Source organism: Hakea prostrata, chromosome 7 (assembly GCF_041222555.1).
Source record: "Hakea prostrata isolate BN-2017 chromosome 7, UWA_Hpros_2, whole genome shotgun sequence".
Lineage (NCBI taxonomy): Eukaryota > Viridiplantae > Streptophyta > Magnoliopsida > Proteales > Proteaceae > Hakea > Hakea prostrata.
The window spans coordinates 25,030,466-25,173,563 of NC_142606.1; the positions used below are offsets into that span (position 1 = coordinate 25,030,466).

General features: G+C 37.2%; 13 protein-coding genes and 2 pseudogenes across 15 annotated transcripts; 3 read left to right on the forward strand and 12 right to left on the reverse strand.

Annotated features, from left to right (window-relative positions):
- Nucleotides 1-5,436: 5,436 nt before the first annotated feature.
- On the reverse strand, nt 5,437-7,993 carry LOC149010768 (xyloglucan 6-xylosyltransferase 2-like). The gene has a single exon (XM_089163608.1). The coding sequence runs from the start codon at nt 7,623-7,625 to the stop codon at nt 6,261-6,263; it is 1,365 nt and encodes a 454-aa protein (XP_089019734.1). The 5' UTR covers nt 7,626-7,993; the 3' UTR covers nt 5,437-6,260.
- A 10,712-nt stretch (nt 7,994-18,705) lies between these two features.
- LOC149010769 (translocator protein homolog) lies at nt 18,706-19,591 on the reverse strand. The gene has a single exon (XM_089161212.1). The coding sequence runs from the start codon at nt 19,589-19,591 to the stop codon at nt 18,899-18,901; it is 693 nt and encodes a 230-aa protein (XP_089017338.1). The 3' UTR covers nt 18,706-18,898.
- Nucleotides 19,592-19,645: 54 nt separating this feature from the next.
- Nucleotides 19,646-30,086, forward strand: ALG3 (asparagine-linked glycosylation 3). The gene is made up of 13 exons (XM_089161211.1): nt 19,646-20,127; nt 20,218-20,252; nt 20,361-20,498; nt 20,965-21,033; nt 25,843-26,000; nt 26,073-26,139; nt 26,250-26,303; nt 26,826-26,914; nt 27,287-27,403; nt 27,980-28,113; nt 28,286-28,364; nt 29,424-29,480; nt 29,580-30,086. Exons 1-13 carry the CDS (start codon nt 19,971-19,973, stop codon nt 29,746-29,748), a joined length of 1,323 nt encoding a protein of 440 aa, XP_089017337.1. The 5' UTR covers nt 19,646-19,970; the 3' UTR covers nt 29,749-30,086.
- A 1,564-nt stretch (nt 30,087-31,650) lies between these two features.
- LOC149010771 (heat shock factor-binding protein-like) lies at nt 31,651-37,001 on the forward strand. Its single transcript, XM_089163258.1, has 5 exons — nt 31,651-31,740; nt 35,218-35,271; nt 35,707-35,730; nt 35,821-35,863; nt 36,521-37,001. The coding sequence occupies exons 1-5, from the start codon at nt 31,738-31,740 to the stop codon at nt 36,664-36,666; spliced, it is 270 nt and encodes an 89-aa protein (XP_089019384.1). The 5' UTR covers nt 31,651-31,737; the 3' UTR covers nt 36,667-37,001.
- A 3,816-nt stretch (nt 37,002-40,817) lies between these two features.
- On the reverse strand, nt 40,818-41,993 carry LOC149010772 (protein RALF-like 33 pseudogene; annotated as a pseudogene).
- A 3,479-nt stretch (nt 41,994-45,472) lies between these two features.
- LOC149010773 (uncharacterized) lies at nt 45,473-50,522 on the reverse strand. The gene is given in 11 exon segments (XM_089164124.1): nt 45,473-46,104; nt 46,218-46,258; nt 46,803-46,950; nt 47,029-47,279; nt 47,651-47,715; nt 48,101-48,216; nt 48,330-48,372; nt 48,374-48,582; nt 49,077-49,185; nt 49,264-49,383; nt 50,170-50,522. Coding segments are annotated over 11 exon segments (1,332 nt in total). The 5' UTR covers nt 50,275-50,522; the 3' UTR covers nt 45,473-45,979.
- A 2,091-nt stretch (nt 50,523-52,613) lies between these two features.
- On the reverse strand, nt 52,614-60,012 carry LPA1 (tetratricopeptide repeat (TPR)-containing protein). The gene is made up of 9 exons (XM_089163347.1): nt 59,729-60,012; nt 58,336-58,440; nt 57,880-58,014; nt 55,801-56,032; nt 55,256-55,413; nt 54,410-54,598; nt 53,880-53,980; nt 53,291-53,387; nt 52,614-53,177 (listed from the first exon to the last, which is right to left on the reverse strand). Exons 1-9 carry the CDS (start codon nt 59,948-59,950, stop codon nt 53,103-53,105), a joined length of 1,314 nt encoding a protein of 437 aa, XP_089019473.1. The 5' UTR covers nt 59,951-60,012; the 3' UTR covers nt 52,614-53,102.
- Nucleotides 60,013-64,720: 4,708 nt separating this feature from the next.
- LOC149010775 (ferritin-like catalase Nec2) lies at nt 64,721-66,321 on the reverse strand. The gene is made up of 3 exons (XM_089163653.1): nt 65,966-66,321; nt 65,653-65,878; nt 64,721-65,550 (listed from the first exon to the last, which is right to left on the reverse strand). Exons 1-3 carry the CDS (start codon nt 66,319-66,321, stop codon nt 65,170-65,172), a joined length of 963 nt encoding a protein of 320 aa, XP_089019779.1. The 3' UTR covers nt 64,721-65,169.
- A 2,166-nt stretch (nt 66,322-68,487) lies between these two features.
- LOC149010776 (ferritin-like catalase Nec2) lies at nt 68,488-69,641 on the reverse strand. Its single transcript, XM_089164151.1, has 3 exons — nt 69,268-69,641; nt 68,949-69,174; nt 68,488-68,868 (listed from the first exon to the last, which is right to left on the reverse strand). The coding sequence occupies exons 1-3, from the start codon at nt 69,639-69,641 to the stop codon at nt 68,488-68,490; spliced, it is 981 nt and encodes a 326-aa protein (XP_089020277.1).
- Nucleotides 69,642-76,197: 6,556 nt separating this feature from the next.
- On the reverse strand, nt 76,198-77,741 carry LOC149010777 (ferritin-like catalase Nec2). Its single transcript, XM_089162339.1, is given in 5 exon segments — nt 76,198-76,944; nt 77,024-77,249; nt 77,347-77,624; nt 77,627-77,696; nt 77,698-77,741. Coding segments are annotated over 5 exon segments (984 nt in total). The 5' UTR covers nt 77,727-77,741; the 3' UTR covers nt 76,198-76,563.
- Nucleotides 77,742-90,524: 12,783 nt separating this feature from the next.
- LOC149010778 (ferritin-like catalase Nec2 pseudogene) lies at nt 90,525-91,669 on the reverse strand (annotated as a pseudogene).
- Nucleotides 91,670-96,867: 5,198 nt separating this feature from the next.
- LOC149010779 (Amino acid dehydrogenase family protein) lies at nt 96,868-100,083 on the reverse strand. The gene is made up of 5 exons (XM_089164081.1): nt 99,862-100,083; nt 99,077-99,260; nt 98,450-98,607; nt 98,058-98,270; nt 96,868-97,304 (listed from the first exon to the last, which is right to left on the reverse strand). Exons 1-5 carry the CDS (start codon nt 99,973-99,975, stop codon nt 97,074-97,076), a joined length of 900 nt encoding a protein of 299 aa, XP_089020207.1. The 5' UTR covers nt 99,976-100,083; the 3' UTR covers nt 96,868-97,073.
- A 6,761-nt stretch (nt 100,084-106,844) lies between these two features.
- Nucleotides 106,845-116,018, forward strand: LOC149010780 (Protein phosphatase 2C family protein). Of its 2 annotated transcripts, none has more exons than XM_089161419.1 (4): nt 106,845-107,244; nt 110,482-111,688; nt 111,779-112,043; nt 114,106-116,018. In XM_089161419.1, exons 2-4 carry the CDS (start codon nt 110,501-110,503, stop codon nt 114,231-114,233), a joined length of 1,581 nt encoding a protein of 526 aa, XP_089017545.1. In that variant the 5' UTR covers nt 106,845-107,244; nt 110,482-110,500; the 3' UTR covers nt 114,234-116,018. The 2 variants fall into 2 exon arrangements, with proteins under 2 accessions (XP_089017545.1, XP_089017544.1); XM_089161418.1 differs by having other exon boundaries at nt 110,493-111,688.
- Nucleotides 116,019-116,030: 12 nt separating this feature from the next.
- LOC149010781 (uncharacterized) lies at nt 116,031-117,704 on the reverse strand. The gene is made up of 3 exons (XM_089161420.1): nt 117,516-117,704; nt 117,352-117,427; nt 116,031-117,239 (listed from the first exon to the last, which is right to left on the reverse strand). The coding sequence occupies exons 1-3, from the start codon at nt 117,561-117,563 to the stop codon at nt 116,311-116,313; spliced, it is 1,053 nt and encodes a 350-aa protein (XP_089017546.1). The 5' UTR covers nt 117,564-117,704; the 3' UTR covers nt 116,031-116,310.
- Nucleotides 117,705-123,761: 6,057 nt separating this feature from the next.
- Nucleotides 123,762-130,435, reverse strand: LOC149010782 (uncharacterized). 2 transcript variants are annotated; one of them, XM_089164134.1, is made up of 7 exons: nt 130,115-130,435; nt 129,985-130,023; nt 129,837-129,890; nt 129,682-129,735; nt 125,957-126,010; nt 125,395-125,466; nt 123,762-125,243 (listed from the first exon to the last, which is right to left on the reverse strand). In XM_089164134.1, the coding sequence occupies exons 1-7, from the start codon at nt 130,172-130,174 to the stop codon at nt 125,127-125,129; spliced, it is 450 nt and encodes a 149-aa protein (XP_089020260.1). In that variant the 5' UTR covers nt 130,175-130,435; the 3' UTR covers nt 123,762-125,126. The 2 variants fall into 2 exon arrangements, with proteins under 2 accessions (XP_089020260.1, XP_089020261.1); XM_089164135.1 differs by lacking the exon at nt 125,395-125,466.
- Nucleotides 130,436-143,098: the final 12,663 nt, after the last annotated feature.

The following is a 143,098-nucleotide window of genomic DNA, read 5'->3' on the forward strand; positions in this document are numbered from 1 at the left end:
AACATGGTTACACAATAAGCTAGTTAGTAGTACATGCATTTATAAAAGGCTTAACTGATGCAACTAGTAATAATGTTTTTGATAAATATCTTTCAATGTTAATTATTACAAACTGTATTGCGATCAATTATTTAAGTTTGGCCTAACCCAAGTGCCATGTTTATTCCAGGTCACAATTAGACCATTGCCAACCATATAAAATAGTTCACAGAGATGCTAAAGTTCAGACCAATAAATGGATAAAGAAGCATGATCAACTTTTCTTGTGAACAATTTCAAACCACATTTTCTTCGAAATTTTCATTATTGTTTTTTTGGGGAAAGCATCATCAACAATAAAAAGCTGTTTGCCTTTCCTTTTTAAAACTTTGCGAAAAAATTACAGAAAAATATATCAAGACTCAACTTTTCATGTTATTCTAGCCATGAAAACAATTTCAACCAAAATGAACACAACCCGAAAAAAGGTCACAGGTATATACTTTGTTTGATGAGTTGGGGTCCTCAATGGCATCTCCCTTCTCTACAGATAGCCGATGCACTTCAGGCCTGTATTACATATAATCATGGACGATTAACAAGACAACCAAATGATGAGTTTACAAGAGTTGCCCAATTATCTGTCACCATTGACTGGTCTAGATAGTGTCAACTAAAATCTAACAAATTACCTTTGGTTTCCAAAATGTGTCCATGAAGTATGGATGTGCTTACATCTGGAGCTTTTGCTCCTACGGATTTGGATTTACTGCCATCCTGCAACAAATTACACCAAGCATATGATCCAGCATTCTCAAAATTAAAATTACTGAAAAGAGAAAGTAGAACTGAATTTGCAGAAGCAAAGTACTTACTCCAGAATTTTCACCCATCCACCCTGGAACGCTAACTGAACGAACAGAGGTATATTGCTCCATAGCAGTCTCTGGATTCATGCTCCCCAACTGTTGCCAAGCATTCCTTGCACAATGCAACCAATGCCATCCATCATTCTTATTGGTTTTAAGACAGTGAAATCAATTCAAACAGCCAAGCCACAACAGGGATTTTTTTTCTTCCTCTTAAATAACTGGAAAGTTAACAGATTATAGATGCAATCAAAACCCACCAACAATAGCTTCCATCCCCACCTTCAGATATCATACAGGAGTGAGGACTTGATAGATGGGATTCGGATGTTCAAAACTCGAAACATTAGCAGTTTTTCCAAACACAACGAAAGTAAGCATTTTTCAAGATGCAGGGGATATCATTTATATGCACTAGTTTCACACAAGCAAACATTAGAATTGCATCTTCACATCACTGCCAACTTTCGACGGGCAATCATCTCTGTTCTCCGGGATCCAACAAAAGTTGCAGCTGGAGCAAAAAGAATCGCTACTTCACTTTTTTCGATTCCCTCCCAATCATCTTCATTGATGAACATTCCTAAAATCTTCTCCTCGAGACCTAAATCACCATTACTTTCCTTCATCTCCTCATCAAGCTTCTCCTCAACATTTAAATAGCCATTGCCTTCCTTCACCTCCTCTTCAAGCTCTCCTTGATGCCCATTGCCTTCCTTCACTTCCTCTTCAAGTTTCTCTTTGAAGACCTTTCTACTATGCCATGGCCTTATGACCATATTTTCCAAAATTTGTTATTTGTAAACAGAGGTAGATGATTCATTTATTTGAACCAAAAAAAAAAAAAAAAATGATCCCTTTATTAGCATGTAGAAGCTATTAGAATATATTAACATCATTTAACTTTGTACTTCCTTGTATTATTGGCTAATCCAAAAACAAAAAATGGATTGTGCTAATCTTAAAAGCTACAAAAGTTATAAACGACATTACAAAACAGATGTTCCAAATAAAACTTGATTCAAGGTTTTAAACAAATAAGAGAAAAACAGTAAACATATTTTGGTTCTCCATTATCTTTTATCTCTACCTATACCTTTGAAGAGTGTCTTAGAACAATTCTACTAGACACTACTTTAATGGTTCATGAATATTTATCCTCGTGTAATAGTTGCATGCATTATTTTAGACTATTTCCTTCTTGAAATAAAGCAACACCAAATAACTGTATTGACTTGCCAAACTTTATTGCTAAACCGTTTGAGCCAACACAAAGCCACACAAAAAAAAAATCAATTAGAACTGGAGTGAAAAAATTAAGAATAGAAAACTAATTGATGTTTTAGGAAAACATTAAGATATGGTTTTTTTTTTCTTCTTTTCTTTCTATAATAATTATGTATTACTTTATTTTATATTACTAAATTGTATCACCTTGATTCGATTAATGCTAATTTCATTGGTTTCCTATATTCCCATCAGTTGAAAATCAATCCTATTTTATTAAAAAGAAACTCAATTCTATCGTGAAAGAACTTATTCAGGAAAATTTAATAACTATAATATGGACTGAATTAAATTTAGTGAGTTAACTTTTTGAGATAATGATAACAATCTTTTTTCTTTTTTTTTTTTTAGATGTTGATTGATCTGTTTCATTTCCTTTAAATTTCTCATTACTTGAGGCTCTCATTTAGAGGTATTATTTGCCACATTTATTATGTGTATATAAATAGTAATTAATTCGAAAAACTATTGGCTTCATACATGAACAACACAGACAAATGAGTTTTTGGTTTTCAAAACTTATGGTAAGTGCATGATATTTATATATCAAATGTGTCTCTAAAGCGTTGCTATGGTCCTATTGCATAGCATCTAATCAAATAATTGATACGAAAACTTCGTGCAACGTTAGTAAACTTTAATATGTATGTTTGGCTAAAAAACAAAAAATAAATAAAAAAAAAACTTCAATATATTATGCCAATTCAACAATTAGAGTTGGAAGAGAAAAAAAAATTCAAACAAAATTCAAAAGAAATGTTAGATCTCTAAAACCATCACTTATCAATATAAAAAAAAAATAATTAATAATACTCAATGTGCACAATTCAATCTTAATCATATAAAAGAAAAACAAAAACAAAAAAAAAACTTACTAAATAAGTTCATATAGTTGGTTTCCTCTAATGTTTTAGTGTTTGACATTTGCATTGTCATAATAATTTTTTCTTATAATAACAACATGATTTGCATATACTTTGAGGAATAAATCAACAAATATTGCGAATTGCAATAGATAATGAATTCTTACAAACAAATATAATGAGACTATATACAATGGATTATATATTATTCACATTAAATGCATGAACTTCCTAACCGTTTTTTGTCACACATCTTGTAAAGGTGTAAACCTTTTATATAATTTTTTAATAATCATTTCATATCACAATCATGTAATTAAAGCTTCCTAGTAGCAAATGATTTCAGTTACATGTATAAAGAAAAGGAAGAAGATTACAAAATAGGTAAATTTTGATTTCTAAAAAAAAGTTTGGTCTATGAGACACACAGGTAATTGCTCTTGACTCTGCTGATTGCAACTTTTAAGTTTTTACAGTGAAGCATGGTCATCCCACTATTCTGTTTATTGCTCCATTGGTCTTATTTTTATGTAGTTTTCTAGCTCTTCCACCTCTGGGTTTGCAGTTTTTAGTCTTAGGTATATGGTTGCTGATAATTTCAATGAAGGGTGAGGAGAGAATAAGGATAAGGTACGTAAGGAAGAGAGGAAAACTCTTCCTAATAGAACCCTATTTAAGATATTTGTAGTCCTAGTTTTCAACTTTTAAAGCCTTTTTGATATGAAATCTTCCATTAAATGTTTTGTTGCCCTGTACCACTCTTCTATATCCAAGTCAATTCCTTAACACTAAGTTGCTGCCGATGAGATTCTGGCCTACATTCTTCCTCTTCTCATTTTCATGTGCCTTTAGAGCTTCTAGTGTGAAAATTAGGTCCTCTAATGCATCCTGTGAAGGGAGCATTCCATTTATAGTTGGCTCATTTCCCTTTATTTTCTTTATACCCTATTTCTCTCATCAGTTTTTCCTTTCTTCTGACCCCTTGAAAATTGATTGTGTGATGCTGCCCCTGCTAATAAAGATAAACCTTCAACATTTGTTTTGGAACTATCACATTCTTAGCCTCATCTAAGGTGGTTGATTCCAAATGATAAATATCATTTTGCTATCTTATTTTCTGATACAATCCAATGAAATGGTTCTTCCTCTGTTTGGAGGCCCAATACTCTCCTATTTGGCATTGATGTAGTTAATTTTATCGTGCTCTATGTCCTATGCTCGTATTCTCAGAGGAGCCATTGTGCAGCGGAGCCGCAGCCAGCAGATCTTTGTCATTTTTTTCCCCAGGGGGGGGGGGGGGTGAACGGGATCAATCTTTCCGTGGTGCTCTTGAAACTATAATAGGGAGGTCTTCCTATGCTATGGCTCAAAACCAATTACCCATGCCCTCAAGTGCTAAACTAATTGTTTCAACATCCTGGCATGCTATGGTTTGTTTGCCTTGTGTCAAAGATAGGTGTGGAGGTGTCAATGTCATTCTTACCTCTCGATTCTGAAACAGAGCTGCTGATGTTTTGTCTTCTGCAACTAAAAGCCTTTACATCGTAGCTGATGAATTTTGAAGGGGTTAATGTATGTGTGAAGCCTGGGTGGATCATCCTGATGCACTTGTCTCTCTTACCGATTTGCTCTATGGAAATGCTCTTCAGATCATATAGCCGTAACAAGTAAGCTTTATTCTTGAATATTCTGCATCAAGAGTCTAGCTTTTCTGGAAGAACATGTACAAGAGATCTTTTCCAGATTAAGAAAATTAGGTGTATGATCAATCTGGAATCTCTAGATTTATGGGTGCTAACAAGTTAAGCATTGTGCTTGAATTTTCTTCGACTAGAGCATAACTTTCTAGAAGATCATACACACGACTTATTTCTAGACTAAGAAACTAGCCATATGATCAATCTGAACTCTCATCCAACCAATTCATAAACGCTGGATGGATCATCCATTGTCACTTTGTCACTTTTCAAATTCTGTTGCTGATTTGCTGGTTTGGGACACTATTCAGATCGTAGCCAAAACAAGAAAAGCTTTGTTCTTGAATTTCCTGCAACTAGAGCCTAGCCTTCTTGAAGATCATAGACGAGTTTTTTTCTGGACTAAGCAACAGTAGGCATATGATTAATCTGAATCTCTACCATGCATCCATTAACCCTAGAATATAACTCAAATCCAAGATTATAGGGTTTGGTAGGGATGAATGTATGCAGCTTTATCCCTCTTCACAGAAGAAGTTTTCGAAGTTTATAACCTGAAACAAATAAGTTCTGCCACGGCTGACGTTGCCCACTTTATACCTGAAAAGTGTTCTTAGTTGACCTTGCATTGAATATAAGAATAAGACGTGAGTAATTAAAAGAAGACTACAGGAAGTTGTAAACCCAAAATTTGCGGTGAAGAATCTCCAGGACAATCAATGAGCTGCAGATGATTAGCGAACGTTCGTGAGAGAGAAAGGTCAACAATTGCGGAGATTCTCTAATGCTTCACAAATTTTCAGATGATCGAGAAGATCCATAATTGGTGGGGAAACAAGAGGAAAATGCATGTGCTGCCTTGCATTAAGGAACTGTAATTGGCCATTACAGATATCTGTAGCTAGTGATCAGATCGTTCCTTAAAAAAATTGAAGAAAATAGCAGAGAAAAATGAGTGCTTGAAAGAGACTTCTACAACTGTGCTCCACTGCTACTGTCTGGAGCATGGTAGAACTTTACACCCCCAAATTAACAGCTCCGGAATTTCTTCACATTGCTTGCAGATTATGTGAGATACTGCCCCCAAGACATAACCACAAAGATGATGGCTGCTTAAGGATTTGACCGATTAGAAAGCAAATGCTAATGAACAAAACCGCACTTGTGTGTGTAAGATATCATCACAGTTGCATCAAACCACCCAAAGAAAGCAGGAGAATTGAAGGGTTAGTGAAACATTTTGTACTCTTGATCCTTCTGCTTCAATATCATTTGTAGTTTTGGACATTCAATAAAAGAAGACAAATGTGTTAAAAATAAAATTAATCTCCAGACCTACGCCTACCAGCAAACAAAATAGCATCAACATACAAGATATGAATGTGTAACGAAGTTTATTACTCCTTTTTCTTCCCTAAACAAACGAACATACTGGGATGAAAAGAGGATTTCTCTCCCTTAGTCTTCAATCTTTTCTTCAAGAGCAGGAGATCGCCTTAGTATTCCTAATCTGAACATGGAGATAGCACTCGCCGAACACAGTCACCGTTAAGAACCCAAAAGACTCAAGTAGAAGTGGATACCTTGACAGCTTTGAACGAAGGATGAAGCAAACCCAGATCATCTTTGACCTCTAGAGGATTGTTCGTCTCGTTCCGGATCCTCTTCACTCTCCTGCTAGCCAGCGATTTGTGGGTGAACCCATACATTTGCAGGATCTGATTGTCCCCAAAATTGAACGCTCGATCCATCTGTTTCAAGCACCTCTCCACAGAGTAATCCCCAAATTTCCCACATGGCTTGCAACCCACAAAGTGAGTAACCAAGGGCCATCGGTGGTCGCCCAAGCCTGGGTGGTACTTCTCTATATACTCCTCATAGTTATCGACCAAAATCCCCCAGTAACCATGCAAGTAATAATGATTTTCGAGATATACTTTGTCTGCCCACTTATCTTTCTGCGTGATGAGAAGGTAAACCATGGCGGATTGATCGTCAGCCTCGAAAACAGGCCGGCCCTTGAGCGCCCTCGTAAGGATCTTTCCAGCTTCGTCTCTGATCTTCCCTTTGGGTCCCATGGGCGACCAGGCATCAAGCATATCAAGCGACCACTGACAGTTTCTGAGAAGGAAACTTCCCGTGTTCAACCCAATCCAATTCTTTTCATCGTAAATCATCTCGTTCCAGCCGTGCATCACAAAGTTGTGATTTTTGTATCGTTCCCAAGGAATTTCAAAAGCCATGTCGGTGAACATGGCATCACTATCCATCCACCACAGGAACTCAATCTCTGGATGAGACAACAAGAGTTTGCGAATCAAAGGTAGCTTCGCCCAAAAACCCGCCATCTCGGCATCAAGAAGCGCCATATTGTAAAAGACTTCGATCGCGTGTACACGGCAGTAATCAATTTTGTTCTTGATCGATTTCAAGAGGTAATGATCACCGACCGGATTCTCACATGGTTTCGGCGAGGACCCTGTAACGAGAAGAACCCTAGGCTTGTTGGGAGCAATAAAATTGGGCAAATCAGGGTTGTCCGCAAGCCATTTCGCTCGTTGCTCATCCCAATCAGAGATTTTAGGGCCAAGACTATAGGGTTTGTTAGGATCAGGCTTGTCGTCATCTCCTTCCTCATCAACCGCTATCTTGGATGGATCAAAGGTGCCGTAATTGTTGTTATTTTCCGTCGTTTCTGCGGTTGTAGTCTGGGCTTCTTCAAGAACACGGTGAGGCTCAGCCCTCTTGCGCAAGTAAAGATGATCCCTTATCTCCTCGAAATCCTGTTCAGGAGTACCGAATTTGCCGGCTCCAATGTAGCTACGAAGCACAAGAATGGTCAGAAAAAGACAAAGGACCGTGACCTTACCATGCTGAACAGCCCTCTGGATTTGTCGGACACGACGAGCTCCAAGGCAGCGCTCCAGCATTTTCCTTCTCCTTTCTTCCGATCTCCTTCCGATTACTGCCTCTCCAAATCAGATTGCAAAACCCCAAACTCAAACGCGAATCAGTTACGAGTTTGACCTCATGATCTGAACAAAATGTGCGGTAGGGTTTGCACCATTGGAAATCCAGACTCTAACCAAACTTTTTGCCCAGAAGATTAGAATCTTTATCTCCAAACTTCGACTTAAACAGGAGCTTGAAGCTCTGGAATATGCTTTCAGCCGCTCAAGATCTCCAATCTACCTCTGCTATGTAGGAATTTCTCTCCCTTGCAGTAATGTCGGTGGAGGTAGAAATTTTTTAATTTTTAGGAAGGGAGAGAGAAAGAGAGAGGTTAGCTCTGTGTACACTTCTGTGCTTAAAGCTTTAATTGACAATTGAAAATGGATTAATAAATTATTCCTCTTCGGGACCCACATGGCCATATTTGGACCAATATTTCGTCCATTTACGACAAGAAAATTAATCATTATTTTTTTTTTAAATATGTGATATCTGTTTTAAAAACTCTTTAATGTGATTTATAAATAGATTTTAACCATTTGATGTGATGTTGAATACATGTCACACATCTACAAGGAAATGAACTGGATAAATTTCTGGACGCCATACTTTGCTAGCAAGGGTGGCGACAGTGAATTTCGTTAGATGGGTGCGTTGGGTCAAACGACTCAGACTTAGACAATGGGCCGGATTTTATTTATTTAAGAAATTGAAATTATCTTTTTCTTTTTCTACGACTCAACCAAAGGTGAATCTCTTCGACCATATGATTTGAGTTTGACTATTGAGTAAACTATAGAGCAAAGGTGGACCAATATCAGGTCCACTTCCGAGCAAAGGTAGGGTTTGGATCTCTCTCCTTGAAGGGTTTCCTGCTGAGTAATATGCTAATCCAAATGTTATAATAAATTTAATAAGTATTTTTAAATCCAAATATTACACATGATAGAATTCTATAACTCATTGGACATTCATTAGAAAATTCTTGCCAAAGAAAATAGCCAAATACCTAAAATCTAAACTACAACAACAATAATTATGAGCCTTTTATAACTAGTAAGTTAGTTACTTAGATGTAGGGGTGTCAATAGTGCGGTTTCAGGCTGAAAAACACCTAGCCCAAACACGGTCCATTAGCAAAATAACTGTTTCGGACTGGTTTCAGTTTGGTGCAATTTGGGTTCGGGCTAACTAACGGTTTAAATTCAGGTTGACTAATGTTTTATGGTGTGTAAGAAAAATAACAAGAAAAAACAATCGAGCATCCTACAATAAAAGCAAAAATTATATGGAAAACAAAATTGCTATTGGTCAATTTCCATTAAAAAAAAACCCACACATTCTATAGAAATCAAGAACCTAGATATTTAGTAAAATGACTATTTGATATTTGAATTCATGCTTAACTTTTTTTAATTGTCTATACAACTACCTAATGGTAATATAATGATTCAAATACTATTTATTGTAAAATTACAAAACGGGTTGTGGTTCGGTTTCGAGTTGGTGCGGGCTCCACAACCCTCAACCCAATTACGGCCCATTAAGATTTGATTTGGGTCGGTTCGGGTTATAAAGGGCCGGTACGTTTCGATTTTAACGGTTCGGACTATAAATTGACATCCCTACTTAGATGTTTGCTTTTCAAGTTCCAACCTAAGTTCTTTTTTAGTTTTTTTTTTGGTAAACATCAGTTCTATTTGACGTCATACTAAACATAAAGCTTAATTATTATTTTCCCCACTTTTCTTAAGGTTAGTTTAAGTCTACCAACAGTCTTATGATTCATTCGATCTGGATTTCATTGGCATTTGAAGGCATCCCATTAAACATGATTGTGCTACTCAATTGATTTTCTTGTAACTTATCTTTTATTGAAATTATTATGAGACCAGTTCTAATATGATCATTTTTTTCTTCATTCATTTTAGTTTTGTATTTTATCCATGTTAGATTTCTTATTTCTGTTACATTGCTTCTTTATATAATATGATGTTTCAGATGATCATAAATATCAAATAATGATAAATAAATTGGAAATTTTCTCTCTTTTTTTTTAACTTTGAGCTGTGCATAGGAAATGAGTTGTCATTGGAATGAATTTATCTTTTAAGTTTGAGCTGGGTCTAATGAATCCAAAATGTTTGACAAATTTGGCCATAAGCTGTGTTTATATGTTTTTAAATTTCTTAGCTTACCTGTCTGGTTGTCTACCACAAAATTAAAGACGATTTCTTTTTCTACCACCAAGAGAAAAGACAGGGATGTTGTCTTGGACTCTCGGCTACCGACAATGTGGAGCACTACAGATGTGATCTTTACTTGCGTTCGTTGTAATCAGGTTGTCTTTTTTATTTTCGTCCAACAGTAAACTTGTGTAAAGCTCTCCAGTTGAAAATTTCGGGAGGCAATGCCACCAAATTCTAGAGATACTAAAATTTTTAGCCCCACGAGCAATGAAATCTGCGTAAATGTTGTTGGATCTACTAATAAAAGTAAAAAACACAAATTCAAAAGACATCCTAAGCTTCAAAACCTCATCCACAAGACAACAGCATGTCCAATCTAAGGAATGACTCCCACCATTTAGGGCTTCAATTGTACTTTTGTAGTCTGAGAAGATAACCAGCTTGGTAATTTGAAGTGATTGCGCCAACAAAATCCCATCCCTTAACGCCTCTAATTCCACGGCAGTTAACGACGTACTAAGACCAATTAGATCAATCAGGGAAGACTTGTTAGTTCGACTTTTATTGATGATATATGTAATGTATTTACAATTAATGCACAAAATTGAGCAGTATACTGATTAGGATGGAACATATGGTTAAAGGTAAAATTTTGGAAAAATTACATGATTAGCTCAATTTGGATTTATCTTTACAAAAATAACCATTCAATGGTTCACTTAACAAAATTGGTTAAAAGTAAGTTTACATTTACAAAACTAGCCAAAATAGTGATTTTTCATGCCTTTTGGACATTGTTATCCTAAAATTGATGATACCAAAATGGGATAAAAATGTCCAAAATGTATGAAAAATTAGAGACTTTTTCCTTTTGGACAAAATAGTAATTTTTACTCTTTAATTTGCTTAGTTTTAGGGGTTAAAAATGTCTGAATGGATGAAAAATCACTATTTTGGCTAGTTTTGTAAATATAAACTTAATTTTAACCAATTTTGTTAAGTGAAACATTGAGTGATTATTCTTGTAAAATGAAACTCAAAAAAAGCTATTCATGTAATTTTCCCTAAAATTTTGACCACTCGATTTGTATTTTTTTTTCAACTATATCTATTTGTAAAAAAAAGAAGAAAAATGAGTGATCGAAATTTCGACCTCGATCACTGGCGGAGGAGATCATGGCCTACGCAGCACTGAAGTTGAATTTATTTCTTATATATAAAAAGTGTGTTTTCTAAAAAAGAAAATATTCTATTATCAGATCCCAATGCAGTCAAGAAAGACCTATATATGTTTGGAGGACTTGATTTATGTTATTTGCCCCCTTTTTTATCACTAACATGGATGCTATTCTTCGAGTTGTTTGGGGTGTGTGTGCGCGCTCAAAGAAGCTTCTTTGTTCAGATGGCCATGTCTTTTCTAAGGAAGGGATATTGATGGATTACAGGCTGGCTTGGCAAGAATTTGATTTGGCTTGTGGCCTTGTGGGTTGTAATCGATGTTGAAATCATATGCTTTTACTAAGAAGAGAAGAAGAAAAAAAATTTGTTTTTTATATGATTAATCAAATGAAGGTAGTTTGCATTTGACCTAAAAAAATAAATAAAAATGAAATGAGGGTAGATAATGGATCCCAAAAGTGAAGGACTCTTTTAGGATCCGATCTGGAGAAAGCATTAATTAAATCTAGATTAACTTTTCTTGTAATTTGTTGTCAAGACGCCTAGTCTTAGAACAGTTATTGAACAGCTGCCAAGAGACAGCTGACAGCTACAAGGAGGCAAGGAACAAATCAAAGCTTTCATTGTGGGGACAGTGAAGAAGGGTAATTGGGTCAAGTTCCTCCGTATTTTCATTTTAGCTTTTTGAATAAATAACTTTGCATGGGTTCACATTCTTTACAATTCTCACTTCGCACAATTTCCTGTAATTCTTGTATAGAACTTTGATGGGACTAGACAATATGCTAGTGTAAATTAAAGTAACAAACACAGTTGTAATGGATCAAGCATTCTAACACACAAGAATTTTTAACGTGAAAAAACTTTCAAGGGAAAAAACTACGGGACCGTTATCGGAGTCCACCCAAAACTTCTATTATTACCAAATGATAATAACAATGGTGTATAAATCAATATCTCATCTCTATATAACACTAGAGGAACTCAAAATCACAAGCACATTATCAAATAAATGGAAATTAGATAGAATGAAGAAAAAGTCATTAGGAAGCTTCTTGAGAACTATGGTAAAATGATATTCTGATCGTTGGATATGAAGAGCTAGGTGCCAAGATCATTCCTTTCAAATCTCACTTCATTTCGGCAACGTATCACCGTCGGATTCGCCGAAGAAACCAGAAAATCTCACTTTTTTTAATTGTATCCTTACCAACCAGGACTTTGCAACTAGGTATTCATCCTATTGTGTTTTTGGCAGGGATAGATGTAACTTCAGCTTCGGGGAATGGTGCTCGAATTTGTTTCCAATTCCTGCTCAGTAATGTTTCCTCTCTCCACTCTGGTGATTTTACTCTTTGTAAGTTACAACCATCACTTTATTAACTTGACTAATAGCCGGGCTATGCTTTGTGCAGTGAATCTATAATGTACGGAGACGAGCAACTCTCAGAACATGGACTGAAACCCAACAGAGAAAATGGGGAGAACCTTCAATGCATCAAAAGGCCAGAAGAGCAGGATAGATATCAAAGGGAAGAAGTTGCCTCTGGTCTGATAAAAGGGCTGATGATTTTGATGTTTTTCTTAACCTTTTTGATAAAGGAATGAATTCTTACATGGAATCAAGAGGAATATTAGCAAAGGGAGAGCTGGGAAAGGGGAAGAGTAGGTGGATATGGAAGGGGAAGGGGAAGGGGAAGTGGAAGGGGAGGGGGAAGGGGAAGGGGAGGGAGAAGTCGTAGTGGAACTAGGAATGGCAATGGAAGGGGAAGGGGGAGAGGAACATTCGTGTGGAGAGTGAAAGAGAGCAAAACATAAAGAGAGGAACGTCCATTCCGGGAAACCTTTTTGCTCCCGTTTCCAGTTAAAGCAAGTGTATAGTGGAGATGGGCGTTTAAGACTTATCAAGAATGGATGACTACTGTTAGTGTTTTTTTTTTTTTTTTTGTTGAAAATAAGTTGGCGTTTGATAAACTTGTTCTAAGGCTTCAATGTGAACCTTTTTTACCTTGGTTGATTTCTTTGGTCAGAACCTCAAGTCTCTATGTAGCAACATTCTTCTAGAACCTTTTCTCCCGTTACTTAAAGGGTTGGTAGCTAATAGTTGGTCAAACGCCTCTAACCCTTTTCAGATCAAGTGAATGTTCAAAATCAGTATTTCCACCCTACCACCCACCCAAAAAATTGACCCCAGTAAAGCAATGATGTGGGATGGGCTAAGACTTATCAAGAAAGGAAGACATTAGTTTTAGTATTTCATTTTTAAGCTTCAATTTTGTTGGTTCTCCAGTTCTCATGTTTGGTTGGGTGAATCTTTAGATTCATGAGTTTGTCTTCATTTTTACACTAAAAAGGTCTCATCTTGTCGCCTATCAAAGCATTAAGATTTGAACCAATCAAAATTTTTTTTGAATCATTCCAAAATCAAGCTGGATTATTGGTCCGTTTGCCAATTGAAATCTCGCCGCCAAACCCCGGGCGGCGCTCTTATTGGTTGTTTTCACCCTCCTGCAAGTCTCTACCTATTCTTTTCCTTCTCCCCTTACTTGGGTTGGTAGTAATAGTTGGTAACTCTTAACTTTTCAGATCAGTGAATGTTCAAAATCAGTATTTCCACCCTCCCCCCCCCCCCATGAAGGAGGAAGACATTAGTAGGAAGAATGACATCTGTATCCGGCCTCCATTTTTGTTCCCATCCTACCTTGAATTACAAATGCTTAAAGGATTTCATTTATGATCCTCCGGCTCTCTCTCTTCTATTTCCACGATTTTTTTTTTTCACTCTTGTTTTTTTTCTCTTTTTCTCTGTTATCTTTCTTATGCGGCAACATATATAGGAGAGTGAGGCGGCAATAGGGTTTCAAAAAACCCTATTGCTTCACTTAAAGCTTTTTTTTTTCTTTTTTTGCCCAAAAAAAGCTGGGCCCCACATGACTTTAATGGGCCATTGACTGGACCTAACAAGTATGACACGTGACCCTTTAATTATTCAAGATCACCTAATTAAAAATTGAATCTAATAAATTTATAAATTGTCAATACAGGGTTGGTTGAGTGATAAGATTCACATTTCTCAGTAGAGAGGTTGTGGGCTCGACCTTTGCAATCCTAGTTAGAAATTATAGAAAATTCAAAAGGTGAGAATTGTAAAAAGTGTGAATCCATTTTATATGCATTTTCAAAAGCTATCTCAGGTTGCATTTGTTTGTAAAGGTGAGGTGGGAAAAAAAAAACATGTGGGTCCCATGTGTGATGGAGTGAGAGAGAAGAAAAGAAAAGAAAATGGTTTTGTGAAAAAGTGATAGCGGTGGGTCCCACTTTTTACTTTTCTCAACTTCCCACAAAGTCCCACCAAATATGTAGAGATTTAAAATGGCATGGGTGGGAAAGTTGGGCTGCCACATCAGCAGACAAGTCTCCCACTTTCCCACCCCAAGCAACCAAACAATTTACCATTTTGGGATTTAAGGGAAAAATAAAAATCTACACGCTTTTCAAGAATTTTCCTACCCCACCTTTATTCCAACAAACAAACGCAGCCTTAGGGTTTTATTTATTTTACCTCTAGTAGAATATTCACAATCCCTTTCTTGATACTTTGTTGAACATTCTGGGTTTTCCACTTATTGTTGATGAAATTGATTGGTGTCCACCTCTTAAACTTTGCATGCGAGATTTTTAGCATCAAAGGATCCAATGATCGTTGCATCTCTATCACGTGGGGCTCACTTTTTAAGTATGATCTTTTTCTTTTCTTCTCTTTTCTTTTTCCGGTTCAAATCCTGTGTATGGTCTAAATTATAAAGGTAGACAACCCACATGACAGCAAATCCAAATTCCATACAATAATATGGACTCCATGACTCCATACCACGTGAACGTGAATAGTTTGAATCATATATGAGTAGACTATCCTAAATGGTAGTGGATATTGATTTTGGATTTGAGATTCATTTGTGCGAATTTATGTGTACTTCGATTACATCCTAATGTAGGTTTTTGTATATAATTTAAAACCTAGTAATATAATATGAAAAATCAACTCTAATGCTCCATCACAATGTGTAGAAAAATTGTTTTAGAATATTGAGAAATTGACTTAGCATTATCTTGAACGTAAGCTGATTTTTTATAATATCTCATTCACCGATCTTCTCGAGATGTGTAACTAAAAATTGTTAGAAAAACAAGTTTGGGTGGAGTCGTGTCAGATGACATTGTTCATAAGACCACAGATGTCCTCTATGGTGCAATCAAAAAAAAGGCAAATCGGCCTCCAAGATAAAACAGCCCTTGGCTCCCCTAATAATCATGCACTCACTATTGGATTCCTTCGAGTACTACAGAGTTGTGCTCAACCTATTATAAAATACTAATTATAATAGTGTTATTTTCCAAACAATTTTTTTAAAGAAAGAACAAAACACACGAGAATAACTTGTTTGGGTTTATGACATGAAGAGAGTTTTTTGAAGAGATTTGATAGAAAGAAACTCTACTTTTGGATCTCTTCATTCACAATGTAAAAGAAGCTTTAAGGTAACCTATGTTTATACATGAAGAATCATAGGGTAAAATAAATACAAATGAACAATTAATATTAAGAATTGAAATAATCAAATCACACAAGAGTATATGAAATACTTCTTCCAAAACCTTAAGAGAAATAAATGAAGTTAAAGTATTTAAATTGATTAAAATAAATAAATAAATTAAAATAGTTAAATAAATATTTTGAATCTTATAATTTTTCAAATTGAAACTAACACAATGCTTCTCCTAGATTCCTAGTACATATCTCTTGCCTCTTGTTGTGCTTAAATTGGCCATCCATTAAGATAGCAGCACGTGGTGATTGCTTGAGCTCCGATTGGTTAAAAAATGCAAGTTTGACATATATGCTAAGAGCTAGTCAAAGGTCAACATGGACATCAAGACTCCAATACTTAGAGAAATTGGTTGTGATATCAAGATCACCCTAGGATTGGTTCAGATCAGGTTTCATCCTCGTCTTGGTGATCGGTTTTGGACACACCTCTCAATCCCAAGGTTCAACATTGGACCGCTGTTGTTGGCTCGCCGCTTAGAGTTTGTACACGTTCGGACCGCTGTTGTTGTTGGCTCGCCGCTTAGAGTTTGTACACGTTCTTTTGGGCTGCGTTTGTTTGCTGGAATAAAGGTGGAGTGGGAAAATTTTTGAAAAAAATGTAGATTTCTTACTTTTCCTTAAATCCCAAATGGTAGATTGTTTGGTTGCTTGGGGTGAGAAAGTGTCCGGTGATGTGGCAATCTAACTTTCCCATCCCAAGTCATTTTAAAACCCCACACATTTAGTGGGACTTTGTGAAAAAGTTGGAAAAAAACAAAAAGTGGGTCCACCATTATCACTTTTCCACAAAATCATTTCTTTTCATTTGCTTCTCCTTCACCATACTACACATGGGATCCACATGTTTTTTTTCTTCCCACCCCACCTTTACAAACAAACGCAGCCTTTGTGTTCAAGCTTGTTCTCATGCTCAAGGTCGAATTGGCCTTAGTGCTCATCCCCACATCTCACCCTTAAATAATTAGAATATCATTCAATAAGACCCTTCAATTGAGGCTACGAGAAAAGATAATTTTTTTTGTTTTTCCCTTTGGGATGCCTTTTCTCATTATTCGAGGAACTCAGGTCTCTCCTTTAATCAAGGAAAGTCTTAGATCCTCTTTGCGGGAGTGGAGGATGGTGTTAGGAGGGTTTTTCACTAATATCCAGTCTTCAATATTGGTTTCTTCCCCATCACCTATTTAGGGGTTTTGCTTACCTCAAAGAGGCTGACGACGTCAGATTATGCTGGTTTGGTTTCTAAGGTGGAAGGCAGATTGAGCTCATAGAAGAATCATGCCCTTTCTTATGCAAGAAGAGCTACCTTCATTCATTCGGTTGTTTCGGACATTATTGGGTACTAAATAACCATTTTTAGGCTTCCCCATAGTGTTATCAAGCATCTAAATAGTTTGATGGCTAGATTTCTTTGGTGGGGTTTGGCAAACCGTGGTTCCTTTAGGGTTTCCTAGAGGAAGGTTGGCAGACCCTGGAACGAGGATGGACTTGGTATTATGGATATTGAAGATTTAAATAAGTCCTACCTGTTGCGGCAACTATGGAGGGTGGTGACTGATAAATCTTCATGTTGGTCCCGTTTTGTGTACCATCGATGGTTGAGAAAACACTCCTTGTGGTCCCTGCCCAAGCCTTTTAATTGCTTTGGCTCTTTCAAGACCTTTGGTATGTTCTGTGGCTCCCTGGTGGCCCCTTGAAGGGGGGGGGGAGGTGAGCATGTTTTCGTGACAACCTTGGGTAGGTCTCCTTTTGCTATTGTGAGTGAGTTGTGTAATGAATAAAGTTCTTGCCCCTTGCAATTCCTTGATCTTGTGTTAAATGGTCAATGGAGAGATTTGTGACATCTGTCGGTTGAAAAATCTGACTTGTCAATTGTACTTTTGTGCGTAGAGTCTTCTAGTAGGTTCTCTTTGAAGTCAACCCTTGGCTTGATCAGGACCCCTATGGCGATGGGAGCTGGGTTAATTTGATTTGGTAAAAAACTGTCCTTCTCGCTTCTCTTTCATCGCTTGGTTGGCTGCCTTAGACCGGCTCCTAACCAAACAAAGGATGGCGTGTTGGGGTGGTGTCGGTGGCACTACCTGTGTCTTGTGTCATGATGGTAAACAAGGGGTGGATCATTTGTGTTTTCAATGACACTTCTCTCACATGGTTTGGGAGGCAATTCTACACCGTAATAGATTTACTCCTCATGACCCCTTGAATTGGTGTGAAGAGGTTCAACAAGCAGTGCAACACCTAGTGGGTTATTCTCTTATAAACAATGTGCAGTGTATGAGGTTCAATGTAACTATTTATTCACTATGGAATGAGTGAAATGTTAAAGTTTTTGGAGGGTTGCAAGCTTATCCGTCTTACATTATTAAGAAGGTTATGAGGCTTGTACAAAAACGCTTCTTTGATATGGATCGGCTAATGGACGACACTCCCGCTCATATGGAATTCTTCTCCAGATGGAAGATCCTAGTTTCTCTCAAGCTTCCGTTGGTCTCTTGGCATCATTGGACTCCTTTGCTAGTGGGGTGGGTGGCGATAAATATGATGGCTCAATTTGTAATGGTGGTGGTGGTGGTTTTGGTGTTTTGTGTCGTGATCATAATGGTGTAGTTCTATTTGCTATTGCAAGTGGTTTTGTAGTGAATGATGTGCTCTCTTATGAATTGAAGGCCATACACCATAGTCTTGAGGAGGCTGTCACTAAGGGTTTTCAGCGGGTAGTGCTTCGATCGGACTCCAAGAGTGTTATTGAGATGGTGAAGGGCTTCTCAGGTAAGCCTTGGTATGTGTTACCCCTTTTAGAAGATATTTGGGTGACTTCAAATTGATGTATTATGACTTAGTGCATCAGGATAGGGAGACAAATAACGGGGTTGATTTCCTTGCGGGGTTCTTGTTAGCGCTAGGGAAGGTAGTCTTCAACTCGGGTGTGTTCCCGGAGCACTTGCAATCTATTGTGGATGAGGAGGCTAGCGGGAGGTGGTTCATGAGATTGTGATTTTTGTAGCTCTTATGTACTCTGTATCTCTTATCGATATAATATTTTATATTCTCTTAAAAGAAAAAAATTGACATAACGTGTTTTTACCAAAAAAAATAACATGTGAGAAAAATTACAAATCATATACTAATATGTTTACAACACCACATGTACGAAATTTAACATGTGAGAAAATTTCAAATCATATACTAATATGTTTACAACACCACATGAACGTACATACTAATCAACCAAAACATAGTTACATACATAACCCCAAGAGAAAAAGAAGAGCTAACTTCAAGCGTAAAGCAGCTTAAAATTTACAATAGTCATGAAGGCCACCCAGGCCAAACAAGGCTTAACAAGATCAGCAGCGATTGGATTCAATTTCCTATAGTTTTGAGAACAGCCAACAAGAGCACCAAAGAGACAAACACACACGATCAATCCAAACTTAGTGGCTCGATAAGTGAATGTGATGGGGGCCCAGCAGAGGCCTAGAATGAGTTGGGCTAGATAAAGATACAAAGCCGTGGGCTGACGATGAAACCCACCCTCGGCCCAAACAAGCCAAGCGGAAAGGCCCATGAGGAAAGAGGAAGCAAGAGAAGCCAAGTGTAGTGCCCAGAAGAAAGGCGTCCTCGCTACATGGCCATCACCTGCAGAGCAGTAGATTGTGATGAGAGTGAGAGAGACAGGGAAGGCAACCGCTATGGTTAATGAACGAAGACCTCGTTTCGCCATGACCGTTCTCTTGGCTTTCCTGTTATTGTTGTCATTCGTTGTGGTTTTGGTGGATTCATCTCTGATTCGTTGTTTCAGGCTCTGAGTTTCCATGAGAACATGCAGAAAGAGATTATTCAGATCGAAGACCGAGAAAACCAGAAGAGATATGTCCGTGTATGAGAGGCTGAAGCTGTGGCTCAGACGAAGAGAGATCGAGAAAGAATGGAGAGCCCTTGGTTGGAGGAATTTAAGGTGGATTCTCATAGATAAGCTCCTTTTTCTCTCGTTGATCCGTTGGAAATTTGAAGAGCAGGTAACGCGTGGCTGAAGGAGGATCTAAAGAGTGGATGAAGCTTTTACACGTGGAAAGATTTGGAGTGAGTTAGGGTCATGGATTTGAAATCTGATGGGATCGGATACAGAATTTGGAATCGGCTCGGTTGGCCGATCTCATCAAATCCGATTCAGGATTGAGCTGATTCGGTATGGAAACTAGGGTTAGGGTGACTTTATGCCGATTCGGAATCGGACCCTATAGGCACTGCCAGGAAGAGCCCGAGACGAGACGAAGCTGAGGAGGGTTGAGCTTCACATCTCATAATTCAACATCCATGATACTTGCTCGTCTTCTCCATGGATTGAGATGACATCTGAAAACAAAGCTATGGCTAGAAAATTTGCAGTTGGAGGGAAACAATCTGAAGCTGTTAACGGTGGTAAAATTTCAAAAGCAGCATTTGCTTCTGCTTTGCTCGTAGCAGATGCTCTTCTGGTATCTCTTATAATTGTCTATGTGCCATGTAAGTCGAGCTAACCCATCTTTGTCTGTCTTTCTTTCAAATTCCTTTGTTTTACTTGGTTTTCCTCTTTTTAACTTTTTTGAACTTCAGATACAAAAATAGACTGGGATGCCTATATGTCACAGGTACTAATTTTGAAAGCAAACAGTCCTTTTTTTGGGTTTGCCCTTTGAGATTGTACTCTTATATGGATATGATATAGGTTTGATTCTGCTGCTTTGAACTGACAATAGGTAACTGGGTTTCTCCAAGGAGAAAGAGATTATCGTAATCTGAAAGGCGATACTGGGCCTCTGGTGTATCCAGCCGGCTTTCTCTATATATATTCTGCTATTCAGTATGTTACGGGAGGGGAGGTCTACCCAGCTCAAGTAACTTACTGGACCTTCATTAAATTTTCTCTTTGTATTTAGACCATAAGAAGAACCTCAGAAAATGGCTTTTATGTTTGGCATTGGCAACTCGATAGTCAATTCATGTAATAAACTCTGTTTTTTCCTCTTGGCACATGCTTACTGGGGATGGGATTGTGTGGTCTTGAAGGTAGTTCTCCCTACGTAAGAAATAGAGACTCAATGTATCATGACAGGCAATATAACTTTTCCTTTTGAGAATTTTAACTGAATTTATGATGAAGTGTAATTTAACCAAGGCTAGAACTCAACAAAAGCTTCATTTGCTAATCCTGATATTCCCCATTAATTATGATGCCAAGATTAGACGAGTTGAATATGTCTTCTTTCAATCTGTGAATTTGCGATTTGTAGGCTGCCCAAAACTTATCTAACTTCTGCTATGTTTATCTTCATTTAAATATTGTTTGTCATGTCACTGCAGATTATTTTTGGCATTCTATACATTGTTAATTTGGGGATCATCTTGTTTATATATGTAAAGACTGATGTGGTAAGTCTACTTTGAGCTTCTAGTATAAATTTTCTTTTGATGGTTATGCTTCTGGTGAAGCTTCAGATGTCTGGATATTCTATATTTGGTTGAGAAGACTTCTAATGAAATGCCTACTTATGTTGTAATTTCTTCATAAGGTTTCGTGTGTCAGGGGACTGGTAGACAGGTGAGTTGTAGTTCTTTGATTTGAATGAAAACAATTGCAGGTTCATGTTTTTCAAGTTTGTATACTGCGCTTTTCCTTTTATCCTCTCATTTGTAGGTTGAGTCTCAGTTAAATGCTTTTAATGTATATAGGCTATTAATATGCAAATGGTTATGGGGCTTCTTATTTTGTGTTCAAATTTCCAAATATTCCCCTCCCCCCCCCCCCCCCCCCCAAAAAAAAAAATAATCTTACTAGGGACAGGCTGGAACTCATAATTTACTAAGAGTCATTATATTCGGACCAGTTTTTAGAAGGATGATTCACTTTGCTAAGCTCTTATGGATTCTGCATTCAGTAATTGCATTTATTTGGTTGTTTATTAAAAGGCATCCATAGCCCTGGATTTATGTTATTTATTTATTCCTACTTCTTTTATGCCAATGTTGGTGACTGGAGATAACTCTCTTCAATTATTCCTGGGATGGGAGGGAGTAGGTCTTGCTTCATATTTGTTAATTCATTTCTGGTTTACACGACTTTAGGCAGATAAAGCAGCTACAGTAACCGATGCACCGCTGTTTGAGTTGACATGTTGGGAGAGATCATAGGGGCTATGAAGATGTACATGAATAATACAGTTTTGGAGATAGGAATGAGGATGGAATTTCAGTTGTAGATTTTGTTAGGGGTCATGATTTATCCATTGCAATACTTACTTTAAAAAGAAGCATTTAGTTATCTTCAAAAGAATAAAAAATGGGGAACATAGTCGCTAATAGATTTTTTCCCCCCAAGTATTTTGTCTAAAACTTTGTTATGATAGGGACTTAAGGTTATACAGGGGAGATCCTAACCACACACCATGAATATATGCCTTATTACTCAGAATAATATTAAAATAACATTTTTTTCCTAGGATAAAGTGTGTCGAGCTGAAAAATGAAAAAGCCATGGAATCATTTATTGATAAGGTGGGATTTTGAGGGCAACATCTATGCAATGTAGAATGAAATGACAAAACTTGTACTACGAATGTTGCTGAAGTTCTCCTAGGTAGACTTGGTGGTGTATGATGAGGTTCAGGTAGACATAAAAAGTTCAAAACTAAGGAAGCTAGTTATAAGACATGGCAAAGGGTAAGGATGTAGAGGATCCAAAAGGTATAAATTTGCTAGGAATGATATGAAGAAAGTTAAGGGAAAAGCAAGAGTCAAGGTATATGAAGATATTATAATAATCTGACCACAAAAGAAGGGGGAAAAACCATCTATAGGACACCTACATTGATGGAAAGAAAGATTATAGATCTCAACCGTCTTAAATGTATTAAAGTTTAAAAGTGAAGATGGTAAAGTACGAGTAAGGGATGGGGACGTTAATGAGAGATGGAGAATTGAGATATTATTTCTACAGCCCACTAAATGAAGAATTTGGATAATTGCATTATATTAAGACATCACATTTCATAGATATGTAAAAGATTAGGGCATTTGAAGTAAAAGAAGCTTTAATGAGGATGAAAATAGGCAATGCACCGAACCTAGATGAGTTTCCAATAGAAGGGTTTGAATAGCTTAGGATTTTGTTGTTTATCTTGGCTAGCTAAGTTGTTTAATAAGGTTATGACTTATGAGCACAAGGGTAGATGAATGGAGGAGAAGCACTATCCATAGGTGATACCTAGAGCTGCAATGTTATGTTGTGATCCAAATTCTTGTACCCGATTTCGAAGATGGACTCGAACCGACATATGTTGGTGGACGACCTGAATGATCTGATTTGGGAGATCTGTGATTGAAGTAGAGGGCTTACAACCCGACCAGATGGATTGACCCATTTACTTGAATAGAATCTATAAGTATATACCCTATGTTTGCCTATGAGGTCATTGTGAGATTTGGGATTTTCGCTTTAGGATTTTGGGTGAGAATTTTTGTAACGTCGTTCTAGCGATTCATTGGAAGATCTCCATTCTTTTCTTCTTCTACATAGTGGAAAGTTCTTCACTTGTGGACGTAGCACATCGCATTGGTGTGTGAACCACGTTAAATCTCTGTGTTCTTTTGTTTTGTTTTTGTTTCAATTCGTGATTTCTTGGTGTTTGCTTTAACATGCATAATGACAAAGGGCTACAACTGATGAGTCACATTATGAAATATTGAGAAGGTTATTGTAACTCATATGACGTGAGAATATACTATTATTGGAGAACCATTTTTGGTTTTATGCTCAGAAGATCTTGGATAGAAGCTTGATATTTCTTTTGGAGACTCATGGAAAGATATGCAAGAACATCTCCATGTGGTCTTTTATTGTCCTATAAAAAGATTATGACAAACAAACAATCCTTATAAAGTTTGTTTGGCAACCATTAGAGAAGAGAAGTGTTTCTAGTAATAGGTGGAAATCATTAAAGCTATGCTTTTTTTTTTTTGAGAGGGGGGTGGTGTGGTTGAGGTTATGAATTTCCAATTACAATTGAGTTACATTAAATATCAGCTTTATGCCCTTGTTTTTTCTTTACCCAAAAAACCCCTTATTTGTGTGTGCTTATAATGGATGATTTTACTGGAGAAATTCAAGATGAGGTTCCTTGGTGTATAGATGTCAAAGTGCAAGTTGATTATGGTGTAAGAGGTGGGTAAGGACACCAAAGGGACACCAAAAAGGTGGCGGCCTCGGCAGCCAAGTAGTTTGGCTTGATAACTATGACTTGGTGTATGCTTGTTGCTGATAAAATTTGTTTTGGTGGATGAGACAAAACTAGGAAGTAATGCAAAGTTGAAATTGTGAAGATCAACCTTGGAATCATAGGTTTTAATATATTTTTTGGTAGAAGAATGTTTTAATATAAGTAGAATGAAAATACAGTTTATGGAGTGTGACTCAGTTGCACTAGGCAGGCAATGAGGCGGCAAAAATTGATGAAAAGGAGGTTTTGCAAAATGATAACTTTAGGTATATAGTTTCAATAATAAATAAAGAAGCTGATATAAAGGAGGATGTTTCATGTTGGATTTTAGTAAGATGGATAAAGTGGTGAGTTGCATTCGAAGTGTTGTGTGCTCAACATACTCTTTCAAAACATGAAGGAAAATTTTAAAGGATGGTCATACGACTGGCTAAAATGTATTGGGCAGAATGTTGGGCAGTTAAGAAGCAACATATGGATAAATTAAGTGCAACACAGATGAGAAAGTTGGGATGGATGTGTGGCAAAACGTAGAAGGATTATGTAAGGAATAATCATATTAGAGCTGATTGGGAGTAGCTCCAATGCATGATACTACAGTAAAGTCGTTGGTAGAATGAACACAAAGAAAACACAAACAAAAACAGAGATAAAACGAAAAGAACACTAGGATTTAACGTGGTTCACACACCAATGCGGTGTGTAGATCCACGGGTGAAGAAGAAGAACTTTGACTATGTAGAAGAAGAAAATAATGGAGATCTCTCAGCCAATCGCCAGAACAGCGTTACAAGCACTCTCACCCAAAAACCCTAAGGCAAAAACCCCTAAATCTCACAATGACCTAATAGGAGAACAAAGGTACATATTTATAGATTTCAATCAAATAGGGTCAACCCATTTGGTCGGGTTGTTTCTGTACCACGGGGCTACGCCTCCGCACCCCCACCATAAGCTAAGGTCAATATGGAAGCAGACCTCTAGTTCCATCACAGATCATACTAAATCAGGTTATTCTGGTCACCCACCAAAATATGTTGGTGCGGGTCCATCTTCGAAGTCGGGTACAAGAATTTAGGTCACAACATAACAGCCATTAAGGTGGCATTGGAGGCTTTTGGATGCTTTGCACGAAGAAGTGGTTTAATTTAGATTGAGGGAGCTAAAAGAGCCAAAGGTAGACCTAAAATGGCTGAAAGAGAAGGGTTGAGGAGAGACATGCTAGCTTAGGCCTTGTATTAGATATAACCGTTGGATATTCGAATGGATCTGATTGGAAAGATCCACCCCATTTTGTTGGGTTTGGGTTGATTTGCCTTTTTGTTTTCAATCTTTAGTTATATGCTGATACCACTAGCTGATATTTGTAGGTGACATCCAGCAATGTGCACTTTTGCAGTTTTCTGCCCAAATCAATTATCATTCAGTCATTTGCATTTTTTTTTTTTTGGGGGAGATGCATCTTATTGCCTTTAACGGACAAAACAGTTTTATTGCATTTCACTGTTGTTTTATTTTAAAATTTGCTTTATCTTATGACTTCAAAGGATGAAAGCTGAGACTCCCTACTTCTCTTTCAATATTTGAGATTGGTGAGATATTTTTATGACAATGTTTGATTGCATTCCAATGCTTAAATGAAAGTTCTATCTCGTTTTCCACTGTGCCTGCTTGGTAGAGGTCTGCATGCATGAATTTTGCAGTCTTACTCCCACCCTGCTCCTTTTCTCTTGAGGAGGCAGGATTGGTTTACATCTAAAAATGTCAATAGAGGTAGTAAAATCTTTTTATCCAGCTGTGTTGCTGCAATATATATTCTGTGTGTAGTATGCTGGATATTTCCTTTTAGTGGTTAGTTCATTTCTTTTTCCTTTTTGGTTTTGGTTTTGGTTTTATCCTTTGTCTGTTCTCGTTTTGCCTAAAGCTCACCTATAATGTGTTTGTGTTGTTTCTCAATGGCTTGCAGCTTCCGTGGTGGGCTCTCTCTTTGCTATGTTTGTCAAAAAGAGTCCATTCCATATTTGTGCTTCGTCTCTTTAATGATTGTTTTGCCATGACTTTTCTTCATGCTGCACTGGCATTACTTCTTTACCAAAGATGGCATCTTGGACTGATTATTTTCAGGTGGTTATTTGATATTTTGCCAATTCAAGCTGTTCTATCAATAGTTGATCTCACATCTTTTTCTTTTTGCAGTTTGGCTGTCTCGATAAAGATGAATGTGCTCCTTTATGCCCCGCCATTATTAGTGCTTATGTTAAAGGTACATTTTGTTCTTTATGGTTGTATTTCCCTACTCATTTATCCTTTGACTGGAGTTTCAAAATTACTCAACAAGGCATTATCCTTATTTCTAGAACTTCTTTGTAACAGGCTTTGACCATCAAGGGAGTGATCTCTGCCTTGACAGGTGCAGCATTAGTGCAGGTGTGCCGTGCCGTCCTTGGTTTTACTTTTTTTTTTTTCTGGGGGGGGGGGGGCTGTGAAAGATATTGCATCAGGAAATGCATGAAATACATCTTGGTTTTAGTAACTTTGAGTTTCTTTGGTAAATGATGAGTCATTTAGATGCAAAAATTACCATTAACTGAAAGCAAAATGTCTTTTAATGACCTTCACATAGATTCCAAAACCCGATTCTATGTGGTCATGTAAAATCCTTTGCAGGTTAGGGTTCCTGATGCTGGTAAGGTGATGTATTGACTGTAAGTCCTCCCTCTCCTTTGATGGATCCTGTCTATTCATTAGTCCTTCTACCCAGTAATTTACACTCCATAGGAAAACTAAACATTCAGATTGTGATTCTGAGTATTTTGTGCTCTTCTCAACTGTGTTGGATCATCTCTGCAGTGGCAGTGTTAATTTAAAAGCAATTTCTTTGTTTTATTTGCCAAATTGCTTCTGTCAGTGCCATATTGTTATTTAAAGCTTTTATGAATTGGTCTGCAGATTCTTTTGGGGTTGCCCTTTTTATTAACATATCCAGTTGCATACATTTCTGGAGCCTTCAATCTTGGGCGTGTCTTTATCCATTTCTGGTAAATCCCCCTAAATTGATGTTTAGGAAGTTTTTGGACTGAAAATTACTGTCCTTTATGTTCCAGTTACTGTCCTTTGTTTTCTTAGTCAATTCGCTTTGCTGCTCAAGGTATAAACCACTTGTAGGTTGTTCTTTGATACAGTAGTTGTTGGCCTCTTTACTCTCTTTACTAACTGTTGGTCGCTAATGAGAAAATCTTCAATTTGTTCCTCTAAAGAACTGTCATTTGTAATTTGTTCCACTAATAACCATGTTAATGGTATAGCTGAATACAGGTGTTATAATTCTGATTTCTTATCTGACCTGTACGCCACTGCGTCTTTTTGACTCCTAGTTTTGTAACTGATGAACTAATTTTCTTTTATGTCAGGTCTGTTAACTTCAAATTTGTTCCTGAAGTGGTTTTTGTATCAAAGGGATTTGCACTCGCTTTGCTTTTTGTTCATCTTGTGCTACTTGCAGGTTTTGCTCATTATAAATGGTGCAGGTGAGTACTTGGACTTTGTAACTTCCTTCCTTCCTTCTCCCCTAGAAACAACTCCCCCCTACCCACCCCCTCAAGAAAAGAATAAACAAATAGGGGGAAAACCTTGCTGAACAACAAGAAATTTATCTAACTTCAAGGGATGTTGTAAATATCCATCTGTTGAAAGATCAAAATGAAAGATTTAAGTGATTGTTTTCTGAAAGTTGCTCTGTTTTCTCCTACACTAGATCTGTGCTTAAGATGGGTTAGCCTCCATTTTATAGAAGTTAGACCAAGATAATGCTTATATGGCAACTACAATTGCCATAACCTGATTCTGGATTCTTCGGTTTGCTGCTCTGTTTATGAGTAGTTCTTGTTGTTCAGACTGTAGAAGTAACATGGCTTCTGGGTGGTGGGCTGAAGCTGCAGATGCCTACAATGCGTTGGGTTTACAGGGGGCATGGAAATGGGTTATGGTAGAGACATGAAATGTATATGTCATAGACAAGATCTGGGCCTTCAGCAGTTTATTTCTTGCAACATGGATCTTTGAGTTTTTATGATGTCTCCCCTCTCTGCATGGGGTGCTTACAGGCATGAAGGGGGCCTCTTCCGTTTCCTGCACTCCAAATTTGAAACAATGAAATTGAGAAGCGCCATATCAAGCTCCTTCCCTACAAGCCAATTCTATCATGACGACTCATCCTTCAAGATTCTCAGTACAGAACGTAAGTTCTTTACTTTCTAGGTGTATTATCCAATATGCTTGAGCCTTCACAGTCCTCTCCTTCCCATTGGGTCCCAGTTTATTTTTCTGTATTATTCTGCTCTGGGTTTATTTGTTTAGCCTTGGGTGGTCTTTCTGGATTGTAGTACTAAATAGAGGCTTTAACTTTGCAGATATTGTGACTACCATGTTCGTTGGTAACTTCATTGGCATTTTGTGTGCCAGATCACTTCATTATCAATTTTATTCATGGTAAGATTTGTTGAAGACAGGTTGGTGTATCACAAATTTGATTTCTGTCCAAATCACATTCAATCTTTGGTTTAGCAAGGTTGTTTTTGTGGTCACTTGCTACTACTAGATGAATTGACATTCGTTCTCAAAATATGCAACATCCTTTTGCATTTGAAAAACTGAGGCATTTATGTGTATCTTTTTAACTTTTAACTGTATGTGTGGATTGAATAATTTTTTCCTTTACTAAAATAAAGTAATTTAATTCTCCCCTTATGCATGTCAGCAGTTTTGCTTCTTTCAATTGTCTTTTCTGAAAAAATGAGGGACTGGCCTAGAGCCTTTATGCTTAGATCATAGTGCTGTCATTTTAGCATGTGGTCAACTGATTTTAGCTGTGACAGTTTATGATCTTATAGTCCATTTGCTTGAGTAATTTAGCTGTGACAGTCGGGTTTGCTTATGATCACATGGTCCATCTGCCCGTTTGATTCCTAACTTGTGGGATATCAGGGCTGCCAATACAGTTGTGGTAATCACAGGGTGAGTTGTACTGCAATAGAAATTCCTTCAAATGCACTCTCCTGCCCCAGTATGGATTCTAAAACGTTTCCACGAGCATGGGGAGGATGGGGGCACTCCTAATTTTAGTGAGATGATATGGTTTGGATGATTTTCTTTGTTTTCTATATTCATTGGTTGAATGTTCAGGCAAATCTTTAACAATGGAAATATCTCCCTATTTTCCTTACCATTTGGGTTCATTATGGTTTATTTTATTCTTCTATTTCTTATCAAGTGATTTGATAGGCATTGATTGTTTTAATCGTGCACAAATGAAATCTTTGGAAACAGTTTTATATTGAAATTGATAGCCTGGTGTAGCTTCACAGTTCCAGCTTTTAAATTTGACCATACCCATGAAATGGCCACCCCATTTACTTGGGATGAGACTTGGTTGAGTTGAGTTGAGTTACCCTACTCTGATGATATGACATAATTAATTTTGATTGGTGAATCTCCTGTCTACTGGTAAAAAGTACAACAGCCTCAGTTATGCAAGTTATTGTGGTGCAGGTATTTCTACAGCTTGCCATTTCTTTTATGGAGAACGCCTTTCCCCACTCCACTTCGGTATGCACCTAAACTTTGATTTTCAGATTTATGGTTCATGGCCTGTGGCTCATGGTTTTGTCAATATATTGAATTGATCCTTTTGTGTTTGGTATGCAGACTAATCTTGTTCTTTGGGGTGGAGTTGTGCTGGAATATCTACCCTTCCAATTTATATTCTTCTTCTGCTCTCTTCTGTATCCATTTAGCCATAATGTGGGGTCTCTGGGCTGCACGATGTGAATACCCCTGTTTGGATAACAAGTCAACTCAAAAGAAGCAGGAATGAGATCCAGCTGATTTGGTTCTGCCCGGAGGAGAATAATCGGCCAAAAGCCTTGTCTTGTTCGGGACTTCGCATTTAAGGTTTCTTCCAGTTTCATCTCACCTATTGCTAACTGCTAATCTGTGTTGAGGTGCCAAGTTATGGATTTTGTATATTATGGTTTGTGATTTTCATAATTTTAATTATGAACGTTGCCTTTGAGGGTTGTAGTTGGGTTATGGTTTCCAAAAATTTTGCTGGGAAGGATTCATGTGTGGTGTCTCTTCCCCATTTATGATAATCAAATAGAGGGGAAGGGTGCCTTTGCAGTTTGCACATCTTCAATGTTTCTGTATAAAGATATTGTACATTCAACTTTTTGCCTTTTTTCATCCAGTTTTCTATTGCATGCTAAAGTAGCTAAAAAGCGTTAGTAGGTCCCTTTTTGGGGTAACAGGTCCTCTTGGTACCACTGGGTTTTGCATCGCATGCTACCAACTGACCGACGGCATTTGTCTACTAAATTTTTGCGAGATTGCATTATTGTTGATTTAATGTGGTAATCAATGTAAACTTGTCAATTCTGGGACGAACTGTTGAACTCAAATTGAACCGGTCAGTTAAGAACCGGACCAGACTAACCCGACTTTATTAGATGGGCTGTTGGGGATTGAAAAACCTATCAGTTTTGGATTGGTTCAGTCCAAAACGTTATTGGTTCGTTAGTACAAACCACCAATCAAATTGAACATTAAAAATCCATCCTGTTATAATCTATTAATATAGGCGGAGCTTTGCGAGAGGATTCAAACTCTAACCTCCTACGTGGAAGTGTTGGTTTTTGACCAACTGAGCCATCCCTCCGAGTTACTCATTAGGAGGAAATTTTGTCATCAATTCTATTTTATTTACAGTTATGTGATGACATTTGTACTTCGGTATCCATCTAATCTCCACTGGCAGTATGTAGGGATATTCACAAATTCAAAGGACATCATGCATTTTAAATTTCTTTTGGCGCCTAGTTCCAAAAAACAGAGATTTAAACGATCAAGATGCAAATCAATACCTGTGTTTTTTTAAACGGTTGGACCGGGATGGGACACCGGGGGGGGGGGGGGGGGGGGGGGAGGGTAAACATGCAATTCAAGATTCTTCGGTGCTCAATTTTTTTTTTTGATAGAAAAAGAAAATAGTATTAAAATTAACATTCAAAACAGATAACGTTCTATTACAATCATTCTGTAAAGTGGCTGCCATGAAGGCATACCCCTCAAAAAAATTCTGGAGCATTGGGTTTTGGAAAGTTTTAAATTCCATAAGTTTTGTTGATCTTGCTAACTCCATTAGCATAGGTAATCCTTGAAAAGTCCATTTTTGTCTTGACGGCCATGGTAGAATTTCTACAATCTGTTGATTATTTATCCATATTTCGTGTATCGTTAGCCCTTCTTCCTCCGCTCGGCGCTCAATTACCTTTGACTGGGTGCGATGCTTTTAGGACCACCAAGCAAGCAATAAAATTTTGATTTTGTTTTGACCGGGATGGATTTAATCACTCTCGATGGGGACATGCGAATGGGGACAGGGACAAGGATGTAATTTAACAGGCAAGCGTTTCCTGAATTCCCGTTCCCGCTTAAGCCTTTTCTTCCTCCGCTCGGCGCTCAATTACCTGGCGGTGCGATGCTTTTCGATACGGTTGGACCGGGATGGGATCACTCGATGGGGACGTGCGAAGTAGGATGGGGATAGGGACAAGGATGTAATTTAACAGGCAAGCGTTCCCTGAATTCCCGTTCCCGCTTAAGCCTTTTCTTTGAAAAACGAGGGACAAGGTTGTAATTAAATACGAATGCTTTTTTCCTTTTTTTTTCCTCTTTATCTTTTTCTTTTTCCCGATAAAAGGGCCTTTCCATTTTTGAGGACACATGACATTGTTCATTCGTTCCCGCATAGCTGCGAAGATCTGCATCGACTGTGAACGAAAAGCAGAGCTGAAGAAGAGAAAACATGGTAAGTGCATTTGTTCCTTACGTTTTTCTACATTGCATGCTTCTATTTTGACCCTTCTGCTTTTCGTTTTCATCTATCTCATCCTAGACTCTTTGATCCACATTTGAACTACGTTGTTTCGTTGATCAGGGATTTAGAAGTTTTTGTGTATTTGATTTCTAATATCCATCATTTGGTGAACTTTTTTTTCCCTCCTTCATGAGATAAAAATCAAAATATCCTTGAATATTCCTTTGGTTATCTGTTTTTTTCTTTCCCTTTGTGTAAAACTAAACGTTTGCGTCCTGCTATTGCTTCTGGATTTCTTTGGTGGTGGTGGCGTTTGATAAGCTCTCATGACGTGCCAAATGCAGCAACGTAGATTATTGTTGCTATATATTTGTGGAGAGTTTATTTTGATGTTTCTGTTTCCTAGATGTTGTATGCCATTTCAAAGAAAATGCTAACTATTTCTAATCTAATATATATGTGCATTCTTTACTTGCCCAATACTTCTGGAGATGGCATCTCCATTGTTGAACATTCTTCTTTCCTGAACTGTCCAGTACCGTATGTCTTGAATTAATCTGACCTCAGATATTTGAAAATAGAAGATTTCAAACGAATTAGGGTCAGCATCTAGTTGAAAGTGGGAGAGGGGGTTTAGGGGGCAGAGGAGTTATGTTTTCACTTTATGGTGTATCCTTGAACTAAGTGCCAAGCAAGATTTATTAAGGTTGAGGTAATTCAAATTTTTGGGATAGGCAGAAGTTTTAGCTAAGGGATATGGATTTGCAGAAATTTTTTTTGGTGGGTGTGGGGTGGGGGGGGGGGGGATGAGAAACGGAATTTAGTTTTGGTAGGAAGGGAAACTAGGCTGTCCCATGTACACCTTATCAAGCATCAAACTAGTCTTGCAGATGCAGATTGTATGCGTGGTTCTTAAGTTATATTAATTCAATTACACAGGCCAAAGTGAAAAGTTGGAAACATTCATTAACAAGAAGCACACATTGAAGCTTCGGAAGCTGATATTAGTTTGCACCTTTATGAAAGTCAATGTTACTAGTAGCGTCAGTGAAATCTCTGTGCATTATGAAGTACAAGCTTGTCTGGGTGGTTGGTGGCATCCTTCTTTCCCAATTACTCACTAGATCAATTCATTAAGGTTTGTTGCCTCATGCTTCTTGAAAACACAATGGCAAATGCTTGCCAACAATGCAAATCTTTCTAAGCTCTAGGAACTACAACTGTTGAAGGATAAACGAAAAATGACTTGCCACTGTCATCAAATCTTGACAAAGTTTTCTTCAGAGGTATTGCATGATAAGCTTTCAAGTTGAACTGATTCCAAGTGAATGAGTTTGATGCATTCAACTCCATTAAAGATTTATTATTATTTTGTTATTATTCTACATGAAGTCTTTATGCTTGTTTTGACAGTTCTAAGATCCATCCCCCAGCATTGGATGGGTAGTGTTTTTTTTAAAGAAAACAAATCTGAAGCAATATAAGCATTTAGTACTTCCACCCCAGCATTGTTCCTTCCATGGTTTTATGAAATGGGCCTCTTTATGACCCTAGAATGCATAATGTCCAAGAATAGAAGTGAGAAGATAATTCTTTCTAAACAATATGCTTTTAGAAAAGAAATGTTGGCAAACACAGCCTTATAAGTGCCAAACTTACAGAACCAATATGACTCTCCAGGGGGGGGGGTGTAAAGTAGGAAGGATATCCCAACCTTTCCTAATAAGTAGAGTTACAGAATTAAAATACCTAACAAGAACTGAGAACGTAAGGAAAAGAGAGTGGTGGAGAAAAAGAAGGAGTTGCGCATGTGCACTCACCCCATGTCATGGTAGCTTTATTTATACATTCTGGATTAGGAAATTTCCTAGTTCTAAATTTCTAATCACATAAAGTTTCCTAAAACTGATCACATATTATGGAAAAGGACATAAAGTAAAATAGAAGGCCAATGTTGAGCCCATAATAGGATCCATGTCAACCAAATATAGAAACATAAGCTAAAATAGAAAGAAATCTCCTAATATAAAAGTTAAAGCCAAAGAAATAAAATAAATTAAATCTGGGCAGAATAAAATTAGATCTTAGCCAATATGGAGTGGAAGCCACAGTGTGGTTACCACTGAAGTGGTAAATCTCGCATGTCCTAACAAGTAGAATAATGTTAAAAATAAGAAGTATGTCCTAAACAACCCTGTGATCGTGGTTTTTAGGAAATCAGATGATACCCCATGCAAGAGCTGATTTGGGTCCAAAAGATGGTTCAACAATGAACCAAACCCAAAACCTGGCTGTGCATTACTTACTGTCAGGAGACATTGTTTGTATGTTCTCTTTAAAGTCTCAATGGAAGCCTGAAACATGTCAAGAATTTAGGATCCAATGACTCTTTCAGACCCTGATGGGTGAAAATAATGCCAGTTGTTAACAATGATAAGTTCTGGTTTTAAATTCGTTTGGTTTCTTATTATATCCCATTGAAGCAGCTAGGGATTTAACTTTTTTCTGTGTGAGGTTATGTCTGAAGTCAGCATTAGAAATATGCTTGTCAACTCTACTGTTAAGTTCTATGTTGCCATATGGCTTTGTTCTGAAGTACTTTGGTAAAAAAACTCAAAACTAGGTACTTCTTCATTACCAAAAGGAGCTTATCTTTGTATGGTTGGAAAATAATATTTTTACACAGTTTGGATGCTTTCCAGCTTCCTATAATGCACTATTAGTTGGTATATCTTAAAGATGTAAGGACCCATTGTATCTGAAAGGAGAACTAATATTTCACATACCAAATTTTGAGTTAGCAAACTCAAAAGCTTAAGTTGGTTGGTTTATGAATATAATCCTTTGTGTCCTGCTCAATTTGTTAATGATTTTAGTTTGCTCCATTTGATGATGCTGGAGGGTTTGGGATTTTATCTTTCCTGCAGTGCGCATTTTCTTTTATAGTTGTTAATTTGTATATGAGATTATGCCTGCTTTTTCTTTATTATGTTCTTTTATAGTTATGAACTATGTTCATCTTGGAAATTAAATCTTAAAGACTTCTTCAATAGCCCATAGAAGGTGATAACCTTTGTCCTACAATTTTAGTGCAAGGCGAAAAGGTCAATGTCTCCCCTAATCAAGGTTTTGATTTGTTTCCCAGTGGCAGTCAATGGTTATGGCATCCCCTATGTTAGAGACTGCTAATTTTTAAAATTTTATAGAAATTTGAGAATGTCATAGAGAGGGTATGTGTGAAATATCACTTCTTTTTCATTTGACAAGCTATTGAAGAGGCTTTACCAGGAAACCACTGAATTTTGGTATCTGGGTTTCACTTTGGGAGCATCTATGGTGTCTTCTTGTCAATGCGGCTCTAGCTTAGCTTGCAGATTATCCCATCTCTTCCTCTATACCATGGTTTTCTTTAGTTATTTTGGAGGAATTTGATTCATATTGTGATAGTTTTATTTGTTTGTGGTGCAGGATGGACAAGATTTGGACGATTCAAAGCAAAGCACTGGTGATATGACAGTCTTTGTGAGTACCATGCTAGTTTTTCTGTTTTCTTAAGATGAGAAAGAAATCTAAATCAACATTATATGATCATGAGTATTTTTCCAATTCAGATGGAGCTAGGGCACCTATTAGGAATGATTTACAGCCTAACACGCCTTACCTTTGGTTTTGAAGCTGTGCTTTGTCACATAACCTTGCACTTTGGTAGACCATCCTATTGATACTTTGGTTGGCATCTCATTTTGCCTTTTACATCTGCAACAGGACCATTAAAATTATCCTGTTCAAGAAGCCCACCAAATTAAAAAACAAAATTAATTTAGCATGTCTTTCTGTTTATGTCAACGTTCTGTAGTGGCATATATTTTATTCTCTTGATATTTTGTGATCGGTATTTATTTGGGGGAGGGTGAAAAACGATTAAAGCCTAACTGCATCTTCCTATTATTTTTCTAGGTTCAAAACCTTCTCCAACAGATGGTTAGCTTCTTATACACTTGCTTGAAATACTTTTTCATTTTGAACCTTGAATATTTATTTATTTAACCCATCTTAACTTCTGTTTTGCAGCAATCCCGGTTTCAGGCAATGTCAGAGTCTATTGTGTCAAAAAATATCCTTTGTCTGCCAGTAATTATGTCTTTATGGCAAGACATCTAGTAGGGCAGCACTTATATTAATGTGAGTGATGAATCATTTTTATCAACTGTTGCCACTGTTGTTGTGCTGTGTATGCAGCGGAATTGGAGCTGTGTCACTCAACTTCTCATGGATGACCTTCTAAGTCAAAAGTCAGTTTCATGTAGCCTAACCAACCTGTCATCCTTTGCATTTGACAGTTTACTGTAATGCACTAGTTCAGGAAGGTTGGGTTGAAACTGCAGTTTTAATATTTGTCTGATGAGTCTGTTGGTCTTAATTGTCCATGTTTTAACTACCTGGATGATCTATAGTCCTTAGTGGTGGCTTCTCTCTCTCTCTCATTCTCTCTGGTTTCTTTAAAATTTAGTGGTGGCTTTTCTTTCTCTCATTCTCCCTAGATATTAGTTTTGCATTTTGTTGGGTATGTGCATAATCTTAAATGGGGTCATCACTAAAATCCTGAGGTGATCTCACTGTAGTGGCCATCTTTGACTCAAAATATTGTGTCAACCCAAATTGAATAAACTTTGGTCCAGTCGCTTTCAGTATCCCATCTATGTTTGTCTTGGACTCATGTACTAGATGTAAATGCTCAACAAGGTTCTTGGCTTCTTTAACTGCCTTGCACTAGATGACATGGGCCAGCGGATAGATGATTTGGAGCTAAGCATCAATGAACTCAGAAACGAAATGGGAACTGAGGGCTCTCCCTCGCCACTGGCTCCAACGAAAGCAAAGTCAGAAGACACAAATTCAGTGGATGGTACACCATGATATTATGTTTGATGTGTGAACAAAAGATTGGGTCTAGTTTTGAGTTAAAAATGGAGTTCTTTCTGTTACACTGTGATAAGTTTCTCCTGCTTTCATGTTTGGTCATTCTCTGATGATTTGAAGGATGTGAAGTACTAGTTAGAAGAGTATATTCAGCTTCTCTTAAATGTTCTAGTTTCCCTTCTTTCTTTTTTCTCTCATTTCCTTTAGGTTGAAGTGCCTGGTTGTCAATGTTACTTTTTAATGTGATGTCATTTATTTTGGATATATACACACGCGCCTGCTTCAAAAGTGGCATAACTTTTCCATGTCTTTACCCGTGATCTCACGTACGTGCATGGTTCTGTTGAAATTTTACTTCGGTGAAATTTAACTTGTAAAATATTGGAAACTTTTCAAGATGTTAAAATTTTCATAATGTTGCTGTTAGTACTGTTGTCTGTGACAAATGCCTGGTTTTTATAGGTTGTTGGTTGCAACCTACTCTAAGCTGATTCCACTCTTCTGAGGAATATGCCCATTAGCTCTCTGTTGCTAGTGTCATATGAAGTTGTTTGTGAGGGCAAATCATCTAACATGGGTTTTACCCTCTGCTGAAAAAAAAAACATTTATGAAGGGGTTGAGGGAGGGATTACTTACTTGCCATTTACTTTTGAGGGAGTTGAGTCAATTACTTTTTCCCTAATTAGTTGCTTATCTCATTAAATCTGTCATGTGAAGTGTTACTCATAACTTATAAGGCATGTTGTACTATGTTGTCGTTTCTCATCATTCAAACCTTCATTGGAGAGGGTGAGAGAGATTGGGGCTTGAAGACCAGTTTGGAACATCATGTTTCCCAAAGTTTCTGGGAAGCTTGGGGTTTAGGACCAGCTTTTATCAAATTTCAGCCTCCTTATTAGACTTGGATGGGAAAACCCTAACAAGCTATGGGTTCAGATTCTTGAGGTTAAATACTTCTTAACATCCACACCCAGTGGAATTGGTTTGTTGGATGGTTTGGTAAGGTGGATTGCTTAAATGTCTAGTAAATTCCTTGAATGGTCTTTGGATTCCATGGTTACCCAAAGATAAGGTTTACACAAGCAGGCTGAAAATAATAAAGGCTGCTATGACCTGTTTCCCTTTGTGTTTCTTATGGGAGTATGATGTGAACTGAAAACCCTTGTATCACCTCATTTGTTCCTCAGCAATGTATGAGTGACGTATAGCCCTCAATGTTCAGCATCACCCTCAGTTGAATAAAACCAACAAAAAGGGTCAAGTCTTTGCGTTTAAGTTTCACTGATGGTCATATCTGGTGTTACTTTGAGGACACAAGCAATAGAGCCTATTTTCTTCAGTATTTAGTAATGTGAAGGGAAAGACAAAAGAAATTCTAGAATGTCTGCATTAGGGTCAATCTTCTCTGATAAGTGGTGACGTATGAATGGAAGAATAAGGTTTGGCTTTACTTAAAAATGACAGTTCCTTCTATTATGCTGAGAAAATAATCTCTGCGTTTCTTGTCATTTTCTTATAGATTGAAAGGTGGAAAGTACCTGTTGGTAGAGTATATTTAAGTTCTCCTAGCTTTTCTAGTCAAGCATGTAGGTGTGGTTGCCTGGAAGTTTAATGTACATTTTTCCTTGTAATCTTTCTCTCATTTCCGTTTTCATATACTTCCAAGCTACTTAAAAACCTTACAGCTGGCTGAAGCATTTAATTTTTAGACAAATATTGCCAAGATGTATTTAGTGAACTTTGCATTCACATGTGTAGCCTCATAATAAGATAATACAAATCATCTTTATCCCTACCCATTGATTTATGAATTAGTTACATTGATTTCCAACTGCCATATTGAACTGATTGTTTTTTCTGGGTACCCTTGGGAGTTGCAGTATTATCAGAAGCAATGGCCATAAAAAAGATAGCAGTTTCTAGGAAGAACAAAAAGAAAATATGGGAGATTGGTTTCATATTCATTGGGTCAAGTTCTTTCATAGATCATCTTTTTCTAGAAGCCAAAGTTTGTAGAAATTACTCTATGGATTTAGTGAAGGTAGGAGAAAATTAAACCTAACCCTTTGGGATTGGAGTTGTTGGATGGTTGGTAAGAGGTATCACATTATCTGGCAACATCTTTGAATACAATAACTGCATAGTTTGTTCATATTCTTATAATATTTAGAAGGCAATTAAATTATGTTCTGAATGTGCATGATATTGAATCAATTAGCTGTTGGTATACATTGCTAAGCCCCAAAAAACTTTGTCGCTCAACCAACCCTTCATCTGATCTAGCTTGACGACTGATGATATTATTGGTCTCCATTTGATTTGTTGTTTTTAAATCTCGAGATTATTTTGGTCTTTTTCTTGGATTTTGCTTGTGCAGAAGCCTTTAGTATTGCGTCCTCTTTTACTACTTTAATAGCTAAGTGCTTGAGCGTCCATGTGGACGGGCACAATCTGCCACATCATCTGCTCAAGTGGCTGAAATAGACAGGCTACCTCACAGAATGAACTTGAAGGGTGTTTTGTGAAATAATTGGGATCAGAAAGGTGAATAAAGAGGTGGGCTAGCTACATCACACATTGCCTTTTGAGATTAAAAACAGGTTTCTTGGTGAATTTTGTGATGGGTCCACCAGTAAAGTAATTATTCTATCCTCACACCAATCAACCAGAAAGGGATTAGTAAGAAGAAACCCAAAAATTCAACCTTAGAAGGAAATCCCAGTAAAACAAATTACTTGTTGATTTGTTTCATTCCCTTGGTAATTTGCTTTAATCACTACGATAATAATGCAAAAAGTGACAGGAGATTACAATAGTTTATGTCTTCATTATGTAAGTTGGGGGGATTGGAAGTAGTAGATTTTTCAAAAAAAATAAATAGGGCTCTTCATAACTTAGGATGTGATTTTTTTTTTTGGTAATGAAGTAGTTTATTCATTGTGTGCAAAATGAGAACTGTCCAATGACCTAGGATTGTGGGTATAAATGGATAATCGAAATCCGCTTTCAAATTTGTATCAGCATCCTAAAGCATCCGTTTAGGGGTATCTGAATCCATCTGATTACTAATATGGTGCGAATATGGTATACCCATTTCTTACCGATTATTATCCGTCCGATAAAATAATCTAATTAAGTTACTTATTTATATTTATATTTTTTTTATTTTTATAAATTTTTTACCTGTGATATGTGACTTTATTTTATATTTTCTATTAAAATAATTACCAAAGTTCTTAAATTCTTAAAATTCAAACTTAGCCCTCACAAATAAAATGGAAAAGATGTAAATAGGTAGTTAAAAACTTGTATTCAATCTCTATTCATGTCCATTTAGAATAATTTACTTAAACAAATAACTATCCGATTATCATCGGAGTCCGACTAAATCCGTCCAAAAAATATGGTATTACCAAATCCGGTCCGTTAACACCCCTACCTAGGATGTGATTGGGATGTTGGGTAGGTGCTGAATTTCATTCATAAGGTCCCCTCTATACTTTTAATGTATGCTGGTCCAAGTCGATCTTTATTGGTGGTTTCTTTTGTTGGTACTAAATCTTTATTGGTTTGAATTGGATAGTTGTGTTCTTGTTCATAAGTTATCTGTTGTCATAATATGGGATTTGAGACTCTAAAAGTATCGATCAGTATTGGGTGATTTTCCATCACAGGAAAAATATTTCGTGGGTCGTAGTAGACATCGATGTATCCTAGGGTCAAGACATCAAAGGGACCCCCTCAATAATAATTGTGTAAGAAAATGTTTCCACTGATTCTATTTATGTGGAAGCTTTCGGCATTAGGGTTAAGCAAGAATCTTTGACATAGTGTCCCAATAATGTTTTAGATTAAAAAAAAAACTGTATGTGGTCATGGTTGTCCCAGTTCCATGAATGAAACTTGATTGTAGCATATGTTAAAAGAACTTTCTTTGTCTTTAACGCATGGTACCATTGATACCCCATTGAACCAAGAATTTTGATAGGCTTCATTCACTCTTCTTGGTAAGGGAATGAAAATATGAAAGATCATTAGGGTGCAAATGTTAATGAGGAAGGAACATGCTTCTTCCAGATCATCATTTAAACCTTGTCAAACATGGAACATGTTTCTTCCAGATCATCATATAAACCTTCTTTTGCCACTAGGGCATTGCAGAAAAAGGGAAATTAAACTCAAACCCCACAAGCACACTGTCCATGCCTACAAGTTTTGAGAACAGAATGGAATGTGTAATGGTTATGCTTCCATTCCAACTTCCCTATTTCTTTGTGAATGCTGAAATGTGGAATCCATGGCCAATATCTCACTTTTGAAGGGTATTTCATCAAAAGATTTTTGGAGGTGAAGGTAATGAATTGGAGGTTTCCTTCCATCAGATGACAATACCCATTTTGCAAGTAACATTTTGCATTCAAACTGAGTAAGGTTTCCAATTCCATTGCATTTATCAGTTTCACGTGGGAGGTGGGATTCTCTCTGCTTCCATCCTAACATATTCTTTTCTTGCAGGGAGGGAGCGTTTCCAAATTGCAACTTCAAACATGAAATTTGAACTTTTAAAGCACCTGAAGATATAAAACTCAAAAGCTCAACTTTTTCCACCTTCCCACATTCCTTCCTTAATTATTTTCCTCACCTGATTTCCTTTTCCTCGATTGAGCATTCAAGAGTAAAGAAGTGTGAAAATTTTGGAAATAATTCGAAGTTAGAGGGGGAAATAGTTCCATCTACATCTCAAGAAACAGGTGCAGAAGAAATTCTTAGAAGAACCAATAAAAATTAGTTATTTAGAGAACCAGAGAATCTAATACTGGTTTATACATGATCTTCAACATATGAATAACCGAAAACCCAGAATCCCAACAAACCACATAGCAAATCTACACTCCCAACCCTTTTTTCTTTACCATGAAAGAGAAAACAAAGAAGAAGAAGAAGAAGAAGAAGAAGGAGGAGAAAACTAACCTCCTCGGCATCGAGTAATGGCACTGCAACCACGGCTGTAAGGGTTGGCTTGAGCTCCACTTTTGCAATTGTAGTAAGAAGCACCTCGTTTCGAGCAAGGAACACTGTTGCGCTTCAGTGCCGCATAGCTTATATATCCACTGGTCGCCAAAATGCGCCTCTTTATCTCTGTGTCCATTTCGAACTCGTTGCCGGAGAAGCATTCCTCCATCGTTCCATCGCAGCTGGATCTCGCCGGAATCCAACCTATTTGGTAATCTCCGCTTCCATTCACTCTGGTGGTTGAGTACTCAAAGAAGCTCACCACCACCAAGATGGCCACCATCAACACAACACCTGAGCACTTCGCCATTGTTCTTAATCTTCTTTTCCAGTTGGATCTCTCAACTTCAAGCTTTTCTCCTCTCTTTCTCTCTCTCTTTCTCTCTCTCTCTTCTCTCTGTTCTGTTCTGTTCTGCTTGTCTGGGTTTCTCACTTTCTTGTACGAGCTGTTTCTTCAGGTAGAGGGAAGAGGGGAGATTCCAGTTTATAATATAAATGTTCTCAAACAATTTGACATTGATATCACGACTATTTACGAAAATGCCACTCCAGCTTCTCTATCTAATTCCATTAAACTATTAATTTCCGTCTTTCCTTTAAAATTAAAAAAACTTAGAAATGAAATGTTTTCTAAGCAATTAGCACATTAGAAAACTCACAAATGAGTCAATGTCATAGATTGAGCCGACACTCATCACATTCTCATATGAAAATCATTTTCGTATGACCTTGGCTTTTGGGTGTAAAAAAAAAATATAGTCTATTTAGTATCTTGGGTTCAATCTATACATCTAAAATAGTGAAATTTGAATACCGTATATTTTAATACCGTTAAACGACAACATATCTAAGAAGACAGTGTAGAATAAAGATGTAAACACAGAGCTACTTTATAAATTAAAGAATCTTTTTGTTAGAGAAAAAGTTAAAAAAATTTCCTTTCTTTTCTTGGATCACAATAAAAAAAAGGCTATACCCTTAATTATTTTTGTTTTATTTTATTATATAAAGATTTTTTATTTTATTAAACAAAGGGCAAGGACTAAAGACAGCTACCTTGATTGTATTTTTTTCTCTTTGTTAATAAGAAACTAACTACCTTGAGGTTAGGGAAGTGAATGAGGATAGAAAATCTCCCATGATGCTAGTAGATTTGAATGAGATCATGTGTCCAGCCTTCCTTGTGTGGGTTGCATGGCCTTAAAGCAATTAATAAAATGGCTCCAATTGATGAGAGAAAGAGAGATCTAGCTGTGTGAGGTTACCAATATCTGTACAAGCTTGAGTCATTACGTCTACGTATTTGTTATTTGTTTAAATCATTATCTTGCTCTTTCTAATTTCTAGCCCCCCAAGAAAAAAAACCTAATTTGATTTACACACTTTTATGAATATCCATGCTTGCATGGAGAACACTAAAAGAAAAGATATTTGATGAAATGAATTATTAATATTCTAACGTGAGTAACTCAAGGTGTCTAAATTACATTTTAATGATTTAAGGAATAGGAATTGATTAATCTGTCTAATATGTATAAGGTTAGTTTTTTAGACTAGTAAGTCAATTGTAGTATTAAATCTCCAAAGGAAATGGTTGTAGGTAGAAGTGTAAATTTAACCCGAACATTTTGAGTTCAAATAGGATTTAGGTTCAAGAGTTGGCTCGATTAATGTTAGAAGTAGGTTAAAGTTAAGTGAGTTCGATCCAACTATCTTTTGGGTTGTTTTAGGGTAGAAAAAAGGCAATAATATAGAATTATACATTTTTTTCATTGTTTTGTGGTTAGGATCAGGGTCTGGATTAGAGCTAGGGTCAGGATCAACTTCAAGATTAAGTGTGGCTTGGCCAGGCCTGACCCCATAAGGTCGGGTGAAGGTTAGGAATTGACTAGGGATTTCATGAATCCAGAGATTTCAAATCTCTGGATTTATGAATCTGAGAATTATACCCGTTTGGTTGTAAAAATCTCTAGATTCATGAAATCTAGAGATTCATCTTTTTACACTAAAAACATGAATATGTAGATTTATGGGTAAAGGGTGAAATCCAGAGATTTCAAAAAAGCTATACATTTGCACATTCACAAAAATCACGTTGATCAAATAGTTTTTTAGGATGAATCCACATATTTCATTCCACAACCAAACATCTAATTTTATAAATTATAACTCTATAGATTTGAAATTTATAGATTTGAAATCTCTAGACTCATGTAACCAAACAGGCCCTAAGGTCATGGTCAAGATTTTATAAACCCTGACCTAACCCGACCCAATTACAACCTTGATTGTAGGTGTAAGAAACTCGTGTAACACGACGGTCCATTTGTAATTAAATGCGTCTTAAAAATATGTTTTTTATTTGCCATTTTGTTGAAAGAAAAAAAAAAGAATTAAAGAGATTCACTAGCTTTATAGGAGAGGGAGACATGGCTTTTCTTTTGTCAAAAAAGCAACTTAGATGGCTCTTCTTTAGATAACATGGATCAATAATGTAAAGGTTATCACTAAGATATTTGTACTTGATTCTTCCTTCATGTATAGGTTTCCATGTTAACGTTGATGATTTGATGCTGGTGAACCTTTATGTACAAGTAGGGCATTCTTTTTTTTTGGGTAAGAATACAAGTAAGGCATTCATGAGGCCATAAATTAAGGTTTTGCTTATTTATGTTTATTGTAGAAGATGTCATTATTTAATTGTAAACTCTCTTGCAACCAACCAAAAATGTAAACCATCTATTATATGTATGATTTACACTCTACATTAGAACATTTTTTTTAGGGGAAACGATCCTCACAGTTCTAAATGCTAGAGTGGAAGAATCTTTCTAGTAGTTGTGTGGTCCACATCAATATTCTCACAGTGAACTTAAATTTAGATAAAATTTTACCAATTCAGCTACTCTTGAATTGTTGTAATTGTGATTACACAAAATGTGGATTACTAAGCAAATCTACTCTTTCATTATTTCAATTTATCAAAGTTAAAAAATTAAGAATTTTTCACAGGAATGTATCATCAATACACAGCTTGCTCTTGTGAAAGGAAGAATTCTCACCTCAAGATCCCTCCATCCCCTCTCATCAATTCCATCATACGCTCCCCCATGGAGAATAACCTACTAAAATAATATTATTATATCTGATGAAAAATTTTCAAAAATTGATTTCACTTTTCTTTCCTTGAAACCAAACAAAGATTCACTTCAATCCTAGTGGGTACAACTACCACAAAGACCATTGGCTTCTGCCTTGTTATCTTTGATCCTAGTGGTAAAACTACTCAATTTCCTTTGTGAAACAAATCTTTCCATTGACCTCTTTGTCTCTCTACCCTTCATTTTCCCTCCCACTTCATTTTGTTTTTCCTTTTTTCTTCTTAAGAAACCATTTTTTATGTTTACCTGGTTTAAGGAATTTGCTTTCAAGGCAACAACAATGGCACTAAAGAAATAACCCATTCTAACAACTGACCTTGTCATTACCAACCGACAAAGCATGCATTATTTAAAGATTGGTGAATTAAAAATTAGGGTCAATGATAATAATCCTTTCTCAGCATCCCTTATGCTGCATAGTCTTCACAGCTAGAAATTTTTTCTTCTTTCAACCATGTTTGTCCAAGATGATCTGACACTTCCATTCCCAAACCTTCTCATTTAGGAAGCTCAACTTCAGTGGTTTAAGAGATTCTCCATTCACCATGGGTGAAAGCAACAACAATCCCTGTATTTTTCACAGTAACAGGTGAACTAAAAACTCATTAAGTAATGGTAGTTTCTCATAAGCTAATCACACATTCACACTAGATATGTGCCACAGTGATTCACACCCGGCCAAGAATTTGAATATTGCTATATCCTAGTCACTTGAGCTTGAAGATAACTGTCACAAGAACATCACAAGCAACTAAAAATTGGCATTTCCATGCAGTAGTTTGGTCGAACCAAATGCAACTAAAATATGCATACAAATTAATAAATCAAAATTTTTTTAATCATATTCAATATTTGAAATAACACTTGAAAGAGTATTTCCAAGGCAAGAATGATACCAATGTTGTGAAAAATGGTTTGAGCCAGCAAAAAATGCCAAACAAGGAACAATTTTCCCTTCAACCTTGGGGACAGAAAAAGAAACCACACACAGAAAATAACTCATCAACTTGAAGAAAAGAAAGGAGCAGTTACAACAGCACATGTATCACAAGATAAATGGTGCTTTACAAGGAAAGAATGAAAACATTTCTTACCATTTTCTCAAAGAACTGGAGCAGGCCAGTAATTGTCTGACCTAGTGTTGAGGTGTTGACTGAACCACTAACTCACCTTCATCCTCTTCTTCATCATCATCTCCTGTGCTTACCCAGTTACTACGGTGGTGTTGTGACCAAGTTGGATTGTTCATTTGAGTCCTCACTGCAAAGAGGGAAAAGAAAGAATGTAACTGAAAAACAGAGGGGAAAGAAAGAATGTAACTGAAAAACACATACATCTCAGTAACATTTTACCCTGCAAATATTTTAACTAACCTTGTGGTTCTTCCTCATGATCTCCTACCATGGGCTGCCCGCTGCAGTATCTTGTCAAGACAAACATTATGATTCTGGGAAATCTGACCAACATCCTCAAACAAGACAGAAAAACAAATAAATGCATGTCAATGAAATATTTCCTCCATTTCATGACTACCATCCACTTTGGAAACCCCTGCTCATTTTACTCTTTGATACTTGCACAAATATTCTTAAAGTGCAGTGAATAACTTGGTCTGTGAGATGACAAAGAATTACATAGAGAGGCCATTACAATGCCTTGACCTTATAATACTCATTTATCTATAGTGGAAGATAATGCAAAATCTTTAACAAGTATATATTTCTTTTTCTCCGAAGTGATCTTAAAGAGATGGAATTCTTCTCAGCAAGGGAAATTCCAATGACAGCATTGTGTGCACCTTACTAAGCAAATACACATCCCTTATCTAGACCTGCTTAGATTAAATATGGAAAGGACTTTGTACTCATAATGCCACCAAGTGAGTTAACCAGTACCAAATAAACTAACAAATACTATTTCTATACTAATATATATCCACAAGGAAAATGAAAGGATACATATCATGCCCATCAGGCATGCTTCTTGTTGCAGATCCAGTCCTTGAAGTATCCACTATGTTAGACTTCCCAGCCAGCACATTAGCATTTGAATTCATTTCCACTTGGACATGTCTTTCTTCAACACCATTTCCACTTCTGGCACTTCCTGGTGTAGAGCAGTCCAGTTAAGATTCTCTTGAGGATATATATTATAAAAGAGGTGGTTGAATGATGATGAAGTTACCTGTAAGTTCAGACCAGATTTTGGTGTGTTCAGATGGATGTTCAGAAGTATCAACTCTGAATCTTTCTCTTAGTCCTTGAGATCCTGTTCCTTGATCAGCCTGGCAGTGTGAGGTTGTGGCCAGGGGCGGACTCTCTGAAGGGTCTCCTTGATGAAGCTGTGATGCAAGCATTGTTGCAAGGAACAGTGTTGCGTCAAAGTCTGAATTGGACCCATCATCTAGACCAAATTTTGGAGCCATTAGAATTGGCCTGTTCCTCCAAAACCAATTTCTTCGAAATCAAAATCATAACCTAGGTATTATACAAACTTTCAGAAAAAAAATTACAGGGTAAGAAAAGATTAATTCAGAGAGTAATCTAAGCCATTTAAACATTATATTCTTTAATTAGAAGTAAAAAATGTGTGAACCCTTAAATAAGCAAGAAACCACCGACTAAATGGTTTTCACAGTGCCAAGAAATTTTAATGATGATTAAGTCCTATCTCTTACAAGAATCCAAATCAATTAACTTATGGCAACACAATAGATTTACAAGATTATACAAATCAGAAAGCTTTCCTCAGAACGATCAAGATAACCAACAACAAAAGGATGGCTCCAGGATTATAAGTATCTTACTCGCCAGCTTTTTCAAAAAATAACTGAATGTCAACTTCACATCCCTCGCAGAAGGTCAAAAATGCCTGCCATTTGACAAAAACAGAGAAGATCATGCTTCAGAAGGCCAAACCCAATGGGCACAACCATCCTTGGGGGGGGGTTCGTAGGAGAGAAATATTCCTCCAACTATAAAAATGATGGAATATTTATATCAGCAAAAAAAAGAAACTTGTCAAGGCTAACTTTAGTTAATAGTGAGGTTTGATAATGATGGTGAGATATCGTATGATATCCAACAGATGTTGCTCACAGCATGGTAACCAGAGGAGGGGCTCAACAACAAATTTTGACCTAATTCCGGATAATGAGTTGTGTTCATCACTTGTTGCTACTTTTAATCATCTTTATGGACATAAGGTTTCTAGTTGAACTCGAAACAACAGAGTGAAAGAATGTGCTCCACTATACCTTCAGTTCCTTCACCCCAAATGTCACATCCACAGGATCACTGTTGTGTGTATATTGCAAAAATTCTTCATTAGGATCTATCCACAGTTGGGTATGTAAGGCTGCATCACTGTCCTCTGCAATTGAAATACAAGAGAAGCTTGCTATCCATAAATATTAAAAATTAAAAAAAAGTTAAAAAAGAAAAATTGCAAAAATGAGAATATGACAACAATAAATCACTGAGGACCTTTTGTTGGGTCAGTGTAACTTCTAAGCTCAACTGCTTTTCCCTCCTATTTCACCTGCTGCATCAGAAGGTAAAGAAGATGGATTGGTGGCTATGATGATAATCTCCGGCAGGGATGACTGGAAGTTTGCTAGCAATCTGTTGAAGTCTCGAGGCCTCACTACAAAGTTACTCGGAAAGCGACTCCTATTGAGAGAAAGATGTTGAATGTCCGGTTCAATGTTGCATGTAATCCAGTAGGCTTTTCTCACACCTACATCAGGTTTCTCAGAAGAATGCTTAACACAGGAGCCTACTCAAATAATTATATATGATAAATAGCATCAACTACATTATGTATGGTACAGCCCACCACCCAATAATAGATACCTATTCCATAGAAATAACCGGTTTCTGGTTTAAAGTTGATAGCTATCTAGTTGAGGGTCCATAGCCAATAGGGACCAGATTCTACCAGTCAAACCTAACTATACAGCGCAAAACCAAAATTAAGATGGCTAGTTAAAGTAAGTTCAGTGTCATTCATTTGGTCATCTTTTAAGATAATGCCACAGTGAAGTGCCCCAAAAGTTCAAATTTCCACCTTAAAATTCAAATGTAAGTAACAGGTGGCATGATGCTCCAATGCAGTAACTAAGACACAAAATCATAATCTAAATTTAGAGGTGAGGAAAATTCAACACATGAACTTACTCCCAGGTGATTTCATGTGCCAAAATGAGAATAAGAAAGGAAAGAGGATTTTACCATTAAGGCAGTCTAAAGTCCACTGTATTTTTGATGCATCAGAGTTTGGTAAACGAATGCTCAGGTGATCAACATTTGCAACAGGTGTCCTTAGAACAGAACAAACAGCCTATGCATGCCCAGTCAGAAGAAGTACGCTAGAATGAACCCAAAAATTTTAAGGACAGATTCAAGTCCACTGTCATACCTTCAAGAGAATGCTACATCGCACCTGGGCTGCTAGTATTGTATAAACATCAAAGAAATGAGGCTTGAATGTTACAGCCTCATAAGCAGACCGTGATGAGTTGAGTGTGTAAAAGGCAAGCTGCACAACACAAAAGACATTTTTATGATTAAGAAAATTGTACTTAGCATCAGATAAATCAGGTCTTTCGCCTGATAAGTGGTGCAATGTATTGACCGCAGGAGGCAATGTGCACCACAAATGAATATATGAGGCCGTGCAGAAGGCAGGACTGTGCACCACACAATGAATATACTAAAGAAGTCAATGAAAATAAGAAAAATAAATCCGGCAAGTTTGGGGCAATTTGGAAGGACAATTGGCCCCACGAAACTAGGGGTGGAATGGTCTACCTGATGATCAAATTCAAAGATTGGTGGACTAGAGGACTCATTTTCCTTCATTCCTAATCTTCCTTTTGATTTCAGGTTTCAGCTCCAGAAAAGAAAGTAGCTAGAACATACAAAATTTATGTCCTTAAAAAACCCTAGCAACGCTCTAAGGATGAACTATTTCTTGTAAATGATATTTTCTGAATTCCTTATCATCTCTGACATACTATTAGTAGCCAAACAACTTTCAATGTCATGGGAATTCTCAATTTAACCGAATAACAAGTTAAATGAAAAAATAAAGAAAGAAAGAAAATTCAACGTATCATCGGAAACGAAAAGCACTAACATATTTGATTAAGCGCCTTTCAGTCGAACATTGAAATCACTCCAATCAAGTCCTGATTGAATACTTAATCCCTACGGTTACATAAAAAACTGCCAAGGGATCGAAGAGTGAAGATTATTCCGAGAAAACAGGGAGCCGACACCAGGCGGTGTGGGTGTGAGATCATGAGTAGTTGAGAAATGATACCTGAGAAGGAGAAGCTTCAATGGCGAGTTCGTGACCGATACGCGCAAGGCAAGTGATGCAACGAGAGAAAGTTTTGAGTGAGTTACCGCTCAGACTGAGCTCCATCGGTTCCGATTTGCTTATCCCCTTTCTGCACTACAGTTCTATTTGCTCACTCTTATCAGATATCGTTTTCATTTCTTCTTTACTGATTTTATTCTTACCAGAACACAATTCTCTGCTTCCTTACTCCAAGAACTACGAGAAGAACAGAGAAATAGATGGCTTTGATTTGAACGGGAGACCTTCCCCCGAGCAAGCGGTTAGCGTAGCGTCGAAGCGTCCAGATTCCAGTGGCGGGAAAGAGAAGTACAGGAGTTTTGTGAAGGTTAGACCACCATATATCCAATACAAACACGTTATATAGGATCTTGGGGCAAGATAAGCCAGCGGCCGGTTTGGCCTAATCGGTTCCAAGTTCCTACCACTTTAGGGCCCATATTGGAATGGAACTGGTTAACTAGGTCTAAGCCGTTGAGGAGGAGTGTGGATCATCTCCCCTCACAGGTGCTTTTTTTTTTTTTGTGGTAATGAATGAAATTTATTTGAAAGAAAAGCCTCGAGGGAAATAATTCCCAGAGGCATCAAAGTACATAAACCAATGGATGAAGGGGGTGGGGTGTGGAGGAGGGGGGATGAGTGACTGGGAATTGGCAGCATAATAGGCAAGGCTATCAGCTACAAAGTTCCCCTCCCTAAGAGTGTAGATGAAGGAAATAGATTCAAAATTTACAACATGGAACTTGATGTCATCTACAATGTGTTTAATCTTCCAAGGCACTTGATTAAGCAGATTAATGATAATTTCGTTGTCTCCTTCAAATATCACTTTCTTGAAACCGTTTGCTATGGCAAGATGAATGGCTTTTTTTTTAAAGCTTCAGCTTCAGCTTGAATAGTAGAAATGTTGCCACATGGGAATGCAAAGCTGAAGGTGATGACCAAGATAGTTTCGAGCAACTCCTCCAATGCTGGATTTGAATCTGCTGGAAGCAACAACGAAGAGCCATCAAAATTAAATTTAATGAAATCTTAGGGAGGAGGAGACCATTTAAGATTCAGGTGCCGCTTCGATCTTCGAGTTCTTCTTTAACAAAGTTGCAAGAGTGTGGAGTCTTAAACTCCCTAAGCCGCCGTGCTCGTCTTATGACATTTGGGGGGAGAACCATGAGCTACTTATGTTGATTTCGGCTCATATAATCAAAGGAAGTGAGGTGGAGAGATAATGCTTGTTCTTCCTTGGAATGGTGCTTGATTTTGGAAATCCAATTCTTAGTTTGATCGTGCGATGTCTGCGTTTTGTATCCACCAACATACTTTGAATTTGCTCTAGATCTATTTGACAAAGGTACATTTCAAGAAAATATGATTAATGTCAATCAAAACATCAGAGCAAAGAGGGCATTTATCCGAAATATCGCATCCTTTGTTTCTAAGCAGGGAGGGTGATGGGAGTTTCTCATGGAGCAGCTTCCAAGTGAAATGTAAAATCCGAGGGTTGAGAGGGAGGTGCCACAGCTTCTTCCAATGGGTGTGAACCCTCACAGGTGCTCTCCCAACGGCATTAGAACCACAAATTATGTGGGGGGGACAAATAAAAAAATAAAAAATATTAAAACAGTTGTATCACCCTAACCCTATGGGCCTCCCTGTAATTCGTGGTTAACAGTTGTCGGGGAAGACGATCCAGACTCTTCTAGTAGTTGGTGTTTCATGCGTGTAAGGAGTTCGTTTAAGATTTCACATCAATTTTTTTTGGGATAAGGGACGCTTGTTTAAAGTGTGAAGAAGGATGGGAAATTTGATTGGATCCCACATGTTGTGGTTTGAGTAGACAACATGAAGGAAAGGAATACAACATGAAGGAAAGGAAAGGAAATTACCAAATACGTAATTGGGGAACCAATTATGTGTTACTTTTTGCAGCAAAAAGAGGTTAAATAGTATATATATAATAAGAACTTTATTACGTTTGTTCTCTTTAGATGAAGGACACATGTTTATTAGTCGCATCTAAAGGTTGAGATAATATTTAAAAGATATAATATTTTTTATTTATTTAATTTAATCTAAACTTTTGGATGTGACTAATGAACACGTGGCCTTTCATCTAGAGGGAAATAGAGGTAAGAAATTGACTCGATAAAATTTATGTAAATAATCCAGTCTATTTCTTGTACTTTCTTTGATTTTTTTATTCAAAAAACTGATTTTGGTGTACTCTTTAAGCTCACCTTAAAAATACCTTATTTTTGTTTTAAATGGTGGAAGAACATCGTCCCCAATGGGGGCATTAACCTCCTATTTTGAAATCCTAAACACCACAAAATTTTCCCCTTTTTTTAATTTTTTAAATAATTTTTTTTTTTTTCTGTCACAGAAATGGTTGTTTCATTTGTAGCCATTACATGATTTTAACACTTAAAAACAGTGAAAAACAACAAAAATATATAGAAACAGAAAAGACAGCATTTTACCTGAAAACAAGAAAATTGAATAGAAACATTATCATACAACCCGTAAGAGCTTTTTCTGAAGATGAAGCTCTTCAATGCATAAGAGTTGGTACATATCATGTTGACCCTTAGATTCTAATGCAAAATAGAAGCACCTCAATGGGGTTTACTCAAATTTTTACAAACTTCAACTTATAAAACTGATTCAATATTGCCACCTTATGTACCTGACTGGATCCCATTTTGATCATTATGATGCAATACTCAGGATTTCTATCCTAAGATTTGTAAACAGATATTCCAGAGGAACATCTTTCTCATTAATAAAATTGGTTAATATTTGAAAGACAAGAAATTCCTCATTAAAATTGATATTACAAAGACATTTTTAGGCACCTTATGCATATAAAGTAATCCTCTCTAATTAGAATAGCTATTTCATCTTTCTAGCTTGCTAAGCAATGCATCCATTGGAGGTAGTTCCTTCACAATCTGCTGCCAGTCAGGCATGCCCTGTAAACAAAAGGACTGACTATTAACAGCTGAACAGCTCAAGTAGTTTGGTAAACTAAAAGTTAAAAAGGGCCCTAACTCTGGTAATGTACCATACACACACACACACAGACCTTTCCTGATCTTCGAACACGGCCATCTAGGCGTAGTATTATGTACACATCCTCACCAGGAGTAACTCCTTCAGAATTTTGTTGATCACTTATCCACCTTATGATAAAAAAAAAAAAAAAAAAAAAGAAACAAATGCAAAAATCAGGATCTACAGGTTATGAAAACAAAATCTGAAACATTGATCAAGTTCCGAAATCACTTCTGAACTTTTGAGTGAACCATAAATCAGAAGTGTAGAAAAAACATAAATCCATTTCAGTAAAAAGACTATTTGAGCTGATATGACTGCTATGTCAGCAGCCTCTCTCCCTCCAACCTCTTTGCCCTTTGTTGTTGAGCTGATGTGGCCCCCTTGGGGTTTATCCACTTTGCTCACTTGGATAAACCCCACCTCCCACCCTCCCCAAAAGAAAAAAATAAAAAAAGAGACCAATTGTCATTGAAAGCACAAGTTCGACGTATATTTAATATTTGCATAAATGGATTTTTCCTTATATAAATGCCAGGTCCTAATCAGATGTTTTTTATTGATAAACCACAGAATAACCATTTGATGCAAAAAATTGGCGAGGCAAATCAGTATGTCACCTTTCCCATTCCGCAGGTGACACAATCTCAGCCTTAAATCGCACCTCTGCTTTCAGTTTTGACTTTGCAGCTATAGATTGGGTTCGTTTATCAAAATCTTCCTGCAATGTTGCCATCAAATGAATTATCACAAACAAAGAAGCAGTTACTGAGTTCATATATACAACAGAATTACAAACTATGTCTACCCTTTCCTTTTTCTCTTCATTTATAAGATATTTCAGTAGTATCAAACATACTATTGGAATGGACTAAGTAAAGGGGGAGATGAACTTTAAAAGGTTCAGGAAAGGAAGAATCATTTATCCACACACAAATAGTTTATTTTTTGGCACATCAAACACATAAAACTGATGCAAATAGATAATGTTGGGAGAAATTAATAACAAAATAATGGTAGTTATATTTTATGGTTCACAGAAAGGACTTATCAATACAACATAAATGATGGCATCTGGAGGAGGGAAACCCTGCAAAGTTTCAAAGTTAGGCTCATGATAGAGTGATGGCTTAGAGATTTTAAACCTTACCCCAATAGAAGGAAGAGCCGCAGCTGCCTTGGCAGAGACACCAAAGCCTTTCTTCTCCACTGGTGGTGTTTTTTCTTCACCCCAGATTACAGGGACTAAAAGAACACCTCGTTTAAGGAGCTCAGTTCGGAATCTTTCTGCCTTCTGAATAGCTGCCAAAACAGTTGCTTTTTCCCCAGCTAAAATAACCTAAAAGCATGCTTTGCTTAGAACCAAACACATAAAAGACGGTAGTTCAAAAAGAGGGGAATTTCTTGTACACTACAAAAGTAAGCAAATAATAGTTAGAACTGCCACCTAGTTCCAAAAATGAATTTACAGAAATCTGAGAATTGTCACCAGTCAGGAACTTTAGACAGGGAATCCACAAAGAGTGTGAATTTGTGTCTTTTCTGGATTTCAAATTCTTTTTCTATCAGCAATATTTGGAAGAAAAAAATGCTGTCTGGTTGCATGGATCCTGCAGCTAGGCATGAAAGTGAGCAAAACAATTGTCCTGCCCCTGCCCCCATGAAATTAAAAATCCCATCAATGTTGATACCCTGGCATGCCCTTTCTTCAGCCCCTATGCTTGTGTAGTGGCTATAATGAGCAGGCAACATTCTCTTTCCTTTTTCTTATTTAGATTTCAGACAAGTATCCTTCGACAAAAATGAATATGATTTTCTTTGAAAAATAAAAATAAAAATCAAATGCTTATTTCTTCAAGAAACCTTGTTTTGGCGAAGATTGTCAATATTTTGAGAGAAAATAAATATTCATTTTATTCAAATATTCCAAAAAAAACAGAGATAACTGTTAGAAGAGCATCCTGTAAAGGCAAAGGAGAAAGATTTGGATACTAACTGGTCTAACAGTGTCTCGTAGCTGAGCAAGTTCGACAATTCGATTAGTTGAAAGGCGCAAAGGCAACCTTGACAGAGTTTCATTCCTGGATATTTGTGCAATCTGTTCCTCTTCTTTCTTGTTGTCCCAATAGAATAATGCCACAAGAACAATAATACCTGTAATACTGATTCAAAAAATTAGTCAATTTTAGAGCTAGTTAGCAATCAGAATCAATTTTTGGTTTTTTTGGTACCTTATGACCAAATCTCAACAGAAATACAAGATTACACGAACCAAGCCTTAAAGTTGTCTCAAATGGTCAAAAACCGATTTACAGTAAGCTAGCGAACCACATGAAAGACAAAGTACTAGGATACTTTCCAATTAGCAATTCAATAGTAACAGTTCCCCTAGCAGCAGAGCAGTAGAAGAGGTAACAGTGATGGATTTAAAAGTGGTAGCAATAGACTCATAATGGTGGTACTAGTAGTATTAGTAATCATCTAGGTAGCGGTGGTGGTAGTAATGACATTATTAGTATGACGATAATGATCAATTCTTACCTCCAATATTGATGGCAACATTTCCAGCAGTTTCCCAGATATCAGGAGCATCATCACCACCTTTAAGTGCACGAAATAGCCTTGGTACTGTAAAGAAAGTTGAAATCCCTGCTGCTGCAGAGAATGCCAAATAGAAGAATCTACGAACCCCACGAAATGGTGCTTGGACTTCACTAATGAGTTTGAGGTCTCTCCTGAAACTGTAACCGATGTCTTCACCACCCAGCCTAGCCTGTTTATATAAAATGATTGAGACTCATATTTAAACCAAAATCAAGACATGAAGTAATGAACTAAGAAAATGAGTTCAATTAGAGGAGGTTAATGATTTTATATATGAGAAAAAACAAGTAGAAGTATAGTAAGAGGTTTTGCACTATTCTGGCAAAATCTCGGATCAGGTTTTGCATGGTTCTGAAACAAACCCTACTTTCAGTCGAAAAGTATAAGCCCTTTACTAAATGCCAGGTTTCGGATGAAACGGGTGGAAAATTTTGACCCATTTTGTTAGTTTTGCCTGATTTTGAGACAAAACTACCAAAACTCCGTTTATCTTGCTATTTTCCCCAAATTATTGCTAGGCAAACTTGCAACCATTGCTTGCACGGTAGAAGAACATCTTCCAACCATAGAAAAAAATTTAAGGGAAACTCAAGTTTTGACCTTGTGAAAATGGGAAACTTAGGTCGAAACCTAGGAAATTTCGTGGAAACTTGTGACTTCTTCCTACAAGTTTCGACAAGTTTTAGGGAGTATTTTGGGGTGGGCTCTACATATAAGCTAATTAAAGTATAAGGAACGCATTGGCACATGTATTTACACTCTAATTTCTTCTGGTCATCCGTCAAAGGACTACCATGCTGCCAAGCTATGTTGGCCATAGTAATTTCCGACTCAAAAGTGGGTGCCTAATACAAATATACATGATAATCATCATCAAAATACGAACAACGACTCTAATTTTAGCCTAAATACACATTATTTATAAACTAAGGTATTCCCAAACAGTGGGGATTTTTTCCTGACTAAAAATATTTTATATATTTAAAATATTAATTATTAATAATTATTAAATACATGAAAGATAGGAAAAATAATAATAGAACACTTCAAAAATCAAATCCAACAACATTGATTTGTAAATCTAGCTACTAGAGACAACACATATTAATTTTAACTCAATCCAACATCATTTGAGCATGAAACAAACAAAAAAGTGCAAGTTTTCAGGTTTTTTTTTTTAAATCAGATAAATAAAAAAATAGTAGCACACTTCAAAAATCAATTCAACAACATACATTTGTAAATCTAGCTACTAGAGACCATGGATAAAAAATTTCAAAAGAATCCAACATCATTTGACCATGAAACAAAGAAAAAAAATACAAAAATTTGGGAAAACTTAGCTTAGCTTGCAACAAAGCGTGAAAACCCTTGAAACATCCACCAAGAAAAGCCAAAATCACCAAAGAAGTGAATGAAAGTGCTTGAAATGAGCTAAAATGATCTCAGCAGGGTCAAAATGGGGGGGGGGGGACATGAGGTTTCCCCATTTGCCTTCTACCTCTATTTCGTGCATGAAACTCTATGAAGTGCAGAGTTTCTTGCGAATAAAAGGATTTTAAGTCATTAACCCGTCTGGTCCAGCTTGCTCAAGCCAGGTTTTGACCCGGTTCTCGGAAGTTTCCCAAGTTTCGCATGGTTTCATCGAATTTTCCCAGGCCGGGAATTTTTTTGGTCCACCATAGTTTCGCTTCCAGCTTCCAAAAATAGGAAATTTTGTGAAATTTCCCAATTTCGAGTTAATTTTGTTTCATGCTTCCAACTAACAATTTATTGTCCAACGACAAGATTGTGCAAGATCCAAAGCTGGAGATATCTCATTTAACCTACAAAAAGAGTAGGAAAAATGCCTGGTGATTGGGACTGATTGTTCTTCCAATAGCCTGATCTATGACTTCATGGTGCCAGATTTCATTATTTGTATTTCAGGGAAATTTTATCTTTTTTCAACAAAAATTAAGAAAAATAGAATAAATACTCAGAATCAAGTATAATGCTTAACTGAAAACAACAGACCTCCTCTTGCAGTTCTTTATATTCAGGCAAAGCTCTGAATGAAGCCAAGTCTGGGTCATTGAGAATGGTCCCAAATTTGAGATTGTATTCTCTTAATGCAGTCCGCAGACAATCTGCAGCTTTCTTTCCTTCCCCCTGCCTCCAGGGAAGAACCATAAAAGATGATCCATCAGTCCAGTAAAGAGGATAAGTAATTACAAGAAGAAAGAAGGAATATTGATAACCCACAACAATGTTTGCATTTTAGAACCATATTTTTACAATTCTTACACTAACCACTCATCCAAAGACTTCAACAAATACCCCATTATAGCTAACATCAGTATGGAGATTGCAACCATCACAAACATTCTAGAATTTCACTTTAAGGTAGTTCAGAAATGATTTCAATTGCCATACATTGATCACAGATCATTTCAGGAGGAAACATCAGAAGGTGCAAAGCTGATGTTCTTACCGGTAGGCATGGCAGCAGGCCTTGTTATAAAGAGCAGCTTGAGCTTCCATTGGGTTTGGATCTAAAGTAAGTGCAGTTTCGAATTGCACAAGAGCATCCTTTACCTGGCATACCATTCACAATCATGCTCGGTAAATCGAACCCATTACAGTTGCCATAGAGTTATAATCAACCAGAGGGAAAAATAACATGACACAGAATGTATATCAAGTTATCAAGGACAGTATCTTGAGAATCTCATGCATGTGGAAGTAAGAATGTACATCTAATTAGCAACAAAAGTATTTTGAGAATCTCATATATGTTGTTTTTACATATATAAACACTCTACAGACAGATTATCTTTTGGTGGATACTCGTACTGAAAATATTACACCATCTATGATAAAATCAATTGTCTGAATTTTCATTCCATTATACTCATTGAATAATGGTTGCCCAACAACCCTAGAGTTGTATACTTGTAGCACGACTTCCATATTCTTTTCCCTTAATTTCAGCCATCTGCACTTACAATTCTGTGTAGATCCCAATTTGGGGAACCAAGTGAACTGGGTACACCATGTAATTAACCATTCAAAAAAAGGGAAATCCCTTCATCTGAAAGCAGGCCAGGGAGAGATACATAAATTCAAACAAGAACCTCACCAAGAAAGCTCCAACTCCACACCGTAGAAATTGATGTACTAAGAAACCAATTAGTTTCAGGTGGAGGTAGAAAGATAAACAGGGAATCCAATACCACCAGCAGCTTCAGATCCAAAAGTGGCCCATCCATATGCAGGAACTAAAATACCGACTCTGGTTATGATTCATGACATTCAACCTAGTTCAACTGTAGATACCAATATTTAGGATGTTCACACTGCACTATCCACAGCTTTTCGCTCCCGAAAGATAAGAATTTATTAGTTAAACAGAGTACAGTCGGGTTGAAATAGACTCTAGCAGGCCAAGACAAAGGAACAAAATACTCAGGATAATGGGTGGTACTTGGGAACCATAAACTGTCCAAAGAATTCAAAAACAAACCCATGATGCTCTGCCATGGCTAATTGGCTGGAATAGAAAAGGAAATGGGTCGGATTGGCAGCTAGAATGCATAAACCCATGGTGAACTCTTTACTCTTTAAGCATGGATCCTGAAAACCAGTGTTTCGACCTTATTCTAGGATATTAGAGTGGAGTGACAAAGTGGGATTGGTGTTGCTAACCCCACAGAACTGGGAGAAAATAGAAACCAAAGAATCTCAATCTATCACCTAATCTTAAGGTCTGAAACCAAATAGGTTACAAAATCTGAGCATTCCCACCTCAAGACTTAGAAATGAAGTTGAGTGAATGAAAAATTGAAGAATAACAGACGTAGGTGAAGTGAAGAAGGTCAATTACCCGTCCTTTGGAGAAGAGTGAGAGACCCAAGTTGACACAAGACTCTGCGGTTGTCACTGTATTGGCTTCCGGGGACGACGACGACGACGGCAGAGAAGAACAGGAGATGAACGAGACACGGCCACCCTTTACGGAATTCAGATGGGTTCTGTTGGGAAGCCATGTCGTAGGCTTCGAAAAGCAAAGCAAGTGCTGCTTCAATGCAATAGCAGCCACAGCCATCGACGAGGGCGACTGAGTAAGCTCGTTATCTGAGTGGAGAATGGGAATCGAAGACGAACAGATCGTTGAGGCCAGTATTCACGAAAATTTTGACACGTGTATAGATTAATAGTTTGTTTAGGCTCGTCAGCCTCGCCTATGATTTGAAGGACAAAACAGACATTCTTCATGGACAGATTACATTCAAGCCCATGGGCTACCACTAGCAACAGCCCAATAGCCCCCAATAGGGCAACTCCGGTAGCTTGCTAGCTTGGGTGGAGTCACCTTCAAATTTCCCCGCGTTTCTCAACCCTAGTCAACTTTTAAAGTATCCCACAATACTATACGATACTAGCCGACATATTTGACCCAACCGATACGATACATCTCGATACGTCTCTCCATTGATAAAATATATTAGCTAAAGCGATACAATACTCAATACAGGACGATATGTCTCTTAAAATCACCTAACCGATACGATACTCGATACCGATACTTTAAACCTTGACCCTAGTAAAGTAAAGTTTCTCAGCTCCTGGTACGTGTTCTCTCTAGATTCAGATCTCCCAGAATTTTTGCCTCAGCATTTCTTGGAAGGAACTTCCAATGGAATATACCTGGTTTCATTGTTCAAACGTCAATTGTACAATGATGAGTATTTATTTTATTCATTTATTTTGTGTTTGCTGCTGTGTGATGAATGATTATGCAATGCAGATTTCTCGATCTTCCAGTTTGAGAATTCAAAACACTCGTCAAGATGCAGTTTGGTGAATGGTTATTTTTCATTTCAAAGGATTTTGCTCTTAATCATATTTAGACCTGTAAATGGATAGCTGAAATTCGCCTCCGAATTCGCATTCGTATTCGTTTAAAAGTGTCCATATCTAAAAATTTTTTTATTGGAAATTATTTGTATCTGTCCATTAAGCAATCGGATTTGGATTCAAATAATTGCTTATCAGATCGGATAATATCCAGATAAAAAATTATTCGGATAGAGTAAAGTATTCAACATTTTTTCTTTGAAAATGGATGATAATGGGATTTGGAAACCAATATTCGAATTCGGAAACCGGTAATTGGATAATTGAAAAAAAAAAAAATTTATCCGGTTAGAGTAAATAAAAAATAAAAAAAATGACAATTACCAATCAATAATCGGATAGTTTATTGGATTGGATTATTATCGGATATCTGGATTCGAATTCATATGCCTTTTCTAAATTTTTGTTGGATTCGGTTTCAGATTCGGATAGCGGTTTTGCTAATCATATTTGAATTCGGATCCTGGTGTATCCAAGCTGAATCTGATCCTTTTACAGGTTTAATCATATTAAGACATTATTTGGCTAAAGCCTTGGTGAATGGCTAAGTTATGCAATTTCCACCTGTTGGTTATAAACTAGTAAAGAGTTTGTCCTATTAAGCAGCAGCGGATAAGGCTGTGTACATTAGGGCTGTGTACATTAGGGCTGTGTACATTTATTGCTCCCAGATCCTGCAGTAGCTGGAGGGGAGCCTAATACATTAAGTAGCTCTTTTTTCTGTATGGTGCTAAAAGATTAATTTGACATTTATAAATAGTGTAAATCTATAGATATTTTATGCTTATTGTGCATTTAAGAGGGATTGCTCATATTTAGTCGGTTATTGAATTATGAATGACCTTTTAAGCAAGGTTTAAAGTATCGGTATCGGTCAGGTGATTTTAAGAGACGTATCGTCCTGTATTGAGTATTATATCGCTCTGGCTAATGTATTTTAGTGTAATTTAATGGAGAGATGTATCGAGATGTATCGTATCAGTTGGGTCAAATAAAGATACATATCAGCTAGTATCGTATGGTATCGTGAGATACTTTAAACCTTGCTTTTAAGTGATGATCCCAGTATAAGTTATTTAGACGGCAAGTTATAGGAGTTTAGTACACACGTGAAGACCCAATAGGCTACTAAGTAGGCTAGAATAAAAGTTCTTCATGTCCACCTTAAATGAAATTCCAGATGGCAATGTCATTTATGTTCTATTTGGATGGCTGCTTGATGAATATTTCTACAACTGATTCACTGTACACCTTTCTATTTGTTGCCTCAGGGATCTTGGGACTAAATCTAGTTGAATCTTGAATATCAATTCAACTTCATTAGAAATTAAGCATTAGCAAGCACTGTATGAAGTTTACTTTCAGTTGGATATTTCAATGATGAGTTGATTATGGTGGGGATTTGGCAACCAGATCAGAGTGAATATCCCACTTAGCCTTGTGCTAGGATTCACTACTCTTGTTCGTCCCTGCTCGGTTTCTGGTGAGGTTTTGGTTGAACGTATCTTTGCCCGGTTGGATGGTGTGGAGTTTGGGTTCTTGGATCTGTCATGGTATTAAGACTTTGTGATTCAAGGGTTGTTATCTATTGCATGGTTTTGAGGGTTATGGACTGATTGTATATTCCATAAACCTCATATTTCCATCTAATGTCTCTCAAATAGCTTCTTTTTCCTGGTTTCTAGGTGTGAGATATGGCTTTTTGCTTTCAATGTTTTGATTGAGATCTTGTTTTTGGTACAAGAAAATGCATCTGTTAATAATAACTGGTGTTTATTTTGTAGGGAGATGCTGACAGTGCACTTGATCGGCTCGGCAGAAGAAGAGGGTTGAGGTTCGACAACATTGTAAAGTCCTCCTCATTAATGGAGGGATCATGTTTGTTGACAAACATGTGGAAAAGATTTCCTCTCAGCCACTATATTTGACTAAGTGAGAGAGGAAATCTCTCCTTCTCTCTCTCTCTCTCTCCTAATCTCTAAATCACTTGGAGACAACCCCATTAATATGAATGGTAAGTCCTTTGACAAAATGGCAAGGGAGATAAGGCAACGTCCATTTCTTCTTCTCCTCTCCAACTATAAATAGGGGTGGGGAGGTTGCTTGATGGCAGAGAAGTGAAGTGAGGCAAGCAAGCCAAGTGAGAGGTAAGCCTAGTGAGAGGCAAGCCAAGTGAAGTTAAGGCAAGTGTAAGGTAAGGCAAGTGTGGGAACACTCTCCTAGAGTTGAGTGTGAGTTGAGAGCGGGTGTACAGGGGTATCCGGTTTTGGATACAGGGTTGGGTTTGGTTGTGAACCCAAGCACTGTATAAGTGTTGTATTTCAACTTTTTCATAGTGAAAGGTCCCATTACGCCCGTGGATGTAGGCAAAGCCAAACCACATATATTGTCGTGTTTGTGCTTCTTATTTATTTTGCTATCCTTCATGAGGGTCCCACACAAGTACTATTCACGTGGGCCCCACATTGGCACTATTCACGAATATATTTTTGTATTGTTTTTCTCTGTCGATCTTTTACACAGGAGGGAAAAGAATGAACCTCCTATCTGTCTTTTTCCCAACAAACATTAAAAGAGAAGAAATGGTTTTTAGGTTGGCTTTGCCATACACCCTGCTTTTAGGTAAACTACAAACTATTTTAGCGATGACAATTAACCACTTTCTGTTTTGGACCTTATCTTATCTGGGAAACTAGGATTTGGGTGCCTCGGAAGGATCTTAAGTCGGCATACCACCTCCTCATGAATGAAAAAGATGAGATACAACGGCAACAACCATTGTCTTCGACAAGGGATGCATGGGCTGAGGTTCCTTCTGAGGTTTGGAAGAAGGTATGGCATTGCCACACTTTGCCAAAAATTAGATCCTTTCTATGGAGGGTGGTTGCTAATGGCATAGCTTGTGGTGAAGCTTTTTTGAAGAGAAAGATGAATATAGATCCAATTTGCAGCTGCTGTGGAGAAACAATTGAAAGTGTGGATCATATCTTGCTTCATTCACCTTTTGCTCGAGCCACATGGTTTGGTAGCCCATTGTCAGTTAACTTTGGTAATGATTCAAAGATTACACTAGCTTAATGGATTTTGCAATGGAAGGGCTTCTCAGCTAATGGAAAAGAGGAAGAGAAGAGACTAGAATGTTTAGTCACCTTTATCCTATGGCACTTGTGGTTGACACGCAATGCAAAAGTCTTCAATGGTGCTAGCCTACTACCTGAGGAGGTCATTGCCAAAGCAACCCGAATGGCGGATGAATTTTTGGAAAGTAATAAGAGGGTGGCAGTTGTCAAAAATATGGAACAGCCTGGGGCAACACTTCCCCAATGGACTCCCCCACCACTTGGCTTTTCTAAAATAAACACAGATGCAACCTTCAGCAAATCTTCAGGTAAAGCAGGTCTTGGTTTTATCATTAGAAATGATGGTGGTCAACATTTACTTGCCAAATCGATTCCCTCCTCTTTTCTTGACATTCTTAATGGAGAAGCACTAGCGATGCGTGAAGCACTTAAAGAAGCAAAAGATAGGGGCTTTCTTGATGTGGTAGTCGAAGCTGATAGCAAGGAACTGATTTCATTATTGAGGGATACTACCAAGACTGGTCCTCTATCTACACAACCACTGATTTCTGATGTTCTCTTCTTGGCATCTCATTTTGTGAGTTGTAGTTTTACTTATATTCCTAGGATGGCCAATGTTGTGGCCGATAAACTAGCAAATGTGGCTTTGTCGATTCCGAGCTCGACATCATGGCCTAATACCACTCCGTGGCTGGATGACTCTGTGAACATCCCCACGTGTTTATCTCGGTTCCTTGAATGAAAGAGTTTCATACCAAAAAAAAAAAAAAAATAGTAGTTCCCACTTCCATCCCTATTCTTTAGTTATATGAGGATTCAAAATCAATTATCATTGTCATTATCCATCCATATCATTCTTAACACACATTTTCCAAGTATACATATGAATCTATGACATTACACAATTTCTTATTATGATATACATGACCTATGAATAATTCTGCCAGTCCCAAGCCTGGTCTAGGAGAGTCAAAGTGTCAAGTTGGCAGGCTCAGCCAAACCCTTTTACATGACCCATCAATAGGGTTCTTACCCCATACAGATCTGATCATCATCAAACTCCCAATGGATCTTTAGACTCCTCATTCCCATTTTTATTAGAAGTACACACACGCATTCATTCATTTTCCCAAAATCATCCCATCTACCCATTTTTATTGGAAGTACCCACACACATTCATTCATTGTCTCAAGAGTACCCTCAACTCATCCCATCTACCCATTTTTATTAGAAGTACATGCACAAACATTCATTCATTGTCTCAATTCATCTCCATCTAATACTGATGGACATGCTTCACCCAATCTGGATGGAGAAATATAGAAACTAAGAAGGGTTTTTAAGAAGTTCCCTTGCAATTCTTCCTTTGGCACCTTTGGGGAAGAAACCTCCTGGAATGTGCTCATTGCCTGTATTGTAGAGGATCCTCAGGACCTCATTGGGAGTTCTTGGGTAAGAGAGAGAGAGATAGTTTGCAGATAATACATTACTCGAAGTACGATTGTCGGCACCTAACTCAGGTGGAACAAAGACTCCTTCATCCTTGATCCCACACTTACCCAGTTCGTTCCTCAGCTTTGAGATTCTGGTTGTGAACTCCTCCACTGTTATGTTGTAAGGTTCAACTACTTCCTGGGCCCTCTCGTATAAGTATGTTCTTATCACTGCATCTTGCCCACCTTCCACCCCTTCCAGACCTGCCAATAGCTGCATTTAATAATTTTTAACAAATCAATTGAGATCTTGATAAAAAAAAAAATATATGTAGTGCTTTTCAATCATGAATCCATGATTAACTAAACTACTTACGGCTTTTGCTTTGTACCCAATGAGGAATGGGTTAGTTCCCACGTAACCAGTAAGTCCCACATAAGGTATATAGTAGGAAGCCAACATGAAATTGATACTGTTACGATATGGATCGGAGGGAGGGTTCAGTGGGTGTTCGAATGCCTCATCCATTAGCTTGGCAAAGTTATGGGAGCCCAGATTCAACAATGGCCTTGGGAACCCTCCAACTGTTTGTTTAATTGCCCTAACGAAATAGTATTCAAACAAGTTAATAAACAAAATCATGCTGATCTAATGTATCAAATGTACATAAAAGAGAGAATTGAAAGACCTGACATGGCCGATTTCTTGGTAGCCAAACTCAGTGATGATACCCAAAGTGAGATTATCAAGGTTGGCTTTCATGACACCAATGGGTGGTGGACCGGCCATGGCCAACTTGGGAGCAATCTTATCAAGCCCATATCCCAGTGCCGCCCACAAGTAGAACTCGGCTTCGAGGTACTCAATATTCAGTGGAAATTGCATGTAGTCCACATCTTCTGGAACGAGAGGAACTGCATGGGCAGGATGATATGGTCCACATGTTGGATGATGAGAGCCACCATAGCAACAGTAGACTAAATTGCCTAAGATGATGAACAAAACTGAAAGCCGAGAGTTGCAGAACATAGAAGACACTGCCATTTTTGCTGTGGGAGACACAGATGGCTTCCAGATGTATTTATATTTGATGGTTCTCAAAATCTCACTAGGTTGTCTGTATTAAGTAGTAGTTGACATGCACCAATCGATTCATCACTGCAGTTTTAACAACCGATTTAAAGTGATCCATCTCACTCCTCTTTTTCAAAATTTCATTGAAGAAGCAATTTTCACATACACGTTTGTATCTACTTCTTTTTGGTCAAGTACACGTTTGTATCTACATTTCTGCAGTATCTTGAACTTTAACTCTTTGAAATTAAGGACCGACAGCAAAACTAAAACAAATTTGAAAAACCTTAGCTTTCTAGACACGGCCATCGCAGAAGTACTGGAACCAGGACCGGATGTGCTACATTAGTCTATAAGAATCCTGAAGCTTGTGGTTTTGAACCCAACCACGAATGCAAGACATATATGTAGGTTTTAGCTGGTTTCACGTAATCATGGTTGATTTGGATACTTGAAAGGAGTTATTTAACAACACAAGAAAAGAAAGTCTTTTTGCGGTGGAGTAAAGGAAAGTCACTGCTTTAATGTGTGATGGTGATGGAGATGCAACTGATTAAGGTTTAGTTCAAAGGAGCCCTACCCGTTACCCTTTCCCCTTTGATTTGTTCTTCTTTATTCGTCTTCAACCTTTACAGGAGTCATTTGCAGGTATCTTGCAAGATAAGTTTATCTTTCTATAGACCTTCTTTGGTAACAAACAAAGAGGAAACAAAGCTGCAACCGCTAAGTTCATCGTTGTGATGGTGATGGTGATGGAGATAGAGAATGAACTTAGCGTGCATGTTAGGGATTCACTTTTGTTCCCAGCTCGATTACTTGTGAGGGTTAGGTTGAACATGGACCTGTTTTGACATATTACCCAGTTTGGGAGTTCTATCATCTATGCAGAGGCTTGAACCAACCCTATCCAATGGATTGACCAATTCATCTTATTAAAATCTATATATATAACATATATTTTCCATTGAGGTAATATATAAGCATATTGGTGTAGAACCACATTAAAGATTTAATGTCTTTTTTTTGTTCGTTTTATTGAAATCTCCATTATTTTCTTCTATATAATATAAAGTTCGGACGTTTCCATTGGTTTGCATGTTAAGATCGTTATCATTTTTGCCAAGTTGCACGCAAGTTGTTGGGAAAAAATACCTACAGACGGTTCACTATTTTCCTTCCTGAGATCGACAGAGAAAAAAACAATACAAAAATGTATTCGTAAATAGTGCCTTGTGAATAGTGCCGGTGTGGGGCCCACATGAATAGTACTTTTGTGGGACCCTCGTGAAGGATAACAAAATAAATAAGAAGCAGACACGACAATATACGTGGTTCAGCTTTGCCTACATCCACGGGCGTAATGGGATCTTCACTATGAGAAAGTTGAAATACAACACTTGTACAGTGCTTGGATTTACAACTCAACCTAACCCTGTATCCAAAACTGGATACCCGTGTACACACGCTCTCGAACTCACACTCAACTCTAGGAGAGTGGTCCCACACTTGCCTTACCTTCACTTGTCTTACCTCTCACTTGGTTTGCTTGCCTCTCTTTGTTTCTCTGCAATCAAGCAAACCTACCCACCCCTATTTATAGTAGGAGAGGAGAAGAAGAAATGGACGTTGCCTATTTCCCTTGCCATTTTGTCAAAGGACTTACCGTCCATATTAATGGGGCTGTCTCCAAGTGATTTACAGATTAGGAGAGAGAGAAGGAGAAATTTCCACATGTTTGTCAACAAACATAATCCCTCCATTAATGAGGAGGACTTTACACAAGTATCTCAAAATTCTGCTGAAATTGCATGAAGTCCACATCATCTAGCAAAAGGGTATCGCATGGAAACGATGATGCGGTCCACACAATAGGGTATGATGATGAACAACACTAAGGAGCTAGGAGTTGCAGAACACGCAAGCCATTATATATACGCTAGGGTTCTTACAACATACAAATCTTATTATTATTATTTTACAAATCTTATTATCACCACACATCCAATGGATGTCTAGAATCCTTATTTCCATCTGAATACAAGTATACATCTCTCTCTCTCTCTCTCTCTGCACCTCCAATCTTATTCTGATTGGCATGCATGCATCAACCAATGGAGGGAGATAGAAATGTGGAAATTAAGAAGGCTGTTTAAGAAGTTTCCTAGCAATTTTTCCATTGGCACCTTTGGGGTAGAAACCTCCTGGAATGTGCTCGTTACCAGTGTTGTAGAGGATCCTCAAGACCTCATTGGGAGTTCTTGGGTAAGAAAGGGAGCTATAGTTTGCAGATAATACATTACTGCAAGTACGATTCTCAGCACCCAACTCAGGTGGAACAAAGATCCCTTCATCTTTGATCCCACACCTACCCAGTTCGTTCCTCAGCTTTGAGATTCTGATTGTGAACTCCGCCACTGTTATGTTGTAAGGTTCAACTAATTCCTGGGCTCTCTCGTATAAATACATTCTTATCACTGCATCTTGCCCAGCTTCCACTCCTTCCAGACCCGCCAATAGCTGCAGTTTAACCGTTTAAAACAAATTAATTGAAATCCTGACTAGCTTTTAGCCTTAAATAATCGCTAGCTGCTACTTACGGCTTTCGCTTTGTATCCATTGATGAAAGGGTTGGTTCCCACGTAACCACAGAGACCCACATAAGGAATAAAATAAGAAGCCAGCACGAAATTGAGACTGTTGCGGTATGGATCAAAAGGAGGGATCAGTGGGTATTCAAATGCCTCATCAATTAGCGTGGCAAAGTTATCGGAGCTCAGATTTAACAGTGGCCTGGGGAACCCACCAACTGTTTGTTCAATTGCCCTAATGAATAATGTTCAAGCAAGTCAATAAACAAAACCATGTTAATCTGTTGAATCAATTGTACATGAAAGACAGAGAGAAGCAGAGAGTCACCTGATATGGCCAACTTCTTGGAGGCCAAACTCTTCCATAATGGACCAAGTCAGATTATCAAGGTTGGCTTTCCTGGCACCAATGGGAGGTGGCCCACACATGGCCAACTTGGGAGCGACCTTATCAAGTCCGTATCCCAGTGTTCCCCACAAGAAGAACTCAGCTTCCAGGAACTCAACATTCAGTGGAAATTCCATGCGGTCTATATCTTCTGGATAAAGGGGAATCGCATGGGGAGGATAATATGGTCCACATACTGGATGCCCAGTAGTAACCCAGTCAAGAGAACTGCCATAGCGACAGCAGAGTAGGTTGCCTAAGATGATGAACAACACTGAGAGTTGGGAATTGCAGAACATAGAACGCATTCCCATTGTTGCTGTGGGAAAGATAGACTGCTTCTGGATATTTATACCTGAAAATTCTTAAAATCTCACTTGGGTTAGTAGATGTTGTTGTTGTCATGCATCAATCATGCCGTAGCAAATAATCATTCCTCTTCTTCAAATTCCGTTGAAGCAGCAGCTTTCCCATTTCATCACTTACTTAAAACTTTTTTCCTCCTAAGATAATCATGGGCCACCAGCAAAACTAATACAAATCTGAAAAACGTATGCTGTATCAGATAGGGATATCATGAAAGTGGACAAGGGATACATGGGACGATTCTCTGTAGAGGAAATATGGAAATTACCTTATTCTTCATATAAGCTGAAATCCTTTTTATCCAACTTCATCTCTCCATGCCAAAATTTTCTAATGGGGTGTACTATTATGCAAATTTGAGAGAGATTTAGGGTGGCATGCATTTTACCAATTATCGTGTGGTGCCCATGAAATTTCTCCCTTTTTTTTAGATTCTCCTTTATGCAATCAAATCGAAAAATGATTAAAAGTGAGACAATATGGTTTTTCAACTTCAGTGAAAGAGGTAGTGTGTATGTGTTTCTAGTTTGGGGTGGGTCGACTCTTCTGATCGTCTTGGATCTATTGCCCATGCTAAGAAAGCCACAAGGACTGGTTTGATGATGGATGACCAGAAAAAATTAAAAAAATAAAAGTGTCTTTTTTGAAGGTTTCTTCAAAGATATTTGTTTGGCGTAGATTGACTCTCCTGATTATCTTGGATCTATTGCCCATACAAAGAAAGCCATGGCCTCTGAATATTTTGAGATCGTTGCGTAAAATTGTTAAGAAATCTAAAGCTTGTACTTTTCGCCCTTTTGGAGTCATACCAATCCATAAGATGGGTTTTGTAGTCAGGCTCATCTAATATTGAATTGCGCTAGGAAAATCAAATGGTCTAATTTAAACATTTGCTGAATTATGTATATGTCGTAAGTAATGAATTTTCTTCTTTCATCCCAAAAAAGAAAAGAAAAAACTGAGAGCTGTGAGTTGCAGAACGTAGAAGACATTGACATTTTTGCTGTGGGAGAGCAGATGGCTTCCAGATGTATTTTTATGTTAGATGTTTCTCAAAATCTCATTAGGTTGTCTGTATTAAGTAGTAGTTGACATAATGACATGCACCAAATCGATTCATCGATGCCATTTTAACAACTTTGAAGTGATCCATCTCACTTTTGATTTTCAAATTTCATTGAAGAAGCAGTACTTTTCACATTTACGTTTGTATCTTCAGTTCCCAACTACCTTGAACGTTTCTACTCTTTAAATCTAATGACCAACGGAAAAACTAAAACAAATGTGAAAAAAAAAAGTACCGGAACCAGGATAGTAAAGATGTGTTACAGACTTACAGCTGATGGTTTTGAACCGAGCTCGAGTGCAAGACATGTGGGTTCATGAGCTGCTTTCGCGTAATCATGGTTGATTTGGAAACTTGAAAAGAGTTACCTAACAACGCAAGAAAAAGAAAGTCTTTTTGATAGAAGGAAAAGAAAGTCACTGCTTTAATGTGTGATGGAGATGGAACTGATTATTTGTATCTTTAAGGTTTAGTTCAAAGAAGCCCTAACCGTTACCTTTCCCCCTTTGATTTGTTTTCTTTATTCGTCTTCAACCTTTTCTGGGTTCATTTGCAGGTATCTTGCAGGATAAGTTTATCCTTCCATAGAACTAACCCTTCTTCGGTAAGAAACAAACAAACAAAGAGGAAACGAAGCTGCAACTGCTAGCTTTAGGTGATGGAGAGCTAGAGATGGAACTGATCATGCATGTTGTGATTCACTTTTTATATGGAATATCATCTTTAATTGATTTAGTATAGAGTATGATACAAGGTATTCATAGGAATTATAAGAATACAAGGTAAGTTCTAGAAGTATCTAAGCTCCTAACTGTCAGCTGGTGGTGTAGGCTCATCAGGCTCCCTCAAGCTAATGGTTTTTTTTTCTTTTTGGGCCAAAACCAGCTGGTCTAGTGTAGAGGCATGACGGACACTAAGACGTCGAGAAGAAACCAAATCATGAACAAAGTAAAAGTCAATTTTTACGTACTTGATACGAGCATGAAAATCAAACTAGCTGTCATATAGTTCACTCCAATGTTGTCACACACCATATCAAATGAGCATCCGATAAAAATACACCAATCTCCCCTAAGAGAGAACAGACCTAATCAACTTGGTAGCAACTGAAGCAATAGCATGATACTCTGATTTAGTAAATAAGCGAGACACAATTAAGCTTGCGAGAACTCCAAGAGATGATGTGAGAACCAAGAAAAACACAAAAGCTAGCAGTGGATCGATGATTATCAATGCAAGTCAACATCAAAGCAAGCAATTAGAGTCATAGAAGACTGGCGAGGAAAAATAGACTTATAGAAGAAGTTCCTCGAAGATATCTAAGTATTTCTCTTCACGGCACTCCAGCGAACATCAGTGGGGGTGTATAAATTGTGCAATACGATTCACAGCAAAACCAATGTCAGGACGAGTATTTGCCAAGTATTGAAAGGCTCCAATAGTGCACCGATACTTAGTCCCATTAGAGAGAAGAAAACCATTAGTAAGAGAAAGAGAAACAACCAGAAGTCATTGGTGTAGAATAGACTTTCCATCTCCCATTTTCGTATGAAATTATAAATGTGAAATGTATTTTTTGTTGAGATAATAATAATCCAGTTTGAGTATGAATCGAACTAGACGAAGGCCTTCACACTTGAGGATTTCTACTGGGCTTAACAATAGAGGCCCATGAACTAAAGCTTCCTGCAACCCATCAACCGAAGAAGGATTATGTGGTCCAGTTTGCAAAGTATCATGCAGCTCAGAAATATCCCCTGGTTCAAAAGTAGCCTAAGGTCCATCACTAAAGGGATGCTGAGGCCCATCACTTAAAAGGATTCTGAGGCCCATTACTTAAAAGTATTATGAAACCCATCTCTCAAAGTGTCTTCCAACCCATTTATCATCCTTGGGCACTCTTTGTTTGTTGGATCTGAAGTGGGGTGGAAAAAAGTTTTAAATAGTAAATTTTTCTATGAAATCCCACAGTGTGGCTTGTTTCATTTAGGGCATACGTCAAGCTAAATCTTGATACCATGTAAGGATATCGTATTCAATTGAATTAGTAGAGTACATATATAGACAATGGCAGAGCCACGTTGAGGCCGAGAGCCATGCCCCCGTATTTTAAAATTTTAAAATACCCCAATATTTTTTTTCCCTTATTTCTCTCACTTTACATGTGAAATACCACTATTTGGTAAGGGTGTCAATTGAGTACCAAAATCGTTTAACCGTATCGAACCGAGCTGTCTAAAATCGCATCCTACTGCACAGTTCAAAATTCGGTACGATACATACCGAAACCGAATCTCTTTTGTACTGTTCCAATTTTAGGTACTCATACCGTCGGTATGTATCGAAACCGTACCGAATTGGTACCGTACCAAATTAAAGGATATAAATGTAATTTACAATTAAAACACTTTACATTTACCCTATCCATAATTCCCTATTTCAATTTTTCGTTTCGTCTTTTTACTCGCTTCTTAGATTTACTTGTTTTGTCTCTATTAATTAGATTTATTTATTTTGTCTTTATTAATATCAAATTCTATCGATTGTTTGATCTTAATTTCCTTAGGATCTTAATGAACTAATAACAAAAGTGGCATGGGTTTGTTTGTACCAAAAGTGTATTGCACTAAATACCTTGTTTAAACCGTTTTTGCAAACATCAAAACCATACCGTACTATGTAATTTCGGTACGATACGGTTCGATTTTCGGTATTCAAAGTTGGTACCGTACTGAAATTGTACCAAATTACCGAAACCATACTGATTGACACCCTTACTTAATCAATATCGGATGGTTATCATTATTCTCTCATGATCTCCTCTTTTATTTCCTATTTTCTCTCTTCTTTTTTTTCTCACACGTCTCACAAAATATTGGAGTAGTTTGCAAACATTGCTGTTTTCTAAATATTCTCCACAATTATCAGGTATTCACTCTCTCTTTCTCAAATTATTCTCCTCTCTCTCTCTCACCCATGATTTTGCTAATATTCTTTTTAGAAAGTATAATTGAATTCTTTTTTTTTTTTTTTTTTTTGTAATTTTTTAATTCATTGTTCTGTCTTTCTCCTAAAATTTTGATTTTTTTTTTTTTGTAAATGAAACATCGCCTGATGGGTGCGAACCCAAGACCTCCCCATGGGTGCAAACCCAAGACCTCCCCATTGATTTTATAGGATCATAATCATTGTTTTTTTTAAAAACTTTCTCTTAAAATTTCAATTCCTATTCATAGAAATTTAAATTTATTTTTAAATTTCAGCCATCAATTTTATCAGTTCTAATTGTAATAATTTAATTTATTTTTGAATCCCAAAACTTTCGATTCTTACTAATAACAATTTAAATTTTAAGTTTTATTACTTAGATGTTTAGAATTTCGGCCATTAATATTATGAGATCTAATTATAATCATTGAATTATTTTGTTTACTTAATTTATAAAAATTAACTGTTTTTCCCATATTTAATTAATAGACTTCAAATTTATATATTTTTTCCTACAATTTTTTCCCAAAATATCTTTCCCACCTTTTTCTTTCATGATTTCTTGAATTTTTTTCTCCCACAATTTTGGCTTCTTTGTTTTATTTCAATATATTTTTTATAATTTACTTATAATTGTGTTATCAATATTTTAGTCCTCCTATTAATTTACCTAAATTTTTAATATGAATCCCACGTCGGAATCTAAATAATTTAGATGTGGGACCCACAGTGGGTCTCGCATTGTTTCACGTAATATGTATGGTGAAAAGACATTAGTGCTCGTTCAACGGAGAAGTGATCTAGATTTATTATTCGCCCTCCCCCACCCCACCCCCCAATGTTCAATCCTGACTCCGCCCTGTTTATAGGATTAACAAGTATACAAGGTAAGATCTAGAAGTATCCATACTTCAAACTATCAGCTAGCAGTGTAGCTTGAACACTTATGTTCCCAACTTGATTACTTTTGAAAATTAGTTGAACGAGCCTAGGGGTGTCAAAACCTAACCCGAACCGGCTCGTTATAGCCCAAACCAGCCCACACCGAAGCTTAATGGGCTGTGTTTGGGCTGAACAACCTCAGCCAGCAACGGTTCGGGCTGGGCCGGGCTAGCCCATGTGCAGCCCGCTAGCCCGAACCGTTTGGCCCGAAACCAGCCCTAACCCGAACCAACCTGTTAAACCCATTATAAATAAAATAAAATAAAATAAATCTAAAAGCCAAGAAAACCCCCAAGTTTCTATATGTTTTCTTAATTGTTTTGCTTTGGAATATGCAAACAAGAAGCCTGTCAAAACCTTCGCCATTTAGAAGATGGGTTTTAGTAAATATTTAGCAAATGTGTTATCATTTGAAAATCTTTTAATGCTTTATTTTGATCCAATTTTACAAGTGTTAAGAAGGGGAAGAAGAATAGGCAAATACAACCCACTAAAATTAATCAAGATGCTAGATTTCTTTTGTATATTAGTTCTATAATTTTTACTTCTTTGTAAAAAAAGAGTTACATTCAACACAAGAGATTTGAAGATAACTTAATGCTTATATGTGTTTACATGCTTTTGATAAATTCCACACATCAACAAAGTACTCAAAACATACCGCTAGTAAACCCAAACCCAAACCGTTAGTAAACCCAATTCGAAACCATTAGCCCAAACCGTTAGTCGGCCCGAACCCAAACCGCACCGGCCCAAAACTGGCCCGAAACCGTTATTTTCTTAATGGGCCGTGTTTGGGCTGAGTGCTTTTCAGCCCGAAACCGGCCCAACCCGAACCGTTGACACCCCTAAATGAGCCCGTATCACCTCCCTGTGACGTTTTTTAACCACAAAATTGGGTGGGCCCATGTGAGACCTATTGAGGTCACACCTCTAATTTTTTTTTATTACTATTCAGATACGGATCCCACACCAACTTTGTGGTGAAGAAGTTGAGGGAGATGGGTTTCACGCGAGGATCTCAAAATTCAGCAGAAATTGCATGTGGTCCTCATCTTTTGGAAAATGGGTATAATATTGGGACAATGATGAGTCCAGATCCTCTCCACCAAGCATGCTTATCAACCGTCCATCCACATTTCCCGTGAGTTTGACACTGTGACACATAATTTGAATCCTTTGTCCTAGGAAGAGGATCCCCGACCCTGTTCCCGCCTCCCACCCTTACAATAGGGTGGGGCCTGCTATGCCGGACTTGACGCTGACAGGCGAGCCCCATCGGGCCTCACCCTATTGTGAAGGTGGGATCACGGGAGGAATCCGGATCATCACCCCGTCAAGGGAGCACTCTATGCTCTCGACGGCTTTACCACCACAAATCCTGTGAGACCCACAGGTAAAAAATAAATAAATAAAAATAAAATAAGAACCCATAACCCAACCCCTGGTCCCTTTGCTTGTATTTATGGTGGTAAAGCCGTCCGAGAGAGTGCTCCCCCCAGGGTAGCTGATCCAGACTCTCCCGGGAGTAGGTTGGTGGATCCTCTTAACTCTCTGACACAAGCCTGCCAATGTGTAAAAGAGTGGAGGATAGGAGAATGGCAGTTGGGTGGAAAGGATCTGCATTAGACGATGATATGGTCCGCCCGCTGAGAGCTTGGAATCGTAAAACATGGAAGCCATGATATATCCATGAATAGAGGGCTCTTACACCATACACAAATCTTATTATCACCGCTCCTCCAATGAGATCTTTAGAATCCTTAGTTCTGTCTTAATACTAGAATACACACTCTCTCTCTCTCTCCACCCCCTCATCTTATTCTAATTGGCATGCATGCATCACCCAATGGAGGGAGATAGAAATAAGGAAACTAAGAAGGGTGTTCAAGAAGATCCCTAGCAATTTTTCCATTGCCACCTTTGGGGTAGAAGCCTCCTGGAATGTGCTCGTTGCCCGTGTTGTAGACGATCCTCAAGATCTCATTGGCAGTTCTTGGGTAAGAGAGAGAGTTATAGTTTGCAGATAATACATTACTGCTAGTACGATTCTCAGCACCCAACTCAGGTGGAACAAAGATCCCTTCATCCTTGATTCCACATTTACCCAGTTCGTTCCTCAGCTTTGAGATTCTGATTGTGAACTCCTCCACTGTTATGTTGTAAGGTTCAACTAATTCCTGGGCTCTCTCGTATAAATACATTCTTATCACTGCATCTTGCCCAGCTTCCACTCCTTCCAGACCCACCAATAGCTACAGTTAACCATTTAAAACAAATTAGTTGAAATCCTGACTAGGTTTTAGTCTTAAATCATCGCTAGCTTCTACTTACGGCTTTCGCTTTGTATCCATTGATGAAAGCGTTGGTTCCGACGTAACCGGTGAGACCCACATAAGGAATAATATAGGAAGCCAGCATGTAATTGAGACTGTTGCGATATGGATCAAAAGGAGGGATCAGTGGGTGTTCAAATGCCTCATCAATTAGCGTGGCAAAGTTCTGGGAGCTAAGGTTCATCAGTGGCCTTGGGAACCCACCAACTGTTTGTTCAATTGCCCTAGTGAATAATATTCAACCAAGTCAATAAACAAAATCATGTTGATCTGTCGAATGAATTGTACATGAGAGAGACAAAGAGAGAAGCAAAGAGTTACCTGAGATGGCCAACTTCTTGGAGTGCAAACTCTTCCATAATGGACCAAGTGAGATTATCAAGGTTGGCTTTCCTGGCACCAATGGGAGATGGGCCGCCCATGGCCAACTTGGGAGCGATCTTATCAAGTCCATATCCCAGGGTTCCCCACAAGAAAAACTCAGCTTCCAGGAACTCAAGATTCAGTGGAAATTGCATGCGATCTATGTCTTCTGGATAAAGAGGAACCGCATCTGCAGGATAATATGGTCCACATACTGGATGCCCAGGAGAACCCGAGTGAAGAGAGCACCGGTACCATAGCAACAGCAGAGTAGGTCGCCTAAGATGATGAACAACACTGAGAGCTGGGGAATTGCAGAACATCGAAGGCATTGCCATTGTTGCTGTGGGAAAGATAGGCTGTTTCCAGTTATATTTATAATTGATAATTCTTAAAATCTCACTATAGGGTTAGTGTACGTTGCAGTTGTTTTTGACATATATGTTTGTTTTTAAGTTTCTTCACTCCCTTGAACTTCCTCATAAGAGAATCAAGGACCACTAGCTAATACAATTTTGAAAAACACTTGCTATATCAGATAAGGACATCACAGAAGTGGAGCCCAGATCGGATGTGAAGCTGATGGGTTTGAACTGGAGGAATAGACAGAAGACGTGTGGGTTTCAGCTGGTTTCACGTTACCATGGCAGAGTCAGAGAAACTTTCCCAGAGCAATAATCGATTGGATACGTGAAACTGTGAAACTGTGAAACTGTGAGAAAGGAGAAAGTTCAAATTGTTTCCCCACATGCTTAACTACCCCTTAAAAAATGATTCAAAAAGGAAAGAAAGTCTGTAATCATTCAATGTGTGATGGTGATGGAGATACAACTAAGTACTGTATATAACTGTGAGGTTTAGCGTAATGACGCCATAAACAGTTGCCTTTCCCTTTTAACCAAAAAATTAAAAAAGTGTAACCATTGGTCTTCCCATTGAATATGAGATCCGAATAGGTACTTGCCTTCTCATCAGTGTGGGGATATGCTCCCGGGTGATGTGAGAGCCTAACATACCCTAACCCTTATAAAGAGTCCAGACTTGCTATCCTTATAGTATAGGGAGCTAGGGGACAATTACACACTATTGATAGGGTGGGGTTTCACTTTCGAGACGTGGTCATTTGGTTTCGAGTCTCACCAGTTGCTTGGGTGCTACGTAATTAATAGACAGCACTTGCAACGTACGTCAAGATCGAGATCTCAACTGTCCATTTTCAAAAAATGTTAGAAACATACTTTTGATGAAATCGGTCGAAATCTCAATCGAGATCTCGATCTTGACCGTATGCTGTACAGTGTTACCCATCTCACCAATCCCTTTCTCGGGCTTTAAAAAAAAAATGAATTCATAGGAATTTTCGTAAGGCTTAAGGGAAAGATTGCGTCTACGCAAACAGTAAAACCATGCAGGGAATATTTTAAGGTTTAGTTGATTTTGTTGTCATTTAACCGTTAAAGAAATCATTTGAAAGACGAAAAGATAAGATACATGCTTCACCTACCACAAAAGTTTGATTGCTGACATAAATTGCAATCCTATAAAGGTGGGTCAAGAAGATGCAACTGGGCCCAGGAATATTATCATGCAAATTACCTTACCGCTTGGGGTAAGCGGCTGACATGGATACTCAAAAACATTGACTTTTCTTTTTCTTTCTTTCTTTTTTTTTTTTTTTTTTTATTAGGAATTTCCTATATACCAGGATGGGAATGAAAATATTAATGCCGCCCAAATGGTGGGAAGTTGGGCCTTTAACCACTTTACTAATCCACCATTGGCCTCAACAACATTGACTTGGACACCGCCTCACCGCAAGTCTATAAGATCAATGTGGATGTTGCATATGACTTGCACAGTGGCTCTTCAGGGTGTGGTTTTATCATGCGAGATCATTTGGGAACCCCTAGAGAGATTTATCCAGTCCATTTCTTTGTTAGAAATGGGCCATCCATTTCCTTGTAGATGTGTGACATGTGTCCCAACATCACATTAAATGGTTGAAATCCATTTATAAGTCACATCAATCAATTAGTATTGCACTCTCTACTCCTAGTATTGTATCTTCAACTCTCATGGCTGAGGCTCAGGCTATGCATACGACAGTTCTCTATACTTTTGGTGAAGGAGTGGATTCGGCAATTTTTGAGACTGATTGTTGTGAGCACGTTTGCCTTCTTAATGGGGGCACCTCCACTCCCCCCCCCTCCATTGGATATTGTACCCATTACACGTGATATGTTGGAGGTAGTGCAACGCTTTATGCAATGCTCTTTTGTTTATTTTCTAAATGGAACAACTTGATTGCCGACCACCTAGCATGGAGGGTCAAGTCGGTGAATGGCTTAACTATTTGGCCTAATTTCGTTCCTTGACTATAGTCTTTATGTAATTCTATTCCCTTGGCTTCACCTTCTAATTAATAAATTTCTTCCACTTGCCGAGTTGGTGTGGGTAACCAAAAAAAAAAGATATTCATTATTTATCCTCTCTAACTCAATATCTTCAATGGATCCCTTATAAAATTTGTTAGGGATAATTACTATTGGCCCCCTGTACTTTGATTTTATTACTACTGTATCCCCTGTACTTATTAAAATTGTTAATCCAACCTTTATTTTGTCTATAATTACTATTGCCCCCTACCGTTAAGTTCCGTTAGTTTACTGAAGATGTGGCATGTTTATGTTTTCTCAAAAACCCCAAAATATCCTAATAATTATTTACCCTTTTGTCAAGTTACAGTAGTACCCTTAACTAACTGTGGAATAAAAAGTAACTATAATCCGTTTTATTCTAAAAAAAACCACCAAATAAAGAAAGAATGATTAAATAAAACTCAAATAGAAACCGAAGAGGAAGGAAAATCGAATTCAACTCAAATTAGAAACTGAATATCACCTAAAATAAATTCAAAATAAATGAAGTTTAGTGAACGTGGGAAGCCAAATTGGATTTGTTTTTTCTCATTTCTTTAATTCAAAATAAATGAATTTTTTTTTTTTTTTTTTGGATATGAGGTTCATCCGAGCCAGCTTGCACGCACCACGATTTACATCCTCAAGGGAGTATCACCTAAAATAAATTCAAAATAAATGAAGTTTAGTGAACGTGGGAAGCCAAATTGGATTTGTTTTTTCTCATTTCTTTAATTCAAAATAAATGATTTTTTTTTTTTTTTTTGGATATGAGGTTCATCCGAGCCAGCTTGCACGCACCACGATTTACATCCTCAATGGAGCTTTTTTATATTAATGTTGTCGAGTGGGTGCGAACCCAAGACCTCCCCAAGGAAGTTGGATCTTTAACCGCTTTAACATACCACCTTTGGCAAAATAAATGAAGTTTAGTGAATGAGGGAAACTAAATGTGATTTGGATTTTGCCGATTTCATTAATTCAAAATAAATGAAGTTTAGGGTAAAATTGACATTTAATCTGATTTTTATAAATGGAGTAGCATCCTCTTTTGATTTCTTAATTTTAATGAAGGGCAAACACTACAAAAAAATTTGGTTTTCGTGGCGGTTTTTTCCACCACTAAAAGTGGAAAAAACCGCCACCATTTGTTTCGTGGCGGTTTTATAAACCGCCACAAATCCGCCACGGAATGCGCCGCAGCCATTTAATACCGGCGGTATTAGCTACCGCGCGTGTAACATATTATTAGTGGCGGTTTTATAAAACCGCCACTAATAATATGAATATGCCGGCGGAAAATACCGCCCCTAATTGGATATACACGAATGAATTAAGTATATCTAGTGGCGGTAACTAAAAAACCGCCACTAATTATATTGTTTTTTAGTGTCGGTAAGGACACAAACCGCCACTAAATGTCCATATTTAGTGGCGGCAAGCTAGGGAAACACCACAAATTATCTTTTATTCAGTGGCAGTTTTATAAAAACCGCCACCAATAGTGTTCAAATTCAGTATTATATTAATGTGGATCCCCTTGTGATTTCCTGCCCATTAGTGGCGGTTTTTGGTTTACCGCCACCAATTACGTTGATTTTTTTTTAAAAAAAAATACCCTATATTTGCTATTATATTACATTTATTCCTGAAAGTCAGTACAAATACATGAATACAGAGAAAATTCAAAAAAGCTAATAGTATTTAAAGAACACAATTTAAGAAAAATAAATACGATACATATTAATCAAGTCAACAAAAACTACATGTAGTACTCTACTTGATGTTACATGTTAATCTAAACACCAACAAGAGAAGAAGAACGACACAAAAAGGAATAATCCAATCACATTTTGAGGCTGCAACAGCATCAACAGCTAGATCTTGTCCAACCACTCTTGTCTTCACTCTCTCTGCAAGGCTAAGCAGCCACTCTCAGCAATAAACAAACAAATTAATATTAGAAAGCAATTGACAACACAAGGCTACTAAAAACAATACAGCATCATGATAAGCCAAAATGAGCAAATTATGCAACATTAGGATCAGGTTAACACAACACTGACAGAAAATCAAACAGACTCAAATGATGAGCTAACACTTAACAATCAGACTTGCACTCTGTGGCTTCAGCAGCATTATTTCTGCAGACAAGAGCAAACAGCACTGTTAAACAATTCAAGATGCAAACACATGACACTGCCAGCTGCGCTACTTCTACAATTCATCTCTTGAACAACAGCATTGTAGTCAGTTTCCTTGAAAATAATAGCATAAGATGGCCCACAGAAAATTAGTTATTAAAGAAAGCCAAAGAACCTCACAGTTTCTTTGGCGGCAGACATCACAAGGAAGCCAGCTCCCATTTCAACTTCCTGCAACCCAACAACTACGATGCCAATGGATGTTGCTGCAGAACCTAACCAAGACATAAGTGACTCAGGAGAGGCTCTTCCTTGTCCAACATTCCAAGTACCTATCAGTAATTTGACATTTTCTAGCTTTCTGTATTGCAGTTCTCTGCTAACCAATTCTGATCGTAATATATTGTCAAGTGGACCCGGAGATTTAATGCTCCAGCCACGAATACCACCATGGTTAGCCAATGTAAAGGCATAACCAGCCCCAACCGCTATTTTTATAACAGAACCGTTGTGGGCAATATTCCATCCTCCAAGTAGCTTGCCCTCAAGATCCAGCAGTTGAATGGTGCCACTCGCATAGCCCACCCATATCCGTGATCCAAAAGTACAAAAGCACTGAACAGGAGATAAGTGGTGTTGGAAATCTTGCAACCTATTTCCATTTCCATCCCACTGCACAATTAGGTCATTCAAACATCCAGTCCAGATCATTCCATCTATTGTGTGGAATCCCAAGGCCATATCTTAATCCCAAGCCATTCCCCATCCCTTTCCTTCTCACCTAAATCAACCCCAACCTAGTGCAATTCACCCTAGCACCTTCCCTTCCTGATTCTGAAACTCCAGCCCCTCTCCCTCATCAATCATAGATAATCCCCTTGTCCTCTGTTTCTGCACAAGCAGCAGCACCTCTCCTTGATTAAGCCCACCTCACCAGCCTTTCTTGAACCCTTGTCTCCAAATTCATAACCATGTCTCCCTTTCCACCACTTCAAACCCCAACCCTTGTCTGTAGCTTGTGTTTCTTGGATCGATCACATCTCCACGCGAGAACCTGCATTTGTCAAATGTCACTTTTAATTTTGTATTCTTCTACATTTAAATATTGTTAATTAAGCCCCATCAAGAGCTTCCAGTTTAGGAGTTTTTAAATTAACAGAGAGGACCATAGAGGTAGCAAAACTCATAGCATGTCTTGGTTGACTTAAACCAATGTAATCTGAGTCAACCCTTGTAATGTTCAACTCCCACTTTTGTTTGGTGAATGGGTTTTGAATTATGAAAGTCTAATACTTTTCTGTAGTTAGTCAAACACCAGGAATATAACTTTAGATTTGTTAAGATAATGCAGATATATTAACAATCAAACCATAACTGTAGCAATCTCAAGTGGTGGAGAGGCAAATATTTTCATTTCTCCATGATAAGCCATCATGTTCTTGCTGTCAGATCAACCAACAAACCTGGAAACCAGCCGGCCTTGGCCTTTAGTCATCATTTTCAGAGAATTTTAATGGAAGTCTCCAAATGTCAAATCTAGTTGCTACTTCTCCTTTGGAAGTTCCCTGTAAAAAGAAAACGTCCTTTGCCAACCATTACTATCTTCAATCATAACTTACAACTATTCTTAATCAATGCTATATGTCATCATCGAATTATATTTAACATGTGACTTTGACAATCGAAGATCCCAAGTTAGATTGCCTTTCTTCTTTTGGAAAAAAATTAAGCTGTCTCTCATAGGCTTCTTTGATAATAACATTTGAGGGAATGCTTCAACTCTTTGTAGATTATATTGACAGCAGAACCAAACACTTAGCATAAATCAGAAACAAAATTAAAGCTTAGGTGATTATGTTATAACAGAAACTACCACAGCCAGCCCTCAGGATATTAAGCAGGGACAAGAATAAGATCAATGAGGAACATCCTAACGATTACTACATTACCATGGAGGACTGGATAAAAGAGAGGAAACTTTGAGATAGAGCATTGGAATTGCAGGAGAGGGACAGAATCATGAAGCACACACTCAAGTCAGTAACCCAAAATTACTTTGTAATTTAAAACCTCCTTTCCAACATTGGGTAGGTTCAATTATATAAAGAAAAACAAAACAAACTAGATTCTAACACACAAACTAGACTTCAATACTCAAACTAATTTCTCATCATCATCATCAACAAGAAGCACAACAAGCCCTGTCCCAAATAAGTGGGATTGACTAGATGGATTTTGACTTCCAATCAGCTCTATTTGAGTCACTTATATGAATCACTCATAAGTATTAAAAGCTTGACCAACTCAACTATCCAGCAACACAATGAATGGGAAATAAGAACAAAAAGAGTGAACAAAAGAGTGTAAGAGCACCTCTTTCATATCAAAACTAGATCGGCTGAAGCATGATTGCCACGCTCCATCATTTTAATCGGCCATAATCCATCTGCAATAGAATGGTTGTATATGATTTAGCTCGGACATTTTAAAACAGAAAAGGGAGTTGGGGACCAAAGAGGCAAAATTTTGTATTGCACACTCGAATCCCTATCAACGGAACAAATAAGATAAACCAACACCATAAGGGTTCGAATGGTTTTCCAAATCCAATTTTTCATTCTGATTAAATCAATCAATTAGACAGAGGCACAAAACAAATGCGGCTTTTCGCCATCGATTTACATACCGCCCTTAGCAAATTATATGTTAATGAGCAATTTTACTGATCTACAGCTATCCGTAAACAGAAAGAAGCCTATGATATTCATTACATTCTCTTCGGAAATTCTCTGAACAAAATACCTAAGTACTCTGTAACTTGTAGACCACTCTTTGTACTGAAATAATAGAATTTCTATTGTTCAGTATAGTTTGGGTTGCTCTGATATTACAAAAAAGGATTTTTAGATGGGATACAGGTGATCAGATCCTTGGGAACACCATTATACACGAGGATCAAAATGGACATAAAGACATAATAATAATAAATAATAAAGCAGAAAAAAGAAGCAGCGAATCTCGAAAGATTAATTTGTTTAACATAAACATCAAAACAAATAAGGAAAACCCACAAGAAGAAGAACAAAAAAGGAAAAGAACGCAAGATTCTTCACGTGAATATTATATCTCCAAAAAGTTCCACAAGAACAATAATTCTTGGGTAGCAACTTCCAGACAAATTAGTTGACTCAGTTCAGCATTCAAAATGGAAGGTAATCTAAGATAAAAAAAAATTAACAAATAAGAAATAAGTTATTACCTTGGATCAATTGAACCGAAGCGGGAATCACGAGAATGTGAGGTTGAAACAGGAAGCCCTCCAACCGGTTGTTGCTTCAAAGTAGCAGGAACCAAGTTTTGTGCAACATAATGTCTTCGAAGAACGTGAGAAAAGAAAAAAACATTTTAATAAAAGACATAGGGACAGTTTGACTAAAAATATGGAGAAAAAAATGGAATTACAAATTAATGAAAAAAAGAGAAAGATAAGAAAGTAAGGTGTAAGAGTGTTGAGGGAGAAAAAGAAAGAGGAATAAATAAAGTTTAAAACAAAAAAAAAAGTAAACTGCTAGACAACAGAGCGAAGAACTAAGGGGAAAATGGCTAAGAAAAAAGGAAGGATTGTTTATATAAAAAAGAAAAAGAAAATTAGTTCTTGAAGAAAGAATAAGAATTTAAGAGAAGTTTAATTCGAATTGTTAGATATGTGGGACTTGAAATCAAATTGAACACCCAAGATCAAATGGATTAGAAACATGAGCTCTTCTTTGTGTTTCATACTGAGAATCAAAAACTTGGAAAAAAAAAAAATAAGAGAGCTAGAGAGATGGTTTATTGGATGAAAAGTCAATGGAAGATAAAGAAGACAGAAAATAAATTTGAGAATAGCCTTAAAATGGAGAAAGATTGGATCTTTATGGGTACAAAAAAATGCATATGAAAAGAAAGAAAGAGAGAGTTGGTTGATATCTCTGTTTTCTGTGAGTATTATTGAAACTTTCAGGTGGCAAAAGAAGAAAGGGAGGTGGGTGGGTTGTAATAGTGAATGCAAAAAAAATGAAAGAAAAGAAGATAAAGAAGGATAGGGAAAAAAAAATATGAAGGAGAAAAAAAGTGAAATTGAAAGAAAAAGGAAGTCAAAAAATTAACAGCTTCAGTGATACAGAAAAAAGTTAAGTGATGATATAAAATTTAAAAATCTAATGAAAATAAAATAGTTCCATATAAAGTACGTAATGAAAACAAAATCTTGGAACTAGAATCAGAAAAGACTAATAAAATGAAAAAAAAAACGTATAATGGAAACTTATGTAAAAAAAAACAAAATGAAAAAACTTTAGCTCTTAATATCATAGAGAGAACAGTGAAAAAAAAAGAAAGTGGTAGTAAACGTGTGGTTGTTGTAGTTTAAGGGGATTGAGGGGTTAAAAAACAGAAGGTGATTGGTCCTCTTAGAACCGAGACTAGAAATCTTAGAAAAAAAATTGAAGATGATGATGATGCAGAAGGACTGAAGTGCAGAGAATCAGAAATCAAACGAAACCTAAAAAAATGAGTAAGGAGAATATGATGAAGAGCCTTTAAATCTTCCTTTAAAGGCTTCCATGAGCCCCATTTGACAAAATTTCTTACCAAAACATCCATGATATCTCTCAAAAAAAGAATAATTTATCAAAAAAGAGTTAGTTGTAAATTTTCAAATAAAGATTGATGGAAAACTAAGGGCCGGACAACATGGTTGAAGGTTTAAAACTTTTTTTTTTTTAATATATAGAGGAGGTTAGCTAGTAATTTTAAATTTCAAACTCAACAATCATTCCGCTTTCCGGAAGGGTAAATGGGTTGGAAGTCTCCAAATGAGATTAATTAAGAGTCATGATTAAGAGCAGAATGTGGGGGTTTCATCATCTAGTATCCATAAACTAGATGAGAATAGTTCAGGTGAATATGCTACCCAATAGTTCAGCTCCAGCAATTCTCCAGAAGACAAATAGACAACCAGGGTACACCCTTTCTCTCAGGATGGAACTCAACTAATAGTCTAATACATCATTCCAACCCTCAGAACAATCATTATTACACAGCGTCAAGAGAGAATATAGAAGCTTTTTCCCTCCTTTACCCACTTCCATGACAATTTCAATGTAACTAGCCATTTTCCCATGCAACCCATTAATGACCCTAATTTAGACTACCCCCAACTAATCCACTTTAATTCTCCAATCTTCATCCAAAAATAGCTCACATAGTTTTCTACCCAAAAAATAAAAAGTAGAAAAAATAGCCCACATACATTGGCTCTGAATTACCCCAACTGTCACAAACTATTAAAACCTAATTCCTTACTTGTCGAAGTCAGCTTACTTAACTCCCTATTAAAAAAAAAGTCTCAATCCTCTTATCCGTCCATAACAACATTTCTAGTACTATAGATTCTGAAAACCATAACCCCTCAACCCAATCATAACCAGCAGCTTATCTCCCTGTATCCCTGCTGCAATCCTATTGATCTCACTTTAATAACAAGAAAAGAGGCAACTTAACATGCTATACCAAATTCGTACATACCCCATCTTTGTAGATATATTCCCACTCTCTATAATGTCTCTCTCCTCTCTGTTTCTTCTACACCCCACCACCAAACCAAGCCAGATTTAGCTACTAGCAGATACTCCATTTAATAAATAACAACTGCCTAACAAGTTCACCAGGGACTAATGAATACTAGAATAGGCTAGAACACAACATGTCTTCCAACATAGATAAGATAGGAGTAAGACTTTATAGCTGATCAAATTACAACTAAAATTTGAACGTTATAAAATTTTACTGCTAGCTCATGCTCAACTTGATTTGAACTTTGTTTTGATTCCACTAGGATTTGTGTTCTATTTTTTTATGTAGCTTTTATAGGATACAGTTTCAGATTGAATATAGATAAGCTCAGTTTGGTTGTGAAGATATATTTCCTGCCCTGCTTCCCTGTTTTTTTTTCCTATTTTCTAATTACCCTCGTGAGAGCACCAGAGGCTCACAGGTTGAAATCTCACAATGGGTTTCTTCTTTTTAAGAAGTAAAAATTGGGGACTGAAAGCTGAGCACTGTGGGTTGTCAAAACCTCCTTATACCTATTGGAAAATGATATAAAGAGGAAGGAAAGGTTCTGTCAAACCTCCTTATACCTAATTTGTGTACAATCAAAATTCAAAGGTGAAAATAAAAAAAATACTAGGGTATAAAGAGGAAAGTGATGTGTACTTGAACCCCAAACTCAATATTCCATGTTGCAGAAATGACTCGATCATCTCTTCAAGTAATAATCTAGAAAGAGCAGATCAGAAACAAGGAGAAGATGTTCTCGTCAGAGGCTGAAGTAGAGAATAAGGAGAACATGAATAGCAGAGAAGGGATTTTAAAAGCTTCAACCGGTAATTTAGAGAGAGACAATAATCATAAAACAGAAATGAAGCACGGAAATCTACATTTGGAAGATGGATGAATAGTAATCGATACAAGAAGGAAAGAAAGAACCCTAATAATACTATTACATACGGAAAGCATCAATAGAGGCGAAAAGATGTGTTAACACCGCTGTCGCCGATTAGTAAAAGCTTTATGAGGTGATTGTAGTCAGCACGAACTCGTAGAAGACTAAAAACTTGCTCCAGAGATATCTGTACAAAAAAATCGATTTTGAACAAAGACAAAGCCGAAGAAATCTATTTAATCGAAATCTATCCTCCAGCCAACCAGATCTAAAATCTCTTATACATCATCTAATCGAAATCAGCTTCTCAACAACAAATAACTCACCAGCTTCTCAAGTAAAAAAGCAACGAGACGAAGAGACACAGAATAGCTAGGCGAAGAGAGATAGAGGAAAGCAACGAGACGAAGAAGTCGTGCGAGGCACATCATAGATATCCAGTGTAGATTCGCTTGTGCAGGTAAATGGCTAGTGGGAGAGAAAGGTACACTCTGTGCTCTTTTTCACTGCTTGAATCTGAAGATCTTGCTGAGAGGATGAGACGAAGACATACAAAATAGCGAGCAGATGGAGAGTTTTTCAACTCTTCGTGTTCTGGAAATCGAACTGAAAATAGTGAAAAATTGGGGCGGGGTTGGGCGGGAGGAGTGAGGGAAAAGCCGGCGGTAAATGGAGTGTGGACAAAATTCAGGTTATTTGCAGCGGTCCTGATAAAACCGCCGCTGCTATCTTGACATTCGGTGGTGGTAATATTGGAAGGGGCACTAATATATTTATATTAGTGGCGGTAATAACAACAACGCCACTAATATTAATAATTAACGACGGTTTTACAAAACTGCCACTAAGCCCATGGATCTTTCACTCACCCTTGGTCGAATCCCGTGTTTTTCTCTTAAATAGTGGCGGTTTAAAACACACCGCCACTAAATACATATTATTAGTGGCGGTAATAACTAAAAGCCACTTATATCTTAATAATTAAGAGCGGTTTTACAAAACTGCCACTAAGGCCATCGATCTTTCACTCACCCATGTTCGAATCCCGTGTTTTTCTCTTAATTAGTGGCGGTTTAAACCATACCGCCATTAAATATATATTATTAGTGGCGGCTTACAGTAAACCGCCACTAATTAAACGTCACTAATTTTGCTTTTTCTTGTAGTGAAATTAGACATTACATATTCAAATTTAACGGTTACTTATCACTGTTATAAGAAAGGGGGGCAACAATAATTTCGTAAAAAACAGGGTTCTATTAGTATTAGAATCAAACTATAGGTGGATAACAGTAATTATCCCAAAAGAAAAAGAAAAAAAAAACCCCCTTCACCCACTCCTAAATGTGGATTTAGGGATCAATTTTTTTGGTAAGAATTTATACATGGGTTAAATGTAGAAAACAAGAGAGAAAGAACAATGAAAAATACATTAAAAAAAAAACCCAAGAAAAAATATTTAGGATCAATTTTTTTGGTAAAAATTTATACATGGGTTAAATGTAGAAAACAAGAGAGAAAGAACAATGAAAAATACATTAAAAAAAAAAACCCAAGAAAAAAAAATCTCAGCAATGACTAAATAATTCTATTTCCTTTCATGTAGTGGTATATATTTTTTCTTTACGTTTATGATCTTATGAGTTTTATGTAACGTAAAAATTTTGAGATCATGTGAAACAATCTTTGTGTTGAATTTGGATTTTTCTAAACTAACATAACAAAGTGTGTCGTGTACAAATTTCTTCTTAGTGGAGACTAGGAGAAAGCAGGTTGGGTGGAGAGGGTCTGCAGTACACGATGATATGGTACGCACACTAGGGTAATGGCGCTTTTTATATATAGGGATAGAGATATTACATATGCCGTCTGTAAGAGTTGAACCCATAACCTCTCCATTGAGAAGTAAGGTTCCTAACCATCCTACTACTCCCTCCAATGAAATTTTTAAAATTCTTAGTTCTTTCTTAATACTAGAATACACACACTCTCTCTCTCTTTCTACACCCCCTCATCTTATTCAGATTGGCATGCATGCATGCAACACCCAATGGAGGGAGATAGAAATATGGAAACTAAGAAGGGTGTTCAAGCTAGAAGATCCCTAGCAATTTTTCCATTGGCACCTTTGGGGTAGAAGCCTCCTGGAATGTGCTCATCGCCGGTGTTGTAGACGATCCTCAAGATCTCATTGGGAGTTCTTGGGTAAGAGAGAGAGTTATAGTTTGCAGATAATACATTACTGCTACTACGATTCTCAGCACCCAACTCAGGTGGAACAAAGATTCCTTCATCCTTGATCCCACACTCACCCAGTTCGTTCCTCAGCTTTGAGATTCTGATTGTGAACTCCGCCACTGTTATGTTGTAAGGTTCAACTAATTCCTGGGCTCTCTCGTATAAATACATTCTTATCACTGCATCTTGCCCAGCTTTCACTCCTTCCAGACCCACCAATAGCTGCGGTTAACCATTTAAAACAAATTAATTGAAATACTGACTAGCTAGGTTTTACTCTTAAATCACTAGCTGCTACTTACGGCTTTTGCTTTGTATCCATTGATGAAAGCGTTGGTTCCGACGTAACCGGTGAGACCCAAATAAGGAATAATATAGGAAGCCAGCATGTAATTGAGACTGTTGTTATATGGATCAAAAGGAGGGTTCAGTGGGCGCTCAAATGCCTCATCAATTAGGGTGGCAAAGTTCTCAGAGCTTAGGTTCATCAGTGGCCTTGGGAACCCACCAACTGTTTGTTGAAATGCCCTAATGAATAATATTCAAGCAAGTCAATAAACAAAACCATGTTAATCTGTCAAATCAATTGTACAAGAAAGACACAGAGAAGCGGATAGTCACCTGATATGGCCAACTTCTTGGAGCGCAAACTCTTCCATAATGGACGAAGTGAGATTATCAAGGTTGGCTTTCCTGACACCAATGGGAGATGGGCCGCCCATGGCCAAATTGGGAGCGATCTTATCAAGTCCATATCCCAGGGTTCCCCACAAGAAAAACTCAGTTACTAGGAGCTCAAGATTCAGTGGAAATTGCATGCGCTCTATGTCTTTTGGATAAAGAGGAAGCGCAATTGCAGGATTATATGGTCCACATACTGGTTCTCCAGGAGAACCCCTGTGAAAAAAGCCACCATAGCAACAGCAGAGTAGGTTGCCTAAGATGATGAACAACACTGAGAGCTGGGAATTGCAGAACATTGAAGGCATTGCCATTGTTGCTGTGGGAAAGATAGACTGAGACTGTTTCCAGATATATTTATAATTGATAATTCTAAGTCTCACTATAGGGTTGGTGTACGTAGTAGTTTTTTTTTTTTTTTTTTATAACTTCTATAATTCTCACCCCTGCAATCCCCTGTAATTCATATCTACGATTGCGACACGTGGCAGTTAATTATTCAAGGGTCAAGATTAGAGCCCAATTAAGAATTGAATTTAATAAAATCCTAATTTTGTCTCTCCTCCTTTCTTGAGGCTTAATTTTAAGGTTCTATTATATTCAATTCTTGATTTGGTTCTAATCCTAACCCTTGAATAATTAATTTTGATTCAATTCTTAAATGGGCTCTAATCCTGACCCTTGAACAATTAACCACCACGTGTCGCAATTCTAGATAAGAATCAATATCGAAATCATATCGAACCATTTTTGTAAATATCGAAACCACACTGTATTGTAAAAATTTGGTACGATATGATTCTGATTTTTAGTATTCAAAGTTGATACCGAAGCAAAACCGTACAGATTGACACCCGTACCTGCCGTGAAGCTTTTCAAACCATCCATCCATAATATTCCCAGCCCTTCTATCTCCATGAACGTTAACAGCAAGAACCACCATGGCATCCCCATCACATCAACATCCCCTCAAACACAACAACCTAGTACTCCCATCAATCCCATCATCCATCTCCCCCCACATGACATGTCTTTATTCACATGCATGAACAATTTTTAACCTTTTCCATTGTCAACTCAACCACCTATAAACCCATCCCTATCCTTCCTTCAGTCCCAGTTATCCCAACGACCAGATTTGACCCGTACCATACTCCAACTTCTTCCCTAATTAACTGGAGTTACCATTTCTGACCCGTGTAACCCATCTAGCTCAATTACCCATTTACCCTACCACCTTTATACCTACCCCAACCTTCACCAATCAATATTAGTATTGGCCCATCTGTTCTAGCCCATACTCAGGTCCATCCACAACACTACCCTTCGATGAATAGTGAATCTTGGTCTACTTAGGCCCACCCACAGTACCCCTCTCACTCTGATCCATCCACACTTCAACACCTACCTATCTCTAACCCCAACTCACTTCAATAATTTCTGAGAGTAAATACGAGAACCAGAAACCTCACACTCCTAAACCTTCTAAAGCCAAACGTCCTCATCCAAACCATCCCCCCTGAAAACCCTGCCATTGACTCATCTCTCATGGCTTATGATCCCACCTCACAAACCCACGGACAACATTTTCTAACCGAAGGCTCTGTGGCCATACCAATGGACGTACCCCACGGGGAGCATTAAAGATCCTAAGTTGGAACATACAAGGGATTGAGAAATCATTTGACACGTCAGGCTCTGAAGAATTTGATCAAGAGTGAACAACCTGACATTATTTTATTTTTTATTTTTTAAATGAAAACAAAAATAGCAGTAGACAAATGGAAGAAGTGGTTACAATCTCTGGGGCTATATTCAAATTTTCACATCTCACCAGTGCACAAAAAAGGTGGCTTATGTCTTCTCTGGCAGATATATTTGAATGTTCAAATTCTTTCAGCAGACCCCCATGTGATAGATACATCTATCTTAGTTCTTTGGGAAGACCCTACTTTCATGTCTTTCATTTATGGTCAATCTGTCCAGACCGGTAGAAGCTTAATATGACAGCAAATAGCAAAGATGGGAGAAGATCGCAAGGAGCCTTGGGTATTAATTGGAGACTTTAACTCTCATTTAGTCTAGCACGAAAAGCATGGAGGTAAACCGGGTCTTTCTTATGATTGCCCTTCGTTTCATGAATTATTAAATATTTGTGGTTTGCTTGACCTTGGTTACAAAGGTCCCTCCTTTACATGGACAAATAAAAGAGCAGGCTCTACCAATATTCGAGTTCGGCTGGATAGAGCTCTTGCTAATTACTCATGGCAATCTTGATACCTAGATGCAACTTTGTTTGTGAAACCATGCTATGGGTCGGATCACAATCCCATTCTCCTTGATACGAGAGGCGGCAAATGTCATGGCAAACGTCCCTTCCGTTTTGAGAATACTTGGTTTTGGCATCCACAATGCAAGGATATTGCACACTATGCATGGCACAAACAAGTATCAGATTCGGTGGCCATACAAGTATCTCAGAAAATGGAAAATTGTCAAACTGAGTTCAAAGTGTGAAATAAACAAACTTTTGGCCATATCCAAACCAACATTCGGAAATTACAGCAACAATGGAACAACTCCAACTTCAATCTAATGACACCTATTCTGAAGATGAAGTTGGCCGAATCATAGAATTACTTGATGAAGAATTGAGACTAGAAGAAGACCTATGGCTGCAAAAATCTCACACGAGTGGCTCCGGGGTAGAGATGCAAATACAGCGTATTTTCATGCATGCACAACTCAACGTAGACAGTTTAATAGAATTCTACATCTTCGTACAAAAGAAGGTACCTGGATTTCTTATGCTACATGTATTCGAGGACCTCATTTATGATCATCTCTATGAAGCTTTTACTTCTAAACCTATTGACCAAAATGCCTTGCAACAATTGTTACAATCGTTGCAACCAATTATATCTGCAAACATGAATGATTCTCTTTGTGCCATGCCATCTGTGGAAGAAATCAAAACCGCCTTATTTGCAAGGGGCCACTGAAGGAACCAGGCCCCAATGGTTTGCCTCCCATATTTTTCCCGAAAACGTGGGACTCAATTAATGGTGATATTATTAATTTTGTTCAAGAATTTTTTATGACTGGATGCATGAATGCACTATTGAATGTTTCTTACATTTGTTTGTTGCTTAAAGTTGATAACCTCGAAACTCCTAAACAGTTCCGACCAATTAGTCTTGGGGGTGTTCTAACCAAATTAATTTCTAAGATCTTTGCTACTAGGTTATAGAAATCTATGAGGATTAGGTGGTGTCACCCTTTCAATTGGCTTTTATTCCATCTCGTTTGATTTCAGACAATATCTTCTTGGCACACAAGGTGTTTCATTATATCAAAAGGCGGAAAAAAGGCAACAAAAAAAAAAATTCCTTGCTCTCAAACTTGATATGAAGAAAGCCTACAATCGAGTGGAATTGTTGTTCTTGGAAGCTATGTTGTTGAAGCTTGGTTTCTCACCTTGATGGGTCTCTATGATTATGAGTAGTGTTACATAGGTGTCATATTCGGCTGTTGATCAATGGTCATACTAGTAAGGAAATCTTTCCAACAAGGGGTATTCGGCAATGAGACCCGTTATCACTAACCTTGTTTATTTTATGTGCCCAAGGACTCAATGCCATTATCAAAGATGCAGAAGATGTTAGTCTTATTAGAGGAATTCGGGTAAAGAATCGAGCACCCCCATTATCTCACCTTCTATTCATTGATGATTGCTTATTGTTTTCGAAGGTCAACCTTCGATGCAGTTTGTAATCTTAAAGCATGCTTGGATCTCTATTGTAAGGCGAGTGGCCAGGCCATCAACCTTAAAAAATCCGATCTTTTCTTCATCCAAAATACACATATTAAATTCCAAAGATAGTTCTCCAGGGTGTTGAAGATTACATATGCTAAAAGTCCCACTAGATATCTGGATCTACCATCAGAGATAAGTAACTCTAAAGCACAAGCATTCAAAGAGGTTTTGGCAAGGGTCACAACTAAACTTGAAGGCTGGAAGGTCCATCTCCTTTCCCATGCAGGTAATGGACACACTCTTAAGATCTGTAGTGTTTGCTTTAATTACCACAGTATGCACGTGCACATTTCAAACTTCCCAAATCAGTTCACAACCAAATTAAAAAGTTATCAGCCTAACTTTTTCTGGGGAAACATAGCTGAGAAATATTAAACCCATTGGAATTAATGGGATCGCCTCTGTAGATCCAAACAAATAGGAGGCTTGGGTTATAAAGACTCTGCTATGCAAAACTTAGCCTTATTCACTAAAGCTGCAGCTAGAATTTGGAAGCAACCATATTCTCTATCAGCACGGTTCCTTAAGGCTATGTACTTCCCACAATCAAACTTTCTTATCGGCAAGTGTCAAACAAGGTGATTCATGGGCTTGGCGAAGTCTGTTAGAAGGTAAAGAAAATTTGTGCAAACACATACTTTGGTGCGTGGAAACAAGTGATGAAGTGGACATTTGGCATAGCAAATGGTTACCTTCAAATAATAATCTCAAGATCCAATTTCCTCCTCCAGCAGGATGCTTACTACAGAAGGTCTCTCAATTAATTGACCCAGTAACAAGGAGTTGGAATTCAGATTTAAATCAATGAAACCTTCTACCCCAATGATGCTACGGCCAATGTTGCTACGGCCATCTTGAGTATCTCACTTCGACTCTTTCCAGGTGAAGACCATTTATTTTGGATTGGATCGCAAACAGGTTTTATCACGGTCAAGGTTATATATCACAATCTCATTAAAGAGAAAGATGACCGAATTATTGTTGCTGCATCCTCTTCCCATTTATCTAATTGGAGAACAATATTAAAATCTGATTGGAAGTTCATTTGGCTCCAAAAATTGTTTCTTTATATGGCGATTGGTGACAGGAGGCTAACCTACAAGAGCAGCAATGAAGCGTAGACAATTCAATCTTGATACTGACTGTCGTCGATGTGGAGAAGAAGTCGAGTCTATTCTTATTTTCTTTCTTTTTTCGATAGAAATAAAATACTAGATTACTCAAAAGGAGAGTTACATAGTTTAATTACATCTATTGTAGTCCAAGTGTTTTTTTAAAGCTATTGATGACCTATGAGCCGTGTCTATTCTACATTTGTTATTCCATTGCCCATTTACAAAGGCTGCATGGCTAGTTAGCCCATTGGGATTCAGGGTCCATGAAAATGGATTTGATGATATCAAAGATTGGTTACAATTATTGCAAGAAGGGCAGAAATCTGGTATAAAAACAACCCCATCATCTGCGAATGAAAAAAACAACAAATTGGGGTGGGGTGGGGTGGGGGGGGGGGGGGGGGGGGGGGGGGTGTTGGGCCGTTGGGGGAGAGAAAGACACCATTAAAACTGTTTAATTGAGTAATATAAGGGCGCATCCTGCACAAAACTTTACCACACCCAGAAATGCTTTCTGTTATTTGAAATCATGGTCTCCATCGCCTGAATCTTAAACAATTTAGAATGCTTTCTTGTAGAATTTATACAATCAAACAGAAAAGTGAACTGCAAAAGAATCCATCCAACAATGAAGAGTATCTTACACATTATGAAAGCCAATGTTGGGATACATAATCAACATGCTAAGAGGTTTTGTGTATGTGTTTTTCCCCCTTTTTCCTTTTGCAAGACATCAATGGAATACCTTGGAATGACACAAGAAAAGGGATCTAGATAAACATGGTTTCAGTGCTCCATCTTATATTTAGCACCATCCAATGTATTCTTAAGTAGCATTGCCACGGTCATTGGGCCCACACCACCAGGAACAGGGGTCACCCATCCAGCTACCTTACATGCTTCTTCAAAGTCTACATCGCCTACTAACCTGTAACCTGATTTCTTACTAGGGTCATCAACAGCATTTGTACCCACATCAATAACTGCTGCTCCAGGTTTAATCCAATCACCTTTGATCTGAAAGAGATAAGAGTGACCGACCAAGCATTACATTGCAATGGAATAACTTGAACAGAAAAATTGACCTATTTGTTTTAAATAAGGTTACTATAAATGCAATTAGATGGGATTTGAAAAATAAAATGTAAATGAGCATATCCCGAACCAACAGATCATACGGATTAAGCAGGAAATAGTCAAATAGCAGCGATGTGTTTATAATGCACATAGGTAAGGAGGGCTCATCAAATGAGATACTCCGAGGCAAAAAAACTTCCCTGATGGATAATCTACATCCTCAATCTTAATCTGATCGGTTAGAATGGTATGGAGCACAGGATAGTTAGGATCAAATGTTTGGCCTAACATAACTGGTGATTCATGGAACCAACCTCTTTTTTATTTAAGCTCAACCAAAGCAATCACATTCAGATAAAAAGCAAACTCATATAGAAACTCTTTCTGGAATGCAGCTGCAGTTTAATCATGCAACTTAGTAGGGCGAACCCGGGGCCAGGGGGGTTTCATTTTTCCTACTCAGCCCTACCCCAACAAAGTTTGCTAAGAAGGTGTTTCTAACCTTGACCTCAGACTACAACTGTGTTACAAAGTCTAACACTGCAGCACAAAAAAGGCTATCTCGATCAGAGTGAGCACCAGTACATGGCTTGATTAGTGGTATAATTGCAAGAAATGGATGATTTCTTTTGAGTTATATTATTATTGCAAGAAAATTTGAAACTAAATTCTATTAATGATATCTACAATTACCATCATCGCTTGTCCTGCTGCAGCAATAATAATATCTGCTTCACGGATGATGCTTTCTGGATTATGGGTATGTGAGTGAACCACAGTAACAGTGGCATCTGCTTTTAGAAGTAACAGTGAAACTGGCAATCCAACTATGTTGCTTCGACCAACCACAACAGCTTTTTTCCCCTTTACACTTATTCCGCTCCGTGACAGAAGTTCTAAACATCCCTGTACAAAAAGAACCCTCATTCAAGATCTATATGCTTGAATCTAAAATACAAAGGGAATTTTCGCTCAACATCCATATCCAATGTTGTTATAGAAAACTTTGCTTCTTTTCCTAAACCAGAGAAAATAAAAAGATGCTATAAATCTTTTACAAACAAAAGCCCTTTGAGTTGACTAACCTTGGGTGTGCAAGGCTGAAACAAAGGTTGCCTGCCTTTCATTGCAAGCTTGCCAATATTCAGTGGATGAAAACCATCCACATCCTTATCGATGCTGATTTCACTTAAGACTTTTTCCTCGTTAATATGCTTTGGCAGAGGAAGCTGAACAAGTATCCCTGTCAATTGCACAGCCCGTACCTCGTTTTAGAAAAAGAGATGTGCTATGAAAGTTGCATCAGTAGAGGAAAAGCGAAAATGCATCCAAAACATCTAATTTAGTGACACAGAAGAAGAATTATTTTAATCACAAGTCAATGTTCCTTCACAATTAATATATTACAGTAGAGTATATATTACCAACAGGATAAACAATATATATTTATATGTATTCCAACATAAGGAAGGAAATTGAAGATGGAACTTAGCCATGTGGCTGGTACAGACACAATTGAACTGATTTGTCAAAGAATACGAAATGCTTGAAGGAACGGGGGAGAAAGAATTGTTATCCTTAAAGAACGAAAGAAATGTAATTGGGACAAGATAAGGATAATCTAGTAACTAGTTCTGGAATATGGAATGCTTGTTTCCTCAGGCATGAAAAGCATGAAAAGCAACGACTGTTGCATGTTAAGCTCAACTAACCATGTACATCAGGATTTGCATTTAATTCATGGACCTTCTCAATCAATTCAGACTCAGATACTTGCTCTGGAAGATCTACATCAATCGATTTAATGCCAACTTCAGCACAAGCTTTCCTCTTCATATTCACATAGCTTTGAGAATCCTTTCTGGTGCCCACAATCACAACAGCTAGTCCAGGGACCTGAGCATTAAGCACTAACCGATTACAGCTCCTAATAGATTAAAACAGAAAAAAAAAAAAAAAAACCATCAAAGTAATAAGACAATATTGATTCCATTATTCTTCTGAAACCATAAGCAACAGTACAGGTATATGAGAGAATCCAAAATACACCGAATGATTATCACTTCCACAGTAGTGCATCGAATTTCCAACAAACCCGAAGAATGCAGTAATTATGATAATATTTCTAAAAATCTTACAAGCTCATACGCAACGGTAAGTCTTCTATCGCAATTTACAATTTCGATCGAGTTTCGTACAGAGGGTTCAGATATTCAGCTAATCATACCAAATTGCAAAAGAAAAACTGATCACCCACAGAGAAGGGGGGGAGTCAGTCCAGCTACAAATTCTTATCTCAGTACGAGATTTTAGCTTGAAAATTAAAACCAATATGTAACGTGATTCTCAGTGCAGCCAAAATCCAAACACAAAAGCAATTCGTTACCAGATCAAAATAATTAGATCAAGAACTTCAAAGATGGAATACCAGCACAAACCCAAGAGAGATGGAAGGGGGAAAAAAGAAGAGTTTTTTTGGATGAGGGGAGAGATTCACCTTGCCGTATTTCTGGGAGAGTTGCTGAACTTCGATAGCGATCTCAGAACGGATAGTCTGAGCTATGGCTTTCCCATCAATAATTGAAGCCTTGTGTTCGGCCGTCGACGCCATTGACAGGGAACACTGAGAAAATTATCGAATTTGCAGTGAAATAGACTAAGGAAGTATACCAACACTGCAACACAATCGGATTCAAGAACACCCACTTCAACACTAAAACAGGGATAGGTTTCATCTCAGAGACGGCAGATCGCCAGATCGGCAAGAGACAGTACATTTACAACATTACCCTTTGATTCCAATCCAACTGCTGGAATGTATCTAGTACCCAGACATGAATGATTCCATCACTTCCTTCCAAGGAGAAAGTTGGTGCCACCTACCATTTTCCAGATGGCATGTATGTTGCAGTCTCGCAAGGCAAAAATCCACCAAATTTTTTTTTATATTATTATTTTTTAAATTTTTATTAGAGTAAATTATAGATTGCACACTTTGTGAGGCTTAAACTCTAGTGGCATGCTTTAGTGGCCTAATTATAGATTGAATATTCTCAAAATTACAAGTTGCATATTCATAATATTTCATCCAAAATTATTTTAACTCATGTATAAAATGTCCATATTACCCTAATTAAAGTCAAATAACATAAATATCATTTTTATATTTCTCATGTGCAATCCTTGGGTGGTCTATCTACCTACACCCAATCGGAAACAGTGCGCATTCACTGGAAACTACCACCCACAGTCGAAAGCTGTTGGAAACTGTCACACCCCACCTAGCCGGATCCAGTCATTACCCGAGTACCCGTAGGGATGATACACTACAAAACAAAGGTTTAATGTCAAATCCATACAATCATATGACATATCATAATCAAATGACAAGAATAAATAAAATATCAATATTTAAAATTACAAAAAACTAAATTGTCAAATGAAGTTACAGTCATCCATTAACTTAAAGTTTAATTCATAATTTAAAGTTAATCAAATCTAATCATTAGAGTTTAGAAGAAAGAATCATTGCAACGGAAATTCTAGTTTCTTCGATGGAAGGCAATATCGCCCTCTGTAAGATTAAAGGTGAAGGTATAACATAAAGCTACGAGGGACATTATCGTCTCCAAAGATATCGTCAGATCTCTACTAGTACCTACCTCTACATGAGCAATCCAAGCATGAGCATGAAGCTCCATGCGAGTCTTACTCCTCGCAAATCTCTCCCTCAAAATATTCTGCCGACGACAGATTCTCCATTTGAATGGAGTCTTCATAACTTGTAGCAAGATCTAAAAGAATATACACATAAAAAGAATGTCGAACTCAGTGAGATCAACTCAACTACATATCAAGCATCGATTCACAATTTCTCACATCAAACACATATGATTAATAATAAGAATATGAATAATAAAATGAATATGCAATCATGCTTCTAACTCTATTATGAAATCTCTATAGTAAACACAAATTAAGTTATACATCAACCTCCTCTAGGCGGTCTCAGTCACTCTTCCTCAACAAGAGACGTCTATTGGATTCTCCGCAGTTATTGAGTCAAGTCACATCAATCCATGGCAGGGAATATATGTCATCACTCTCAATGGGATGCATCTGTTGGATTTCATTTCTCAACCTTATGACCGTCCACATATATACAAGTGGATGCTCTCATGGCTTCCCAGCGAAAATTGCACATCGCGCTGAAAGTGACATGAGCCCAAACTCTATATATATACAACCCTACCATCTCGTGATGGCAGTGGACCTACTTGATGCTCACAAGACCCAACCACTGACATCACAGATTAATCGGTGTCAATACCCCTACCAGAAGGGTAGTAATACTCTACATAACTAACACATCTAGACGCCTAGCATTTATGTACTTAGGTCTAAGTGCATACATGTATAGGGTCACTAGGGTAATGGGCAAACCCATAACCCTAGTTGGCATATAAGTACAAGAGGACAAGGTTCCACAATTAAGTCCACACATTCACATCGTTCTCATATCATAATCCACAAAATTTGAAAATAAAAACAAACATAAATGATCTTACCTTCCGTTCGCGCAAAGTCATTATTCTTTTTAGGGTAATTTTCATCTGGACCCCCTGAGGTTTGGTCTAAGTCATTTTTAGTCCAAACAAACTGAAACTTTGCATCTACCTCCCTTGTACTATAGAAAAAGTCAATTCAATGACAAATTATTACTTTTATGAAGAATTTGCCCTTATTATTTTTTTGTTAAATTTTTTAATTTTTTATTTTTACATTTTAAGAGGTTAAAGTTTATTAATTTACAAAATCAGACCCTCCTTCATTACCCGATTCTCAAATCCCTGGTTCTACCAACTCTAAATCCTTATTTTCCCAAATCCCTGGTTCTATCAGATCAACATCACCCCAAAGGATTTCCCCAAATACCGGTTCTATCAAATCAACATCACCCCCAAGGTCATCATTCCTCCTCCTTTGCTCTTTTATCTTCTGAAGCCCTAGTTTTAATTTCGCTCTTTATTTCATAAAATTGGAACTGATGAGGAAATCTATATCTTTGACCTCAAGAAAGGAGAGGTCACTAAAGGTTAATAATTATCATCTTCTAAGAATTTCTTGAGCAAACCTTGTGCTTTGTGATGCAATCGTTTAAGAATTTTCAAACTAATGGTTCGAACTCGGATTTCAGGTCCTTACAAAGGCAAACCTAATGCTACGTTTTCCTTCAAAGATGCCGATTTCATCAAGATTGCGACAGGGAAGATGAAACCCCAGGTGGCTTTCATGAGGTATAATCTTACACAAGCTTCTCAATTGCAATGTTTTTTTGTGCAGTAGTCTTCTGTTCTTTGATTTTTAATTTCATTTTCTGGATGGAATGCAGAGGAATCATGAAGATTAAGGGTAGTCTCACAGCTGTCCAGAAGTTCCATCCCAATGTTTTCCTACAGCAGGCCAAGCTCTGAGCAAACAAAAATCCATAATCTTCTTGTATGGATTTTTCATTGTAAAAATTGCTGATAGCTTCTATTTGCTTGGAACCAAGTAAAGGGTAGTGGAATCACACAAATATTCTGTACTCTTGATTGTACAATTTAAAAAATCTTGCACATTCTTGTAATAAAGATTTGTTCACGAGTTGGAGATTAATTTTCATTTCTAATCTTCAATTACGATTTGGAAAATAAGGTTTAGAATTGGTAGAACCAGGGATTTGGGAATCGGGTAATGAAGGAGGGTCTGATTTTGTGAATTAATAAACTTTAATCCCTTAAAATGTAAAAATAAAAAAAAAATAAATTAAAAAAAAAATAAGGGCAAATTCGTCATAGAAGTGATAAATTGTCCTTAAAATGACTTTTTCTATAGTACAGGAGAGATAGATGCAAAGTTTCAGTTTGTTTGGACTAAAAATGACTTAGACCAAACCTCAAGGGGTCCAGATGAAAATTACCCTTCTTTTTAGTATGAATTATTATTCTAAATTACCAGTAGGTCCCTTTGTTTATTTTTAAAATACTAATGGACTCTTATTGTTTGCATGAAGTTTTCATTAATCCCTTACAACTAACAAGGTTTTTTTTTTCTTTTTTGAAGAAATGTAGGTTTTTATTAATGTAATGAAATAAAAAAGTATTACAAACTATAATATCTCTTCCCATCCTCATCCTCTTGTACAATAGTAGTAAGAGCTGCTAGGGGAGGAAGAAGGATGAAAATGAACCTCGTGGATTGTAAGAATTAGGGGTGTAAACGGACCGGATTCGGATCAAATAGTGGTATATCCATATTCGCATCCTATTATATTCGGACGGATTCGGATAATATCCTATCGGTTTTCGGACAGATTCTGTCAGATTCGGATGATAATCGGATAGTTATTTTCTTAAGTAGATTTTCTAAACGGACATGAATATAGATTGAATACAAGTTTTCGACTATTTGTTTACATCTTTACCTTTTTATTTGTGAGTGCTAGGTTTGAAATTTAAGAATTTAACAACTTTGATAACTATTTTAGTAGAAAATCTAGAAAAATAATCACATAGCATAGGCAAAATTTAAAAATATATATATATATATATATATATATATATATATAAGTAATTTAATCGGATAATTTTATCGGACGGATAATATTCGGTAAGAAAGGGGCACACTATATCCGCATCCTATTAATAATCGAACTGATTTGGACACCCCTAAACAGATGCAGATGCAAATTCGAAAGCGAATTTTGGTTATCCATTTACACCCCTAGTAAGAATCCAGCCAGGAAATTCGCATACTCATTTAACTCTCTAACATGGTGATCAAAGGAGCAGCAACATTGAAATCCTGCAACTTGCTCATGAACGGTGACACAACGTTCATGGATTTTTCAGAATGCCACAACTAGTGGGTGAAAACATTCATCCTTCACCCATATTAGTTGGAACCCAAATCACCTAAATCATGATCTAAACCACTCATTTCCAACAAGAAACAAAAACTAGTCTAGATAAAGTGAAATATGAGGCTAAGTAACCTAAGTCTAAATCTTCCACCTAGTGGATGGAGAATTGTATTTCTTTCATATTTTTCCATTATATATTTAAGAGAAAAATACTTTTGAATACCAACAAGATAGACTAGAGATAAATTCTTTCTTAAATTTGTGATGAAAAGACGTGAAGAGAGTATAATCCTCTACCCTTACGAGTTGAAGATCCCAACTTGAAAAACTTATCCGGGGAACAAGAAAGGAGACGACAACAGAATCCAAGGACAGGAAACATTAAAGGTCGGATGGATTTGGTGGGCCAGCTATGGGGGCACCCTTATCTTACATCTGTGGAGTATTTCCTTCCATTATTTACATCTAGAGATCTCTCTGTCCCACAAGCATTTTCAAGAAGCTGTAGCCTCGTGAGTTTATTCCTCAGAATAGTAGACACGTCATGCAAGAAACAGTCATTATGCTTAAGTCATTACTGGCAATTCCGGACAATTTCTAATGGTTGTCATCTCTTAGACATTTTCAGAAAATTACATTTTTTGGGAAATATCTCCTTTTTAACTTATTTTGACACATGAAAATTGAAAAGTGACGGTGATCCTTCAAATTACAGAACACATGAGTTTTGATCCACAAAGTTGGTAGTGGATGAAGCTTTTCAGGTTTTTTGAAATGTTTTTGAGTGGTTACAATTGAACACTATATTAGTTGTAATCATGGGGATCCACCAGGAACCATGTTTGAGATACCCGAGCAGAAGATATGAGATTACAAAATTGCCCACAAATTTTCTTTAAAATATCCAAAACACCACAAATACCTGTGAGCCCAGATATGTTTGTGGGTCTACATGACCAAGACCTCCCACTAATATATCAACTCCATGGTTCAGCCAATATTAGACCGTCGGTTGGACCAGATTCACTAAATTGATATTCAGTTCGATTTTGATTTTATTTGTACCCACATAGGTATAAATGGGGATAAATCTATCCCAAACCTCAAAGATAAATCCCAAACCCAATTGGACTTCATCCACATCCCGTTATAACAAACAGGGAAAGAACGAAAGAATAGGGATCATCTCCCCGTCGGGGTAGCACAAAGTGCTCCCCAATAGCTTTCCAACCACAAAACACATTGGGGCCCACAGGTAAAATTTTAAATTTTTAATTTTTTTCAAAAAGTATTTTTCACCGTGGGCCCCACTGTTTTTGGTGGTCGAAGCGTCATGATCGCTGATCTCCACAACAGAAGGCTAGGACAAAAAAAGGCGTGGGAAGTGGGCCAAACAGTTGACTAAGCCACATTAATATAATCAACAAGGTCACTATAAATACAGTTGACAGTGCTCTCAGTTCTCCTCAAATATTTTCATTCAATGTTCTAACAGACGATCAATTTTGAATACTGACAAAATAGATAAGAGGTGGATCCATCTAATAAACATGTGGTGGAAGAAATGTAAAAGGAGCACAATACTTGAGGGGCAAGCACACACATATTCATATCTTGAAATACAAGGGATATTATGAAAATAAGAGAATAGGAGTGATATTATTGTCATTTGAGTATTGAGAAGAGTACTTTGATTGAATTAGACCTATCTCCCTCCTATTACATGTAGGGGTGGATGCCTCTGGGGAAGGTGCTTGGATAGCGATAAGGTAGCCATTTGCTTTTGTTTGATTGGAGAAAATTGACTTGTGCCACGCGAGAGGTGATTTAGTACCTTTATTCCTTTAGTTTTGTAATTTGTTTTTGCCTTTTACATTGGCTTACATATAAAGTTTGTAGAGCAATTGAGCATGAGAGATTATTGCAAATCCTAAGAGAAGTTGGTAACAATTTGTCAGTTCCATCAAATTCTCAAGTCATTTTGATCCGGTCATGCATCGGGGTCCTAGTCTATAGCATATGCAGTGGTTTGACCGAGTTTCTTGCCAATACCTAATAAATTGGGAGAAAATATTTAATTCTCATATGTAAACATACAAATATAATAATGAATCCCATGACGACAACACTATGTGGGAATCATTAACAACCAATGCCATCTCGAAGGCTTGCACACCTCCACACATTGAGATTTCTCGATCACGTCTTGATGGTTGACTTAAGTTTTAGGATACAGGCAATACAGTATGACCATGAGATGCTTCTGTAGGTCTCGAGTTCCCTGTAAGATGAGTAGAAACCCTGTTCTAACTTGTAAACCAAAACCAAACTGATTTACGCTCCCAAATTTTCTTTTCTTTACAGGGTGGGGTGGGTATGAAACACCCCTCATGCTTTTTTTTTTTTTTTTGTGTGTCCTATCAGGACTGATAGGGTTAATGGTATTTTGGGCCATACTGGATATTAATTTGGTTATGGAGGACATTTTCGTTATTAAAAAGTAGAACTCGTCCACTTTCGAGACGAGACACAAAACTAGCCCAGTGACGAGTGCCGAGTGTCGTTACCGTTTCCGTTTTTCATTCCGTATTTTGTTCTTTATAGAACACCAGTTCTGCTAAATTTAGCAAAGTAAGTTCAGAACCGTCAATAGTTCAAATCATCTCCTCCATATTTCGACCGAAAGAAAAAAAAAAAAAAAATTCTCCTCCATTAAAGCTTCCAAGTGGAAGGGTGGAACCCTGAGAGATTCGTATATAAATGGAGGGACGCCATTAAAGATTTAGGTTATCATTTATGGGTATTAAACAGGGCTTATATTCTGGCAGCCATTGGAGAGTAACATTGAGTTCTGCTTCTGCACTGGATTGTAGTTTCCAGAAATCCTTTTGGATACGAATTCATCAATATCTTTCATCTCGGCACACTAGTCGTCCTTGACTTGCAGACGGTCATCCGTTATTGAAGAATTTGAAGGTAGGCTGTGCTTCCTTTCTCTCTTGGTTTCTCCTCATTTATGATTATTGAATCGATTTGCTTTGATGTGGTTCTGGGTTCGTTTGCTTGTCTCCTTCTTCGGCTGTTTTTTTTTTTTTTGTCCGTGTTTGGCTGTTGAGATGTAGAACGCACTAAGCTATGCTGTGTTGTCGTGAATAAACCTTCTTTTTGGTCACAGAAACGCTAAATCGTGCTACCCTTCTACATTCTTATTGATGTTGGTAGTGTTTTACAACCATAAATTTACTTGTTCAATTAAACGTTAGAATGGGATCCTAACCTTGAAAAATCATCAACCAGGTGAATAATCCTAGATGGAGCTTTTTGCAAATCGAATTAAATATCCATTCGTAACATGTTCCATAACTGTATATCTTTAGTATTTTTCTTTTCGTGATTGGAGAGTGAAAATTAACATTTCGGCTTCCGTTGCGCTGCATTTTCGATTCTCTTTCATTGCATTATCAATGGTCTTCATGTGCGCAGAATTTTGTGTTCTCTGACTTCCTAAAATCAATTTCAAAGGTTTATTCTATATTGAAATCAACTATGAGAAATAATTCCTTCTGATTCCTGTTCAGGAGGTAAACTGGAAAGAAATCAATTTCAGTTAAGCGTTATAAACTAATTAGAAAGACTTGAAGGAAGACCTGGGTTTTGGAGTTTTCTTAATTTCTGCAATTTTCCAGATTTTTTGTTTTGTCCCCCGTCTTTCTTCAAGCTTGCAGCAGCCTTGAGACGTTCAAGTTTCCAGCAGCATTCGAGTGACAATCCCTTCCCCTATCAAGTGAGTCCCTTACTTGCCTATCTCTTCTTCGTCTCCTAAACCCTAACCTCATTTCCATTCTTCGATTTTCCAGATTTTTTTATTTTTTATTTTGGAACTATTTCTTAGACCTAAAATTCAAGGTCAGATTTATAGCAATTTAAACCTTTTGTCCCAAACTTTAGGTACATCATTCCCCTAACTCTAGTGACTTTTCCTCCCAATTTCAACACAAGCAGACCTCTTGTAACTCCCAAACCCCTCAACCAAACCTTAAACTCTTTTAGGATTACCTTCCCCTACATCTTTGCTACCTCCCCTCCTAACCCTAACCCTAACCAAGAGTCCTAAGTCAAGTAGGAAACTTAGTTTGAACTCAAGCCGTAAGGAATTAATTCTGAAATTACAGAATAATAAAACAGAATTAATTTTCTCAAGTTTCTGCCTTCATACAGGCTGGCCGAACCCTATCTTCCCCTCCAGAACCATTCCCCTCTTAACCGTAGACATACTAACCCAAGGTTTGAAAGTCAAACAAGCTCATCCACAGGTCATATTTGGTTAAGCACAGCTACTGTCCATTGGCAATTAACTTAGATCAGGCCTAAAACAGTAATATTTAACCCTAATTGTATTGTTGGTTCATTAGAAGAGGATCTTGAGGACTGGCCCAAACCCTGGGTTCCATCATGAAACCTTCAATATGAAGATGGCTGCTAAAATGAAGTTTCTGTCTTAGGCAATTGACAGTGCATAGGAAATTGCCTTCCGCAAGGAGGTAGGCCACATAGTCGAGGCTTACCCATTGTAGTTAATTGGTCATGGTCTAATAATGTCATTGGGCTTGAAATAAGAAATTATATGCATCCTTCAAGTTGAATTGATGCTGATCAATAAATTAGGATCCTTGGTTGGCAAGTAGAAACAATTATGTGTTTTATTCTGATTGAGTAAACTTTTAGGATTTCAGGCATAAAATCCAGGAAAGATATTCTACCCCGCTCTTTGAGAAGTGTAAAGATTAATCCTGTAGGCTACGAGGTGGTAATAAACTTTGAATAGGATACATTCATTGGCATGATGTAGGATTAAAATTTAGGAACTAAGGTAATTTACTTTTATTAGGTCTAAAGATTAAAAAGTTAAGTCTTTTGAGTGAATGTGATTCGGTTGAGTATGTATGATATGACAGATGAAGATGTCAACTAAATAGAGATTTGGAATTACTGGAAACCTAGAATCTAGGTTGTGAACCAGACTGAACTGCATATTCTAGAAAAATGGAAAATAGAAAGCATCACGAGAATGGTGATTAGGTAGAGTCAACTGAGAGGTTTGCACAATCTTCTTGAAATCAGACCTTTAGTGCAACTTCAATACAACAGGGGTACAAATTGAGTAGATCAGATTGATTATGAAGGATAACCCTTTGTCACCATTTTAATTATCTTGGCCTAGTCATAAATTAGAGGGAGATTGAAGAGGATGTTTTACTTAAAAGTAGAGCTGGAGGGAGCAGCTTTGGAGTCTTGCAATTGACATATGCTGTTCAGCTGTTGAGACTTTATCAACTGAACAGAATTAGGTGAAAAATGACTTAGATACTAAGAATCTCATAATTCCAAATTATACCCTTTTAGTTATTGAGTTGGTGTACGGGTGAAAGGATCCAAAAATCTAATCAACGTCAGAAATCCAATTGCTTTTGATCAGCCTTTTCTGCACTGACTAAAGTCGACCATTGATTACCACACCATAGGGAAGACCCAGGGGATTAATATTGGATGAAGGCAATTGTCTGAGTGGCTCTGTTAGCTCTGGTAGCAGCAATTGTGGTGGTTGGTTGTTAACTAAGGCATTAAGTGGTTTATGAAGTCTGAAGCCGGTTACATGATCAAGCAATGAATAAAATCTGTGTTGTTGTTTTTCAACAATCAGAGAGTTTTAATGTTTAAATACTTGCTGAAGCCCCTTTATAAAACATTGCAGGATGCCTCCATCATAAGTCCTTTCAGTTGGAATTTAAGCCGCTTATCTCTTCGTGCATGGCTTTCTTACTTCCTAATTAAATCAGTGAATAACTGTCACAATCCCATTATGATACTCAGTAATAACATATACTGCATTTTATGTTGTTTTATTTCTTGTTAAAAAATAGAAGTTTGATATTATATGCCCGAGGAGCATTTCATGACTCATGTCCTAAGTTCTTATAGAACCATTTTTTTCAGTGGTAGGCTTGGGAAAACAAATTTTTCCTAAGTTCTTATAGAACCATTTTTTTTATTATTGTGACTGTTAAAACTTATGGTTCTTGACCATGAGGAATTTTTTATTTTCCCTATAAAAATTCTCATATTCTAGCGAAGGGCTACTACTTTATATCTGCAATATCTGTTTTAACTAAAGTTCCAATATTATTTATTTTTTCTCAATCTAATTTGGTGTAGCTCTTCTGTAGCTGTAACCATGCTAGGAGAAGTAATTGATGAGCCAAATGGAGAGCTTAAGGTTAGTTTTGGCTACCAATGCATTGGTAATGAAGGAAGTTCTTTTGAGCCTTATGACGGATCCAAAACATCTGGAACTAAACTACAAAAATGCAGCAGCTCTTTCTCTTGCTTGTCTGGAGCTGCCCTCAGTGCTAATGCTACATTGGCAAACACAAACATTGGCAATGGTCTGATTGGGGAAGGAATACTTCCTAGTTTGGATTCTCCAAAATCATTCCGAAGAGTTCCCTCCTCACCATCTTTCTCTAGGTTGGATATTTTGTCATCTTCTATGCAGAGTAGTGGGTCAATCTTGAGTACCAGTGCGTCGACACAAAGTGAGCTATCTGAATTGGATTTCCGTGTGTTGAAGTCGATGAGTGCTCCTTCTATAAGTGAAGGTTTCCTCAATACTGGAGAACTGCAAGTTGCTGGTGGTGCTGCTGGGGAGGACCGAGTTCAAGCTGTTTGTTCTGAAGAGAACGGGTGGCTTTTTTGTGGCATCTATGATGGATTCAACGGACGAGATGCAGCTGACTTTCTGGCTGGAACATTGTATGAGACAATTGTATTCTACTTGGGTTCCTTGGATTTGGAGCCAAAGCAAGACCCTGTCATATCCTCAGATGGTCCCCTCTCATATTTTCTTGAGGACAGTATTATTAGCCCTCAGAATGGAAGTTCTTCAGAAATTCTTAGGAGCAAGAATCCAAAAATAAATAATGTCACCACTGAAGCTCCAGGGCGCAAGGAGGAAGACTCAAATGGCTTGCTTAGGAAGCGAGTGCTTGATAGTCTCCAACATGCTCTTAGCCAGGCAGAGAATGACTTCTTGTACATGGTTGAGCAGGAAATGGAGGACCGCCCTGATTTGGTATCCATAGGATCTTGTGTTTTGATTGTGCTCCTTCTCAGGAATGATCTTTACGTTCTTAATCTAGGTGACAGTAGAGCTGTATTGGCTACATATAGGGACAGGCTTAATGAAGATGGGACCAAGGCTTTGGAAGTTATCCAGCTCACTGATAATCATACTGTTGATAATGAACTGGAACGAACAAACCTTCTGAATGATCATCCTGACGACCCCACAACAGTTGTAGCTGGGAAAGTTAAAGGAAGATTGAAAGTAACCCGTGCATTTGGAGTAGGCTATTTGAAACAGGTAAGTTTCATCTCTTATCTTTGGTAACAGTAACACCTTTATTACCCAAATAGTTTCACACGTCTCTGAAATGCGTACTTGTTTTTGCAGAAGAAACTAAATGATGTTTTGATGGGTATTCTTCGAGTCCAAAATCTGTTAAGTCCTCCATATATCTCTACACAACCTTCAGTGAACATTCACAGAATCTCAAAGAATGATCACTTTGTGATCGTTGCAAGCGATGGGTTATTTGACTTCTTTAGCAATGATGAGGCTGTAAAGCTTGTTCTGAACTATATTTTAGCCCACCCATTTGGTGATCCTGCAAAGTTCTTGCTGGAACAGCTTTTATCAAGAGCAGCTGATAATGCAGGTACAGTTTGACATAGTTTTGAAGTTTAATTTTCTATTGGTTGATTGATAAAGAAAATAATTGTCATCTTTCTCTTTTGATTCTGCTGTTAATTTAAGGATCCTCAAAAGATTGAATGCATCATGTTATCCTAATTGATGAGGGACCCTAAGAGACCTAGGTCTTCATAGCCTGGATTATTTTTTCTTTCTTTCTTTCTTTCTTTTTGCTCCGATAACATCTATGTACAAATTACGTGTAATTTATTGAAGGAAAATGTCCATCTAGGTATACATGGAGAAACATGGCTTTGGCTTTTACTTTGAAAAGCAAGAGGTTCATTTACTTAAATTCAAAAATGAACCTCTTAGTAGAGGAGCATTCAAAAGTGAATCTTGTAGTAGCAGTTTGGTGGAGCTGTGAAGGGATGGATGGGAGAAGGGAAAATTTGCAGTGGAAGGGGAGAGACAGTTCATGCCATCACTCTCTCAAAGTTGAAAACTCAAATTTCTTGGAGAATGGAAAAATTGCAAGGGAAGAGGAAAGGAATCGCACAATCACTCTTTGAAGAAGAAACTCAGTTAGCTTTGGTGTTGAGTTACAACTTATAAGCATGTATTTTAAGAAGAAAATGACAAGTCTCTTTTGAGGGGTCAAGAAGAAGAATATAAAATAAAATAAAAAAGTAGAGAGGAAAAAAATGCTACACAGGTGATAAGAACCATGAGAACTGATTTAAACGTTTATTAGGGTAATTTATATATTATAAAATATTGAGGAAGAAGAAGATGTGAGAGTTTACTCTTTTGAGGGAATTAGAGGTGAAACATTTGACAGGAGAGTGAGAGTAAAAAAATTACAAGTATAGGGGAATGATAGAAAATTTCCCAAATTCATTTACTAGAAAAATTATTATTTCCTACTGTTATTAGCTGCAGAGAAGTTGGTAGCATGCAATGCCAACAACATACAGAAAACCAAAATAAGGGATCTGCAAAAGTTGCTCTGCGCCACAACACCCAAAAGCCACCCTCCTAAGAAAAGAAAACAATGGAAAAATTCCCATATCAAAAACAAATTTCCTTGAATTTCATAGGAAGTTGAGAATTGTCATCAAGCAAGGCAAAATATCAGTTAGAATGTGCAAATTTGAAGGAATCCACATGTAGGATTTGAAAAGTGGTACCTCCCTTGTAATGTAAAAAGGAGTTAATTTTTTTCCTGACTACTGAATTTACATTGCTGTATCTGCAACCTGCACAGTGCAGTTATGGCTCTGTTTTGTTGCTAGGGAAATTGAAGAGGATGGAAGGGAAGGAAAAAATTTTCAATCTAATAAAGAAATTTAAATTTCTTACTATAATTAGTTATGATACTTTTTAGACATAATTACTATTTTTTTCAAATTCAGGAGACATAGATGCAAAATAAAGTGAAATTCACTGGCCAAATATGGAATGAATTAGAGTTATTACATAACTATGTGGGGAGGTAACAATTAATCAAGTTCTATTTTTGTGTTTTAAAGTATTTCACTTCCCTCCTCTTCAATTTCCCTTGCAACAACACTGAACCTATAAGACTAGTTCAGCATTCTTCTAGAAGTTTCATAGGTGTTGCTTTTGAAAATTGTTTGCCCTTATGGTAGTCTATATTTATCAACAACTACCAAACCATACTTCTCTGGATAAAGCTTTTTTTTTGGTCTTTATGCTTCTTTCTCCTTTTAATGGTATCTTGGTGCATTTGACTGTTTCTCCTTTCATGGGTTTTATCAACTAATCTCCGTTGCAATCTGTTGTAACTGTTTTATGCTTTATGTCATGTATTTTCCATCATAGAGTGGCGACAAACATTTAACTGCTTGAGGTTGGGTGCATGAATCCAGTTTTATGATTTATCGTATTTGGGCTACTTTTACAACTTATGATATTGAAATATTACGAATTGTTTACCAAAAAAGCATATTATGAATTTGTTTCTCACCATATTAGCTTAGATTGTGATTTTTCTTATTACATACTTTATGGAAGAAAAAAAAAAGTGCCCAGCTTTTCATTAATTCGGAATTTGTCTCCTGCAGGTTTCAGTGAAGAAGAGTTGATGAGGATACCTGCTGGTCGGAGAAGGAAATATCATGATGATGTTACTGTTATTGTCATCACCCTGGGGAGCAACCAACGCACGTCAACTGCGTCAACTTGTTTGTGAGTTATCAGGCATTTTGAGAGTGAGTTGATTATCTCCAATTGTAACATAGACTTCAAATTGTAGTGTGTTCGCCATGAACATTCTTCTAGACTTGTATAGCAATTCATTTCTGAAAGCTGCAAGCTTGCTCATACATTTTGCTGCACCATGTATATGATCTTGATCTGTAAGACAAAAGAAAAAGAGGCAATTTTATAGTTTCATAAGAGCTATTTTTATGTACTTTCATGTGTTAATTGGGAGTTGGAGTTGATATGTTTTTTCAAGCCTATTCATCCCTCGGTTGGTATGTAGGAGAAATCCCTGAACAAGAATCCCCGAATAGCTCAAACTGAGCAGGTACGTGTGGGTGCCACTCATGCCTTTGCATGTAATCAATCTTTTTACTTGAAAAGAAGAGTTAGGTTGATGGATTGGCAACTCCTAATCTACCTTGTTGATCTGAATAGATTGATTCCCTAGTGGCCATATTCTTGGTTTTCTCCATAATCATCATTGTCGTAGTCTTTTTGACATTAGTATCAGCATATATCTAGAAGAATGCTCATAGGAATATAGAAAAAGAATTAACTCTCTGTTGTTATGTGATCATTCTCTTGTTGGGCACACTTGAACTGTACGATTCCCACAACAAAATAGAGCAGCTGCCATAAGGTCTTGGCAACACATGATGATAGTGGGTGGGTGGGTGTAGGTTGTGTGGAGCCCATCTTTGATAATAATGTTTAAAGCTTAACATCAAATCCTTAATACCCAAATTTTGGTGTCAGTTGCTTGGTGGTGCAATGTTTCTGTCATGTGTCATTAGACTTGAATAAGAATAAACCCAGATTGTTTGGTTTAATACATTACAGTACACTACTACAGAACTATCATGATCATTATTCTAAGGTCTCCCTTTGAATCATTGTCAAAAGCTGCGGACATCAGGCTCAAGACGAGAATGTTTATTTAGATCCTTTTAGATCTTTGAAAAAGATGTCTTGGTGAATAAAAATGTATGATAAACTGGAAACTCAGAAGTCTCTCTTACCTTTCTTTTCTGGTTATATAGGCTATTGTTCATAAAAAGATTTTGAGTCAACATTTCATCCTCTAAGGTTGGTGAAAAAGAATGTATCTCCAGTGAATATTCTACAGTGTATTTATGGGAACTGGTGCAGTTATTGATTTTAAACTCCCTGATTTGATTCCCTTAGATGGCTGATTAATTCTGTAATAGTCAAAACCCTAACAGCCAGAAATCTCTGTTCCTTTTCTTCTCTAGTCCAGTATTAAATGGATCTTAGCTTTTTGGGTTCCCTTCCCAGGAATGGTTCGAGAGAGAGACAGATGAAAAAGAGACAGATGACCAAGAATAGTAGCACAAACTGCCCTTCAATCACAAGTGGGAGTCTACTAACACCACACACCATAAAGGGAAAAAGCCTCCTTTTCCCACCCTTTCAGCCTTTCTCCTTCCCTCACAAAACTATTTTGTGCATCTGTAAAGAAGAAACCAGAGTCTCCATCCCATGCTTGAAAAGATTATACTAACATTAGATTAGTGAAAAGGTTAGGCTTTTCAAAAGGAAAACTAAAACTAAGGCCCAAAAATCTTTGCCTTTGGCAGTTACTCTCCATCTATCAATTAAAACAGCCTTTACACATCAGAAGATACGTAGAAAGAGAACCAAACAACTCAGCAATGAAGGGATTTACTTTTAAAAGACCATGCAAAGTTTACAGATCCCCCCCACCCAACTCTGTGTCCAAATCTCCATCTCATTATCTTACACAGAAAGCAAATTTGAGAGAGAGAGAGAGAGAGAGATTCAAGTGGTTCTACGAACAACTTACATTACAGGACTGCTAACATTTTACAAGACCAAGTAGCGGAAATGGCAAAATGCAAAACAAGGACAACTATTTAGGAAAATAACACAGAGCCCCCCAGGACAAACCAATATTACTACTGGTTTATCCTCTTAAAGACTAGAACCCTTTTTAACCCTTTACATGTACATTCTTACAAAAATAGCTTAAAGAAGCTTAAGCTGCGGTTAGGTCCCGCTGAACCTTGTGGTCGAACCGGCAATCACATGACCACGCAACTGTTCGCATTCTCATCGTTGAACGTCTCGAAAGAATCCGAATCCGACGGCTGTGGTGGAGACGAGTAGGACTCTGCAGCCCTGTACGTGTAGGAAATCGGTGGTGGTCGAGCGTAGTAAGAAGCAGTGTAGCTCGTGCTAGGATGCGCCGTATGGTAATTCATGGCGTATACAGGAGGGGGATCAACGTAGGAAGGATACGGGTACGGGTACGGGTACGGATATGGATAGGGGTATTCCTGATGACGTGGAGGCAAGACATTGCTGAATGCCACGGCTGGCTCCATGGGAAACTCCGGAGCAGGAGCAGGAGCAGGTACGGGTACGGATCCGGGGCTTGCCGCTGTGTCGCCGGAGGTTTCACCCGCACCACCGTCTTTGTTGGCACCATTGCCATTTTGCCCTTTTTTTTTCTTCTTTTTACCTCCATTGCCACTGCCGGCTTTCTCAGCTGCTCCGTCACCTTCACCGCTATTTTCCTTCTGGTCCACGCCGGCGTTCGAATTATCTTCCTTTCTCTCGTCGGATTTTTCCGTCTCTTTGTTTCGATCGCCGCCACCATTATCCTTGCTATTTGCTGCAGCATCATCGCCACCTTTGTTTTTGTCTTTGTCTTTGTCTTTGTCTTTGTCTTTGCTTTTATCTGCGGATTCAGTTTTAGGTTCAACGCTGGTTGGAGATTTCTTCTCGCCCTCTACGCGGGCATCTCCATTATCGCTGATCTTCGAGTCGTTTTGCTTCTCAGCATTGTTTCCCTTCTCTGATTTTTTCCCCTCCTTCTCAGCTTTATCGGGCCAGAGCTCTGCGGGTTTACCCATCTTCTTCACAAGCTTCTTGATGAGAGTCTCTGCAGCGACATTCCCAGTCACTGTAACTTTCTGTTGTTGAGAATCGATCGTCGTCCTGTAAACACCTGAAAAGAATAAAACCCAAATGGAAGAATGGATATCAGTGAGATTCTGAGCTGTATTAGACTGCAAAAAGAAGAAACTAAAAATGGAATTTAGAGTCTCCTGGTTCCGTACCGTCGATGCTTCTCAACACCTTCTTAACCTTCCTCTTGCATCCTTCGCAGTGGATGGGGACTTTCAAAACCCATGTCTGGAAGAACAAAGCAGGGCATCATGGAAACACCAAGTAAGTTGAAATTGGTGAGAAAGAAGATATGGGTCCTTGACAAGAGTTTTACCTGATATTTCAGAGTCTCCATGGCTTCTCCAGTTGATTTTTCCGCCATGAGCGAGAGAGTAACGGATTTCTGAGCTTTCGAAGCTCGTAGTGGGGGAGAAAAAGGGAGAGAGCGTCCAAGTGTCTTCAAGATGAAGACGTTTGGGAAGAGGGGAATTGCAAATGAGAATTTTACTTATTTATAAACTCATACTGAAAGCTTGTTGTAGAGAACAGAAAGAGAGAGACCTTTACTTAGTGTGGTAGAGAGAGAAAGAGAGAGAGGTGGAAACGGGTTTTCTTAACTTGAGTTTCAAGTTCCAACTTCCAAACGACCATTTAGCACAGTATCGTATCGGATCGGATCTGATAATGATCAAGTGATTAAAACCGATATTGTCTTTGAATCCGATCGAATATTGTGTAATTGTTTTTTTTTTGGCCAAAAGAATGTAATTGTTCTTAGCTTGATGAGCCTGTCATTTGAAGGCCAGACAGTATAGTTTTTATTTATTTATTATTATTATTATTTATTTTTTTGGTAAAGACAGTATAGCTAGTTTCACTATCTGAATTTTGAATTCTAGTAAATAAAATTCTTAGGTTTTTGCCTCTTGAATATATTTGTCTTTATCCTAACTTTAAGGAATTACTCACTTGGTAAAAGATCATTACTTTCAATTAGGAGGTTAAAAGTTTCGAATTCAAGCAGAGCCAGGGTAAAATCCTGCATTATATTTAAGTTATATGTAATAACTACCCTCTAATAGTTAAAGTATGGCCCAAAGACCCCAAACAAATCTCAATTTTAAAAATAAAAATCTTTATTCCAAAAATAAAATACCCCTCATGGATCATACGTTTTTTTTATTTGCCCGATTGAAAATAAATACTCCAGGAATTCCTAGCAAAAAACATATACTCTAGTGATGATCAAGGACAATTTTTTATGAAGACTTTAAGAAATTTTGAGAGGTGGAGAGGTTTCAAAATCATTTATATTGTTCGAATCACCTCTCCGTTAAGGAAGAATAATGTGTTCTCCTGAAGGTTTGTAATCACATAATAGGAGATGGGATCGGGTGGGATCAATACGGGACCTACTAGGATTTTAATTTTAATTTTTTTAAATATTTATAAATGGGCTATACTATTATTATGTGATTAAAAATTATCTAGAACACATTTTTCTCTTTTGATGGAAAAGTAATCTAGACTCCAAACTTTAAGGCCCGAATCAAATGGCTAGACCTTTGAGAACCCGATTGTATTTAATCAGATAAGTCTAGGCCAGACCAAACCCATAAGAAACCAAATCTAAGTATACTTTTGTCTTGACACATTATTATGAGAAAAAGTCATTTGTATCTCTCTAGAAGGCACTTCTAGGGCAATCAAGGAAGAGAGAGAGGATGCATTCTACATTAATAGTAGAGGACATAAAGCACATGAAGATGTTTTTCATTTATTGTAGTATTGATCATGTTATTAGGAAGTCTAATACAGTAACAAACTTCCTAGTCGAAAAAATCTAATCTATTTCGAACTCGACTGAATGAATGACTTACCTTTTTTTTTTATTGCAATTCTCTTGGCTTGTCCGGTTGAAATAAAAAAATAAAAAAAAAAAGAAAGAGAGGGGGAGACAGTGTGTGGGTTAATCATGCTTGAATTGAATGTAGTTTAAGCCTTTAAGGCCTCTGTCTTTCACTATGTCTATGCTCTGTGGGTTTGGCTCATGGGTTCAAGGAAGAGAGAGAGTGAGTGTGCAGCCACATTTGAATTTTGATAGATAAAAGGCAGTATGCAGTGCAGCAAGTGTTCAGGTAAGCAATGATTAAGAGGAAGGAAAGCTAATAAAAAAGAAGAAAGCCTTGGCCTGTTGGCCATTATAGGCCTTTGGCCAACTGGGGGCCCTGAAAGAGAGTCAGGTACCCACTAGAGACCAGTACATCTCAGACAAGACTCCATTACTAATCTCCTCCATTTACTTATTAACTTTCTCTCTCTCTCTCTCTCTGTATCTCTTGCTCTTTTACCGAGACTCTCTTTCTATCTTCTTTTCAAGGTGGCTTTCATGGTTTCAGAGTTTCAGTTTCAGAGGTACTTAACAGTTAAGAGAGAGAAATTTATGGAGCATGGTTGGTGGTGGTGATGCAAATATGCAATCATCATGAAGCTGTACACGTTTACTGTGATTAAATGAGACGTGTTAGCTATCATTTTCTCTACTTCCCATGCACTTTAAATCACTAATTAATATGCCAATCACTGATGAGAGAATGTGTGTAGGTGGGGTAGATAATTTCTAATTTATTGGGCCAATCAACCCACACTGCCCATCAAACTCTGAAAAGTTATCAAAAGAATCTTCAAGTCATCCTCTAATTTTCCAAGATTTTTTGAATTTTTCGATCTAAATGAATAAGTTAGGATTGGTATCATCATTTAATGTTGGCTTCTCTCAAGGAATGGATACTATTATTGTGCTCATCTCGTATCTTTTCGTCAGTGACCCACAAGATGTATCAGATGTAGGCTCCTTTCTAAATATCTTTGTCAAAGAAAACAAGCAAAACATTAAACTTTTATCTTTGAAGATAGAGGATCTCAACTCTTATATTAAGTATGATTGATTACTAATCGACCAATTGGTCTAGGGCTAGACTTGGGTCATGAGAGATTTGACCCTGAAGAGCCCATGAATCAGGATTTGAGTGACCTGAGACCCAACCATCACCAGTTGAATAGACCACCAAGCCAGGATTTAATGAGGTAATCTAGAGTTGATATGAAGCCCCATTCCTTGTTGTGTTCTGAGTATAATGCTGGGACCCGAAGGAGTTTTCCCGTTGCATCAGATGTGTTGTGTCCCAAGTAAAACATAACCATCTTCTTTAAGACAGCTTATCACATTCAACCTTTTCCATCTCAACCCAATTTGACATGACATGTTGCACAAGGACTAAAGGCCTACATAGACACGTTAATGCGAAGATCACTACTGCACATAGATTGGGAGCCTCCGTAAACACATTAATGGCAAGATCATTAGATAGGTCGGGCTACATATCACACTTAAATTACAAATCACTAGTACACACTCAATTACTCTGCCTATTTACTACAATCACTAGTACTTAGTCTTTATATTAAAGCTGCAACTTCAGAGTGGTTTCGTAATCTAATTTGACTTGAGCTTCGAAGGTGCTCACTGATCCCAATGTTCAATCTATTATGACAGTGTACTCTTTTAAATAAGCTTCAATTCAGCCGAGTTCAACAAAAAGATCAGATTCGATAATGACAGCTACGATTAAGAATATATTCAAAAGAAACCATCATCAAACATGGATATGGATCATTTTCTTGGAAGACAATCACTAGATTTATCTTAACTCTTGAATTAAGATAATATACATGACTACATTATATAACTAATTGAACAATCATTGGAAGACCCCTTAAAAAAACAACAGACCAAAACACTATGAGCACTGTATGATAGTTCTATATAGCCAACTCTCACTGTATAGCAACAGTGGAAAATGTCTTCTCCTGTTTTTCGTTACAAGAAAAATAGGTTTGAAACGTTATCACATCATTGGAGGATAATCATTATTGGTTGCCCCAATGTAATCCCATCAAGATCTTAAAAGTAATATATATTTAAGATTCCTCCATGAAAATGCAAGAAGATTCGTTTCAATTCTAAAGAGAAATTTTTTTTTGAGAATTATAGCTTTGGCCAATCATGTCCTCACCGACCCATGGTGAGCAATCTAAAAATCTCCACTAAAATAGAGTAATTTTTTTCTTTTAAAACTATTTAATCATGTTGAAAGGCTTAAGAAAACAAAAACTCCGTGCTGACGATCTAAGTAGATAAACACTCCAGATTTGGAAGCGCAAGTTCTTCAACGGTGAGCTTTTCAGGCGACAGATGACAAGGCAGAACCTTCTCCGCAACAATGATGCTACCAACGCGACAACCGAAAGTCAACATTTATAGCATTTTTTGTCTCCGCCCTTGTGGCGTGTAAGTCTCCGCCCTTTTGGCGTGTATCTTTGGTTTAATTGTTGTTGTCTTTAGTACAACTTTTGTTCTAAGGGTTTGTTGGACTTGATCCATCCCTTAGTCTGGATGACCCTGTCTATTGCATATACGACAGTTTGGTCAATTTTCGCTCCTTGATTCGATCCGAACCTTGTGTTGTCATGCATCTATTGTATTTTCTTTTCTTTGTGTGTCTGTACTTTTCTTAATTTTTGAATGGAATGTTTCTCTTCTAACCAAAAAAAATAAAAAGTAGATCAACTTGATCAGAAATTATTTAACAAACCATATAAGACAAGACGAATAAAAGGCCAATCTCTAATAGGTTCTAAGGGCATTGTCTCCTAAAAAAAGAAAGCCTCACCCCGTGGAAAGAGAATAGAAAAACTTGTTTAGTTAAAAAGAAGAAAAAAAAAATTGAAAGCAAGAAGCCTTAAGAATTAGTAGAGAAGGGAAGAAGTGTTATGCCATTACCATAAACATGGAATCCCTTTTCAAAACTGTACCAAAAAGCAATATCTAGAACTAGAAATAATAAAAGGAAACAAACAATAACTAGCCGATCATGATCACTCCACAACTAATACAAACCCAAATTAATATTTGGTCACTTTTTTCTAAACGAATTGTACTGCTCTGAAGGTTTTTAGGTGTGAATTTTAAAAGAAAGTTTTTAGTCCCCACAATGTCACTTGCCCCTCAAAAAAATTTCTCCAATCACTTTATAAAAGATTCAAGTGTTGCACAATTTTAAAAACAACAAATAAAAATGGGAATAGGTTGTATGAACAGGAATAATACTTCATTGACAGATCAAGGATTAAAATATTGACATCAGAGTTAATATTGGTTTTTGTTGATATGGAGTGTTAATGAACTATTGGCTCTATGGACTTTTTCCTAATTTTATGGAGTTAATTTATTATTAATTTTTTTTTTATCATTTCTTTTCCTTTGATTTGACATTGGTATCTAATTTTAATTTACCTTTTTCTTTTTTGGGTGGGGGGGGGGGGTTGGGGGAGTTTTCAACACCACCCCCTAAGTAACCTTTTAAAATTAATGTTACCTCTTAAGTTATCTAATTTATCAATTTGATATTTTATAAGATGAAAAAAATATAAAAAAATACCACATTTTGTTAAGAAATCACAGTTAAATGTTAACATAAATAAGTTAAATATTCTAAAATGACAATAATAACCTTAAACAAAAACCCCCCACGCTCAACTTGTTTCTTCATCTTCTTCTACAAACTGTAATTTCTTCTTCTCCCAATTATAAATCCTCTGACAAATTTTAATCCAAAATATGTGACTTTTCAAAAATAAGGAAGTATTACACCATATGGGGAGAGTTTTGACTACTAAATTAGGTAACTCAACGAGTGGGACTGAAAATTCTCTTTTTTTTTTTTTTTACTTCAATAAAGGTAAAACTTATCATTTTAACCCAAGATATGTGACTTTCAAGTAATAACATAAATAATAAAAATAATTTCAAATTAATTTGAAAAATAAAATCAAAGGAAATTTATAACCTCTATGCATCATTTTACTGTCACGATGATAATCTTTTAACATTTTTGGAGAGATCCTTACATGTCATGAGCAATCTGGTCCTTTTTTTCTCTCTTTAAATCTTAACTTTTACTGAAGAAAAGTAATATTTAAAATAAAAAAATATATATAAAAAAAAAAGACAATATAGACAATTAAAAAAAATTAAAAAATAGAGATCCAAAACCATGGCATGTGGAGCATTCCTTTTGGATTTTGATAGGAACTAATGGTGGCCACAATTTATCTCGAAAAGAAGGGCTGCACTACTGTAGGGATTCTTTCGGCCTTACCAGAATATCATAATGGAAAACGTATATAGATTGCAGAGACCAGAGGTGCTGAGGTACAGGCGGACCACCCTTGTCAAATAATAAAAAAAAAAATTTGGGTAACCAGAAAATTTATTGAGAGAGAACTGCATGAGATGCACCACATCTTCGCAACAAAGGCCCAGGAGCCAGGATTGGAAGTGGGTTAAACTGCCCTACATGCTTGGAACAAAGCTTTCCTAGCCAAAGCATCAGCAACTTGATTCGCATCTCTGGAAATTACAGAGATATGAAAGCCAACGTGGCCCTCTTTAATCTTACGAATGTTTTCGACAATGCTAAGCATACCCAACTGAGGGTGAAGAAGAGGATGATCCATAATGAAATTAGAGAGGTTAATGAGTCCATTTCAACATCACACTGTAAGTATCCTTCATTAATAGAGTGCATCAACAAATAAATTTGCAAGAGTCAGCTTGATGGACGGTTAGCTTCGAAGAGTCTTCAAGATGTACAAGAAACGCTAAGTTGCTTCCAAACCAAATAGCTCTTGCAAATTGGGAATCAAACAGCACATGGCTCCATAGTCTCTATCTGGAGGCCACATCTCCTGCAACTAGGATCAATAGTGAAATTTCTTTTCAGCAAGTTTTCACCTGTAGCTGTACCCTGTGAACTAGATCTCCAAAGGAAATTGATGATCTTAGGAACAGAGAATAGAGAGCTTACCAGATCACGCTTCCATTCTCAAGAGATAGGATCCACCAGATCCCTCACCTTAGAGACTTGACAATTTTGAGGCTTAGGGCTTTAAATTGTAATACAAAATCAAAGTAGGTAGTTGACCCATTTATTGTCCCAAATCTCTATAGATAGCCCATCACCCACCTTCCATATGAGCTCATCCTTGACAACTTTCCTCCCAATAAGTAGGCTTCTCCAGGTCCATGATTACCTGCTTCTAAGAACTCAGAGTGGGGAAAGTAAATGAATTTAATGAAAGGGACCCGGAAGGAATTTGGTTCAGCCCATATTCGCTAGGCCACCTTAGCAAGAAGGGCCCTACTGTGTGTAGCACAGGTTAGCGAAAACCCAGCCCGCCTTTTTCTTGAGTGACGCAGCCTAGTCCATGAGATCCAGTGTCTTTTTCTCCCCTTCAGTTTGGCCTTGGAAGAAATTAGTCATTGCCTTTCTCATAGAATCATGGTGGGAAGCAGGGAGAGAGAAGTGAGCAGCTGCATAAGAGGAGAGAGAGAACCGACTACTGACTTAAAAATTTAAACTTCCACCCTTGTGAAATAATATACTAACAGACAACACTAATGGAGGTGCAACAATGATACCAGGTAGGAGAGGTAGGTGATCATCTCAAAGGGAAGACAGAGACAAAACTAATAGGTACCATACATAAACTGGCTTAAGTTACATCTTTATTCCCATTATCAAACTGCCTCTGATAAAGGACTTCTGAGGAGGGGCTCAACCGCTCAAGTATCCAACGCTAAAATAAAAATTCACATCTGAAGCAGAGGCTTCATTTGAATGTAAAAAACATTTGGCAAATTTAACTCCCTTGGCAATTAATATACATAGGTACTCGGTTCATGACAACCATCAAACTCACAAGTAACCCATAATTTTTCATTCTTGGCAATGAAAACTGAGGAGCCCTTACCATATGCAGAGAATAGCGAATTCAGGCTCCTGAGGAGGTGAGCATTGCCCTTAAAGATAGAAATTTGATGTCAATTTTCTTGGCCATGCTCCACCGAGGTAGGATTTGTAGCAGCTACTGATTCTGTGTTTCCTTCTGTTTGTGCATCTTCAGTATCCTCCTTGGCAGCTCCTGACAAATCCTGCAACTGAAAGATCTCAAAATCATTAGAATATCACACATGTTAAGACTGAAATTGATAAGCAACGACTAGCCCACCTAACAGCATAGATTTGGAAACAAAAAAGAATATATACTAAGAAGAGAGATAAATGGATTAGCATTTAAAGATGGAATACCCCCAAATTCTTTAAACTGGCAGTCACATCCTCATGTTGCTGTTGAAGAGTGGTCCTCAGTTCTTGAAATTCCTATTTAAAGTTAATGAAACAATAGGCCATTTAAAAATATTTCTAAATGCAACAATATCTTAATGATGGATTGCAATCAACAAAAAGAATCTGACCGGCACACCTAGTTCTGCCACGTGGAAGAGTGATGTGGCAACTTTCAACCTGAGATATTTAGGGAATGGTTCAGATGGGTCACATGTCAAATTTCGAACTCAAATCCTTTCATATAACCTACCACAACAATGGCATGCACTTTTACCCCATGGCCCTAGACTTTTCAATGCCATATTTCGCATCCCTCTTAGCCGGCAATGATGGGTTGAAACTTGACATGAGCAGGAGACACTGGGCTTTTAACACTGGGCTTTTAGCCCACAACATTTCAACACATCTGACCTGCCACATAGCACAACTAGATGCATGTCCTTCAATGGTGGGTAAGCCACTCGGGACACCCAAGCCCAAAACTTTAAATATAAAAGGCGCAACAGTAATCATGAGGACTCACCGATCTAAGCTGCTCCACTTCCACATTAAGAGACTCCTTGAGCTCTGAAAGTTCCTGCATTATATTTGACAACTCATAACTTCCAGCCATGAATGATTGAGGTTAGAGGAAAAAACCAGACAAAAAACATTAAAATAAATCGTTATATAAGGAAAGAAAAATGGTAAAATTCACACAAGCAGGATTAATTGTTGAGCTATTGCTTATGATAAGGGTTCTAGGTAACTTGGTCCCAGTTTATGCTTAATAATTTGAATAGATTTACAAGAGCAACCAAGCAAACTTACAAACAGAGTTTCAAGCAGTAAAAATCACAAAATTTCAGGGCAAATTACAGTGTAGGCAGTTTTCAGGACTCAGTAGGTTCAGATAAGAATGACCTAATTCAACAAGTAATCCAACTTTCAATCTCTTTGGAGATAGTACAGTACTTCAACAATTTCACACAGGACTTAACAAAAGGATGTTATGAAAACAGAGACATTCATATAAAGTGAAGAGAAAACGAAGCAATCAAAGAATTGATACAAGCACAAAAACAATCAACATGCATATAAATCCAGCAGCAGGATATATGTTAGGGAAAATATGGCAGTCAAAAGAGCAAATTGTAAGAAGGCTGAACTCTGGAGTACATCATAGGAAGCAGTATTTATATTAATTCCAGCACAAAATATAAAAAAAATAAAAAATCTCTTTTTGACAGAATTTTTTTCTTTTTTTTTTGGGGGGGTGTTTGGAGCCAAAAACTTGTGCAGACATTGGATTGATGCTCTGCTCACCCAGTTATTCCTACTTTATCCTCTAACAACCCCCCCCCCCCTCAAAAAAAAAAAAAAAACAACCAAAAACTTCTGGCTTTTGATTAAGGCAGAAGACACTATGATCAAAATTGTAAAGGAACATATACCCCTTTCAAGGAGTACTTGATCCCAAAGAGACCCCTTCCCTTTAACTGGTAGGAATTCAAAACAACAACTATTTAATACTATATTTGATGATGACTGAGAAGAGACTTGTACATCAGAGGCAATAAAGCTAAAAGTTTTCTGGGGGCTATCTCAAAGCAAGGAGCTTTATGTACAATTTTCAAAACCTTCAGTTACAGTCAATGCAGAGATCAAACCAAGATCCAACTCTCAATCAGGTGTGCTCACCCTGAACTCTTCTTTATATGTCTTCTCTGTTTCACATTTTTTGTCCTTTCTATTTTACGTAAGAACGCAATTTTTTCCCTTCACTGATCTCTAAAATTAAACATATTGTCTTCACTTGGCCTTCTAGTGTATGTAACCCAAGTTTCACTTCATCTGAAGTTAGCTATCATTTTTGAAACCCACATCAACCTTATTGGCTTGCCCTGTTTTCTTGTCTCTCTGCTATTAGCACATCACAACATCCACAGTTTAATTAATTATACATTTTCTAGTTCGAATCTAATTGTCCAGCACATACTAACTTGTTTTTGAGAAGTTGCAGTTTTCTAATGTCTAACCTAACATGTATTCCTTAATTGCTCTCCAAAATGTAACTTTAATTGTTCCCGAAATTGTAAAAATACTTCCCTCATAATAACATTCCCCGTGCATTGTTGGGGAAATTTTTTAGTTTAATGCATTATTCTAAAGCTGATTAAAACTCTGGATTTTTTTTTTTTTTTTTTTTTTTTTTTTTTTTTTTTTTTTTTGGGGGGGGGGGGGGGGGGCTTTTTTTTATTCTGTTAAACCAATCATGACTCTAACCATATGGTTATCATACTCAAAGAGTTTTGAGGGTTTTCAGATTCTGAACCACATCAAAATATCTACTTGCTGCAGCTTTTGAGTATTCTCCAGGCAACATATATGCCAGCAGAACTTATTATTAAACTGTAACAATAAAAGCTTGACCAAGAAGACTTACTGCTCCTACAAGTGGCCACAGTTTCAGTCTCGGAAATAGCCACTCCGAGAAAGCAGTGGGAAGGTTGTGCATATTATGAGTTTATGACGCTCCCCAGACCACACAGCTGCAGGAATCTCATGCACTTTTTACACCCTTATTGTTACCTCCTATAACAGGCAATCTAAACATACTAAATTGTCAACCCCCAGCTGATTTCACATTCTGTATCCAAATTCTTCTCAATCAGTTCTCTTTATACAATGTAAAGAGATATCTCCATAAAACATAATCCAGTTATTGCAGTCCTGTCACCTTCCAGCATAATAAAACCAATAACTGTTGATGACAAAAGCTCATTCTGTCTGTTTGCATTATGGAAGGGTGCTGGTCACCTGGAAAAAATTTTGTGCATAGAACACAATTCACACAACATATTTTCACAATTTTTAACACCCCGAGCACCTGAAGCTATCTTTCTTTACTTCTACAAGGAATCCATGCACAAGTTAACATTCTATTCAGTGTAGTAATATTATTATCAAGATTTCTAACAAACTGGTGCCTAAAGATTAACATATCCATTCATCACTTCTTTGACGTTTGACTAAAACTACTCACTTAACCATGTAGTACAAGAGATTCATAATGTAATTTCATACTTCTGGAGTCATGGATTTCCAAAGAAAGACATTACTGAAAAACCTAAAATTTCTTTTCAAAAGTCAATACAAGAAGCCCTGATAGCATATGAAGCCCCATTTGCCCTATGGCATCAACTTTTCCTCAACAAGTTGTTATATCCTCAGTTTTGGACATACCTTACTCCCAAACTCAGATCTCTATATACAACAGAGTCCACGAAATAAATACAAGGTATAATTATGCCAAGAGAAAATCCCACCACTACAGCCAGTTTTAACTTCAATGCTTTGCAAATCAAGACCGATAGACATGGTAGAAACGACTGTGCATTTTCTACAGACCAGGACACAACAAAATAAAGAAGAGAGGGAAAGCAGCGAGGAGGAGCCAGGATTAGGTGGTTGTGCATATTATTGTCAGGCTGGAATTAAATAAACAAGTACGTCAATTAACAAACAAACATCATAATTGAAACTGAAGAATAGTTAAATTTAAAAGTCATGCTTGATCCATCATACCAACATGCAAAAGGAACTGATATACTCAAAAAGTCCCAGCAAATAAGGAGCGGAAAAGTTTCATTCCCATCCTACAGCAGGATGTTGAGAACACCATCAAGAGTGTCAGGAATCAAAAAGAATCTTATCTTAAGAAGACCTAAAGGCGGTCATGCCGTTGGGATCATAGCTTTATGATGAAATTCATTACTACATCATAGGTAAGGAGGAACACATGCCCAACCTCCAGGTAGAAGTAAACTCAAACATGAACCCTAGTTCCTAGCTGAGAGGATACAGAGTAACTCCTATGATGACGGGTCAAGAACGCGTATTCCATCACAAATTCAACAAATAGCTGGAGAGTTCATGAATGTGGACACTTGCACTTCAGAATTTAGGGTCTCTAGATCCGAGGATCCAGCACTAGAACCTCTCCTCCCTCAGTGTGTGGACCTATTCAGAAAGTGAGGGAGAAGTTTTGAATGCAGATCCTCAGAACTGAAGACTTGAGTCCGAATTGCAAATATCCACATTCATGAACTGCTCTTCTCCACAGATATTGTTCACTCATCATCACCTTAGGCAAAAGCAACTTCCTAAAATAGCAGAAACTTGAAGGAAAACAATCCTATGACAACAGAATCTATATTGGAAAGTCCAAAGCAGAGAACACAGCTTGTTGAGACAAACATTACTCACATCTCGATAGACCTTGACTTGAGTATCTAACTTCGACCTCCAATTCTGTAAGTCCTGCGAGCACAGGACAATCACATGAAATACGAGAGCGCGTGTGCATAGGAGAAACGGAGAAAAAGTGGTTGCATTAAAATAAAAATGAAAAACTAAATCACCTGTTTCAACCCTTGAATCCTAGTAAGGAGCTCCGACCTTGATTCACTCAATTCCTGAAAACGGCAAAGAGCTCGAGAAGATTAAAAATGTAGATCTATTCAATTAGTAATAAGGAAAAGAAAAACAGAGACAAAATCCACAACGTACAGCGATCCTTGAGTTTATAGGTGCCAAGTTCTCCTTTTTCTGGATCAGAAACAATCCACTCATTAGTCACAGTAGACAAACAGTAGGAGAAAAGTAGATGTTAGGGATTTTCGGAGAGGAGAAACAGTACCGACGAAAGAGGTGCAACAGCAGCAGTAGCGGGAGCCGAAGTAGGATCAGAATCTGCCATTATTGACGCTCGATCCGAATATGTACGGACGACTCGTTGATCGGCAAGTGATTATCTAGGGTTTAGGGCTCCGTCGTCAAAGAGCTTCTTCAAACTTCACTCCGTTCTAGAAATGAACACAGATCTTGACGAACAGGAACTGAATCGGATTCGAACGAAGGGAAGATTTGATGGAGATCGGCGTTCGAAGTTTAAAAGAAGTCAAAAGACACTTCAACTTCTACAGTACAGTGAAGTGGGTTTGATTCAAATTTCATTAAAAACGACGGATTTGAGCGGGCGAACTGAATCTATAATCTAGAATCATCGATTCGCGACTTCACTCATGAGTCATGACATGGCAAAGTACCCGGTACACGTATTTTATACTGATACCATACGATATCTATACGGTACAAGTTATCACCTGGATTTCATATGATATCTCTATTGTATATTTGTATACAATATAATTCGTTTTTACTATTTTATCCTTACAGATATAATAATATACCTAATATGTAAACTATTATTGTTACCCAAAACTGAAAAATAAATTTCTTAAAGAAAAAAAAAAGGAAAACAAATTATTTGTGCAATTAGTACAGCATTCTCGGCTCAATACAAAAGTCATTGACACAAACCATGACAAAAAATACTCTCCATTTGATGATGTCGTACAATTTATGTTCACTTCATGTACACATTCAATTTCAAAGAATGTGACAATGTAATAATAAAACTAAAAGACAAAATAAATGTCCTAGATGATTGATGGGAGTATTTCATTCAATGGATGCTCTTCACTTCCACAAGGTCGAAGAGTGTTTGCATAAGGAATGATTCGTAAATGCCTCATCTCACCAAGGTCATGGAGAGAGATCTCTTCAGCTGTAACCGGGGATCTGATTACTTCTTCATAATTTAGATTTAACTTGTAACGATAAATCTTTTTCTCTGTAGCAAACAAAAGGTATTCTCCATTTATAATGTTGAACCCACATATGATTGGCTCTTCTTCCTCTGCTATCATTGCTTTAACTCTTGCTCTCAAAATTAAACTCCATGATCCAAAATCATAATCAGTCAATACCCATGCCATGAAAACAGATTTCATCAACCTTACCAAACAAATAGATGACTGTGATGAAGAAGAAGATAAATTATTGCCCCACTTGAAGATCCTCATTTCGCAAGTTAGATGTTGAAAATTTCTTAATGCCGCATTTGGTAATTTGAACCTCCACGATATCTGATTATAGATGTCGCAAGCAACAACGTAAGGTTTATAATACGGACTTGTTTTAGCTATGTAACTCCCTGTGGTCGAAATAAAATGCAATACACCCTTACAATATACTGGCATATCATATCGTATATTTCGAGCACCAGTATGTAAATTGCCAATCTTTTCCCATACATGACTTTTTGTATACATATAAAAACTGCTCAATGACCAATCATATTTTGCACGTGTTACCATGATCACATTGTAGTTATCAGGGAATTTTTCGGTAGAGCTGCCGTCAGTCTCTATATGTATACCTATATTTTTTATTGTCCTCATTTTTGGGATGCTGGAAGTTTTTTGGGTTGCAGGATTGAACAGAACCAATCTCTCTTGATACTCCGTGTTCTTCAACACTAAAATTCCATTGTAAGATCCCATAATAATATTATTCATTGACAAGAATTGGAGTGCAGTATTAGGTATACCATAGTCATCTGAAGTTTTCTTATGTTCCTCACTTTTGGATATCTTGTGTAATTCAACCTTTCCGCATAACATATCTTGTTGGATGAAGAATCCAGAATCCTTTTTGCATAAGGCTTGTTCACAGTGTTTTCTTATGAATAAATTTTCTGAAGGGAAGCTAGAACATGTCTTGGAAACACTTGTGCATCGTACAATGGATTTAGCTGGCAAGTTTGAAAAAACTTCATAAAGAATCCCTTCTGAATCCATATATAGTTACTGTAACAAAGAGAAGAATGATGAGAGACTTTCATATCATACAAAAAAACCCTTAGCTATAAAGCTAGAAAGTTAAAAGATGGTTCCGTGATGGATTTTGCTTGTGAGCAATGCCAATGGTTGGATTTTAATTTTGATGTTTAGATTAAATCTCCATTGTCCATTATGAGCATGTACATTAAACACCAACCTAAGTGAGACTAAACCAATTTTCTCACCTACCCCAAACAGTTACTCAAACCTATGCTAATCGACCAAACGAACTATTGGAGAGAGCATTGGGCTTAGAAGAAGCAATTTGAATATTTCCCAACTGAATGATTTCATATTGGAGATAAGCGAGTAGCGAAATAAAAATTAATAAATCAATATTGGAGTATTTGAAAGGGCAATGAATTTAATCTGAACTTTGGTAGCGAGAGATATTAAAATTTCCAGATACTTAAAAGAATGAACCGAAGCAGAAAATACGAAAATTACTCAATCGTTCATACTTCGAGTCAAACAAGTCGGAGCCGGAAAAAAACTTCAGAGCCGATTGGTAACCCCAAATTCACAATCCGATGTATCAAATTATTAAGAAAAACTAAAACAAATACTAAACAATGAACAAATTCAACCGAATCTTTCAAGTTGATTCCTCCCATCTTCTCCGGCGGCAGTAGAAATAAACTCAACAGTGAATATAGAATTCAAAGAGACACTCACACAGAGACTCAAAACCTAAAAACATAACCCTAAATCGTCAAAAAGAGAGGAAGAAGAAGAAGCAACGCAAGGCCTGGATGAGAAACACCCGCCTTGTTAAAAGAAGCAAAGCATCAATCGAACAAGAAGAAGAACAACGCTCATGCTCCTAATGGACCGTGGAGGTTTAATCTAAACATTCAAACTAAAATCAAACCGTTGGCTGCTAAGAAAAGTGCCACTTAGGCAATGCTCCCAAGCAAAATCTTTCGGTGAGAAGCTAGGAACTTAAGCAAATAGTAACATAGTTATTACTTAGTATTTTTGTTAACTGAAATAAATTTACAATGTAGATTCAAATATTGTTTAATATAGAAGTTAACAACATAATAGGGATTGAGAGGATGTTTAAACAAATAATAGAAGAGATACCTGGAGATAAAGAAGCGGTAATTGCGAAGCAAGGCAAAATTCGCAATAGTTGCAGCAAAGCGGAGCAGAATTCGCAGCAATTCAATCGAGATATTAGAGAATGAAGTGGCAGAAACTGAAGGAACAAAAGATAACTACTTATAGACTATAAAGTACCGAGTTAGAGGAGGAGTGAACTTACATTTTCACTCAAACACAGATTCTGGGAATGTCGAGTTCAACTGGAAATTGGATTTCATGAGTTTCCATATATATCCAGATATATTGCGGAAGTCAAACTGAGAAATTATTATACCTTTTTTGTCCTTCGATCTACAAATCCGCTAACGCAGAAACCCATATTGTTTCCATAATGAAAAGCCCAAGCCCAGGCCCAAGTGAGAATGGATTAAGGCCCACAGTGAACTTTGACTACAGAACCCAAATTCCATTACAATCAGGTTGGGCCGTTCTGTAAAATGAACAGGGAACCTTAGCTTTCAAAGCCATATATATATCCCCATGAGATTATAATCCAATGCCCAATCCATGGTCTTTCTTGAATTTGTTCTCATTCTCGTTATATGACATTTTTCATTTTTATTTATTGATGTGTTTGGCATTCATTTAGATGATATTTTTACTTACAAGAATGAAAACACTCCCAAATCCACAATAGACTTTTCTTTTAATAAATTATTGATTTTGCTTGAAGAACTAATGTTCTTTGTGAGATTCATTTTCTAGCTTTTTTATCAAAAAGGTAGTTTGAGCACAATTTTGAGAATGACAAAACAAGTCAAAGTTATTTTTTTAAAAACTTATACAAAACTGACACCCAAAAAAGAAGTTAACTATACAAAAGAAAATAAAAAAAGTAAAAAGGTGAACGGACAGAGAACTCATCCTCTTGGCTTCATCTGTCGTTCTTAAGTTGAGTCTCAATCTACGTTGAGCATCGTCGAATCAATAGGTAGAGGACAGTGAGTAGAAATCGTTTTGTTTTTGAGAATGACGAAGAAGTCAAAGTTTTTATAAGAGATTTCAGCCCAAAGGGTTTTTAGGGGGATGAATGTGTAGAAATTGTTTTTTGTTTTTGAGAATGACAAAACAAGTCAAAGTTATTTTATAAAAAATCTTATCAGACAAGAAAATTGAATCAGTTCGTATCTTAAGAACAAAAGAATAGCCTATTTTACCAAACACTTTTTACTGTTCTTTGGCATTCTAAGGACAAAAGAATGCCAAAAATGGTTCCTTGGTCCGTTAGTAAACGCGCCATTCAAATCCAAATGGAAATTGAAGGTATAATTTTAAACAAACTTTTTCTTTTTAATGTAAAAATTCTATTGTTTCTCCATTTTCTCACTTTTAAAAGTTAATGTTCTGTTCTCAATGTTTATTATTATTTTTTTTATCGATTTTTTATTTTGACATATTCATTCTTAACTAAAAATAATTCTTTCTATTTAATTTTAAATAATCAAAGTTGAGAATCGATCGAACGTTTATACCAATTATAATTGTAATTTTACCCTTATAAAGCTCTTAGAATTCTAATTTACAAACTTATACCCTGGAGTACACTAGACGGTGGAAAAGCCATGACATTAATAGGGACGAGGTGGAGTTCACCTGGTAATTGGAGACAACACGAAAATATATTCCAGAAATCCGATTGGGGGAAAAGTTTGAGTACACCCGGGAGTTGGTTCCTACGACTTCCATGTTTGGTTTGATTTTTATTTTTCCGTTTTTTTCAGGGGGTTGGGGAGGTGAAGTTATTCAATCAAAGATTCCAGAAATCCGATTGGGTGGAAAGTTGAGTCCACCTGGGCTTGGATCCTATGACTTCCATGTTTAGTTTTATTTATTTATTGTTATTATTATTATTATTTTTAAACCGTTGGACCAAAAGAAGATCAAGGCACACGGTTCAATAGGAATCACTGAGCCAAGGAGGAATCCACCAGAGTATGCCAATTAGTTGGCGGGGATAAACCCCACCTGAATCTACGGAGTACTTGTCGGCATCCACTTCACAGATGGAACATGACACGTCGTGATTTATTTCCAAGAAAAGCACATTAGAAATTGATTCTCTTAAGACCATTAAATATAATGGCCTTTTTATTTTTAATGGGAATGGTACCTATGTGTTTTAATCAAAGAGCATAAGTTTGTAAACTTGAATTCAGAAGATATGAGCAGTATGTGAGATTTCTGGATATGGCTTTTGGTCATTTCCCAAAAAGAGACAGGTCACATCCCAAGGTGGCACATGGCACAAACTCCTATCACCCTCGTAAATGGAGCCATCCAATAGCAAGCCTCCGAGGAAGATTGTGAAAAGAGAGAAGGAGAGTTAAATTTTCTATATCCAACTTCTTCTATATAATAGTAAAGGAAGAACCAACGAGGATCATTAATTTCTACACCTAACATCTTGATATCATTCTAAAAGTTCATTAACTTTCATCTTCTTTAGAAGGATTTATGTCGTCTCAACTCTGACTTGTTTTTCGAAGGTGGTTTCCGTCCTTAGAGGCAGCCCATTCTCATTCGTTTGTTTTCAGACAATTGGTTCAACAACTGAGGTGGTCAAACCGGAAAGTGGAGATTTTGCGACAACACCATCTTTTTTCTCCATTCAACTCACCATATAAATGGAAATCAAACTCCAATAATTCAAAAACTCATTAACGATTTTAAGGAGGTAAATAAGACCAGGAAAAAAAAGGTCTATCCTAATTGAAAAGCAAATGAGCAACTCAGCAACATTAACTTCATGCATTCCTGTTCTTGTGAGCTGGATCATCTATTACCATCGTGGAAGAGCATCTAAATAGTTATGAGGATTTGAAATTGTAAATTTAGAATATCAGAAGCCCTCAAAATGTAAAATACAAAATTGAAATCTTTAAAATTAAGCCTTAAGAAAAAAGGTGAGATAAAATTGGAAAAAAAATTAAGAATTTATTAGATTCAATTCTTAATTAGGTTTTAATTGACTACCACATGTCATCAATCATAAATAGAAATTATAGTAAATTGCAGGAGGTGGGAATTGTAGAAGATGTGAATCCTATTCAAGTGTTTCCTTATGAGTTTCGAAAGAAAACATGCACAAGTTCTACAAACAACTTTGAATCGAATAATGTATTTAACTGATGACCTTAAGAGCACTTCACCAAAAGCCCCTTCAATCATCGTCGGAAAGAATTAATGAGGAGAGCTAAGAATTGTGAAAAGTCCTAGCGATATGATACAAGAAAAAGAACAATAAAACATAAGAGAATCAACCAAGAAGAAGAACAATAAAACATAAGAGAAACAACTAATCAGAGTTAATCATTACACAAATCATTAGATTTTTAGGGTTTGGTATAACCATAGGTACAACCATTCCTTCTTCCTATGGATTCCTTCTTAAAATTAAACCTTTTGAATAAATGTCATTACTTAAGGGTCTGTTTGGTTACATAAATCTAAAGATTTCAAATCTTTGGATTCACAAATGGGGGATTTATACTCATTTGGTTGTATGAATATCTGGATTCATGAAATCTAGAGATTCACATTTTTACACTAAAAACGTGAATTTGTAGATTTATGGGTATAAGGTGAAATTCAAAGATTTCATCTCTACTATAAAAGTGTTAGGGCCTGTTTAGTTACATGAGTCTAGAGATTTCAAATATCTATAAATTTCAAATCTATGGAATCATAATTTATAAAATTAAATGTTTGGTTGTGGAATGAAATCTGTGAATTCATCCTAAAAAACTATTTGATCGACGTGATTTTTGTGAATGTGCAAATGTATAGCTTTTTTGAAATCTCTGGATTTCACTCCTAACCCATAAAACTACAGATTCATGTTTTTAGTATAAAAAGGTGAATCTCTAGATTTCATGAATTTTTTAGAATAAAATATGTTTTGTGTAAAAACTACTTTTTTTTTTTGGAGTTACATTGATGATTCTATGAAGAATTTCCATTGTGCAACAAGTGGATGTCTTCAAAAGTTGAATCTAAGACCTCCGAGACAACAAACCTTGCTTACTGGTTCTATTCTGCTTTGTTTGTTGTGCGATAAGAGCTCAGTAATCATCACCTTTATTTGACTGATATCAGTCTTGGCTTTGAAGACCAATTTATGTAATTGGTTAGTTTTTGTTGTGACCTTTAAAGGTGCAGGAGTGGTTGTGCCTGTGTAGCTGGTTTGACCTCTCAAAATGGCTAAGCTCAATAAGAGAGAATCTATATAGCCAATTTTTAGATTGTACTTGAATTTGAGTTCTCAGAGTGTTCTGCCTTTCTTAATTTCTTTGGAAGATCAACAGTTTTAATCTCCTCATAGATTCCAAATGCATGGTCATCGTCTTGGGAAGGGGATATGATATGTTTGTGGAAGAAGGACCTTTAATGGGATACTTCCCTCGAACTCTAGATTTCAGATACTATTGTCAGATTTAGGAGTACATGAGGATATGTTTGTGAAGTAAATTTCTAGCCTTTTGATTGTTGTGTATGAGCTGTTATTTTTTCCTTTTATGAATTGATATTCATTTTAGAGATGGTTGGTTAAATTAGCATGAATGTGTAATTTTTTGGATTTCCTTTTTTTTTTTTGATAAGATTCAAAATGGCATTGCTTCGACATCTCAGTCACAAGAGACTTCTCGGCTGACCTCTCAAAATGGCATTGCTTCCTCTATCACAAGAGACTTCAAGGCTGACCTCTCAGTGAACACTCGACAAGCTACATCTCGGATAAAATAATGTTGCCAGAGGATTATGCGCATCTCTCTCCAGACGTCAATTAGAGCATTAATTTCAGCATTGATTGCACTGAGGTTCATTAAATGCTCACTGGCAGTCGGGAAGCTTCTCATTCGCCTAAAGGCTTTCTCAAGCATTGTACCCTACCGTTTTGTTTGCCGAAGATTGGACTTGCTGTCACATCTATGTCAGCGTGCGCCTGATCTCTTATTCGGTGGGATTTTGTACAGTTGTCTTGAGACTTCTTTAGGAAGTTTGGGCACTTAGCTTGTGGGTCAAGCTATGCATCTCAAGTCATCGCCACCCTCCTTCTGGGATCAAGAGATCCAAGGGCTACGATGCATCTTCACCACCTCAGAAATATGAGTATGACATATATACGAACACTCCACATGAATGGAAAAACTCAAAAATATTGACTTTGGTTATTACTCTCTTGCAACTACCCAAGAAGACATTCTCTCTTCGTCTTCTAGGAACATTTACTCTTCTCTATGAGGATTTGTGTTCATCAAAACCTGACTTAATCATTGGAGGTGGTTTCCCACCCCTAGAGGAGGCCCACACACACTTCTTTGTTTTCTAGGAACCAAGAACCAAGAATCAGGTTTGGTCTCTTTACGAACCAGTTGGTCTACAGTTAGATTTTGGAGCAACACATTGCTATTACAGTGGTTGCCTGCTATTGCTGCTAGGTTGGAGATTCGAAAGCATGCAAATTTTATCCCCAAGAGAGTATGTCCAAGACTTTTTATTTGAAACATGCATATTAGGTTGTCATTTGAATGATACTCCTCAGGAAGTTGCTACTCAACTAAAGGAAAAAGAACGAGAACCTATTAATAAAGGCCACATTAGCGATTGGCGGCAAAGCTAATCTACCTATCTCATATATGACCTGACATTCCTGATGCAATTAGTATTGTGTGATTCATGCACGTCTGCGGTCTTCCGAATTCCTCATTATCTGAAATCAGCTCTTGGCATAGGTGTTCTTCTATCACACATGATCATCTTTGTATTGAAGCTTAAATTGATGCAGAGGAGGTTCACATGATCGGAATTCCACCTCAAGATACTGTTCTTTTGTTGATGGGAATTTGAATACTTGGCGAAGCAAGAAGCAAAAATGTTGTTTTAAGCAGACCTTCGAGCTATGGCTCAAGGGGTTTGTGATTTGCTATAGTTTTGTGGTCTACTAGAAGATCTAGGCATGCCAGTGCCCCTTCTCATGACGCTCTATTTTGACAACAATGCTACTATGAGCATCCCCCATAATCCAGTGTAACATGACAACACAAAGCACGTGGAGATTGACCGGCCTTTTATAAATGAGAAGTTGGAAAGCAGCATAATCTATATGTCTTCACCAAAGGTTTACTTTGACGTCTGTTTCATCCTATTTTCACCAGATGGGCATATGAGATATATGTGCCTCAACTTGAAGGGGAGTGTTAACGAGAGGCAAAAATTTCATCTCCTAGTCATGATATGAATCCTTCTCTAAATCAGTATCTCTTTAGTTATTTTTCTGGTTAGATGTTAGACTGGTAGTCCTATTTACTTTCAGACTTGTACTATGCCTCTCTGTTTGTAAACTATAAATTGCTCCATAGGGGTTGTGAATAAACAGAGTTCTGAGTAATAGACACTTTACATTACAACAAAATATAACTCCCAACTACCATTGTTAGTGAGAATTAGCGCCTAATTATGTTTAAGTCTCAATAGTGGTTCTCCATTATTTTCCCTTCAATAGCGTTGTTGTAGCATTCACAACCCAAATTCAGGGGAGGGGAAATTGATTGCCAACATTCATACCACTTATTATAGTTCCTTCTATTGCGTGCTCTCCATTTAGGATCTCTAGTTTAATTCACCTATCCTTTGTTTATTTAGTTTATTAATCACAAAGTAATTTTGTCAATTTTTATTAAATTAGTCTTCCTTTTACATTGAGAGTTAAAGATAAAATTCTTCGTGGGATCGATACTCTACCTACTATTCACTAGTTGATAGCGACACGTGCACTTGCATAGCATTTTCAGACACAAACAAACAATCTCCACATAGGAAGTCAATTTCAAATTGTTGTACCTTTGTTGAAGGTAATCTAGTTACTTGGAGGAGTAAGAAACAAAATGTGGTAGCTTTATCTAGTACCAAAGCTGAATATATGGCTATGGTTCATGGAATTTGACAGCTACTATGGTTGAAAGGCTTGCTAGAAGATATTATAGTCCAAGTTCCAAACTTTATGATGCTATATTTTGATAATAAGGCTCCATTAGTATTGCCAATAATCCTGTGCAACATGATAGAACTAAGCACATTGAAATGGATAGATTTTTTTGTCAAAGGAAAGCTAGAACAAGGGCTTATTTGTATGCCTTTTGTGAGCTCTGGAGACCAAGTGAATGATATTTTCATTAAGTGTTTGAAGGAAGGAGATTTCCTACCTATTGTAGGCACATCAGGCATAACTTATATCCATGCCTCAACTTGAGGGAAAGTGTTAGTTGAGTTTTACTAGGAGTACTTCAATTTTATTAGTGTTTTCATTCATGTAATTTTGTATTTCTTGTTACCCAAGTAAGAGTATTTATGTAATAGTGTTCTTTCCACTTTATTATGAATAGAAAGCTTAAGATCACACTGATCAATACAAGCCATTCTACCAAAATCGTGTTTCTCAACAACTTCCTCAAGTAACCTCATTAATCATAAACCGGTTAATCCGGTCAAACAAAACTATGCATATCACAACATAAAATCATTGTGCTTCATAAAAAAACCAAAAATTAATCCATATTGAACAAACCAATGGCAATTTGCATTGCAATTGCATAACCAATCATAGTTAAAATAGACAAGAAGCATATATATGGTTCAAGTTTACGAGTAATACAGGAGGTAATATCATTTAACCTTAGCTAAAAAATACCGTAAAAAGTCCATAAACATGTCCCAAATGCAATCAACCTTCATCAAAAAAGACAATTCCAACCACTTCAAAGAAGCAAGCTCATTCCCAAAAGTGTTTTTAATGCATAATGACTAAGACACTTAGGAATTCGGAAAATAAAAAGTGAGGAGTAAAACTGATGAAAGATTGCAATAATGCATAATAAATTATTGGTACATACCCACTGATTTGTTAGTGCTAGAGGCAAAACCTAAGTAGAAGTAGACGATGTAACAAGTAATCATACCATACGGGAAGATAAAAACTAGGAGAATTGAACTCAAGATCTCTTGATGAGCATGGTTATAGGAGCACAACTCACTACTTTATTCTAACCTAATGCTTCTTTAGTTCACATTCTATCCCAACAAAACACACTATTTTCCATCGACATCAGAGAGATTCAGCAAGCTCCTGTATGAGAAACCCATATGTGATCCAAGGATATTGCATCTGGAACTAGAACGCACGTAGCTTACAAGGAGAATACAATCAAATCATCAAAATCTAAGAAGCCACTAAATCCCAAAACTAGAGTAGTACTTCACAAAGGAGAGGACAAGAGAACAAGAAATTAATAGGCAAGTTTTTATGGAAAATATCAGCGTAAAATGGACCAACACCAAGAAATCTTTTGACAAAACATCAACAACTACAAGAAATATGGGACAAATATGAAGGCAGAATGCACCCAATCAGAACTACAAGAAAGCTAGCAGCTTAAAATTATTGAAAACAATTCTGAAACACATGTTAATCCAAAATTTTTGAAATGCAACACAACAATATAGACTCTCAAGATACCTACCTGAATAATTTCAAATGACCCCGATGCACTTAGGGCCTGTTTGGTTACATGAATCCAAAGATTTCAAATCTCTAGATTCATGAATCTGAGAATTATACCCGTTTGGTTGTAAAAATCTCTAGATTCATGAAATCTAGAGATTCACCTTTTAACACTAAAAACGTGAATCTGTAGATTTATGGGTAAGGGGTGAAATCTAGAGATTTCGAAAAAAGCTATACATTTGCACATTCACAAAAATCACGTCGATCAAATAGTTTTTTCGGATGAATCCACAGATTTCATTCCACAACCAAACATCTTGTCACATCCCGCCCCGAATCCACTCAGGGGGTACCCGATCTGGGTTACTCGGGAGTGATCCACAGCCCAACAGATCCTGTTTAGGAACGATCGTATCCACTTAATCACAATAATATAATCAAAAGCAAGAACAATATATAGTATTCAAGTAATCTAATAATAAAGGTTAAGAAACGATCACAGAAGGATCACAAAGAACATCAGAGTGCGGAAATGATTCAAATAGGGTAAACAGTCAAGTATGAAAAGGAGGGAGGAAACCCATCATATAATAATAGCGGAAGGTAGATCGATTTAAAATTTAGGTTTACAATCGGTTCCCAAAATGACAAGGGAACAAACTAAACTACGGTCTCGACGAATCAAATAAAATGTTAAAAGAAAATGGGACGATATCCCAATACTAGCACACAAGTGCAAGGGCCGAACTGCTCCAGATAAGTCCCAATCTCGGACTGCTAGTCTTCACCAACTTGTACACCGTGACCAGTAGGGTACAGGTCATCAACTTGGTCTTCAGAGTGTTGACCATCATAGTCAACAGTGGTGGTACCTGCAGTAGAGTCTAACAAAAATGTTGCAAAAAGGAGTGAGTTCAAAAGAACTCAGCAAGACAGGTTATTCCACAATAACATAGATACATGATACAAAACATAGCATGATGCAATATGATATGAAACACATGATGCAATTATGATTCTAACTCTATGTATGCTAGTCTCTAGGGTAAACATGCTTTAAGTCATAGCACCATACTTCTTTGGGTTGTCAGTCACTCCCCCTCAATCATACAAGATATCTTGGGTCTGCCCGGGGAAGTTCGGTAAAGTCATCTAAAAAAAAACCATGGTAGGGGAATCGGTCACCGCTCTCTCACATCACCGTTTGGTATAAGTACTGGCGCATGTCACAGTAAAGCCTAGCCCAATGCAAGTCATCTACTCAGTCGTATCAACTCAGATCCAGATACGTCCATTCCTCGCCCCCGGCGATCCTTTCCGGTATCCTTCA

Coding starts and splice junctions, on each gene's coding strand:
- LOC149010768 (XM_089163608.1), bottom strand. CDS start 7,625: ATGCTGGAGCGCTGCCTTGGAGCTCGTCGTGTCCGACAAATCCAGAGG.
- LOC149010769 (XM_089161212.1), bottom strand. CDS start 19,591: ATGAGAATCCACCTTAAATTCCTCCAACCAAGGGCTCTCCATTCTTTC.
- ALG3 (XM_089161211.1), top strand. CDS start 19,971: ATGACATCTGAAAACAAAGCTATGGCTAGAAAATTTGCAGTTGGAGGG. Junction 21,034..25,842: donor TATATGTAAAGACTGATGTG/GTAAGTCTACTT, acceptor AATGGCTTGCAG/CTTCCGTGGTGGGCTCTCTC. Junction 29,481..29,579: donor CCTTTCCCCACTCCACTTCG/GTATGCACCTAA, acceptor TTTGGTATGCAG/ACTAATCTTGTTCTTTGGGG.
- LOC149010771 (XM_089163258.1), top strand. Junction 35,272..35,706: donor CTGGTGATATGACAGTCTTT/GTGAGTACCATG, acceptor TTATTTTTCTAG/GTTCAAAACCTTCTCCAACA. Junction 35,864..36,520: donor AGAGTCTATTGTGTCAAAAA/ATATCCTTTGTC, acceptor ACTGCCTTGCAC/TAGATGACATGGGCCAGCGG.
- LPA1 (XM_089163347.1), bottom strand. CDS start 59,950: ATGGCTGTGGCTGCTATTGCATTGAAGCAGCACTTGCTTTGCTTTTCG. Junction 58,015..58,335: donor CCTGCTGCCATGCCTACCGG/TAAGAACATCAG, acceptor CCCTGGAGGCAG/GGGGAAGGAAAGAAAGCTGC. Junction 54,599..55,255: donor TACGAGACACTGTTAGACCA/GTTAGTATCCAA, acceptor GCATGCTTTTAG/GTTATTTTAGCTGGGGAAAA.
- LOC149010775 (XM_089163653.1), bottom strand. CDS start 66,321: ATGGCAGTGTCTTCTATGTTCTGCAACTCTCGGCTTTCAGTTTTGTTC. Junction 65,879..65,965: donor CAAGAAATCGGCCATGTCAG/GTCTTTCAATTC, acceptor CTATTTCGTTAG/GGCAATTAAACAAACAGTTG. Junction 65,551..65,652: donor TTGGGTACAAAGCAAAAGCC/GTAAGTAGTTTA, acceptor TATTAAATGCAG/CTATTGGCAGGTCTGGAAGG.
- LOC149010776 (XM_089164151.1), bottom strand. CDS start 69,641: ATGGGAATGCGTTCTATGTTCTGCAATTCCCAACTCTCAGTGTTGTTC. Junction 69,175..69,267: donor CAAGAAGTTGGCCATATCAG/GTGACTCTCTGC, acceptor ATTATTCATTAG/GGCAATTGAACAAACAGTTG. Junction 68,869..68,948: donor ATGGATACAAAGCGAAAGCC/GTAAGTAGCAGC, acceptor GTTAAACTGCAG/CTATTGGCGGGTCTGGAAGG.
- LOC149010779 (XM_089164081.1), bottom strand. CDS start 99,975: ATGGCGTCGACGGCCGAACACAAGGCTTCAATTATTGATGGGAAAGCC. Junction 98,608..99,076: donor TGCAAATCCTGATGTACATG/GTTAGTTGAGCT, acceptor TGCAATTGACAG/GGATACTTGTTCAGCTTCCT. Junction 97,305..98,057: donor CAGCAGGACAAGCGATGATG/GTAATTGTAGAT, acceptor TATCTCTTTCAG/ATCAAAGGTGATTGGATTAA.
- LOC149010780 (XM_089161419.1), top strand. CDS start 110,501: ATGCTAGGAGAAGTAATTGATGAGCCAAATGGAGAGCTTAAGGTTAGT. Junction 111,689..111,778: donor GAGTAGGCTATTTGAAACAG/GTAAGTTTCATC, acceptor TTGTTTTTGCAG/AAGAAACTAAATGATGTTTT. Junction 112,044..114,105: donor AAGAGCAGCTGATAATGCAG/GTACAGTTTGAC, acceptor TGTCTCCTGCAG/GTTTCAGTGAAGAAGAGTTG.
- LOC149010781 (XM_089161420.1), bottom strand. CDS start 117,563: ATGGCGGAAAAATCAACTGGAGAAGCCATGGAGACTCTGAAATATCAG. Junction 117,428..117,515: donor TGGAGACTCTGAAATATCAG/GTAAAACTCTTG, acceptor TTGTTCTTCCAG/ACATGGGTTTTGAAAGTCCC. Junction 117,240..117,351: donor GGTGTTGAGAAGCATCGACG/GTACGGAACCAG, acceptor TATTCTTTTCAG/GTGTTTACAGGACGACGATC.
- LOC149010782 (XM_089164134.1), bottom strand. CDS start 130,174: ATGGCAGATTCTGATCCTACTTCGGCTCCCGCTACTGCTGCTGTTGCA. Junction 129,736..129,836: donor GGATTCAAGGGTTGAAACAG/GTGATTTAGTTT, acceptor CTGTGCTCGCAG/GACTTACAGAATTGGAGGTC. Junction 125,467..125,956: donor AAGTGGAGCAGCTTAGATCG/GTGAGTCCTCAT, acceptor AACTTTAAATAG/GAATTTCAAGAACTGAGGAC.